The sequence below is a fragment of the Cryphonectria parasitica genome, assembly GCF_011745365.1.
Source record: "Cryphonectria parasitica EP155 unplaced genomic scaffold M406scaffold_4, whole genome shotgun sequence".
Taxonomy (NCBI): Eukaryota; Fungi; Ascomycota; class Sordariomycetes; order Diaporthales; family Cryphonectriaceae; genus Cryphonectria; species Cryphonectria parasitica.
The window spans coordinates 2,465,077-2,586,972 of record NW_024468912.1 but is presented as its reverse complement, the minus strand read 5'-3'; the positions used below and the strand labels follow the sequence as shown (position 1 = coordinate 2,586,972).

At 40.1% G+C, this 121,896-nt stretch overlaps 15 protein-coding genes across 15 annotated transcripts; 8 read left to right on the top strand and 7 right to left on the bottom strand.

Annotated features, from left to right (window-relative positions):
• Positions 1 to 779: 779 nt before the first annotated feature.
• M406DRAFT_290230 (uncharacterized protein) lies at positions 780 to 2,400 on the bottom strand. The gene has a single exon (XM_040918893.1). It carries the CDS (start codon positions 2,154 to 2,156, stop codon positions 957 to 959), a length of 1,200 nt encoding a protein of 399 aa, XP_040776892.1. The 5' UTR covers positions 2,157 to 2,400; the 3' UTR covers positions 780 to 956.
• A 644-nt stretch (positions 2,401 to 3,044) lies between these two features.
• On the top strand, positions 3,045 to 5,059 carry M406DRAFT_346092 (natural resistance-associated macrophage protein; the record flags this gene model as incomplete). The annotated part of the gene is made up of 6 exons (XM_040922144.1): positions 3,045 to 3,116; positions 3,222 to 3,425; positions 3,498 to 3,936; positions 4,017 to 4,358; positions 4,594 to 4,716; positions 4,773 to 5,059. 6 exons carry the CDS (start codon positions 3,045 to 3,047, stop codon positions 5,057 to 5,059), a joined length of 1,467 nt encoding a protein of 488 aa, XP_040776891.1.
• Positions 5,060 to 6,892: 1,833 nt separating this feature from the next.
• M406DRAFT_276668 (uncharacterized protein) lies at positions 6,893 to 10,031 on the top strand. Its single transcript, XM_040918293.1, has 2 exons — positions 6,893 to 9,200; positions 9,391 to 10,031. Exons 1-2 carry the CDS (start codon positions 7,412 to 7,414, stop codon positions 9,714 to 9,716), a joined length of 2,115 nt encoding a protein of 704 aa, XP_040776890.1. The 5' UTR covers positions 6,893 to 7,411; the 3' UTR covers positions 9,717 to 10,031.
• A 486-nt stretch (positions 10,032 to 10,517) lies between these two features.
• M406DRAFT_88734 (uncharacterized protein) lies at positions 10,518 to 12,504 on the bottom strand (the record flags this gene model as incomplete). Its single annotated transcript, XM_040926129.1, has 4 exons — positions 12,121 to 12,504; positions 11,877 to 12,031; positions 10,635 to 11,806; positions 10,518 to 10,569 (listed from the first exon to the last, which is right to left on the bottom strand). Exons 1-4 carry the CDS (start codon positions 12,179 to 12,181, stop codon positions 10,518 to 10,520), a joined length of 1,440 nt encoding a protein of 479 aa, XP_040776889.1. The 5' UTR covers positions 12,182 to 12,504.
• An 893-nt stretch (positions 12,505 to 13,397) lies between these two features.
• M406DRAFT_11295 (uncharacterized protein) lies at positions 13,398 to 17,106 on the top strand (the record flags this gene model as incomplete). Its single annotated transcript, XM_040915367.1, has 9 exons — positions 13,398 to 13,565; positions 13,739 to 14,090; positions 14,189 to 14,457; positions 14,552 to 15,319; positions 15,376 to 15,700; positions 15,756 to 16,072; positions 16,151 to 16,439; positions 16,515 to 16,723; positions 16,882 to 17,106. Coding segments are annotated over 9 exons (2,922 nt in total), but the record flags the coding sequence as incomplete, so codon positions are not given.
• M406DRAFT_351229 (DNA repair helicase RAD3) lies at positions 17,032 to 20,029 on the bottom strand (the record flags this gene model as incomplete). The annotated part of the gene is made up of 8 exons (XM_040922606.1): positions 17,032 to 18,564; positions 18,626 to 18,723; positions 18,780 to 19,110; positions 19,181 to 19,297; positions 19,354 to 19,739; positions 19,814 to 19,843; positions 19,916 to 19,980; positions 20,013 to 20,029. 8 exons carry the CDS (start codon positions 20,027 to 20,029, stop codon positions 17,200 to 17,202), a joined length of 2,409 nt encoding a protein of 802 aa, XP_040776887.1. The 3' UTR covers positions 17,032 to 17,199.
• Positions 20,030 to 24,753: 4,724 nt separating this feature from the next.
• On the top strand, positions 24,754 to 25,447 carry M406DRAFT_356135 (uncharacterized protein). The gene is made up of 2 exons (XM_040923366.1): positions 24,754 to 25,074; positions 25,167 to 25,447. The coding sequence occupies exons 1-2, from the start codon at positions 24,899 to 24,901 to the stop codon at positions 25,372 to 25,374; spliced, it is 384 nt and encodes a 127-aa protein (XP_040776886.1). The 5' UTR covers positions 24,754 to 24,898; the 3' UTR covers positions 25,375 to 25,447.
• Positions 25,448 to 26,396: 949 nt separating this feature from the next.
• Positions 26,397 to 27,947, bottom strand: M406DRAFT_290213 (Pre-mRNA-splicing factor 3; the record flags this gene model as incomplete). Its single annotated transcript, XM_040918892.1, has 1 exon — positions 26,397 to 27,947. One exon carries the CDS (start codon positions 27,945 to 27,947, stop codon positions 26,568 to 26,570), a length of 1,380 nt encoding a protein of 459 aa, XP_040776885.1. The 3' UTR covers positions 26,397 to 26,567.
• An 832-nt stretch (positions 27,948 to 28,779) lies between these two features.
• RPA190 (DNA-directed RNA polymerase activity protein) lies at positions 28,780 to 34,201 on the top strand (the record flags this gene model as incomplete). Its single annotated transcript, XM_040926128.1, has 3 exons — positions 28,780 to 28,961; positions 29,046 to 31,366; positions 31,439 to 34,201. The coding sequence occupies 3 exons, from the start codon at positions 28,780 to 28,782 to the stop codon at positions 34,036 to 34,038; spliced, it is 5,103 nt and encodes a 1,700-aa protein (XP_040776884.1).
• A 529-nt stretch (positions 34,202 to 34,730) lies between these two features.
• Positions 34,731 to 35,631, bottom strand: hH3 (chromatin assembly and disassembly). Its single transcript, XM_040924542.1, has 3 exons — positions 35,307 to 35,631; positions 35,073 to 35,225; positions 34,731 to 34,989 (listed from the first exon to the last, which is right to left on the bottom strand). The coding sequence occupies exons 1-3, from the start codon at positions 35,517 to 35,519 to the stop codon at positions 34,945 to 34,947; spliced, it is 411 nt and encodes a 136-aa protein (XP_040776883.1). The 5' UTR covers positions 35,520 to 35,631; the 3' UTR covers positions 34,731 to 34,944.
• Positions 35,632 to 36,870: 1,239 nt separating this feature from the next.
• M406DRAFT_356124 (histone-fold-containing protein) lies at positions 36,871 to 37,681 on the top strand. Its single transcript, XM_040923365.1, has 3 exons — positions 36,871 to 36,992; positions 37,056 to 37,193; positions 37,294 to 37,681. Exons 1-3 carry the CDS (start codon positions 36,983 to 36,985, stop codon positions 37,455 to 37,457), a joined length of 312 nt encoding a protein of 103 aa, XP_040776882.1. The 5' UTR covers positions 36,871 to 36,982; the 3' UTR covers positions 37,458 to 37,681.
• A 5,856-nt stretch (positions 37,682 to 43,537) lies between these two features.
• On the top strand, positions 43,538 to 43,690 carry M406DRAFT_256818 (uncharacterized protein; the record flags this gene model as incomplete). Its single annotated transcript, XM_040917127.1, has 1 exon — positions 43,538 to 43,690. A coding segment is annotated over one exon (153 nt), but the record flags the coding sequence as incomplete, so codon positions are not given.
• A 2,232-nt stretch (positions 43,691 to 45,922) lies between these two features.
• Positions 45,923 to 88,860, bottom strand: M406DRAFT_322154 (uncharacterized protein). Its single transcript, XM_040919607.1, has 2 exons — positions 88,670 to 88,860; positions 45,923 to 46,442 (listed from the first exon to the last, which is right to left on the bottom strand). The coding sequence occupies exons 1-2, from the start codon at positions 88,732 to 88,734 to the stop codon at positions 46,274 to 46,276; spliced, it is 234 nt and encodes a 77-aa protein (XP_040776880.1). The 5' UTR covers positions 88,735 to 88,860; the 3' UTR covers positions 45,923 to 46,273.
• A 2,919-nt stretch (positions 88,861 to 91,779) lies between these two features.
• Positions 91,780 to 91,965, bottom strand: M406DRAFT_256142 (uncharacterized protein; the record flags this gene model as incomplete). Its single annotated transcript, XM_040917082.1, has 1 exon — positions 91,780 to 91,965. A coding segment is annotated over one exon (186 nt), but the record flags the coding sequence as incomplete, so codon positions are not given.
• A 13,900-nt stretch (positions 91,966 to 105,865) lies between these two features.
• M406DRAFT_257008 (uncharacterized protein) lies at positions 105,866 to 106,027 on the top strand (the record flags this gene model as incomplete). Its single annotated transcript, XM_040917144.1, has 1 exon — positions 105,866 to 106,027. A coding segment is annotated over one exon (162 nt), but the record flags the coding sequence as incomplete, so codon positions are not given.
• Between the last annotated feature and the right edge of the window lie 15,869 nt (positions 106,028 to 121,896).

Genomic DNA, 121,896 nt, shown 5'->3' with positions numbered 1-121,896 from the left:
GTCCAGAGGTGCCTCCAGAGGAAGTCTGGACTGGCTCTCCTGGCCATGTTTCTCCTTGTGCCTGCGAACAAGACTGTTTACGATTCGCAAAAGCTTCTGGTGATTGATCGCAGCGAGAGCTGGCTCGAGTGCTCTGTTGGCCAGAGCAGCTTGATGGGAGCTCCGGTGATCTGTGGAGGCTAGACCGAGCCATGCCCTCTCCAGAGCGTTATTGTCGGCATGAGAGAAGGGGCGAAGGGCGGCCTTGGAGGAGTGGGGCTTGTCGGAGGACGTTGGGATGGTCGCCGTCGAGAGGGGGTCGTCTAGAGGGATCAGACTGTGGTAGAAGAACTGGGCGCGAATCGGAGGGATGCCGTCGAGGAGAGCATCATCGGGGTCAGGCTCGACTACAGGCGCAAGACGGCACGCCGCGCTGTAGGTATGGGAGGGCTCCATAGCTATCGATCCAGGAGTAAGTCAGGACGGAGTCGATGTGTAGGCAGACTCTCTGTATGCTGCAGCCCTCGCTTGGTCACCCTTGCCAGGCTTTAGAGGAGGCGTTGAAACTGAGTCTTTGTGCAACAGAGACTCACAGCAAAGGCAAACCACAGACTCCGTCCGTCTCAGTCCGTGCCTATGGGGAGTATCATAGTTGCTGGTGTGGTCACAGCGTCCGACACTGGGGGAAATCGGACATCACAGGTGGTGTAAGTCGCAAGGACACGAGGACATCGTGACTATGGCAAGGCTTATGATGCACAGGGCGACGTGCTGCTGGTGGAGGGGCTGCTTGTCTCTTTGCGTGCTAGAGCAATATTTACTGGTAGTTAGATATGACGTGGTGCTCTGGGGTTCCACCCGCAGCCACAGGGATGGCCCCAAACTGCCAGGCAGCATTGATGAACCCTAGGGTACAACTACCACAGAGGGGCGCTGGCATCTCTATACACACCCACACACGACATGTGCTTCGTAATTCAGTCATCATCCTGCCGACGACCGTTCACGAGCTCGACGCCCAGAAACCCCAGGTAGCCAGCAAATAGTAGTAGACCCGTCCATCGCCTGCCGCCAACCAGCACGACCACCAGCAATAAGCCCGCCGAGGCCCACATCACCATGGCTTCCGTCAGGCTTATTTGCCCTCCTCCTCCTGCGTCACCACCAGCCCAGATGAATAGGACGCCCCCTCCACACAGCGTCAAGAAGATGTTCGATCCAACGGTGTTGGCCACCAGTATCCCAGGCTGATGTCTTAATCCCGATTTCAAGGCGACGATCTTGTCAGGGATGGTGGTGGCCAGCGACACAATCGTCGCGCCTGTCACCGAACTGGATAGCCCAAGGCGGTCTCCCATGGTTCTGGCTGACCTCGCGATGACATAGCCCGAAATTAGCATCAATACCAGTCCGAGTAGGACCTCCAGCACATACTTCCGCAATGGTCTGGGTCTGGGCCGGCCCTTGCTCAACCTAAACCTCTTCATGCGCCTCACGTCTGCCGTTGTGGACCGCGGCCCTCTTAGCAATGACCCGGAAGAGGAAGAACCTGAAGCAGGTTCGATTGCCTCGCAGTCGTCGCCCACCTTGTTCCCTGCGTCCCGAACTATCTTCGAATCGTTTTCCAACTCTGAATCTGATTCAGAACCTGAGTCCGACTCGGAGCCCGAATAATCTGAGACGTCTTCAGGAGCCACGAGTGCTCCTCTGTAAATAAGCCAAGTCACCGACGCGAGATAGATGGCGAACGCCACCATCAAGACAATGCCGCCAAGCCATCTTAGCCCTGACGGCAGCGTGTAGGACATGAGTAGAAATGCCGATGTCAAACCGAGCGAGATGGCAGTGTAGATCTTGGAGCTCTGGTCGAACCTCATGTCCTCTCCAGCAAAGAACAGGCCCAGCGAAAACGAGCCCAGGATGTTGGCAATGTTACTGCCTACCAGGTTCCCCATCGCGAGAGGACTCTGGTGTTGTCCTATAGCGATCAGGATCACGACCAGCTCTTCCCACTCGGTGCCGCAGGTGAGAAGGCCGACCACGGTCGGCGACACACCCAGCCTCTTGGCAACGACGGCACTGCTGTCAACAAACTTGTCGGCTCCCCGGTCTAGTATGAAGAGACCGCATACGAAAGCTGCGAGGCTGAAAATCAGGCCGTCCTCGGTTTCCGCCATTGTTTCTCAGCTCCTTTGTCTGGGAGTTCCCAGTGCTTTCGGAGGGTGCCGAAACGGCGCGGATGATTCAGAACCCTCTTAGTAACCCCCGATTGATGCGTCGCGAGCAGGATCAAGAAGCACTGAGCCTCGCAGACTTCAGGCGAAGATGAGGGTGCGCTGAAGACGCTGTTGATGCAGTCGAGGAAAGTTGTATGCAGTCATGTCCTTCGCAATGAATGCGGCTGTACGGTCAATTCAGATCGCTCGACGACGTACGGCCGGGCAAAGTCGGCGATGTTGTCGAAGTTGTGAGTCTGTATCTTGATAATTGTACCCGATCTTACAGCTCACGGGTGCGGTCATGGGTTATCGTCGTTTTCTGGTGGTTCATGCAGTGCCCATGCAAGTCGATAGGACTATTGTCATGCTGCATGGGAATACGAAGGGCCCAGCCAGTGAGTGGCAGGTGACAGCTGGTTCAGCCCACGCTTCTGCCTCACCTTGCAGCTGGAAATCTATCTAACTTTATCTTGTCTTCCTGTCTTACCCTCCCCCCCCCCCCAGCGTTACAGCTATCTAGCGGTTCGCTCGGTCAAACTCTTGTCAATACAAGCTGCTGCGCTCGGTTGTCTTGATTCGGAATGTGATTCACGGCCTGCATCGCCGGCCCTGGGGGTGATAGGTTAGCGCCCTGCAGAAGCTTATGCAAGGTGTGATACTGTAGGTGCGAAATGGCAGCACTCCCCTGGTATTCTTCTTCTCTCATAAGCAGATGACAGACGGCCTTCAGAAGGCGGCAGGCGTCTGTCCCTCTCTGTCCTTCACTGTAGTCACCTCGAAATAATAGGTGCTGACTGTGGTTTGTTGGGAAGGGACCAAGCATCGGTTTTGATGTCTTCTTGAATTATGCCAGACATCGTTCCGAGTCAGGATGCTTATGAACGGGGCGAGATAGACAAGCAGTTGGGCACTGCCGTTGTGATTTCAAGGTCGCCTGTTCCGGACACCAGCCTCAAGAACCGTTGGAAACAGCTGACCATCCGGATGAGCTCCCGTCTTCCTACGTCAAGCAGTTCTCTTCAGCAGTCTCAGTCCTCCCACCAGGATGGCTCCTCTATATTGGCGCGTATTCGCAGGTTCTGCGCGTTCCTCGGTCCAGGTGCCATCATATCTGTCGCATATATAGATCCGGACAACTATCAGACAGCCATCTCATCTGGCGGTTCGTTTCAGTATAAATTACTGTTTATGGTTCTCGTCTCGAACCTGATAGCCATTTACCTCCAGGTACGCCCAGGCTCTCTAATCGCCCCAGGGGGGGAAGGAAAAGGGTTGCTGAACTGACGAGTGGTACCGCAGGCTCTCTGTGTCAAGCTAGGGACAGTCACAGGCTTGGATCTCGCACAGCTAAATCATCGTCATCTTCCTCGGTGGCTCGATCTATCCATATACGCAATCGCAGAGGCCTGTATCATCTGCACCGACCTGGGGCAGGTCATAGGAACCGCAATTTCTCTGAACATCTTGATCCCGAAGCTACCTCTCTCGGCTGCCTGTTGCATATCGGTGGTCGAGACACTGCTCATCCTCCTCTTCTACAAGCCCAACGGGGAACTGAGGCGGATCCGACTCTTTGAGGTCTTCATTGGAATGTTGGTCGCCGCAGTGTTTTTCACCATCTGCCTCCTCCTTGCCAGGATCTCGGCCCCTGCGGGTCCTGTATTTAAAGGGTTTCTGCCGTCACGCGACATCTTCGTTGGCGAAGGGCTGTACGAGTCTTGTGCACTCCTTGGTGGTAGTACGTCTGGGCCCTGTGCTTCAGCAACCCTCTTGGGGAGCCCCTACCGTATATCGTCACTAACAACATGTCCGTCCCAGCGTTGATGCCCCATACCATCTACCTCGGGACGGCACTCTCGCGGTCCAGGCTGTACAATTTCGACGAGAAGCACAACCTCATCAGCCCGAGCGTAAGCTCGGAAAGCCTGTACCGACCGTCACTCCAAGCGATCCGGTCGTGTTTGTCGTACTCAGTCGCGGAACTCTGCATCACCTTAGGGACTGTGGCAGTGTTTACAAACTCCGCCCTGGTCATTATCTCGGGGGCAGCATTTTACGGTCCAGGAAGTGACGACCTTTCCGATGATATTTATTCGTTGCATGACCTCTTCTCGTCCGTGATCGCACCGGCGGCTGGTACGCTTTTCGCCGTGTCTCTTCGTAAGTACCTCGCTGAGAAGGCGTGCTGCGAGCTTAGCCCCCCCCCCCTCTTCTTTCTCTTTTTCTTTTTTTTGCTTCGTCTCCCATAGAATCGTGGCTTCTGACGCCTCTTGCGACAATCCAAATATCCCCCCCCCCCAACTCTCTTTCTCTCTCACATACATACAGACAATTCACACAGCTCCACAGCCATAACAGCTGCCAAAGACAGTGAAGCTGATGAGATAATCGGCAGTGTTTTCAGGTGTGAGTGCGGGAATCGTGGCGACGATGGCAGGGCAGGTGGTGATGGAGGGTGCACTTCAAATCCGCGTGTCACCTTTTGTCAGAAGGTTGACGACACGGTGCGTGGCGATTAGTGAGTCAAATTTCGCATGCATAAACGGACTTACCTGCTAAGCGTTGGCCGTGTAGTCCCAGCCCTGGTGGTGGCTGTCTCCGTGGGCCAGGACGGCTTGTCACAGGCACTGGTTGCCTGCAATTACATACTGGCGATTGGGCTGATCTTTGTGACGTTTCCTCTGGTATACTATACCAGCACAGCCAGGTACATGAGCGTGCCGAGCGACGAGGGCACTGGCCTGGTGAGCATGAGCAACAATTTGGCAACAACTACTGTGGCATATCTGATCTGGGCAGCCGTTGTCTTTATGGACCTAGCTACTGTTGTTCTGGTCGGTATGGGGATTGAAGACGACTGAGAGCTGGAGGCCCGGGGGGGGTTGATTGCTATACCAGAAGTCAAATTGAAATGGCAAATAGAGAGCATTATGTGCTCAGAAGTCTGTTGTATAAAATGCAGTGGGGACTGTCATCATGTTGTTTCTGTCTGTGGTGCTCCTGAGGGCGACACAGGGAGTGCCCCAGGTGGGGTATAGCGGCCCGGGCGCACGGCGGGGCCATCTCAGTGCTTGGACAGGGTCTGGGGTCGCCCTGACAGGTGGCCCGCTCCACTGTCTCCCAGCTGTTGAGTTGGGGGGGGGGTTGGACCCGTGCTAGCCGTGCAGTGCCTACAGTTCAACCCGTGATGGCAGGTGGAACCACAAGCCCCTCCTTCTGACGGGGGCTGCACCATGGTAAATTGAACGCTAACACAGCGGGCACTACCTGACTTGGCCTCGAATCTAGTGTCTACTTTAGTACGTACTGCATGCACGAACCACCACGGTGCAGTGGGACGAGGGGAGCTCATGTGGGCCGGATGGATCTGGGTCCTGGGCATGCGATGACGACGTCGAGCATATCTCACAAGCCATGTCTTTTCTTTGGGGTTTCTCTTTTCGTCGTTGGTGTTCTTCCTAAAGACAATGCACAGCGTCGGAAATTGGCGAGTGAGGATATTTCCAATTCTAGGAAGTATTGAATCAATGCCTCTATGGTAGCAGGTGTGCACACAAAAGAGAACGGAGCAAAACCGGCAGGGTAAGGCGCGAAAAAAGGTCCCGTTGCCTCGCTGCTACCGTAGCGTACGTACCCAAGGGGTTGGTTGCCCCTCCTTGGCAGCAGTTAGGCTAGAATATGTTGGCTTGGGGGTGGGGAGGCGAGAGTTTGTAGGGGCTTGGGAGGCTTGGAGGGCTACTGCGATCTTTGCACCCGAGTTCTATGTGCATCGGCGCACTCTTATCTGCATCGGGCGTGGCACGTCAGTCCAATCACACACCAGAGGATTGGGGAAAAAGAATGTCTCAGCAACCCTCCTAGACATGATGAGGTCTGGAACTCACCTGGGGTCGCACCTTTATGAGCAAACCTTTCTCGTCCTCATCCTCATTGCCTACGCGATCCTGATTAGTACTTGCTCTGGATGTTCGTCAAGGTTACTCGTCGTGTTTGACGACCTCTTTTTCTATCACAAAATGTATTCGAGGGAAAGGCATGTAGAGCACGGCTGGTGGAGGGGGGGAGGGTCCCGGCATGTGGCGCTCCTGTATGTTCCATGTATGTGACAGGAATGGATCACGGTTGCAGTGGATCTACCAGTCTACAGTAGTACGTGCATGTGCTAGGTGCTAGGTGCCACTATGGATGGTATGTGCTAATGTTACGAGCTTGCCTTTTGCTGCATGCGACCAACCTCCTTCGTACGACTTCCCCCCTCTCGTCCTTCCGACCCCCCATTAATGCGCAACCGCCACTACTACGGGGGCTTCTGCTGATGGTGGTAGTATTTTAGCCAGCACCAGCACCAGCACCAGCACCAGCACCAGAACCATACCACTAAACATACATAGTTAAGTAGTAGTGGTGTGCAGCATTATAGTGCTATAGCAGTAGTGGTAGACTGATAACGGGATAGCTCTCCAATCGCCTCTCCCTCCTTCCCGCCCTCCCTGGGCCATTTGCAGATCCTCGCTCACCCGCACTAGACCACCATCCAATGCGCTGGGGAACCTTGCCTCTGAACCCTCCCTCCTCCCTGTCGTCTCCTTGTCTCTTACTCTTGCACAACCCCCCCCCCCTCCTCGTGCTGCAGTGGCACCACGCAAGGGAATCTTCATACCTCCATCCCTCCCTCTCCTCTCCTCCTTCGTTCCCGCCTCTGGCTCTGACTGGTCTTTGTTCTGTCCTAGCCGTCCTCTGGTACACTCGACTTCGTTGTTGCTCAGTTTCTCCGCATCTCTCAGGCTGTGCTGTAATCTCTACAGCTCCTGTCGCTTGACAACCCGGCGTCTGTCTCGACTCCTACTCCTCACTTGGCTTATCTCGAGATACTTTCAGGTTACCATTTGCCCTGATAGCTACGCGATCCCTCCACGAGCTCCCGCTGTGTCTTGGTTACCTCCTGCAGACCAGCCAATTCACCACTTTCTCGGACCAGATGATCCATCTCGGCCCGTCGCTCCCTGTCACCTGCTCGTCCTGTACGGCTGAGGCAGCCTCGTCTGTGGTCGGACAACTCTAGTGGTAGAGAGTAGCACGGACATCTATACAGAGAGAGGTGTAGAGAGAGGTGTATAGAGAGAGAGAGAGAGAAAGAGAGAGCCAGGGAGAAAAGGGTGCATTGGAGTTCTCGCCTTAAATCCCCTCACGCCGCCTCGACCTCGCTCAATCATATGGCTACTATCGCCCTCCCTAGACCTCTCCCTCCCCACCGACCCTCATCCTCCATCGCCAGTCTCTCCTCCGCCCTGGGCATCGACACTCTCGAGGACCAGCCTGAGCCGTGCCCACCCGCAGTCCCTAACAAACATATACCAATCTGTCCTCCCGGGCCTGTCCCGCAACAGGATCCTGCCACTCCTCCTCCATCCCCGGGGAGACGAGAACAGGGTCTGCAGCAGTCTCTCCTCTATCCCCCAACAAACTTCAACCGTGTCAGCTCAGTATCCGCCGCCGTCTACGAGATATCTGCTGCGCAGATCGCCGAGGCTCTGGACCACCTCTCCCGCCAACCCCTCCCGGCGCCCGCTCAGGTCTTCCCATGGCTGCACGGCCTGCACCCTCTCAATCACCTGCAGCAGTCGTTCTTTGCTGCCCGGAACCGGAGCGCGAGGAAGACACCCTGCTGCCTGCGCGGCATTGCTCTGGTCAAGACAGACGGCGACTTGAGCGTCTCCCGGCTGAAGGGGGCCATCTCTCCCCATGAATTTATGCACTGCTCCTCCGTCCCCGAGTTCCAAGATGTCGACCCGAGGGATGGCTTCTCGGTCAGGAATTTTCAGATCCAGGCCGCGAAATCCGCCATGACTTCGGACGTTGTTGTCTATGGGGACGACGTGCACGCGTCGCGCAAGATGGCGAGGGATATCGCCGCGGCCCAGCAGAGGTGGCGAGACAGGCATGATGTCCAGGGCCACCCTATACCGACATACAATACTTTCCTGTGTACAAGTTCCTTTCGTGAATTTGAAGAGAAATATCCCCATCTCGTGGCTGTCGACTCTGACGGGCTCTTGACAGGCCATGTCCTCGACTTTGTCCATCAGGAGCGCAGGGAGATGTTTATCATGACGAAGCCGTCTGAGATTGCCCACAATGTCTGGATGGGTCCCACACTCGATCGCGGCTCGGACGAGGATGGGTTGGATGCCTTTGACCTGTCGATTGAGTGCAGTGACCTGGGTCGTCTCTGCCCTGCCACCTTACGAGACATTGCCGAAGGCAGGGTGGACGGGACGCAAGCCTGCCTTGACTTCCCCTCGTCTGGAAGTATCCTTCCTTCCTCGTGGTCACATGCGGAGGCCGACGGCATTGTCGAGACGTGCAGGTGGATATACCACCTCGCACACGGCACCTGTCCGTCACCCTCCGACAGCGAGAACGATGAGGATGGTGACGCCGTAATGGTAAACCAGGCACACCAATCGTCACCTAGATGCCGACCCCACAAGATTCTCATCCACTGCGGTGATGGGTACACCGAGTCCACCATGTTAGGGATTGCTTATTACAGCTTCAGCTCTGGCCGCTCTATTCCGGACGCCTGGCTGAATCTACATACTACCCTCGGGCGCAACTTTTTTGCATATCCAGCCGACGTCTCTCTTTTGACTTCCATTGCTCCTCGTCTACTATCGAACTCGCCCGCTCTCGTGGCCAAAACCCCCTCGGAGATAGACGCACTGGCTGCCGACGAACCCGACTGGCTACCGGGTCTTGATGGGTCGTTCCCGAGCCGGATTCTACCCTATTTGTACTTGGGCAATCTCACTCACGCCAACAACCCCGAGCTCTTGAGTGCTCTGGGGATAGGGCAGCTCCTTAGCGTGGGAGAGTCGGCCATGTGGCGCGATGGAGAGCTGGAGCGTTGGGGGCCTGAGAACGTGTGTGCCATTCAAGATGTCCAAGATAATGGTATAGATCCTTTGACGGACCAATTCGAGCGGTGTCTCGAGTTTATAGGTAAGCCACTCCACTCAAGACCACAAATCTCTTCTACTGGAAGGATCTCTGGGCGCATGCTATGGCATAGCGGGCTGGTCCTTTGTTCGGCTTCACCACCGGTTTCTCTTAGCCCGCAGGCACACAATACAGTCTACGCTCGGCTCTAGTACCGCTGAGGCACGATTGGCTAACGTGTTACTTTGAACAGATCGGGGTCGGAAAAACGGCACTGCGACACTTGTGCATTGCCGCGTGGGTGTTTCTCGCAGTGCAACCATATGTATTGCCGAGGTCATGCGAGCCCTGGACCTCTCCTTTCCCCGTGCCTATTGTTTTGTTCGCGCGCGAAGGCTGAACGTCATCATCCAACCACATCTGCGCTTTGCATACGAGCTGCTGAAGTGGGAGGAGACCCTGAGGTGCAGAAAATCTGCTGAGGCGGGTGCGGCTGGATTACCCGTGGTCAAACGAGAGCTGGAGTGGGCTGAGATCGCGAGGGAAATCGCCCTGATGAATCGGCCCTATGCAAGATGATACCCAGTTGCCGTGGCATGGCCGGCCCTTGCTCAGGAGAGAAAACAGCCCCATGTGGTGGGCTAGGTTACAGAAACGACTTCTTTACGATTTACGAAACGGCCACATGCTTTGGGAATCATGATTGATGGACGGATGGATGGATGGCAGACCATATTTGCTGGGGACCCTTCTGAGGGGAGTCGGATGGTCTCAAAATACGGAGCATCCCTTCATGATGGAGCTATGTATTCTGATTACAACATTTTTTGGGCCGATATGGCGACGCACACAATCAATTAGGATTTGTCATGCCCGCTATGCGGGCTTTTCGTTACCTTGGTGGACTTTCTTCAGAGTGCCACCTCATGCATGGCTTAAGCTGCTTGCGCTTTGTCTCCAGGCAAATCGCCGTCCGCATGTGCAGGATCCTTATTAGAAGTTCCATACCATTCATCCACCGTAGGTCAACAAGAGACCGTAGTGACGAGACAAATAGCACAGCCAAAGGGGGTAGGGTATCATTGACGGGTTCGAGAGCACTCTTCGGAGAGCACTCTATATGCTACATAGACAGACTTGGACATCATCTTCCAAGTTGATAATATGATTGATGGAAAGAGTTTCAGGAACTCAAAAAGCCCTCTAGGCCCTGGGGAAAACAGAATTGGCTGGAAATGACATGGCCTGAACCCCTGAGCGCCGGTCCTGAAAAGTCAAATCTCTGGAAATGAGCATCCGATGCAAATTCGGGGTTGCGGATACCCCTCGCGTTTTCCATATTCAAATCGCAGCAAGCCAGAAAGGCCAAAGACCCGCCATCTAGGGATTGAAAGAGGCGTCAAGTTTGTCATCACCCTCAAGAACACTGATGCTCGTCAACGGGGTCAGCCATAATGCTCAAGCGTAATCGAAAAGCAGATGAGCAGGACAACTTACGAGAACTGACGGACAAGGTAGCCTTCACCGCCGTGCTCCATATCGATATTGAAAACGTAGAAACCCCCGTCACTTGTCACAACCATAACCTGGGGGCTGCTACTGCTCATGGCGACAACACTTCGCATGGGCCCATTGGGGTAGATGAGAGTAGAGGGACCCGGTGGAGGGGCGCCCTTGTTAGTTGGAGACGCCGATGACACCTTTGGTATTTTGATGAAGGCGAAGTCACGCAGGGGTTCCCACATCTCTGTCACTGTCTGCGGGAGATACGACCCAACAACGCCAGCCACACTTCTTCCCATCAGCTGCGAGGACCTCCGCAACATGCTGCTGAAAGAACCGCTCTGTCTCCGATTTGCAGAAGAAGTAGGCCCACCGGACCCGTTATTCGCCGAAATTCCTGCTATCTCGGCGGCGTCGCTACGCGGGGAACCCGTCACGCTGCCGGGCGAATCATCGTTGCCGCTGTCATAGCTCTGTGATCGTGACCGTGACCGGGACCAACGATTCGCACGCGGTGACGAGGAGTGATCCATCGCCCCCGGCCCTGCCCCAGCAGCCACAGCGTTTCGGTCCACTGCCGCCGTTCCGGAAAGCCGGAATATATGGACGGTGTCTGAAGTCGAGGAGACGCACAAAAGCGTGGAGCTGAGATTGAAAGACATGCTGTAGATGGTTGACGGGTAGGTGCCGCGGCGGAACTGATACAGCTTCTGGCCTCGCGGCACAGAGAAGACGCGGACGATGGTACCCGTCTCGGAAGCGGTCGCCAGAAGCGTGCCTTCGCTGTTCAGGGCGATGCAGGAAAGCGGAGAGCGATGTGCCTCGATGACGTTAACGGCCTTGAGAGTCACGGCGTCGAAAATGAGAACATCTCCAGACGTTGGTGGGACGTAGGTCGAGAGGGGAGGGGCGTGCTGCGGTCGTCTCTCGCCCGTATCCTCCCTGGGCTTAGGTAGTGGGTAGGCAATATAGCAGTTCTCGGAAGATGGTGACAGCGCGCATATCGCAGACGGGTTCGGAGAAGTAGTGATGACATAGAGCAGGGTCATGTTGGCAATATCGTAGAGGTAGATTTCCTCCTCAAGAACAACAGCTAGGCGGCGGCGGTTCAGACGGACGGCAAGGACGGCGGAACGGAAAGTGAGTTCGCATATTACGGACGCCCTCTGCTCAGGACAGTCAGCCAGCCAGCAAGCAAGCACGGTATACTGAAAAGGAGGTAAAGGGCTGACGGACCTTTGTATTCTGTATTATGAGATGGCGTGGGGATAGGACGAGGGCGACGAGGGAGGTGGAGAATAGCATCTCGATGATCGAAACGTTGCCATCGTCGCTGCTGAAGATCTTAGAAAAGGGATCGGTATGGTAGATGCGAAAACCTCTCGAGGTGCCTGTCGAGGAGAGAGGCAGGAGTTAGCAGGAGAACAGGCACATCCAGGAGAGCAGGTGGCTAGGTGCCACATCAGGGTAGTAGACATGCCGACTGCGAGACAGCTGTGATCTTGGTTGAAGGTGATGAAGTTGAGGTTGGCCGCAGCCATTTCGCCGGAGAACGCTGCGGGCTAGCAGCCAATCGATAAAAGCACACTTGATGGTATACACAGATCAGATGGACTAGTAGAATTGGCAAATCTCGAGGCGCCGAGGCATGCCTCCACGCCAGCAAAGAAGGTCGTCAGGAGGCGGCTCAACGCAGGGCGAAACCAGAACGATGGGGACGGTGAGTTTTCGAGTCCAGCGACTTGTCGACGATGACTGGGCAGGTTGAAGGTATGAGTGCTAGACACGTGCAACCAGGACAGTCAGCAGCCAAGGGTCATACGAGAGGTAAAAAGAAGAGGACGTCAATGCTGGGCCAGTTGAGGGGCTCAAAAGCGGCGTGACGGACGATAAATCGAGAAGCTTCCGTTCCCGTGCCCCCTCTGTCGTCCGGCTAGCTCCCTTGTGGGCCAAGGTTCAAGCTACTAAAGGTACCATGTGCTATGTACTACAACAGGTCACTACCACTGTACGATACTAGCATGCCCTGTCAAGATCCCCTGTACCCTTGGCCCCCTGTCTACTAACCCCTTTAAGCACATACATAGCATATCGAGTTCAGAGCACAGCACAACAACATACTGTGGTAGTTTTCTCAAGTTTAGGAGAGAGAGAGAGAGAGGGTATTTCGAAGGGGGGGAAATACGAGGCCTCAAGTTGGATACAAAGGAACAGAATGCATCACAGTAGCGTTTTGTGTCTCATTCAAACAAAAGAGATGCTAAAGAGACCAACTCGGAGGCCCAAAGGGCTCTGTAAGAGATCCCGCTACACCAAATTGGCCAGGGTCATCCTGTCCTCAGGCCGTCCGTAGAGCACATTCAACTCTTCTTCTCATGTCCCAAGACTGCTCTGAAGAGTAAAACCTTCACCGTGAAATGACAGTGGTCAAGAATGTATTTGTTGACTTGAATAGATTGGTTCTACTTATCATGCATATGCCCAGATACCATCTCACCTCGACCCTTCTTCTGCTGGTCATTGCTGTATAAAATTCTTTTGCTGGATTGGCGCTGCAAAATCTTCTCCTCACACTTCCCACTGGAGGAGGCATCCCCACGGCTTCAGAGCCGTTTTCTTTTTCCTTTCGTGTTGGCCTTACTCAGCTCATGCTATTTCTCCCCCCTCCTTGCTCTCAAGGACTAGGCCATGGGCTCACAAAAACGGCAAGATCATGGCACCAGTCAAGCCCCTACCCTGGGCGCCGCAAAGGGTGATGATTTGCTGGTCATGGCCACCAACAACAGCAGCATCGTCTCGAAGAGGAGTGTCGAGCGCCTCTACTACCCCAACGAACCACATTTCTTCCGCTTCTTCGTCAACAAATTCCAGCGGAGAGCACCTCTGATCAACAGGGGCTATCACCTCAGGCTTCATGTCATCGACGTCACTCTGCGCAACTTTTTGAAACAGCCCTCTCCCAAGACCAAAGTTATCGTGAATCTTGGCTGTGGCAGGTACGCAGTCCTCGTCCTCTCCTTCCACCCGCTCACGCCAGTGCTGTCTTCTGCTGGACAACAGCTGATTTGTTCTCCTCTAGCGATGTCATCCCCTGGCAGTGTTGGACTCGTTATCCGGAAGATTGCACCAGCTCCGGAGCAGTCTTTGTCGATATCGACTTCCCACACCTCATCCAGAGGAAACGTCAGGTTGTGCTCAACACGCCTGAGTTGATGTCTCATCTATCACACGTCGATGCCGCAGACGCTGATCCACATGTGTTCTTGCGCAGCGATCGGTACTATCAGGTGGGCTGTGATCTCCGCCAGACAGCCACACTCGAGGCCACCTTAGGCTCTCTGCTTAATGTACGAGACTGCCTCTTCATGTTTGTTGCCGAGGTCTCGATAACTTACATGGAAACGGATGCTGCTGACTCGGTCATACAATGGGCCGGCAGTCTTGGCCAAGGTATTTTGCTCTCGCCCTTTGCCCCTGTAGAACTGACATCAAAAGGCTCAACAGTCGAGAGCATTCTATGCCCACATCAATGCTGACCACCTATCCAGCCGAATTTTGTCTGCTCGAGCAAATCCTGCCAGACGGCCCTGATCACCCTTTCGCCAGCACTATGACGGGCCATTTCGACAAGCTGTCAACGCCAATCAAGTCGGTGACCACCTATCCCACGATCCCCCAACAGTGCGCCCGCTTCAGGAACAAGGGTTGGTCCTCGATAAACGCCCAGTCCTTATGGTCTGCCTGGAGCGATGAGACCTTCTTGACACCAGATCACCGCCGAGAGCTGGATCATATTGAGCCATTCGACGAATGGGAAGTACGTCTTTCAACTGGAGTTTCTGGTGGGACCCCTTTGTCAACCTCCTCAAACAGTAATACTGTCTGTATATGCTGACGAAAAGCCATTCCAGGAGTTTGTTCTATTCGGGAGTCACTATGTTCTTCTCCATGCTAAGAATTACGGCGGTGGACTCTCGACAACCCCTCCCAACAATCCTAGGTCGTCCATTTCATCGATGGCGGTCGAGACGCATTACAGTAAACTTCCTGGTCAACATGGTCTTCGCCGATTTGGAAAGGCCATGCTCACAGTCGATGCTCTTGGACACGAGTCGATTTTTAACTGTTTAGGACTGGGGAGCTCCACCCGCCTCCCGTCGTACGACATTTACACTCGCCAAGGCCGCCTCCGTGGCCAACATGTGCAGGCTCACGGGGGGCCATCGAGTCGCATGTGCTTTACCTTGACCGATATAGGGCAACACGGAGTTCTGCTCACCGGTGGTCGATCGTCGCCTGCGAAAGCGATGAGCGATTGCTGGCTTTTCAAGCAAGACTCCCAGAGATGGGAACGCACACACAATCTTGCTGTCCCTCTCTACAGGCATTCCGCTTGTAGGCTAGCCAGCTCTTCCTTGGCCCTCGTCTTTGGTGGAAGATCAGGGGCGACAGGGCTTTCGGATCTGATCACTGTATATCACCCCGAAAGGGGCTGGCTCAGTTGCCTGGTTGGAGGCTCGACTCGCCCAGACCTAAGATTTGGCGCGACGCTCGCCTGCTGCGGTCGGAAATCAGGGATCCGTCCAGTATTTTATGGCTTCGTGGCTGGCGGCCTCTCAAGCAGTGGCACGATTGTCAGACAGACACTGGCGTGGAACCTCACATTTGACAATGACCAGGTGGGTGTACCCTGTCCACGCATCTTCGTCACAATGGTACTGACGGGCATTCTCAGGCTCCGATCATTACCTTCACTCCTGCCGCAATACGTGGCGCTGACACGTTCGACCTCCTGTCCAGGTTTGGAGCTTCGTACGTACAGGATGCTGATAGAATGATACTCATCGGCGGTGTCGGTAGTGATGGCATAATCAGTCGCGTGGGTGACATAACTGTCTTCACTACTTCTGAGACGGAGATACGGGCAGCCACGGGGCTGAATATCACAGCCTCGGGGAACCCCCGTCCTCTGCTCATCGGATCAAGTGCAGTACTCACAGGAGAACGAGAAATCGTTATATTGGGCGGAGCAGCCACTTGTTTTTCCATGGGAACTTTCTGTATGCGCCCCCTCTTCCCGACTACTTGTCAAGCCATCCTAACGTTTCTTCCCAGGGACAAAGAGCATATATACACTCAGCCTGCCTGGAGCGAGATCGGATGGCCTAAGTCTAGAGGACTTAAAGTGGCAGTTCGTACAGAGTGGCGAGATTGTCCAATCGCCGCCAGGAGACGTGCAGAAGCCTCAGGTCAGCCCTGATCAGATCGCAGAGGTGCAACGCATCCGGCGCGTCTCTGTGGAATCAGAAGAGGCCTTCGAGAAACTCATCGCGGACGGTCTTCCTGTTATCCTAGAGAGACTCAATCTCGGGCCGTGTCTTGCTACATGGAGTTTGCGTTACCTGACGCATTGCATAGGGGAACGTCGCAAGGTAGGCAGGCATAAGCTCAACTGGGACAAATGAGAATGAGCACATAGCTGATGAGGATGTTTCAAAATACCTACCTAGGTGGTCGTCCACGAGTCCCAGTCAAAGAACATGGACTTCAACGCCAAGAACTTTCGGTATACGACCATGGACTTTGGCGAGTTTGCAAAGGAGGTGGAGAGCGGTAGACAGCTCTACTTGCGTGCTCTATCCGCGGACGCCCCAGCTGATCAGGCAGCAAGTCTCGAGCGGGATTTCCCAATGCTGACTTCTGACTTCATCTTGCCCGATCCGCTGCGCGCATGCAAAGACAATTTGCACAGCTCAATACTCCGGATTTCCGGGCCGGTCAATATGTGGCTTCACTACGGTACGTCTTTGGAGACCAGCCTACCACCACCTCTTTGCTTCTCTTCGTCAGTTGCTCATGACGCCTGAATACCAGATGTGCAAGCCAATGTGTACTGTCAAATCAGTGGGTCGAAGCGGATGGTCTTGTTTCCGCCTTCGGACATCACTCACCTGTCCTTCGCACCTGGAGCTTCGAGTTCCAGCATCGACGTTTTTTCCTCTCTCGAGTCATCCGCTTTGGCATCTACCCATCCAATGGAAGCGGATCTGAACCCGGGTGACATCTTATACATTCCGCCCCTTGTAAGTAATTCCCTTTGAGAAAAATCCCCCTCTGTATTTCATTCCGGGCTATCCCAGTCATCTTTAATTGTATCTTGATTGCCCCCCCCCCCCCAAGAGTCGCATCTGTACCAGCATGCTTCCTCTACAAGATCCTCAACACTAAAAATATATCACAGTGGTTGCACACCGCTGAGCCGACTGCCAGCCCCTCTATCGCCGTCAACGTGTTCTTTCGCAGTCTTGATCCCGGCAACTATGCAGTAGGGCGCGATGTCTATGGTAATAGGGACCTTGGCGCGTATGACAGAGGACGACAAGATCTTAACCGGATAGTGAATGCCTTTGGCAAAGTTCCTGATTCTTGCAAGCAATTCTACTTGCTCAGACTAGCAGAGGAGTTGGCCGAGAAGGCAAGGATTCTAGATCCTTGAGCATAACGAGCCAAAAGGGTGATCGGTAGCAGTACCAGCGTCAATCACCACATGAGACCTAATTTACAAGCCATCAATCTCCATCAAACCGTCATCCAGATCATCATCCCCGAAGTAATCAAACCCCTCTCCTGCTGCCTGCTGGTTGAAGGTACCAGCTCCGTTGACTTGTGCATCCCTTAGTTCTTGTATCTGCTGCTCGTCGAGCTGCTCCTGGTGCTTCTTGAGGTCAGATTCGCTCCAGGTACTTATTCCCTCCTGGTCCTTGGCCCTGAAAGGCTGTGCCATGCTTCTTAAAAAACGCCTGGCACTGCTGACTGCCATATCTGTGCTGAGGTTGCTGTCAGAGTCCAACAGAGCCTGGTTGATCCATTTTGGGAGCTGCCCTCGCTTCTTCTGGAATCGCCTGTCTGCCAGCACCATGATGCCGTAATCGTCTTTGCCCCTCAACACTCGTCCGAGACACTGCGCCGCGTGACGCATGGCGTCGAAGGACAGGAAGTCGTTCTCTCGGATGCGGTAGGTCTCCCTCAGGAATTCCAGGCGAGCCTTGAGAATACGGGATTCCGTGTACTGGAAGGGGACGCCCATGCACAGCACTGTTCGGCCGTACTGGTGATCGAAGTCGATGCCCTCTGATACCTTCCCTCGAGCGACACACAACAAGACGGCACCGCGACCGTTGCAGCATGCAGTGCGGTATGTTTCTAGTGCGAGTGAGGTCTCCTGGGCGTCCGGAGTCTCGACGAGTATGAGTTTGTACTTCCAGACCTCGTTCAAGATGCCCATACCCTGCCACATACTGATAATGGATTCCATGTACAGGTAGGACGGGAAGAAGACAACGAGGCCATCCGGTGTGGTCTTGGCAAACTCCGTTAAGAGATTGCCATAGTTGCGCACCACACTCGGCTCGTTGCGCACCTGGAAGCTGGTAGAAATGGCAGCCTGGTCGCTGCCCCTTGTCACTATCATTGGCAAAAAAGACCGCCGAGCCAGCGTCATGCTGTATGACTCTTGGACCACCGTGGTGAAGCCCAGCATCTTTGGGTACATCTCGAGGGGCGATATGGTACCGGAGGTGATGATAACAGAGCTGAATCGATCAAATACGGGTTTGATGGCAATGGCTGCGTCTAGGCAGGTGAAGTGGAGGACAGGGTTAGGTACCTCGGCCGTGTCGGACTCATACGGCTCCAAAATAAGAAGAAACCCCTTCTCGTAGGTGGCAACAAGTGTAGCAAAGGTAGCTACCTCCTGTAAGGGCTGATAGTCCTCGATGTTGGTGAGCTCGAGTGTTCTGACGAGGGACGTGAGGCGTTCGGCACAGAATCTGAGCGGTTTCTTTTCGATGAAGGTAAACTCCTTCAGGTGGGCGAGGAACGAGGGCGGCGTCTCGGAGATGACCTGTCGGACCTTCATACGCGTCTGGAAAGCCGCAGTTGTCAGTGAGAGCGGCCTTGGAGGATATCTTGGGCAAAGCTCGAACCTTTAGATACTCAATGAACCTCTTTAAAAAGGCCACGAAATGCTCCGCCCTACGTATGTTGCCGGGTACTGCCTCCTTCAACAAGTCCTCAGGCAATACTGTGCACAACGTCAGCAGACCCGCAAGAGAACGTGAACGAGTTCTCAGTACTCACCAGGGTTTGCCATGAGAGCATCCTCTTGGCGAGCCTCATCTGCCTCTCTGAGACCGTCCACCAGCTTCTGGTACTCGTTCTCAAGCGCCCGCTGATCAGTCTCTCTCATGTGGTTGATCTTTGTCTCGAGATTTTGAGCGCCACGCGTAGCCTTCCTTAGCGAATCCTCAGTGATGTCAGTGCTTAGCGACTCGATGCAGACGTTGTCGATGTTATGAGCCTCGTCAAAGACGACAATGCAGTCTTTGGACAAGTCCTTGGAGACGCGCTCCGCGATTTTGGGGTCGAGCAGATAGTGATATGAGTAGATGATCACGTTGCAGAATTGCATCTACAGTTCCGTCAGCATCTCTGGAAGGTGTGAAGATAACAGCGAACGAGTGGGGAGTGAGAGCTCTCACCATGCGACGCGCTGTGAAGTAAGGACATTGTTGGTGCTGCTCGCCATAGCGCAAGAGACCATCAAAGGTCCAGACGCCGTTTGGTATGAGGTTGTGAGCCTCGAGAAGGTCAAGATTCTATGCACATCAGCAAAAACGGCAGTATAGAGACAGCAAGAAGGACAAGGACATACGTCATGGTAGACGCAGAGTTCGACATCCTCGCCACGCTCCTTCTTCTCCTTCACAAAACCAGCCGTCAGGCTCCGGCAACGGGCGTCGACAACGTTTCCGCTCTTCTCCCGCTTGACGGAGGGGTGGAGACAGAGGTTCTTTCGGCTGGTCAAGCCCAGGCCCCTGAACTCCTCCTCGTAGCCGAGCTGGTCGGTGCGGTATTTCATGAGGGCCTTCAGCTCGGCCAAGGCCTTCTCGATCTCGGACATGGTACGGGAGCAGTAGACAAGTTTCCGCTTCTCCGGGTAGTACTGCTGGTAAGCGACGATCAACGACAGCAGCGAGATGGTCTTCCCAGTACCCGAGGGCATCTCCAACACACAGTGGCCACCCGCATCGAGGGTCCCTGAAGAGGTAGTATGTACAGTCAGCACTGGAGCCGATAAAGCAGGGACAGGATAGGATGGGAGTCTAGCGTACGTTTGAGGTCGCACATGTAGGCATATTGCTCTGTTGTTATCGGTAAGCTCGATGCCAGCCTGCGACTACTGATTTCAACCAAGAGAAGAGGCAGGCGCATACCTGGATAGATTTTCGGATATGGGAAAAGCACGGGCAGGTCGCTGTCGGCAGAGTCAGTGGTGTATCTCGCAATGGAGAGCAGTAGGGAACACCTCACTCTATGTTGAACCTCATGATGGCAGCCTTGAGGGCGAGAGGACGCCCGGAGGGTCCTCACGCGATTTGGTTCGGGCGATTTCTGCAACTAGCAAAAAGAGGCACAAAATGAAGATGGAAGTGAATAGAGGGTTCAGGAAGGCCAGCGCCCGTCCAAGCTCGAAGTTATGCAACGAAGTCGGATGGATAGAGAGCGATGGTGGGGCAGTTTGCTGCCGGGTCACGTCTCCAAATAGAAGCAGCTGAGTGCAAGCTCCAGGTTCCCAGTCCCCGGGTTTCGACGGCAAAGGCCGCCGCGAGGGGTGGTGCCTAGCAGACCCAGGCTACACGTAGCTTTACCTTCCCCCGTACCGCAGGCACTGAAGGCCTGGGCTTGTCGACAGATATTCAGTGCCAGGCCCTGCTCTCTAATTCGTTGTCTGCTTGCAAACAGAGAGCCGGGACGCCTGGTTTCTCGATACTATCGACTCTACAGTGTTGGATTTGTGATGCTTGATGGCTTTCGGGGGGAGGGGGCGTAAGGGTCGAGTGAATTATGATGATGCTAGGCGCGGTGTCACGTGCTGAAGTGGTCGAAGAGCCAATACAGGCCAGTGCAGATAATACAGTGCCGTACAGTACAACTTACTGTCGGGACTAACGGTAGTACTATTTGTTCTACTTCCACTTTACCGCCCCATATTGTATTTCTCGAGGGCCAAGCAATTCCAAGATTAGAACATACCCCTCTTCTCTTGTGGTCCCTCCTCCGTACCATGGATGACACGACTGTACTACGGTAGAATACTACCAGAGTACTGAAGTATGAATGTATTGATTCACTGCAAGCGCCATGCTGTTCGTCGGTTAGCCGCTTCCCCATCCTATTGCTACCCTCCCACGTGCCTCGAATCCTATGCTATGCAGTCACGCCCGCCACCTCCTCACATTCCATTTGATCATCTCTTACCCACCTTCCTCGGTAGATACGGACAGGCAGATGGGTCAGCTTCTGTGCATAGAGGGAAAGGAGAAGAGGAAAAAGGGATGGTGATCTCCCAGACCTGGACATGCCACGCTGGATCCAGGCTTGTCCAGGCCAGAGAAGTCAAGTGGATTGGGGTGCCTGTCTCTCTACATACGACCCATTCCCACTGCTCACCATGCCCCAGTTGTACAGAGCAGGTAGTACTATGGTAGCACTGGTTGGCAGGGTTGGCGCTTCCTTAGTGGTGGCCTGTCACAGTCCAAATCTGCCAGGTGTGTGCGCTCTGTAGAGGTTTGGCGGTGTGCCTAACAATTTCAGGGCTCTTCTCTGAGCCTACTGCACGGGGATAGGTGGGCCAAGTCACGCTATTCCAAGGGGCGGATCTCTCTCCCGGGTCAGTTGGCAATTGTACACAACCTGGTCCTGACAATATTGAGTGAGCGGGCAGCGTGCAGAATGCCATCAGCGACACTCGTGCTCTTCTCGATGCCGGTAGTCCACAAGGTCTGTCACGGACCCACACTCCCGGGTCCCGGGACGCCGGGTCTTTGATCCGACCTCAGTGCGGTGATGATTGTGAGGTTTGGGTGCCTAGCTTTGCTATTATTCTCTTTTTCCATAGTACCTACTATACATAGAAAAGACGTAGCCGCGCAGCACAGCGACTTGTATTAAACATATAATATCATACCAGCCCTGCTTACATCTGATAAAGACACACAGCTCCCCATTGGTACATCCTAACTTGTACAACATAGGACTGACTACCTTTACGAGGTATACGAAGAGATCAGCGCTGAGAAAGCGATAGAAGAGAAGGGGTGGGGGGGGGGCCGAAAAGCGTGCGAGATCCGCATGGACAGGGACAAGAGAGGAGCAGTGGATACTGCAATATTCATGGTATAGTGCAGAAGCTGAGTGCTTGGTCCTGGTGCACCCACGATGGGCCGAAGTTGCATGTCACGAGCAACACTACAGTAGCCAACCTGTTACACAATAGTCTACCAGTATCTTGGCCAGACAAAACATCGGAAAATCAGACCATCACGCTGTGTTCATCGATGTGCTACCACACATGTGCAGAATGTATGGCTCTGTAGGATGGTGGCCTTTTGTATTCGGTGTACAGTTGGAGTAGTAGTTGGCTGAGACCCTGTCGACTTGCCAGCAGCCACCTGGCCCAGACCCAGTGAGCAAGGACATACTATATAGTAAATAGTGTACATGATATGCAGCAAATGTATAAGTATACTATGTAGTATTATCAGTCCTGTACTATAATACACGTATTGTCACGTTGGGCAAGGCACATTGACAGCACCAGCTTCAGTTCCTCCGCCCTCGGCATCCTTCCGGCCCCCTCTCCCTCACCTCTTCTTCTTTCTAGCCTTCTCAATTCTTTTGAAAAAAAAATTTGTCCACCACCGTTGCTCCTTCCCTTTATACTATGTAGTGTTTTGAATCCTTCGTGATGGACTAGGGCGAGGGTCCATTGGTTGGCACAAGCAGACAAGTTCGGGGGTCCTTTTGGGCCCTAAACCAGAGACGGCTAGTCCAACTCACCAGCAGGGGATCGCATCCTTCGATGAGCACTGCCGCCCGGAATCTGCTGTGACAACCTGCTACGTAGGATTGTAGACTTCTTACAACATACAATCATTCTCTCATCGCGCCCACCAACCAACCCACCACTAACCCACCAGGTTTCTCTAGATACCATGCCATGCCAGCTGTCTCTTCTGTTTTGACTCTCTCTCTCTCTCTCTCTGTCCTCCTATTTGAGGACCCCACCTTCTCTCTGCCCCCCCCCCCCTTTCTTGCCTGCGTCCCCTACCTTTCTTTCTTGGGACCTGTCTGGCTGAGCTGATCCAACGCACTGGAACCATGGCATGCTCTGGTGCGCTTTTGTGTGTGTGTGTGTGTGTGTGTGTGTTCGACAGCAGCCACACCCAGCCCTATGATGCTGTGTAGCCCACCACTCTAACTCTTTCTCAACGTCTTACAGGGACAAAAACGGCTGTCAGGACGAATAAGCATCCAACCACGTCGGAGCTTGTAGATGATGTACTTACTATGCATGGTACGTATGTACATAGTAGTAAATAGTATGACATGCAACCATAAGCCCCAACTGGCTCGGTTGGGTGGAGTCTTTTTTGGCTGTTATTCCCCCCCCCCCTTCCCTTCTTTTTGATCTTCCCCTTCTTCAGCCCATCCACACCACCACCTCCCCCCCAAGTGTCCACTACGAGACCCGACCCATGTTCGAGTCCATCTGATCCACCTCAGATATGTACGTTGGTTCGACCCAACGGCCCATGTTGGGCATGGTACGGTACAAACTATTGTGCCTTCCATAGCTTTAAGCTCACATCTTGAAAGGGAAGAGAGAGAACAACCCTTGCTACTTGCTCACCCTCTACCCTCTGCCTCCACCTCTTCCCCCTCTGTTCCTTCGTCTTGCCAGGACCAGAAAGCTATCAGCCTTGCTGTCGGCCTCCGGCGTTGCTTCCATAGACACACACCCCACTCTGCGGTATCCCAGGCTTGTTGCTCGACTTCAGCCTCGTCTTGCAAACCTAGGCCTGGGCCTGGACGCATGCCTGGGTAGCTCAGTCTCCCTGGGGTGGGTATATCTGCCTGGTGGATGTTGCATCGACTCATCCTTCCCCCCACCTGCCGTTGGTCTTCTGGCTATATCTCTTATTTGGGCGCCACCTTTTCGTCGCTGTACTTGCCAGAGAGTCCGTCTTCAAGGCACCTTTTCCCATGACCTAGTCTCTGTCCCTCCCTCTCTCTCTTTATTCTTCCGGCGCTGACAGAGGCACGCCACACGTCACATCACCAGGCCTCAGCATCATCTTGACACGGCTCACCATACAGCAGGCACCGGCCTTCTCTGAGCCAGCCGCAGTCCACAGAGGAACCTGAGCTGCTCGGAACTTCCGAGGTGTGGTCATTATCATCATCATCATCACCACCACCGCCGCCGCCGCCAGCAGGGAAGAGAGGCTAGATCTAGTCCGCTTCATCCGCCTCCTCGAGAAAACCCCCCTCCGGCTTGAGCCATGGACCTGACGCCGCCTCTGACGCGATCACCCGCTTCCACGCCCAAGACGTACTGCCCATCAGAGGCATCCTCTGATTACCCATCTCCTGACCTGATCGGGCAGCACTACGGTATCTCCTCCGCTTACGAGGCTTGCTCTATGGCGCCGACCCTCACTCCAGATGTCTCAAGTCCGCGGCTTGATGCAGTGACACACTCAGAATGGAGTCCTGCTTCGGTCCTCCATCCTGCCTTGACCACGGCGTCTATGACCACCATCCTGAGCGCAGAATATGACAACTTCGCCTCCTATGATGGGCCCATATCTGCTGCTGCATATCCCAACGACGTCTACTCGGGTCGAAGCCAAAACTCCCCCCCACCAACGTTGCAGGGCGCGCGGTCGCCTGTCCCCTCACTCGCGAGGCCTCCCAACCAGTATCCTCCCATTTCGGGGTCTCCAAGTCCGAAATTGCGGCCAGAAGACATGCCCGCCCACTACAGCCACGGCGTGGACGCTTCGCAGTATCCGTCGCCCAGCCTCGCCCACACCTCCTACCCTCCGGCTGACATGGGTCCAGCCTCGTCCCTGGCGCAGTCAGAGCCGGCTGGTGGGTATACGCCGGAGGGCGCCTTGGCACCATGGCCCAGGGCAGACCAGTACCCAGGCGACCCCGAGCAGCTCTATGCCGGTGGTCTCCACTCGCCAGCCATGATGCCACCAAGACACGGGGCGCGGGTCGCCTCGCGTATAAGCGAACAGCAGAGGCGAACCACGAGGAAGCTGACCACCAAGGAAGAGGCCAACTTTCAGTGCGACGTCAAGGGGTGTGGCAAGTTCTTCAGCCGTAGCTACAACTTCAAGGCGCACATGGAGACACACCGCGAGACGCGCGAGTATCCCTTCCCCTGTCAAGTTGGAGACTGCAACAAAAGGTTCGTGCGCAAGACGGATCTGCAGAGGCACCACCAGAGTGTGCACATGAAGGAGCGTAAACACGGCTGTGAGTACTGTGGACGAATGTTCGCCCGCAGAGATACTCTCAAGAGGTAAGCAGAGACCAGTCTCTAGTACAGGCACCCATTTCACACAAAGAGACACAGTATGCTAATGCCAGCTCTGTTATTTGAAATGTTTCTAGGCATAAGACGGATGGCTGTCACAAAAGATTCGATATAGGGACAATGGACCTGCGTGCAGAAGCCCAGGATGAGAGGGGTCTTTTCCCACTACCAAACCTTCCACCCCTGGCAATACCACCTCTGGGCTCTCAGCACACCTCAGTCCCGTCATTACGCGGACAGGAATCGAGCGAAATGGGTTCGGCCTCTCCTTGGAACAGATAGGTGCGCAAGCGGCCATGCACACTCGAGGCACCTACCAACTACAAATATGGGTTGTCTTTGATGGACACTCATCTTGATCTGAACGGGAACACCCTCAACACCAAAAAAATTTCACAACCAAGTTCACACTTAGCGCTGAATGGTGAAGCGGAGCCAGCCTGCACACGAGTCCTCGGCCGTTCTCCCACCACGCATGTTTTAGAAGACTCATGTCGAGGACGCACGAAGTGACAGTGCCAATCCGATCACAGGACAGCCACACGGGCCCGAGGTGATACATACTTGCGTGGTTCACGTGTACTGAGTGGCAAGATAATGTTGGTAATTCAACGGCTGCATAATCGGACAGCGTTGTCTGTTGGCCCACAACACTTGATGATCATCTTGTCGGATTTTGGGGCCGAGCTGGTTACACATGCTTCCTTTAGTCGGGCTCGTCTTTTATGGCATCGCCTGCAGCAGCACTACGAACAAGGGAGGGGTCAGGGGCGGGTTGTGACGATATCAGGATTCAAATGTGAGCCTTCATCTTGCTGTGATGGGACCCTTCGTTTGAAACTTCGGGTCCAACATAAGGATCTGACAGCTTGCCGTCCTGCCCAAGCCCTTTCTGCAAGCGCTCGAGAGACCCGGCCAACGGAAATCTAGGCCAAAAGTTGGAGCCTCCTCGCCATCGGGATCCTCGACTTCCATACCTGCTGCCTGAAGGCGGCTCACTCTCTTGAGTAAATACAGCCAGAACAGTCCGTTACGTTGTTGCTATGACCATAGCAAAAGGAGGCGGGAGACTAGCAGGAGATAAGACCGGCCTGGTAAGAGGGAGGCACTGCTAGCAGCAGCTCGACCCCGAGTTCTGAGTGGATCAACACGACGCATTGCATTTCGTCGATACATACGTGAAAGGTACGAGGCGAAGTCCTGAACCTTACGCCTGTAGGCGATCAACAGAAGTATGAAGACTGGTTGTGCTGTGCGCTTCACTAAGCGAAGTAAGGAAGGAGACAAATTACGAGAACATCAGACAAGTGAAAACTACTTGTCGAATTGTGAGGCTTTGATTGTGGTTCTATGCCATGTGATCGTGAATGGGCTGCCGTTCAAAAGTCTGCTCGATAGCTCAGACACTAATAGATGCCTCCGAGTATGCCGTGCCAGGCCAGGGGACAACATGCGTCGTCATGCACCCTGTCAACCTAGAGCATGCTCCGTGCCGTAGACCAGAAGTTGTCCATCTTTGACCTTGCCAGAGCATCACGAGCTTCGGCGTCCGTCTCAGCAACTTTTGAAGTCCAACGCTTGAAAGCCCTAGTCTTGACCTCGCCCTCAAAGACGAGTTTGCAATAGTTCGAAGTCATATCTTTGAGGCCGCCCTTGTCATCCTCTGCCATGAGCCACTCTCTCTGCTGACCTTGCTTGGCATCTCGAGATGGCACGTTCTCTGTCCAGTCAATCCGGTTCATCATGAGCTTCTTGTACTTTGTAGTGCTCCACTGTCCCCCCTCCGCAACTATCAGGTTGAACCTAGGGTGCATAACGCAGATCCCAGTGAGGGCCAGCTGCTCTGCATTCTTCTGGATCTTGAATCGGTGCTGTCCGTTAGCGAGGCTTCCAATCTTGAACACGAGGAGGTGGAGACTTTTGGCGGCGTCTTTCTCCTGGTTGGCAGCCAGCTTTTCGTGCTTCTGCTCCTTGGTCAACTTCCTCTCCTCATTCGTCTGCAGGTGCTTCTGGTGCCTCTCCGCGATCTGCTGGTTGACCATGGCCTCGACAGCCGTCGGATCCTTAACGGCCTCCTCACCCAGAACACGCATCAGGTTGCCCTTTTTAACCTTGGGAGGGGGTGCTGGGATGAGGCCAAGCCTGATCTTGGCCTGCTGCTCCTTGAGATCAGCCATCCGATTCTGCCTTCGAATCTTTGCCTGCTCCTTGGATGTAAGATACATAGGCTTCGGCGCGGGGGCATTGCGTTCCTGTGGGGGCTCCAGCGCCACGGGGTGCTGTATGAGGTTCGTGACGATGGTGTCCTCGCCCTGGATCTTGAGGGAGCTGGGATCATCTAGAGTGTCGTAAGACGTGACCAAAGCTTCATCCCACCACTCAATCTCTGGAGGCGCCTCAACCACGAAGTTCTTCTCGCCCAAGTCCTCATCGATACCGGCCTTCCTCGTCTGCTCGGCAATCCTTTTCTTCATCGCCTCGAGGGCGGCTTGTCTTCGGAGGGCATTGGCTTGCTGTATGTATTTGCCCTTCTGGTTGAAGGCGAGCTGGCGTGGCATCCTCTGTTTGCCGGCGGAAACGCCCGGTGTGGCGGTCTCAAGATACGGATTCGCCCCGGTCGCTCCGCCCTGGCCATTAAGAAAGGCAGAGGTCCTGCTGCCGGCAGAAATACGTGTCTGTTCGCTGTGTAGCTTTCCTGCCGAGCCCATAGCAAGTCTCGAATCGGCTGGCTTGGCGGCGGCGGTAGGCTTCCACTGTCCGAGATCCTCAAGAGCCGGATGAAGCCCAACATTCAGGCCGCCCTTCGCCTTGCTTGTTCCGATGGCGGCTGCGACACGTGCCTTGAGGGCGGCCATCCTGTCGGCGGCAGATTCGGGCTTTTGGACGCGCGACGCAGCATCATGGCGGGGGCCAAGGCCGTTGCTCGGCTGATTCCGATCCATGTCTGTTTGAGTAATCGTTTTTGTGTCGAAAGAGATCGGCGTTTGGCAGGGTAACAGGCTTTGGGTCAAGCAGCAGGGCGAGAGGCGGGCGACGAGGTCAGAGCTGGTTTGAGCGGCCACGACCGCTAAGTCGCCAGTGAAGTTGCTAAGAGGAGGTGCCAACAGGGCGGCATGGGAGATGACGTATGATCAGCACGGCCGTGTACAACAATATAACTTGTAAGATGTTTTGTGAGAAGGGGAGGGAGTAGTTGGTTATCGTATTTGACAGGCGCGTGGACGAGTGGATGGCTGGTGTAGGAGAATCAGAATAGCTGGTTGTATGGATAAGGTATATGACCATAGTACACAGCAGTTGCAGCACAGCGCGTAGGCGGTAAGTACTTTAGTTTTGGGGGCAATTCTTTTGCAGTATCACATGGCAGGGATCATCTGCTATGGGGCACCAACCCACCCACCCCCTGTCTGTAGTAGCTTCCCGGTCAGAAAATATTCTGCCGCCTCTCTCCGCCAAATTTTTCTGTCTCTTCGTATGTAGCAGTACTCCAATGAAAGTTACTCCCCTCCTCACGGTCATGGGCCAAGGAAATCTTGACTGAATTCGCCGTCCACCTCCCATCACATAACATCGTGACTAGAAGACTTCTCGCCACAAGTCGACTGCGAGGCGCAAGGGCGATAGTGTGTGGACAATCGACTGCAAGTCAACCTCCAGAGGCTACCACGGCGCAAGGGTTATGCCATCATGAATATCTCCCAACCTGTCTCGTCCTCGGTCGACCGGGTCGAGTTCACATTTCTCACCAAGGATGAGATTCACGCGATCTCGGTCAAAAAGATCGAGAATGACAGCACCTTCGATACCCTCTTGAACCCTGTCCGTGGGGGACTGTACGATCCAGCCCTTGGTTCTTGGGGAGACTCCATGTAGGTAGAAGAACTCAATCCCCCATCAAACGTCCTTTCACTGCCGTTCTCACGACACATGCTGACCTGTCTGCTGCTCCGCAGCTGTACGACTTGTAACCTAGGCCAACAGTCTTGTCCCGGTCATCCCGGCCACATCGACCTTCCCGTCCCAGTGTATCATCCTACCTTCATGGACCAGGTCCTCCGCCTGGTGCGAGCACAATGTGTATACTGTGATGGCTTCCGTCTGCCTAGGAGGGACATTCACCGCTACACCTGCATCCTCCGTCTTCTTCAATACGGCCTGCTCCATGAGGCAAGGATGGTCGAGGCCATAGGAGAGAACCTCTACGGCCTCGACCTGCCAGGCGTGCCCCAGGACTATGTCGCTGCCGGCTCCGACTCAGAGGACCAAGACGGAACAGCCGATGGTATTATGAGGGCGCGCGATGCCTACGTTCGTCGCATCCTACAGAGCCACCCATCCGGCTTGGCACGCCGGAAGCATGAGGGTGCCGCTGAACTTCGCACCGCCACGGTGGCTGAATTTTTCAAGGACATCGTCAAGACGCGGGTGTGTGCATCCTGTCAGGGCGTCACCCCTACCTATCGCAAGGATCGATCCGTCAAGATTTTTGAGAAGGCCCTATCGCCAAAGGAGCAGGCCAAGATGGCTCAGGGTGGCTTCAAGCGCAGGCAGGCAATACCCGTCCAGTCCAAAAAGAAGGCGGACAAGAACAGTGACTACGACTTGGACGAGGGTATCGCCGATCTCTCATCTTCGGATGGCGAGGGAGGCGCTTCTGACGAGGGCAGCGGCGATGCCCTCGACGAGGATGGCCTTGTTGTTCCCCACACTAAGGTCACAAAACTGACGCGAGGCGACGATTCGCCTGCCCAGCGCTACCTCTCCCCGGCAGAGGTGCGGTGGAGGCTGGCAAGACTGTTCGATAAGGAACAAGAGGTCCTGTCACTGGTGTACTGCAAGCAACCTCGGTCAAAGGTCACCACCGCCTTATCTTCCGATATGTTTTTCCTGGAGAGCATTCTTATCCCGCCCAACCGCTTCCGCCCGGAGGCTAGGACTGGTGACTCGCAGATTGCCGAGGCCCAGCAGAACAACCTCTACAAGATGATCATCAGGGCGTCAGCCAAGCTGGCATCGATCTACAGGCAAATTCAGGACCAATTGAGAGGCACCAATGTCGATCCATCATTGAGGGGGCCCAGGAGCATGACACAGCTCCATGAGGCCTGGACGGAACTCCAGGAGGCCGTCAATTCCCTAATAGACCGCAATCTCAATCCGGTTCAAGGAGCTGCCGCCAAGAGGAATGAGGAGGGCATCAAACAGAAGCTCGAGAAGAAAGAGGGTCTGTTCCGGAAGAACATGATGGGGAAGAGAGTCAATTATGCCGCACGCAGTGTCATTTCTCCGGATCCCAACATTGAGACCAACGAGATCGGCGTTCCTCCGGTTTTCGCTCGCAAGTTGACCTTCCCTGAGCCCGTGACGAGTCATAATTTCAAGGACATGCAACAGGCTGTTATAAATGGCGTGGAAAAGTGGCCTGGTGCTTCAGCCATTGAGAACGAGAACGGCCAGACGATCAACCTGCGCAACAAGTCGATGGAGGACCGTGTCGCCCTCGCAAATCAGCTCCTGGCCCCGACGAATACAACCTCCAGCGGTCTGAGAAATAAGAAGGTCCACCGCCATCTCGCTAATGGCGACGTGGTTCTGATGAACCGACAACCAACCCTGCACAAGCCGTCCATAATGGGCCACAGGGTGAGGGTTTTGCCAGGAGAAAAGACAATTCGCATGCACTACGCCAACTGCAACACCTACAATGCTGACTTTGACGGTGATGAGATGAATATGCACTTCCCTCAAAACGAAGTGGCCCGTGCTGAGGCACTGCAGCTAGCTGATACCGATCATCAGTATATATCCGGAACAGCGGGAAAGCCACTTCGAGGTTTGATTCAAGATCATTTGTCTGTGTCGGTAGCGCTCTGCAATCTGGACACATTCTTCGACAGACAGTCGTACCAACAGCTCATCTACGGCGCCCTACGTCCTGAAAGTGGCCATATTCTCGGTGAGAGAATCGAGCTGATTGCCCCAGCAATTCTCAAACCCGTGGCCAGATGGACGGGGAAACAGGTCATCACGACTATCCTCAAGAACATCAAGCCACCGAATTACGGTAATCTGTGGATGAGTGGAAAGACACAGATCCCAGCCGCACGCTGGGGCCAGGGCTCAGATGAGGCTGCTGTCTTATTCCATGATGGAGTTTTTATCTCAGGCATCCTCGATAAATCTCAGCTTGGGCCCAGCTCTGGTGGCTTCATCCATTCCGTACATGAAGTTTATGGGCCAGCCGTGGCTGGCAGGCTCCTCAGCAGCATGGGCCGTCTGCTGACGCGCTACCTCAACATGAGGGCGTTCACATGCGGGATGGATGACCTGCGGTTGACGCAAGAAGGCGAGGAGAACAGGAAGAAGAAGCTGGCCGCCGCGTCCGACATTGGCCTTCGCATCGCCGCCAAGTACGTGTCGCTAGAGAAGCAGCAGCCTGGGGCGTCTGACCCCGAATTACTTGCCCGGCTTGAGGAAGTTTTGAGGGATGACAGCAAGCAGGAGGGGCTCGACGTACTCATGAACCAAGGCAATAGTCTGATCTCCTCGGCGGTTACGGAGGCATGCCTACCCAATGGGCTCGAAAAACAATTTCCGAAGAACCAGATGCAGTCTATGACCACTTCTGGTGCCAAAGGCAGTCAGGTTAACGCCAATCTCATCTCGTGCAACCTCGGCCAACAGGTTCTGGAAGGTCGCCGTGTGCCCGTAATGGTCAGCGGTAAATCACTGCCAAGTTTCCGTCCATTTGACTCCAACGTCCGAGCAGGTGGCTACATCGTCAATCGATTTTTGACAGGTATCCGGCCGCAGGAGTACTATTTCCATCACATGGCCGGACGTGAAGGCCTGATTGACACGGCTGTCAAGACATCCCGATCTGGATACCTCCAGAGATGTCTCATCAAGGGTATGGAGGGCCTCTCAGTCGGGTATGACAGCTCTGTCCGCGATTCCGACGGCACGTTGGTCCAATTTCTCTACGGTGAGGATGGCCTTGACATCGCAAAACAGAAATATCTCACGAACTTTGGTTTCGTTCTTCGCAATTTCGAGTCTCAGATGGAGCAGACACACTACGCCGAGGCGAATGCCCTCGGACTGTTTGACCATAAAGATGACTTCTTCAAGAGGAACAAGCTTGCCGTCAAGAAGTCAAAGGCCAATATCGCCAACACGGATGAACCAGTCAACTGCGTGGTCAACCCCGCGAGGCATGCGTTTGCCACCTCAGAAAAGTTCTACGACGCCATGTCCGACTATATCAAGATGAATAAGGACGGTCTTGTCAGGGACAAGAAGGAGAAGGGTGATAAATACCAAGGACCAGGAGTCACTGCGCTCCCTCGGAAACAAGCGGAGAAAATATTCGCAGCCAAATATCTAAGGTCTCTTGTCGAGCCCGGCGAGGCGGTTGGTATCGTTGCCGGACAGTCGGTGGGCGAGCCGTCCACCCAGATGACATTGAACACCTTTCATCTGGCTGGACACTCGGCAAAGAACGTGACACTTGGTATTCCTCGATTGCGCGAAATTCTGATGACGGCCAGTGCGGACATTTCGACTCCCTCCATGACGCTAGTGCTGAACGAAGAGCTTTCGGAGGCAGATGGCGAGAGGTTTGCGAAGGCTATCAGTGTCCTTCCCCTCTCGCATGTCACGGACAACGCAACCGTCAGCGAACGAGTCGGGAAGGGCATCGGCTATCCTCTGGCCAAGATCTTTCTCATTCGCTTACGCTTCTTCCCCGCGTCCGAGTATGAAGAGACGTACAACATCAAGATATCTGATGTGCTCGACACAGTCGAGAAGAAGTTCTTAAGCCAGCTCCAAGCCATGATCAAAAAGGAGATCAAGAAAAAGAGCAACAATGCCACTGCGGCGACGCCAGAAGTTGGAGTCAAGGCTGGAACCATCGAAATGGCCGATCCAAATCGTGAAGGGGGCGGTCGTAGTGGCGGGGATGACGAGGATGATGACGACGACGACGGGGACGATGACGCGACAAATGCAAAGCAACGGGCCAACCGCAACGAAGCCGCGTCGTATGGCCCCAATGACGATGACGATGATGCCATCCAACGTCGTCTAGAGCAGGAGGCCACTCAGGGCGATATAGAAGAGGATGAGGGATTCGAAGGGAGCCCACCTCCCAGTGGCCATGACAGCGAGGATGAAAGCAAGACATCACAGGATGCTGGCGGTGCAGAGAGCCTTGGGCGTGAGCAACGCGTGAAAAGCAAGCACCCGCAGGTCACCAAGTTCCGTTGCAGCGAGCTCAGCGGGAGCTGGTGCGAGTTCGAGCTAGAGTTTGACGTCAACATCCCGAAGATCTTGATGCTAAACCTGGTTGAGGATGCCGTTCGCAAGACACTCATCCAGCAAATTCAGGGCATCGGGCAGTGCACCTTTGTGGCGAAGGAGAAGATGACAGACGCGCGGACCGGGGAGGACGTCGAGGTCTCGGTAGTCCACACGGCGGGGGCTAATCTCCAGGCTATGCAGCGGTTTGGCGAGTACATCAACCCGAACAAGATCTCGACCAACGATATCGCGGCTGTTCTGGCAGTATACGGCGTGGAAGCTGCCCGAAACAGTATCATTCAGGAGTTGAGCAACGTCTTCGGATCGCACGGCATCAGCGTTGACAACCGACACCTGAACCTGATCGGCGACCATATGACAAGGAGCGGAGGGTTCTCGCCGTTCAACCGGATGGGGCTGCGTGGCAACGTGAGCCCCTTTACGAAGATGAGTTTCGAGACCACGCTGGCTTTCCTCAAGGACGCACTGCTGGACGGTGACTGGGACGATCTCAGCACGCCGAGCAGCCGTCTGGTCATGGGAAGGCTGGGCAAGGTTGGGACGGGGGCATTTGACATTTTCACGCAGGCACCGATGAGTCACTACGATCCCATGCGGGCAGACGACGAGATGGAGCAGTAGGCTGACGAGGGAGAATCCCTGCTTTTGCAGTCGTTCCTCTTTTCAAGTGGCGTTTGGCGAGAGGATATTTGGTCAGCCATCATAGGTCAAATTCATTAGTATCTTCATTGGGATAGAAAAGTCTTTCTGGTGCTGAATTTCAGCCGCACCACTTTGATCTCCTCATTTCTTCTGCCCTTGAACTCGCGTGCAGCGTAGAAAGTGCCAAACTATCAAAGCAGCCAGCTCGCGCCGAGAACCAACCGTAAACCCCCCCCCCCCTTTTTCCCCAACATCCATTGGATTGCCGCGGACACAACTGCCAGCCACGCGTTTGTCGGCCATAAAGCACAACGTGGACCATGATGGTAGCGTGTAGCGTGTAGCTATAATAAGTACTTAGAGATTGCGGGTGGTTGTGGGTGAAGAACGAAGATGTTGACGATGAGGACAAAGAGATCTTGTAGCCTAGAGAAATGAGCCCCAGCAACTTTGGAGCGGGCAGAGAATACTCAGGAGGGACGAGCGTGCCATGACTTCAGAAGGCCGGTGGTCATGTTTACGCTGGCCTGTAACATTCCGCAACGCGTCAACAAATCCCGTCAGTAACGCCACTCAACACGCGTCACAGGAACTACTACAAAGCTGGATGCGCAGGAAGTGCACAGCATTTAGAGACAGCACGTCATGCGGAAGAGCCAAGTAGCGGAGGGGTTGTGATCATAAAGTTCCCTTGTTCAGTTCGGGGCAGCATCCCATTAGCTGCAGAATCTAATGTACAACCCAACCAGAAAGCAACGCATCGTGAACGCCAATGTAGACCCTTCCCGTGTGGATATGACCATCGTCAACCGAGCATTGCTGAAAAAATCATCGTAAACCGTCCCAAACCCGCGCAATCAGAAAAGGCACCACCCATTAGGCAGCTTAGTTGCGCTCACCACGGAGGCGGCGGGCAAGCTGGATGTCCTTCTGTAAGGTTGTTAGTAATGTTATGACTGAGTCGCAGAGCGCGCCGCGTCAAGGGGTGCTATTGTGGAGCGGTAGACACTTACAGACTGGATGGTGACACGCTTGGCGTGGATGGCGCACAGGTTGGTGTCCTCGAAGAGGGAGACAAGGTAGGACTCAACGGACTCCTGCAGCGCACCGATGGCGGACGACTGGAAACGGAGATCGGACTTGAAGTCCTGGGCAATCTCGCGGACCTGTTGGGGTGGAAGGCGTCAGTAAGATGCAGAGTCGCGACACAAATCGTCCCAGGAAGGAACGAGAAGGGGAAGACTCACCAGACGCTGGAAGGGGAGCTTGCGGATGAGCAGCTCGGTGGACTTCTGGTAGCGACGGATCTCACGCAGAGCGACGGTACCAGGCTTGTAGCGGTGAGGCTTCTTGACACCTCCGGTGGAGGGGGCGGACTTGCGGGCAGCCTTGGACGCGAGCTGCTTACGGGGAGCCTTGCCACCAGTGGACTTACGGGCGGTCTGCTTGGTGCGAGCCATTGTGATGATGCAGAAAAGTGATGATGACGATGAGAAAAGTTGGTGTTGTTGTGGGGGGTGATGGATTTGATGGGGAAAACAATCGGCTTGATGGCCAACTGGTGGGTGTGATGGGTGGAGTTGAGTGATGTAGAAGGGAAAAAGCGCGGGTGGCAGAAAGAGGTGGGGGAAAGGGTCTTAAGTACCAGTGGCGGGCTGCAGGTTTGGCTGGTGGCTGATCTGCAGTGGTGCTGATTTAGAGATTAGCGTTGGGTTGGGGTGTGGGTGGCTGTCGCCTTTTCAGGATGGCCTGTGCTTTTCCCGATTAGAGTGGCTTTTACGCTAGGGTGTGTGTGTTGTTGTGATTTTTAGGCGGGGGTTCGGGTAGGAGAATAATGCAAGTCACAGGGCAGTGCAGCGTTCACAAAAGCCGGTAGGCCCTGTGAAAAAGGTGCAATCGAGTTTGATGGGAAATCTGGGCTTGAGCGGCCAGGAGACAGGGATGGCTAGGCCCAGCGGGTTTTTGATTGGGTGTATGCGCTCTTGGCACAACTGCGCTTTCCTGGTTTGAGCAGACGAGAACTGGGAACGTCAAAAGCTCAGTGATTTGAGGCAGTCAGTCAATCAGTCTTTACAGCACGCTAGCAGGCATTGCAACCCAGGTCAAGGTCAAAGGACGAGATTTGCAGGGGCAAAAAGTCAGACGCAGTTACGCAGTCGGCAAGGCAAGGCAAGGCAAACCCGCACAGGGGTGCGCAACAAAGTGGTTGCTCCCTTCACCAGGTTCCCACCCCCTCCCTTCCTTTTACCCACAACCATGCAGTGCGGTTGCATTACGCCACGATGATTATGATCTGTGTATGTATACCTGAAGCTACAGATACCATGTGTCAATAGACAACTCGTACAGTCAGGTCCAGGTGCTATTTCCAGGAAGAGAAGTACACGTGCATGTCTCACGACCACGTACATCAATCATATGAAAAGTATCAACATAGGGGGGTAGGGCGGAAGGCAATGCGACGAGATGACGGACTTTGTTCCACGTACTATGAACCCTCAGTTGGCCAACAACAAATCCTGACCCCGTGTCAAAACCATGTACCCGGACAAATGTGTGAGAAAAAACTGGTGTCTTTAGTGCCCATGGTCAAATTAAACCAGGGTAGGTGGGCTAGGGCTGCGGGAAAAAGCGAAAAGGTTGCGTACTGATTCTGGGCCCCTGGCTCTTGGCTTGCTTGGGTGCCCCCCAGTCCACCAGTCTGTGGAGTGATCTGGCGCACCCGCCCCTGCAGCAGGCCTCCCTACTTAATGCCTTTCTCCTTCCCCGCGTCAACAACAACTTTCAGCCGCGCTTGTTCCCGTTCTGCTACATCACATCTGCAATTCAAAACAGCCTCTGCCATCTACCATCGCGGTAATCCTCCTGCTTCACATCAACTCTAAAACACACACATCATCTCTTCTCTCGCCCATCAATCAACATGACTGGACGTAAGTCTTACCAGCCTCTTCTCTATTGAGACCTCAATCGATGACTGACATTGTCCCATATAGGTGGCAAGGGCGGCAAGGGTCTCGGCAAGGGTGGTGCCAAGCGTCACCGCAAGATTCTTCGTGACAACATCCAGGGTATTACAAAGCCCGCCATCCGCCGTCTCGCTCGTCGTGGTGGTGTCAAGCGTATCTCTGCCAGTAAGTTGCGCCCTCGTCTTCTCTGCGCGTCGCCCTCTCCCCTCTCGACGCGTCCTCCACACAGCAGACCGTCGCACACATTGCTGACATGACCGGCCAGTGATCTACGAGGAGACTCGCTCTGTCCTCAAGTCCTTCCTCGAGGGTGTCATCCGTGATGCCGTCACCTACACTGAGCACGCCAAGCGCAAGACTGTCACCTCGCTCGACGTCGTCTACGCCTTGAAGCGACAAGGCCGTACCCTCTACGGTTTCGGTGGTTAGACACCCTACGACTCATGTCACGTCACGATTGTTTTCTGTTCTCGCGCGGCGGAGTGGCGGGGAAAGGCTCGGCACCAGGAATGCTTTGGGTTGTGCCTGCGATGTGATGAATTCTGGGATTCGGTTTCTGCTTTGGGTTCTCTGTACCATACGGGCAAACGGTGTTCACGTGGATAACATAATTGATACCTCCCACGCTTGAGGAGGCGGTTCTCTGATGACATACTTGCTGCCATGACCTCGTGCGCCAACCTCTGTAGAATGACCGTGAGGCTTTGTTCTTTTGGAGTTGTTGTTTTTTCTAGCATCAATACCCAACGCCCAGTCTTATCGTCTCCCACGCCTTCCAAGATCATATGGGTTTGGCTAAACTCGCATGCTTCTTTTCCATCTCGGTGGCAAAATGGTGCTTGTCTGCGCAGATGAGGCAAAGCGAGGAATATTTTTTGAGCGGCGTACCACGCAACCAAGCTGAGCTCCAGAGAATGCAAGCCTCTTCCTGTTGCAAGCTTTCGTGGCACACAGGTTCAACATGTTAAGTATTCTCCTCCATTCCTAGTCCAGAGCTAGAACATGTAGAAAGGCGGAATAACCAAGAACGGAAGGGTCTTTATTTATTAATTAATTCAAAAAAAAAACCCACCAGTAAGATGGCGTCCTAGCTCTGCAGCTCGTGTTTTCTGACGTTTGTTGTCAAGCATTAATAGTAGTTCATATCATTTTGTGCGTATTAACATTAACTTGGTTTACGACATAGAGGAACAAGTCCAAGATGTTTAAAGCTTCGGACAACAACAGAACAACTGGTGATCCTCTGGAATAGGGTGGGAGTCGCACGAATATGCACTTCTTACGAAAGGTTAGATCTTGTTGCGAGGTATCTGCTTGCATCCTCATCTCATTACTTCTTCGGAAGGAAGCACTTGTTACTAGATGACCAGGATTACGATCAGCTCACAACCCGGGCAAAGTCTTTCGAACTTGCCTTTCAGTCCAAACAATGCTGAACGGACTTAAAGGACAAATGTCGCGGTGATCAATCAGGCCGCGACAATACCACTGGCGGTGCGTGGTCTGAGCAGAGATGCCTATACGACTTGGGCGTCCCCGAACGGGACAGCCTGGGTTAATTAGAGATAGTCTCCCAAGCTTTATCCCTGGCTGTCGAGTCTACACCTATGGGTATCCCTCCAATATGAGTTTAACTTCATCGTTCTCCGCCATCAAGCTCTCACGAGGGCTTCAAAATTCTTCAAGGGACATTCGTGACGGCACAGGAACAGTATTGTGAGGGGGATCTTGACTCTGCCTCTTTGTTAGCTTCCCTGACTTTTACAATAAGGGCGTGGCTCCATTGATTCTATCCGCCAGGGCCTCAGTGGTATCATTTGCAAGCAGGTAATGATGTCTTGTTGAATTGGCTTCTCCAGGCACGCTCCGAACCCCGAACAGGGCTTGGTTCTTGTCCATCTGGACAATAAGGAATATGGCTCTGCGGTGAGATCCAGCACTGGCATAACATTCGTGGGAATCTCTCACGAAGGGGGCGAAGTTGCGAACCAGGGGGACGGCAAGAACAAGCGTGATCTGTTCGAACAAGGTCTCGGCCGGAATACAGCCTGGGATCATCAGAACTGATCTCCAAGATCATTTACACTGCGGCTTCAATGTACTGCATGAGCCAGCATTCTCGTCTTGAAATAGACTTGGAGATATGATGTCTGTCTCCTTATGAAACCGAGCTAACACGACCCCCTCTCTGTCTTAGTAGCTGCAAATCGATGTGAGAACCTTGATTATATCTGACCTGTATTCAGATCGTGGGTCAATATATGCAATAGTGGGCATTATCCACGAAGATAGTATATGCCTGTGCGCGAATCACCAAGATATCTGCAATGTGCTGAGCAGGACTAAGGTTTACAAGGCTGTAGCCGACTATATATAAAAAGACTTCCACAGCCTGCCAAGTGACTTTTCAACGGATATCGACTCATCCCTAGTCTGTTTCATGGTTTTGAATTACTGAAAATACTCTTCTCTAGCTAACAGGTCACCCAGGCTGGAGCAAGACGATGCTTTACTCTTCAGCGGCCGCACCTTGGGGAAAACATACTGGAATATCTTCATATACATTTGCAACGATCAAGTCACGTCAGAAGACGCCAAAGCCATTCTCATAGGCCTCATCTCCCAGTTTGTCCACCACCATCGCGCCATGATCTGACATATACGAAGAGTATTCGAGATCTAAGGCTCGAACTCTTTTCACTCTTGCTCTGCAGTCTGGAGTGTCTCCAAGATCATTGCTGAGGACGTGGAGTCGGATACCATTCACATTATTGTCAATGCCCTGGACAAGTGCAACAGCTCTCTTTACTATACCTTACTGCGGTCGATTCGGGGATTGTTCAACACCTCCAGTCCTGCTACAGGGAGCAGCAGACACATAAAGTTCCTATTGACAGCGTTGGGTCGCCTGACGCTGGGCGCTGACGAATTCCACGAGCATCAACTTCCTTCCCATCAACCAGAGCTAGTCTGGCTGGCTACGAAGATCTCCCGATCTTCATCCAGAAAGAAGCAGAAGAAATCACACTCACAATTTGCTGCTGTGAAGAAGCAAAGAGCTTTCTGCTATAAGCCAGAGCTGACCAGACTTTCTTGTAGATCCACATGGTCCTCGAGTCTTTGAAACAGAACTGCTTCACATTTATGAACAAACTCGAGGCATTATGTTATGACTCGTGGTCCAGGCATAAGCTATATGTACGGTTGGAAGGAAAATTTGAGCAGATTTCGAATATTGGCTGATCTTTTAATCTATATAGTACAGTGGCATCTTCCACTACCGCTCATAATACATTATCACCAAGCTGCCTTCTGATATTGAAGCAATGTACTGGAAAATTCGATATCTGATATGCCTTCATGATACTGAAACCAATGATCGCAGCTACTAAGACTACTATTAGCAAGTTCATGCTCTCTAATTCTACTCCTAGATAAGAGCAGTCTTGCATTCACCAGCAAATAATCCTATGAAGCTTCAGAGGTGTCTTTTAAAGTAATAGAAGCATAGTTAATTAGCATGCAAGTGTTATAACCCATCCAACATGCAGGTTACGGAACAAGCTCCGCCAACAAGGAAGCCAGGTACTGCAGCCCAACACCGGACAGCTAACCAGGATTACATAAGCAAGAGTTAGAGTTATAAAGAAGGAAGGATCGTTGGGATAGCCACCGATCCAAACGAGCCTCATACCAAGAATCGTTAGAATAGCTACTGATCCAAACGAGCCTTATACCATGAATCATTAGGATAGCTACTATGTGATGATGCACTGCAGTATCCGAAGATCCTAAAGTACACAAAGGATTTATGCTAACAAGAGCAGTATCAAAGTAGTAACCAACTAAATACGGAAATATAAACAAATAATCCATATAAATGCTTTCATCCGCCTTTGGAGCTATTCAAGTATATAATAAATGAATACTTAGATTGATGACTGAAAAGCTATATTGTTATAACTCATCCAACATGCAGGTCACAGGACAGGCCCCGCCAACAAAGGACCAGGTGTCACAACTCAGCATTGAACAACAGACAGGATTACATAATCTAGGGTTAAGGTTATAAAGGAGATAGAATAGCTGGGATAGCTAAGCTATTCAAGCGAGCCTCATACTATGAATAGCTGGGATAGCTAGGCTATCCAAGCGAGCTATATTGAAGAGCTAAATATATAAGAATATATTCATTACTATTAAATAAATCATCAGAATATAGCTCTTTAATTATTAATCTAAGTATTTATTTGCTATATATTTAAATAGCTCTAAAAGCGAATAATCAGTACTTGTATGAATCACTTATTATATTTTCATATTTAATAAATATTACTTTAATATCGCTCTTATTAGTATAAACTCTTTATATATTTCAAGATTTTCGGATATTGCAGTATATTTATTATATTTTAATAACTCTTATTCAGGAATAGTTTAGTATTATCTATTTGAATAATACGAAAATATGATAGCTTCTGCAATTCTCTCTTTGTTCTTATATAATATGCTTATCTATCAAAATGAGCTGGTTCAGCAGTTTCTTCAGCTTTAGAAATATATTAAACAGCTCAAGCAACAGCAGCTGCAGCAGCAGAGAATTATTGCTGCTCAGTAAAAACAGATTCAGTATAATACTTAGTTCTACTATTGAATCAGAACTAAGGCGCTGTTGCCCTCGAAAGAAAGGAACGAACAGCTGCCGAAGCAATGGGCAAGAGCTCGTGCAACCCAAGCGTGCCTGTACAGATGAGGACAGCAAACTAAGGCCATACGAGCACAAGAACAGGGTGAAAAATCTGTCTTAGACCTGTTCAGAGAGTTCAAAATTGAAAAGAAGAGAAAAGAATGCTTGATTGTTTTTTTATAGCTAAAGAATTTGAAAAGTGAGTAATATCCTTTATATGTATAAGAACTCTTGACTCACTGTACTCCATGTCTCACGAACTACCACCCTGGCCATCACAACACTATATCTTTATCAGCAATAAGAGTGTTATAATCCATTCAACATACAGGTTGCAGAACGGGCTTGCTAAACAAGGAGCCAGATGTTACAACTCAATGTTGAATAACTAATAGTGATTATATAATTCAGAATAAGAACTACAATAGGGATGAATCATTGGATCATTAGATGATCCAATAAGCCTGGATTACTTAGATTGCTAGTAATCCGAGATAAGCTATACTGAAGAGCTGAATATATAAGGATATATTCATTACTATTAAATAGATTATCAGAATATAGCTTTTCAATTATTAATCTAAGTATTTAACTATTATATACTTGAATAGCTTTAAAAGCAAATAAATAGTACTTGTACAAATTATAATACTTATTCTGTATTCTAGTAATTATTACTTTAATACTGCTCTTATTAGTATAAATCTCTTATATATACTAGGATCTTTAGATACTGCATGTTATGACTCATTCAACATGCAGGTTACGAAACAGGTCACGAGCAACAAGGACCAGGTATTAAGAATCCAACATTCTGACAAAGCATTGATTACATAACCCAGGGATAGGGTTATAAGCACAATCAATCAGAAAGAATAGCTCTGAATATATGCTATTCAGAGCTAACAGGATAACTTAAATATGCTGCTATCCAACATATCCATACTAAAGAGCTGAATATATAACTACACATTCCTTACCCTTAAATAGATTTGATATATAGCTCTTCAGTTGTTAATCTAAATATCAGATTACTTTCTTACTCTGATAGCTTTAAAGATAGTGAATACTTGCATTACTTCTTAGAACTTGTATAGTTTCGTATTTAAGAACTTGATATTTTGATACTGCTCTTGTTAGCATAAATGTAATGAGCACTGCAGCAATCCGAAGATCCCAAAGTATACAAAGGGGGTTTATGCTAACAAGAGCAGTATCAAAGTGCCAAGTTCCTGAATACGGAACCGTACAAGTCTCAGTAAGCGATGCAAGTATTCACTGCCTTTGGGGCTATTAGAGTAGAGAGTAATCTGATACTTAGATTGATAACTGAAGAGCTATATATAATGATCTGTCTAATGGTAATGAATGTGTGATTATATATCCAGCTCTTCAGTATAGCTCGCTGATGCTTACTGAGGCTTACTGTTGCTCAGTAGTGCTTACTAAAGCTTACTGCTGCTCAGTAGTGCTCACTGAGGCTTAGTAAGCATAAGTAAGCTCTTCTGATTGATTAGCTTGTAACTCTAATCCTGGGTTATATAATTCTTGTAGGTTATCTGATGTTAAGTTATGATATCTAGTTCTTGTTTGCTTATGATCTGTTTTCGTGATCTGCATATTAGATGAATTATAATATCATCTCCCTCCTATTAGTTATTATTTTCAATGATCTTCTGTAAGTATTCAGTAAGTTCTCTGCATGCATAATTATATTTTCCTAATCAAGATATTAAACAGAACCTTAAATTCTTGTATTAGTAAATCTTCTTTTTCTATTCTTTCTAAGAAGAGCTTTGCTCATTAGGAATATTTCAGTTATATTAAATCTAACAAATATGAAATGATGCTGTATTCTTTGTATTTGGAAGAAGGAGTATTGTATAAGATAATAAATAAGATAAAGAATTATTTGCAATGTATCAAGCAGAATTATTCCTGCAATGCGAATTGCATACTTGTTTCTTCTTATTAGTATTTCCTTCTAAATATTTTTCTTTGTTAATTAAAACTTTTCTCCTTAGTATTCCGAATTACTAATAAATTAATCTATATTAATAAATATAAGCTTGAGAAGAAGAAGCAGTTTGTCAGGTGGAAAGGTTGCAAAGGCAATGTGGCGAGGTCTTTCTCTCTTTCAGGGGTATACAACCAGAATAACATTGAGGCCTAAGGAGCTAAGTTCTGCTCAGCAGTGCTGACGTGGCTAGAAAGCCGCTTTATAGCCGCATATTGCTTAGTCATCCGTAATTCAGCTGGCTCTGATCCTTGCTGGCACAATCGGCCCTGACAGATTGTCCCCCCTTATCAGGCCTTGTCCTCAAGGCCTTTGAGGCTTCCAAGCTTTCGTTGCTTCCAGGCTTCCGTTGCTCCCAGGCTTCCGTTGCTCCCAGGCTTCCGTTGCTTCCAGGCTTTCGCTGCTTCCAGGCTTTCGCTGCTTCCTAGCTGCTCCTACGCCTTCTCAATGCTTCAGGCTCTTAAGATCTCTCAGTGCTTCAGGCTTCTCAAAGCTTCTCAAGATCCCTCAGTGCTTCAGGTTTCTCAAAGCCTCTCAAGATCTCCCAGTGCCTCAGGCTTCTCAAGGCCTCTCAAGGTCCCTCAGTGCCTCAGGCCTCTCAAGGCTTCTCAAGGTCTCTCAGTGCCTCAGGTTTCTCAAGGCCTCTCAAGATCTCTCAGTGCTTCAGGCCTCTCAAGGCTTCTCAAGATCTCTCAGTGCTTCAGGCTTCTAAGCCACTCAAGGTCTCTCAGTGCCTCAGGCCTCTCAAGGCTTCTCAAGATCTCTCAGTGCCTCAGGTTTCTCAAAGCCTCTCAAGATCTCTCAGTGCCTCAGGCCTCTCAAAGCTTCTCAAGATCTCTCAGTGCCTCAGGCTTCTAAGCCACTCAAGGTCTCTCAGTGCCTCAGGCTTCTCAAAGCCTCTCAGAGTCTCAGGCTTCTCAAAGCTTCTCAAGATCTCTCAGTGCCTCAGGCCTCTCAAGGCTTCTCAACCATCTCCCTCCTTCTCTTCTGGCTTCGTCCCCGAAGCCTGTGAAAAAAAAATCTCTTTTTAATCACATTCCAGACGTAAGTCTTCCGAGTGCAATACCCGCGCTATATACGCTGCTCAGTCGCTGCTCCCTCAGCGCTTTATCCAGGCACTCTTCAGAACTTAAAGCTGTTTGATGTAGGTTGCAAGCCTTCCACCAGGGACTTGGTTTGCAGCCAAGGAGCCCAGCATCCAGGACAGCGTCTCTGCAGCTATAACGGATAATTATAGCTTTCCGTCTTGAGAGTTGCTCTCTAGCAACTCTGAAGCCGTTGCCACGCTTCGCTCCACCGCTAGGTGCAGAAGGGTAATTGGTTTGCAACCTAATACCCAAGCAACTTCAGTTGCCAAGCGGACACTCCGCTTCAGCTCTGCGCTCTCGCTCAAATAGCGAAGAGCACACTCTCGAAAACAGAAGATACTCAGATCTACTGCTTGCTCACTCTGCTCTCTCGCTCGAATAGCGAAGAACACACTCTCGAAAACAGAAGATACTCAGATCTACTGCTTGCTCACTCTGCTCTCTCGCTCGAATAGCGAAGAACACACTCTCGAAAACAGAAGATACTCAGATCTACTGCTTGCTCACTCTGCTTTCTCGCTCGAATAGCGAAGAGCACACTTTGTTCTAGCTTAGCAACTCGAATGCTCTGAATCTCTTCTGAACGCTTCTCGTACGCTGCTTGCATACTGCTTGCTCGCTGTTTGCTCTAGCTTAGCGACTCGAATGCTCTGAATCTCTTCTGAACGCTTCTCGCACGCTGCTTGCACACTGCTTGCTCGCTGTTTGCTCTAGCTTAGCGACTCGAATGCTCTGAATCTCTTCTGAACGCTTCTCGTACGCTGCTTGCATACTGCTTGCTCGCTGTTTGCCCTAGCTTAGCAACTCGAATGCTCTGAATCTCTTCTGAACGCTTCTCGTACGCTGCTTGCATACTGCTTGCTCGCTGTTTGCCCTAGCTTAGCGACTCGAATGCTCTGAATCTCTTCTGAACGCTTCTTGCACGCTGCTTGCATACTGCTTGCTCGCTGTTTGCTCTAGCTTAGCAACTCGAATGCTCTGAATCTCTTCTGAACGCTTCTCGTACGCTGCTTGCATACTGCTTGCTCGCTGTTTGCCCTAGCTTAGCGACTCGAATGCTCTGAATCTCTTCTGAACGCTTCTCGTACGCTGCTTGCATACTGCTTGCTCGCTGTTTGCTCTAGCTTAGCAACTCGAATGCTCTGAATCTCTTCTGAACGCTTCTCGCACGCTGCTTGCATACTGCTTGCTCGCTGTTTGCTCTAGCTTAGCGACTCGAATGCTCTGAATCTCTTCTGAACGCTTCTTGCACGCTGCTTGCATACTGCTTGCTTGCTGTTTGCTCTAGCTTAGCGACTCGAATGCTCTGAATCTCTTCTGAACGCTTCTCGCACGCTGCTTGCATACTGCTTGCTCGCTGTTTGCTCTAGCTTAGCGACTCGAATGCTCTGAATCTCTTCTGAACGCTTCTCGCACGCTGCTTGCATACTGCTTGCTCGCTGTTTGCTCTAGCTTAGCGACTCGAATGCTCTGAATCTCTTCTGAACGCTTCTCGCACGCTGCTTGCATACTGCTTGCTCGCTGTTTGCTCTAGCTTAGCGACTCGAATGCTCTGAATCTCTTCTGAACGCTTCTTGCACGCTGCTTGCATACTGCTTGCTCGGCACTGCTTGCTCGCTGTATTCAAGGCTCGAAAGCTCGAAAATCGAAGGCTCGAAGGTCAAAGGCTCGAAGGTTAAAGGCTCGAAGGTCAAAGGCTCGAAGGTTAAAAGCTCGAAGGTCAAAGGCTCGAAGGTTCGAAAAGAATAGTGGTCTGATCGTTTGCTCTGCTCCTGCTCAGTGTTAGCGCTGCTCCTAGAGAAGAAAAAAAAAAGATAGAAAGCCTCGCCGGATTGCCTCCTTTAAAAGGGCCAGGCCTCAAACTGTCAGGTGGAAAGGTTGCAAAGGCAATGTGGCGAGGTCTTTCTCTCTTTCAGGGGCATACAACCAGAATAACATTGAGGCCTAAGGAGCTAAGTTCTGCTCAGCAGTGCTGACGTGGCTAGAAAGCCGCTTTATAGCCGCATATTGCTTAGTCATCCGTAATTCAGCTGGCTCTGATCCTTGCTGGCACAATCGGCCCTGACACAGTTGTTAGAACTTCAAGCTTGTATGAATGAGTTACTAGCTTATTTATCATAGCTGAAAAAGCAGCAATGCTTTCTTCAGAAGAAGGGGATAAAGCTGGTGAATAAGGGCCTGGAGGAGGAGAAGTGCGAGCGTGTAGCTACTGAGATGCAGGCTATAGTTTCCGCAGAGCCTGTTATTGCTCCTGAGAGTTCTTCCTCTAGAGATTTTGATTGGAATTCTGTAGATGTAGGGAATGCAGTAGTGGATTAGTTGGATTTCCTGGAGAGCAAGATCTCTGAAGCCTCTGGATCTTGGTTCAGGGCGGAGCGATTGTTTTAAGTATTAGCTTTCTTTTTCCAATATTCAGCTATCTTTTTCTAAGCATTTTCAATATTCTTCTGTAATTCTTATAAGTTTTCGCTTGCTAAATAGCTTTTTCATTTGATAAGATATTCTTTTATATTATTCATACTTCTATGCTTAAGAATCTTTTCTACTTCATACTCTAGTTTGTTGCTTTCTACTTCTGCTATATTATTCGCTAGTATTTTCTATGCTGCTAATTCCAATAGTGAGATATGGAAAACTGAGTATATTCTTATCTTATAAAGTAATACTAACTTATAGTTAATTAGAGAAATCTATTATAAGATTTTGAATAATTCTAACTTCTTATAGTTAAGCTTATTGCTGAGTTTAATTGTTTTGATGTTTTTTTGAAGTAGATAAACTTTATCTTTCTTCTGTAGGATTGGTTTCTCAATTCTCTTAGAGTTTGCATATTGTACTATTCATTTCTGAACGAATTGTAGTTCTGATTGAAATTCCTTCTAAACTTTCTTAATCTTCTTAATTTTCTTATTTGCAGCTTCTATATCTGCTTCTTGCAGTGCTTTGTAATAAGCTATTAGATTATATCTGTAGAATATGAAGAATAATGATTTCTTTATTATGCTTGTATTTGTATTATTATAAGCAAACTGTGCAAGAAGCAATAAGTTGATCTAATTATCCTATTTCTGATTAATATAATATTGAAAATATTATTTAATAATCTGATTCATTCTTTCTGTTTGTTTATTTATCTGCAAATGAAATGCTATAGATATTCTATAGTATGTTCTAAGTTGTTTTATAAGTAAAGTTTAAAACTTTGAGTTGAACTTTCTATCTTTATTGAAGATTACTTCTTCTGATATGCTGTAGTTAGCAATAATTGTTCTGAAGAATGCATATGCGAGTTTCTCTGCTGTACTGCTTTTTTTATAGAAAAGAAAATAAGTATACTTGCTTAGTTTGCAAACTATTACTAGAATGCTATTGTATTATACTTTAGTTAAGAGTTTTTGTAAGAAAGATAGCTTGGTAATAAAGTTTAAACTGATAAATTGCTAAATAGTTATAAGTACTAATAAGAAGTATAATAGTTTATAAAGCTTATATCTTTCTGCTTTATTCTTTTTGCAGCTATTGTATTATTATAAGATATTTTCAATTCTTTTTCTAAAGCTTAATAAACTCCAGTATCTTCTAATATATTCATAGATTGCTCTAATTTTCTAATATTTATATGCTGATATATTGTATATATTCTTGATATAGTTATCTTATTTATTTGGAGTTATTAATTCTGAATTCTTTTCTGAGAGTTTAATTCTGAAGACAGCATTCAGTTCTCTGTATGCATTGATAAGATTTCCTGATTCATTTTGAATAAAGATATTCTATATATCTAAAGAATCTGTATCTTAATAGTCTAATCTTCTGCTAAAAGCATCTGCTCGTTTGTTCTCTGAGCTTTTATAATATATAATCTTGAAATTAAACTATAAAAGGAATTCTGTTTATCTAACTTATTGCTTATTCAAAATCTTGATTATTATGAATATAGTTAGATTCTTGTAATCCGAGTGAACTATAATCGGATATTATATGCTAATAAAGTAGTATTGCTACTTCTTGAAAGCTTTTACTATTGCTATAAGTTTCTGATTAGGAATTCTATAGTTAATTTCTGAGCTATTTAACTTCTTTGAGAAGTTGCTTATAATTCTTAGATATTCTTAGTTATCTTGCTGGCTAAGTTGTTCTCTGAGTGCATATTTTGATGTATTAGTTTCTATTTCAAAGGGTTTATAGAAATCTGCTTTATACAGAACTAGTTCTGAGATAATATGCTTAATAATCTTATTGAAGACTTTCTATACTTTGGAGATTTATTTGAAAAGCTATTCTTTTTTGGTAAGATTTGTAAAAGAGTATGCGATTCAGCTGTAGTTCTTAATGAACTGCTTGTAGAAGTTGATATATTTAAGAAAAGATCTAATATTTCTAATATTCTTAGGAATTAGCTAATTTCTAACAGCTTCTATCTTATCTTTCTATAGCTTAATATATTCTAGCTTGATTGTAAATCTGAAATAGTTAATCTTTTATATATGAAAGTAACTCTTTGCAGGCTCTATAAGAAGTTTTGCATCTTAGAATATTTACAATACTATCTTTATATATTTCTTGTATTCTTCAAGTATTTGAGAGTAGATAAGAATATTATTGAAATAAGCAATAATAAACTGATTCAAATACTTGTATAGAATATAATTGATTATTTCCTAGAATGAAGCTAGAGTATTCATTAAATCAAAGAGTATAATTAAATATTTGTAGTATTCATAGTATATTCTGAAAGCAGTTTTCTATTCTTTTTCTTTTTTTATTCTAATTAGATTATAAGCTTCTTTCAGATTTAGAACTATAAACTATTATACTTCTTGCAGCTTATCTTATAATTTCTTAATAAGTAGTAATGGATATTAGTTCTTGATTGTAATATTGTTGAGTTGCTTATAATTAATATATAGCTTAAGCTTGCTATTTTTCTTAGATATAAACAGAATGAAGTATTCTGCTAGTAATTGCAATGATTATATATAATCTTTCTTAAAGTTCTCATCAAGATATTCTCTAAGTGCTTCTAGCTATGCTTTATCTAGTTTGTAGATAGGGAAGAATTTGAGCTATTTCCCTTCTTGTAGCAGAATCTCGTAGTTGTATGAGCTATATTCCGGTAATCCCGTATTCAATTCTTTCTAGAATAGTTTCTTGAATTTGTAATATTCTTGTAGTATATTCGCAAGTATTAGTTCTAGTTCTTGTGCTGTTTCTGCTATCTGAAGGAATAGTAGATACTGCTGAGTATGCTTCTTTTTGTTTGTTATTTTTGAGAGCTTTGAGTATCTGCTTCGAGCTGAACTGAGCGCTCGAGGGCTTAGTTTCGAGGTTTTTCCTGTATAAGTCTACAATTCACATTCTGAAGCTTTTCCTTGTTGCTCCGAAGCAAACTAACTTACTGAGAATCTTGCTTCTATTGTTTTGCTAATCTATTGATACTTTAGCACTATTTAGGTTTGCTTATTACTAGATTCTTCTTCTTGAACTGCTAGCTTTGCTAGTTTGAAAGTATGTATAAAGTTGTTTGAAGCTTCTTTTTCTGAGTATTCTTCAATAACTAGCTTCGATCCTGCGCTACTGATTGCAACTATCTTTCTGAATATAGCTTGTTTTCATAAGAGCTAGCTAGTAGTTCAATTGATTCGAGAATTATGCTTCTTAAGCTATGAAAGCTTCATAATCAGCTTATGCTATGCTGTATTCATAATATCAAAGAAAGCTCTGATTATATATTCTTGAATTAAGATAAATAGATGATTAATCTCTTTATTGATTACTCCTTGATTGTATACAACAGATTATTCTTTTATAGTGCTGAGAGTATATAAGCATTTCTTTTATCTCTATTGTAGTTATGCTTGATTAATAATATATGGAGATATGAAGTTTCCCTGAGTGCTACTATTTAATAATGCGCTGTATTTGTATTCTTGAATGTATATATTGAACTTAATGTAAGTATAATCTGTTTTAGAAGCTTTATATAGGAACTGTTTCAATCTAATCATCTGCAGTCTCTTTATAAGCAATTCTATTCTTTTAAGTTTATTAAGAACTACTTATTCTTCTAAGCCTGCTTTGCTACTTCTTAAGCAAGCTTTTTAGCTTGCTTTTGCTTATATTATTATCATTTCTAATCTTTCTTCTATTAATACTAGTTGCAAACTTTGTTATTAATATAAATTATACAGAGTATTATCTTATATTGCTATCATTCTATCTTTTTATCTATATATTATATGAAGCAATTATCTAATAGTTCGATATATGCATTGTAGTACTATTTATTGAGAATCTCCCTAAAGCGGAGTTTCTATTCTTTAACAGTCTAAAGGATTTGTTCTGATTTTCTGATGGAAAACTATTTATATTGCATCTTGTCTGAGAAATACATTCTGCAGCTATAATAGATACAGAAGATTCAAGCTAGTTTGTAATATAAGTTGTAAAGTGAATCAATTCGAGAATCTTCATCTTATTATGCTTCGATGTTTTGCAAGGGAATGCTAGTAAAGAGCTTCTTTAACTCTATTCTATAAACGAGATATTCAATTTATATTATTTTCTTATTCCATTCAATGCTGAAGAGAAATCTTTCTATAAGCTTCTTGGATTTATTGTTTATGAGAGATTTTGATAAACTATTGAATTGCTCGTTCTAGCTTAATCTTTCTATTGCTTAAGAAGCATTTTCGATGTTATTTAAATATTTATATTAATAACTAAAAGAGTATTATCTCTTATTCATATCCCTAGTTAGAATATTTGATATAAATAATAAAGAATATTGAAGAATATCATTGCTAAGCTCTTCTTTCAACGCCTGAATGCTCTGTTTCACAATATCAGAGCAGTTCGAATTGCTATTTATAAGAATGCTAAGCATACATCCTCATTCTGCTGTTGCTATTTATCTACAGCGCTTAGATTTCTAAGAGAACTATTCTGAATCTTTCTTATTCAAGAAGTATATTAAGCAGTTGTTATTATAATAGAATATTCAGCTGAGATTTCTGTAATTAATAGAATTCAATACTTGCTCCAAGAGAGTATCTTTGCTCAGTTGATTGAGTTTCTATTATTAAGCAATATTCATCTAGCATTCTTTTTGAACTAATTGCTATTTATTCTTCTGGAGTTAATAGTAGTTATATGCAATGTATTCTTGTTTGTTGCAGTTATAGCAAGTAATGCTATTTCTCTTGCTATATTATCTATTAGCAGTATTAAGTTTTATGGGATCAGTATGCGTAGTGCTGCTCTAAGCTGTATTGCTATATCAATCTTTATTCTTACTTTGGAGTTTCTTGCCTGTATTAGCTGAAAATCTCCAAGTCTAGTTTCTTCTCTTCTTGAACTTCTTTATCTATCGTTTATATAAACAGTTGTTAATACAGATAGCTTGATTGGAGAATATTGCAAAGTTCTTTAGCTAATTCTGCTTGAAGATTTCATCTTTAATATTGTTCTTGAATTCCTTATAATAATACTTTATAAGATTCTTATCTTCTTATAAGAATTATACTAAGAGTTGCTTAAATCTAATTATATAAATAGAAGCTAATTTAGTTTGCTTGAGATTTATAAGCTGCTAAGCTATAATGCATTCTTTATTAGAATTATTAAAGATTTTCTTAAGAGCTTTCTCAAAGCTTTCAAAAGAATCAAATATATTCTTAATACTCTGAATATGCATATTGGAATTGTTCTGATACTTCAAGTAGTTATATAGAGAAAGCTTATACTAGATAAGAGTATTCTTTTCGAAATAAGTTCCTGCAAGAATAACTTTCTCAGATTCCTTGATAAACTAAGTTTTATAATACAGAAAATATGCTTTACAGTAAGTAAGAAATCCATGCAGCATCTTTTGATTGCTATTATATATAGCAAGCTTATTCATCTTATATGCTTTTCCAGTACTATTAGTAATTGCAGAGATAAACTGCGCCTGCTAAGCTTATTGAGCTAGCTAGGCTTGTTAGTTAGCAATGATAGCACTCTGAGCCTGCTATTATTCATATAAGTTCTGAATATGCTGGATAAGCTAGTATATCTAATTAATCAGTTCTTTCTGAATAGAAGCATACAAGGATGAAGGGATTTCTGGAAGAGCTATTGTATTCCGTATTGCTTAAGAGGATAATATTGAATCGTTCTTGAATAAGAATTATCAAAATGTAATGAGTATTATAATAATCCAAAGATTCTAAAGTATACAAAGAGGATTTATGCTAACAAGAGCAGTATTAAAATGCTAAGTTTCTGAATACAGAACTATACAAATCTCAGTAAGCGATGCAAGTATTCACTGCTTTTGGAGCTATCAGAATAGAGAGTAATTTGATACTTAGATTAATAACTGAAGAGCTATATATAATGATCTGTCTAATAGTAATAAATGTATAATTATATATTCAGCTCTTCAGTGTGGCTTGCTAATGCTTACTGAGGCTCACTGTTGCTCAGTGGTGCTTACTGTCAGGGTAAAAAGGGCATATAAGTGAGGTGAAGAGGTGTGAGCTGCTCCCAAGCCGCTCTGTTAACGCTTCCATTCAAAGGGACTACTGAACCTATCTCCCCTCTTCTCTTTTTCGCTGCTGAATCTGTTGTTCTCCTTTCTCTTATGTATACAATTAGCTTGAACTAGATGGGATAATAATAGCCTGATGGCTATGCAGCATCGTATGAGAGTGCTGCTTCAGAACGAAGCTCTTGCAGCAGCTCTGAACCGCTACCAGAGATTGCAAGAGCTACCTATTTTCTTTATATGCATACAAGCTCTAATAGAATCCTCCCTCTTTCAGGTTTCTATCTTCAGGAACTATATGCCCGAGCTGCTCTTGTATGAATCTACAGATCTTTTTATACTTATCAATAGTTCTCTTATTAGTTAGTTCTTGTTATTGGAATGCCTCGCCCTAGAGGGCTAAGTTTCTCTCTGCTGGTAAGTTATGTGATGTTGTGAAGGTTGCTCCAGCGCTGGCGCAGCGCAGATGCAGTGTGGTTACAAAGACTGTGCAGCTTGGCGCAGTTATCTATGCTACTGCGATCTCAGAATAGTTTTTAGAGCTAGATAATAGAGTTGCCTGGAGTGCATGTGCTAGTAAGGCACTGTTATCCCTTATTTCGCTCTCACGCCTGAACCCCTCTCTCTTTCTATTTTCCCTTCTCTCAGCTATCATAGCAGCAGCAGCAGTAATAATAATAACAACAGCAGTAATAGCATAGTATATATATCCCTATTCTCTGAAGCATTGTATAGAAGCTGATTTATTGCAGATATCTTCTTTTACTGCTATCAATGCATCTGGGGAGGCTGTGCTAGCCTCTGAGGTTTCTGAGGATCAGACTGCTTCTAAGGCTTCGGAGGCTAGCAATGCCTCCTCCAGCGCTGTTGATGCGGTGCCCCCTCCCTGCTACTCTCTGCTCTCTGGCGCTTCCGCTGCTCCCTTATTCCCTCCTTCTCGTAGCTGCTGCGGCAGTCAGCGTGGTAGCTGCAAGGCTCCTGCCAGCAAGAAGCACAAGAGAGCCTCTCCCTCGCCCTCGCTCTCGCTCTCTCTCTCGCTCCCGCCCGAATCCCTTGCGACTCCCTCCCCGGAGGTTCCTCCTCCCGTCACTCCCACAGCCTCTGTGAGTACCCAGATATACTGTATATATAGCATTGTACTGACATTATCAGGCTGTCAAGAGGAAGAAGGTTTCTGCAGAGCTGGGTGCAGTGTGCTCCTTAGCAAGCTGGTGCTAGGAATGCATGCGCTGCTGCATCCAGAAGCTAGATATCCGATGCTAGGATCAGGCGGGTAAGCAAGCTCTCTTATCGCTATCCTACTGTTCCTTATGCTAACTCATTATAGATTCTGATGCCTGTTGTTTTTGATGCGCTAGCAACAATCATTCTTGCTACTCCATAAGTAATATTACCCCTGCTCCCTCTTATCTTCTGCGCTGCTTACAAGCTGCTATAGCTTTTATACAAAGCGAGCTTAGCTCTGAATAATGCATGCGCCTTTGATTGAGAGCTGATTGATGAGAACTTGCAAAATGTTCTCCAGCTGGTGCGCTCTGTAAGCACTGCTTCTGCACTAGTAGTTAGTGCGTTTCCTGCCCCTGTTTTGAGCAGAGAGTTAATGTTACTGCTCCAGCGCAGTATTAGCACTCTGGAAATACTAGCTGAGGCAGCTTGCAAGCTCTCTAAAGCAGCTTCTGAAGAGGAAGAGTAATTTCTTTAAAAACTCTAGATGGGTAAGCATGCTTTTATAGCATAGGAAATAACTAGCATTAATTGCTATAATGCAGAGGCGTTGCTAACTCCTTAGATGAGTAGGCTATATAAGGGTTTTTAGTTTTCCAATCAAAGATTAAGCAGCTTCTGTACTGCATTATTACTGCTTCAATTATGCTTTATATTCTTTGATTAATGGTTTATTATTAATAAATGTTTGTAATTTCCATGAATTCTCATTGCTGCTATATTCCTTTTAATATATAAGGAATTGGTAGTTCCTAAGTAGCTTTCAGTATGCTAGAATAGCTTTTACTTTCTAATGCGCTTCTTTCTTGAGATTGATATTAGAATATGCTTTGAGCTCTTCTTCATCTTGTTTATTAAAGTTCTTTAGAGCTATGATTGGAAAGATATTGTAGATTTTGTATTTCGCTAGCAATTCAAGCTTATATGCTAGTTTATGCACTTCTACAATCTCCAGTATTCAAAAAGAGCTAAGATATTTGTTTGCTAGTTTATTGTTAATGCCTTTTTAGCATAAATGCCTAGCTGAGATGAGAATGAGATTGCTAAGAGAGAATCTTTTATTAGTATAGCATTTATTATACTATCTAATATATGCTTGTCTTGTATAGTTGAAGCTTTTTTGAGCTTTCTTATAAGCTTTAGCAAGATTTTCAAGCTGCTCTGAAATCTTGGAAATATAGCTTGAATGCTGCATATTGATATTTGTTAGTTTTGTTAGTTGGAATTTATAAAGCAATATAGCAAATGATGATTCTATTCTACTATAGTCTGCACTGTTATATACTGCTTGTGCAAGAAGTAGATGCTGCATTTAATCTGCTTGAGAAAGGCTGTAATAAGTATAGAGATATTATTCGAGATTCTAATTCTGCTGCTTGATTTATTTATCTATTTAGGAGTAAAATGCAATACTCAGATACTGCTTAGTTTCTAGATGAAAGCAGAAATTAGTTTAGAAGTAGCTTGTAAAGAAGCTCTCTCTATTTAATATAATGCTCTCAGGAATGCTATAGAATTGATATATATGCTATAGCATAATATCTGCTAGGCTGCTGCTTATAAGCTGTATTATTATTGGAATATATAGAATATATTTTGAGTATTTATTAATAATTATCAGAATAGTATTGTAAGCTTTATTATAGAAACTAATAAATCTAAGTAGACTAGTAATAAAGTTTATTAATATCTCAGCTTATAAGCAAGTTGCTGGTAATAAGGAACTAAGCAGGCTATATAAGTATTATTTCTTCATTTTTATTTGCTAGCATACTGCATATATATTAATATGCTTTTTCATATTCTTAGCTAATGTATTCCAATAGTAGTAATAAGAAATCATCTTAGTAAACTTAGCTATACTAAGATAGCTAGCTATTAGATTATTATAATATGCTTTCAAAAGCTTCTTGCAAATTAATGAATGATTTAGTACAAATATATATTCTCTGAAGTATAGCAAGCTCTTAATAACTTGCTATAGCTCTATACTAGCTATAGAGCTGCATATTCGCTTCTTGCACTAAGCTTCCATCTGAACAAAAACATTTTCTTATTGCAATTGTAGCAGATGCATTCTCATTAGCTCTGCAAGCTGCTTCAGCGCTATTGCTATGCTTCACTTTATTGCTAAATACAAAAGAATAATTGGTTTGCAATCCGATATCCAAGTAATATTAGTTGCTAAGCGGACATTCTGCTTCAACTCTGCACTTTTGCTTGAATAGCGAAGAGCGCACTCTCGAAAACAGAAGATATTCAGATCTGCTATCTGCTCAAACTCTGCGCTCTCGCTTGAATAGCGAAAAATGCATACTCGAAAACAGGAGATATTTAGGTCTGCTGCTTGCTCTACTCTCACTTTTCGAATATAACCAATATAAGATCCTCTTTGATCCTTCAGATTCTCTATTGTAACGAAATTGCTGAGACTTTATAGCTTCTGCTCAGCTCTTTCTTTTCTCTAATAATCTAGCTGTCTGAATAATCTATTAGCTGAGTTGAACTTGCTGAGATAGTATTGAATGATGAGATTATATATACTGAGATTATTTAGCTAGTATAACTAGCAAGCAGATAGCTTCTATTTAGTTTCTTAGTATTGCAAGTTAAGATGATTCATAAGAATAAGTATAAGCTTAGGCAGATATAACAAATAATGCTGCTAGTTTGATATAGCGTTTATAATAGCTAACAGCTCAATATTCTCTATGCTATACTGTGTTTCTATTGAAGAGAGCTTCTTTGAATAAAAGGCAATTGAATGCTAGCAGCTTTGAAACAGCTAAGCTAGTATAGCTTCTATAGCAAAAGCAGAAGCATTCATTTCAATCTTTATTAATAATGCAGCATTGTAGTAGCATAGCAATGAAGCTGTTGTAAAGAGCATGATTAGAATCTTGAAAGCTACTTGAGTATAATTCGAAAGTGCAATTATGCTTATACTGCTGCCTTGCAAAAGATTGATTAATAGTATAGCAATCTTGAAATAGTTCTATATAAATTGATGATAGAATTTAGTAAATCCAAGAAATATCTGAATATTGTAAACAGTATGCAGAAATAGCTACTATGTAATAGCTGCAATGTACTTCTTATTCATACTAATTCCTTCTGAGAATACTATAAAGCTTAGGAATTTCATCTATTATATATTAAACTTGCACTTTCTCAGATTGAAATATAGCTTTTATTGCTATAGCTGCTCCAAGATCTCTTGAATATAGCTTGTATGCTGCTTAGCATTATTACTATAGATTAGAATATTATTCAGATAAACAATACAGATTATATTTATCAAGCCTGCTAGTGCTTTGTTAATATATGCCTGAAATGTAGCTGGAGCATTGATAAGGCTAAAGAGCAGAATACAGTACTTGAAATAGCTGTATTTCATATAGAAAGCAGTCTTCTACTTATCTTTTTTACAAATTCAGAGCTGATAATATACATTCTTAAGATTGAGCTTGGTATAGATTTGTACATAGCTCAGTTAATTAAGAATCTCAGTAATCAAAAGCAATAGAATGCAGTTCTTGCATATAATCCGATTCAGCGCTTTATAATTCATATAGAGATGCAACTTATTTCCTTTCTTTAGTATGAATAGTATAGATATGCTAGCAGAGCTGATTAAGGATTGAATCCATTCTCTGGCTAGCATCTTCTCCAAGTATTTTCTGAGCATTTCTAGTTCAGCTGCAAAGAGAGCATACAAGAGCTTTTAGAGCAGTCTTGCTCTCTTTTCGAGCTCAATATGATGATTGATATCAGTATGGGATGCAAGCAACTTTGATGCTTTCTTTATGCATAGATTGATGAAGTTGCAGTACTTAGAGAGCAGATGCAGCTCTAGCGCTGCGTTTTCTGGCTTAGCCTTGAAGAGTAGGTTTGGTAAGCTTGGATAGTAATATGCTGCAAAGGCAACTCTTGCTCTCTTAAGCTCTTTCGCTATAGTGCAGAGCTGAATCTGAGAGTGCTGAAGGGGAAATCTTCATTGCTTCATATCTTATTGTATTATCGAGTTGATAATCTCAAGCTATGGGAATTCCAGAATCAGGCTGAGCTAGCTAATATCTGCTACTACGAAGTAATAATGCTGCTTTTTAGATGTTTCTAAGCTATCTGTAATCTTTATATTGATAGAGCAGCTGCTGTATATAATAATAGCTTTCTAATTAATTGAGATGAGCTTGGAGCATGCTTCAAAAGGTTAGTTCTGTGCTAGAGCTTTGGCTAAGCAGCGGTTGATCAGATTCTCTTCTGCTTCTGAGTTAACCAATCCATATGTATGCTTCCTTTTATTTCCGAGCAATAGCCTTGCGTGAATAGTGAGCTAGCAAAGCTTCCGCTTAGCATCTCCTTAGCTCTGTTGCGTGGCTGTTGCTATCTTATTAGCCTGCTTGCAGCTGTTTGCTGTATGCTCTTTCTTTCTGCAAATCCAATATTCTGCTTCTGAGCAACTGGAACTATAGTAGTCTGGCTTATTGCAGATGTAACAGATGTTTCGTTGAGGCTCTGAGCATAGGTTAGCAAAATGGCTTGTTTTCTGATAGTTGTAATAGCAAGCAAAGTTGTTATCAACTGTCTGAAAGTGCATTAATGAAGCTTGAATGCTTGTAAGAAGAAGTGCCTGAGAACTATGTAAAGCTGTGCAATCTCTTGCTATATAGCCTGGCTTGCTATAGCTGTAATAGCCATGATATGAGAGGATAGCAGTTCCTAAGCTGCTGCTTAGGAGTGTTTTGATAGCAGATTGAGAGTTGATAATTGTTTCTTAAGCAGATTCGATATGTTATACTAAGCTAATCAGAGCATTTCAGCTGCTTGAGAGCGTTATCTGCGCATTAATAGCAATATGAATCTCTGATTTGAAGTATATGAGAATAGCTATTATGCAATATTGCTCAGTATTAGAATGGAAAGATTCAAGCTCCGCCTTCTAATATCAGCATACAAAGCTTATTACTGATTTACTCTTGCCTTAAGCAATGCTTGCAAGCATTGCTGCAGCAGTAATAGTGCGAGTGATGGGATTAGCTAACTAGTTCTTCAGAAAGAATTCGAGTTCTTCAAAGGTAATAGAGATAGGCTTATGCTATCTCTTCTTTTAGTAAGCAATATAATTGATTTAGTTTTGCTTGAGATCATCTTTCAAGCAATATACTGTATATTTCATCTTATTCGCTTCATTGATTAAGCAGCAGATATTGAAATAGTACTGCAGATTATATAAGAATATTTTCAATTCTATATACAATTCTCTCTTGTATATAAGAGCTGGCAAGCTGCAATATAGCTGTATAGGCGCTGTTGAGAGTGCTTCTGAAGAGGTTGGTATAGAAGGGGTGCTGAGAGAGCTGAAGCTAGCTAGCTGAGGCTCTGAGCTGGTATTGCTGCTCTGAAGTAGTGTTAAGCAAGCGTGCTTGCTTCTTAGCTGCTGCTATATCTCTTCTTCTTCCAACTAATAATTAAGCTTGCATTTCTAGCATTGCAATCCAGCTATATCTGCTAATGCCTCAAGCAAGAAATTCTTATAAGCTGAGCTTGGATTTAAGCTTGGAAGGAGGGTTTAAGAAAGGAATTAGCTTAGGGTCTGTAAGAAGTTAGAGTTGCTAGCTTATTGTAGTTGTTGCTCTGGAGCAGCGCTGCTGCTTTGTATAATCGGAGCTATTCTTATTCCCAACAGCTTACTTTCCGGGAAAGAGTAGAAAGTTCAGACTTGTTAGAATAAAAAGAGCATACAAGTAAGGTGAAGGGATATAAGCTGCTTTCAAGCTGCTCTATTGATGCTTCCATTCAAAGGAACTACTGAACCTATCTCCTCTCTCCTCTTTTTCGCTGCTGGATCTGTTGTTCCTCTTTCCCTTATATACACAATTGGCCTGGACTAGATGGGATGATAATGGCCTGATAGCTATGCAGCATTGTACGAGAGCGCTGCTTCGGAGCGAAGCTCTTGCAGCAGCTCTGGACTGCCACCAGGGGTTGCAAGGGCCACCTATTTCCTTTGTGCGCATATAAGCCCTGACACTTACTAAAGCTTACTGCTGCCCAGTGGTGCTCACTGAGGCTCGGTGAGCACAGATGAGCTCTTCTGATTGATTAGCCTGTAACCCTAACCCTGGGTTACATAATCCTTGTGGGTTGTCTGATGTTGAGTTATGATATCTGGTTCTTGTTTGCCTGTGATCTGTTTTCGTAATCTGCATGTTGAATGAGTTATAACAATAAATTCCTTTGTATACTTTGGAATCTTCGGATTACTGCAGTACTTATTATATTTTGATAACTCTTGTTCAAGAATAGTTCGATATTATCTCTTAAGCAATACGGAATACAATAGCTTCTCCAAAAATCTCTTTATTCTCGTATGCTCTTACTCAAAAAGAACTGATTAACCAGGTATACCAGCTTATTTAGCGTATTCAGAATCTGTGCAAACAATAGCAAGCTTAAAGCGCTACTATTGCTAACTAATAAGCTTAGCTAGCTTAACAAGCTCAGCAAGCGCATTTTATCTCTATAATTACCAATAGTGCTAAGAAAATATACAAGATAGATAAGCTTGCTATATATAATAGCAATCAAAAGATATTATATGAATTCTTTACTTACTATAGAATATACTTTTTGTACTATATAACTCAGTTTACTATAGAATCTAAGAAGATTATTCTTGCAGAAACTTATCTTGAAAAGAATACTCTTATTGTTGTGGTGGCCAGGGTGATAGTCCGTGGAACGTGAAGTATAGTGGATCAAGGATCCTCATACATATAAAGGATACCACTCACTTTTCAAATTCTTTAGCTATAAGCAACAATGAAGCATCCTTTCTCTTCCTTTCAATTTTGAACCCTTTGAACAGATCTAAGACAGGTTTTTCACCCTATTCTTGCACCCGTATAGCCTTAGTTTGCTGTTCTCATCTGCACAGGCATGCTTGGATTGTACGAGCTCTTGCTCATTGCTTCAGCAGCTGTTTATCCCTTTTTCTTTCGAGAGCGATAGCGCCCTAGTTCTGGTTCAATGATGCAATGAGTATGAATTTAGCTATTCAAGCTAGTAGCTCAGAGCTGTTTGCATTATAGTTTGTAAGGATCAGTAAGAGCAGCAAGTTTACTCTATGGATGAGCATACTCTTTTTCCCTGCTAAGCTCTTTTATTTCCTTTATCTATTATGCTTATACAATAGGCTATATATTATATCTGAACTCTGGATTATGCCTGAGATCTCTCATAAAGAGAAGATAAGTGGATAGAGAAGGAATAGTATGAGTTCTGATTGTAAGCTGGTGAACGATGCGTTGAGCTTACAGGCTAATATTATGAAGAAATGAATTTCTTTTTCTAATATTTTTTATATTAATTAATAATTCTATATAAAAGCTGATATAGCTTAGATTTATATAAACTGCAGCAGAAAGTTTAATTATATTGGATATAGGTTTATAATTAAATTATAGAGTGAAATGCTTTTGATAAATAATACTCTGCAAAGAAAAATAGTATGGTTAATAAGATCTATATTTCTTGCAATAATTCGATTAGCATACTCTATCTGAATATATCTGATTATATTAATTCTTTGAATTAAAAGCTTGCTAATTGCATTATTTCAAAAGCAAAGAATATAGAAAGATAAAGATAAGAAACTATTAGTATATATAAAGAATAGAGATTAAGAATTATAATAATATTATCTAATATCAAACTTTAATCAACACTTTATATCTAATCAGAAATACTTCTATTAGTTAGCAGAACTATTAATAAAGAAAATTCCAGTATAGTATAGAATAGCTAATTCAATCTCTTATTATTCATTACAAGACAGATTTTATATATGCTCTATTTACAAACTAAATCTCTCTTAAGCATCTAAACTCCCTCGATCTTTACAATATTATCTTCTGCAGAATATGGAAAGCATTCCAGCTGTAGCGCTCTCAATTCAAGGATCTTGAACTAGGAAAGCAAAGAAATATTGGAGGAAGCAATAATCAAGAGGGAAGATAGCTTCTATGTTTGAGAGCTCTTCCAATTAGATATCTAGTTCAGCTGATTACCTAGCTAATAACTACTATAGTTAGAACTTCAGATTCTCTTCCTATAGTGAGCTTGCTAGTAATGGATTAATGTTGTTTGCTTGTATGAAAGTCTTTTTATAGCTGAAGCAATTTGACTAGTAGCATTAGATCAAAGGGATTGATGATATTCAAGTACTTAATTTCATGAAAAGCTTTTGTACAGATATAATCATTACTGAAGAAGTAAAGAGATTTACTATAAGTGCTAAAACTTGGAATAAATAGAAGAAGCAATTATTAGTTGCTTATTGCTCTTGGAACTATTTCCAAACATATATCTCTGAGCAGAAGCATCTGAATATTATTAATAATTGTTTTATTATTAATGCTGCTAGCTTCTGATTATTTATTATAAACTATAATAATGCTCTTACTCATCTTAAGATCAGAGATAGTTAATCTATAGCAAAAGCATAGATGAAGCTCTCTTTAATCTGAATTAAGCGCTTTCGAGCTAATTATAATGTTACTGCTAAAAGCATTAGCAATAAGAAGTAGCTTTATCTTATGAAAAAGCTATTAGAGGTTTATTGTGAAGCATTTTAGGAGAAGACTCAAGACTAACTTGCTTCTAATGCTACCAATCTTCAACTTTATTAACAAGCTTAATTTCAAGATCCTTCTATACTTCTATCTTAGCTAATTCTTAATCAAATACAGCTCGTTTCTATTCTATATCTGATGTATAATACTCCTAATTAACTGATGAATTCATCAAGATAAGCAATAGAGCTATTGTACTATCAACTGTTTTAATAATTAACTTATAATTAGCAAGCTTAGTCTGAACTGATTAAGCAGATCTTGAAAGCTGAATTTGCTCAGAAAAGCAACTAAGAATATAATCAGTTAGCTTCAATAATGAAGCAACTCTGCATTAATCAAATTGCAATAGCAAAATCCTTAAAGCTGCAAACTAATACTTTTAAACAGATATAGAATATCTTATATAATCAAACCAAAGCTCTACAGAAGATCTTATAACTAATTAGATATTCCCAAACTGTTTCTGCAAGAAATCCTTCTCAGAGGAATGCAAATTTCTTGTAGATGAGTATTATCTATACAAGTTCGGAGAATAAGAAGGAGCAGTATTCTGAAGCATAGCAAGCGGAGATTAATGAAATCCTGAAGAAGAATGGAATTCTATACAGATACTATAGCTGTAGATTGAAGTTCTATAAAGCTTATAAGTATATAGAACTCTGTACTATTATAAACTGTAGCATTTGCTATACTTCAGCATTAGCAAAGCTAGAGTAGTATCTTAGCAATTGCTTAAAGTTTCTGAATTCTAGATTAAAATCAGTATTATATAGCTAGATTATATTTGCTCGAGATAATTTCAAAAGCAGTATAATTCGTTTAATTCTCAATCTCTGTAAGAATTAGCAGCTAAAGAATATTGAGAATTCTTAAATCTTTTAATATATTAGCTTGGTTTAAGAGAATGAGAAATAGTATGAAAATTCTGAAATAGCTAAGAATAAAATATTGTGAGAAGAGACTGATTCTGTTCTCAGATATAATAATTAGTATAGGATTAATAATATTGAAATCCTTAGCAATGCTAGTAAGATTCAAGTAAGAAAGTTATATCTTATTTCAGCTTAAGCTGAACTGTATCTATCAAAGCTTTCCAGCATTAATGCTATAGATATTGAGCTTATTTAAGCTCAGATAAATGCAAGTAAAGCAAAGAAGCACTATATTAGGAAAGCTGAGTATGATAATAGTAAGATTGAAGAAGATACAAGTATGAGAACTATTGAAATCTCTATACATTTTGGAAATATTAAACTAGAGAAATCTAACAAGCAATTCAATAATCTGAACAAAGAGCTAATAATTTAAGCTATTAGTAATAAGCTTCTGAATCAGTTTCTAGATTATCTGTTAAAGATCTCAGGCTGAAAGATAACAATTATATTACTAGAATGAAGAGCTTATTTGATTTATAATCTTTAAGAAGTTAGCTCTGAAGCTTGAAAAGTTATTAATCTCAATAATCAAACTAGCTTGGATCTATACAAGATAGATACTGCTAAATTAGCTAATTCATTGTAGCATAAATCCGGAATCTCGATGCTTTCCCAGCCTGAAGAGCTTATTAATAGTTAGATTATCAATACTCGGAATATTACTAAGTATTTTTCGAAACTAGCTCAACTATCTGCAGTTCAAGCTTTATCTCTTATTGCTAAATCTAGCTATATTAAGCTTACTATTAATATGATTCAAGCCTTTAATAAATCCTCATTTCCTTCTATAATAGCTTTCATAACTGCTCTCAGCAGCATCCAAGATAGAAGCATCGCTCCAATAGCATATATTTCTTTGCAGCTGAGAAATAAAGAGAATAAATCTATACAAGTAATGCTGAATACAGATGCTGAAATAAGCTTAATAGCTTTCTCTCTGTATTCAAGCATGCGCTTATCTTATATGCTAATATCGAATATTATTTTATGCATATATAATAGATCAAATATAGCGCTTATTAGAGTTCTTGAAACTGATATTTTCTATAGCAGCTTCTCTAAACAGATAATATTCTATATTATTAATAACAGATTGATATTATCAAATCATTCTATGCTGTTAGAAATGCTGTTTGTAATGCAAACTAAGCTTTCCTTTAATTATTCCATTCCTGAATTTCTCTGTACAAGCTTCATCTTTGAAGGAGTATAACTGATTATTATAATTAGCAATCAGAAACTTCTTGAAAAGAAGAGTTTATACAGAACTATACTAAAAAACTGAGTACTAGCAGCTATTCTAAGAAATGCAGAGCTGTTAGCAGAGAAGTCGTTCTAGAGTGAGTATTATTAAAGAAGAAAGATATAGCTGTGATATTCATATTTAAACAAGATATTGCAGCTATTATAAACGAGTTAATAGTGAAACTAATGAGAAGGAAGTTGAAGAAGGATTGCTCTATAATAAATAAGAAAGGAGCAATTCAAGAGTTTTGTTTGTATAGAATGCATAGCAGCTAGCATGTTATAACCCATCCAACATGCAGGTCACAGAACAGGTCACGAGTAACAGGGACCAGGTGTCAAGAACTCAACGTCCTGACAAAGCATTGATTACATAACCCAGGGTTAGGGTTATGAACACAGCCAATCAGGAAGGATAGCTTCGGATAGGTGCTATCCAGAGCTAGCAGAATAACTTGGATATGTTGCTATCCAACATATCCATACTGAAGAGCTGGATATATAAGAACACAGTCATTACTATTAGACGGATTCAGTACATAGCTCTCCAGTTGTTAATCTAAGTATTCAGTCTTCTATACTGAGTAGCCCCAAAGGCAGTAAATACTTGCATTGCTTATTAGAACTTGTACGGTTCCGTATTCAAGGACTTGATACTTTGATATTGCTCTTGCTAGCATAAATCCTTCATGTACTTAGGAATCTTCGGATTGCTGCAGTGCTTATTACATTTTGATAACTCTTGTTCAAGAACAGTTCAGTATTACCCCCTTGAGCAATACGGAATATGATAGCTTCTCTAGGAATCTCTTCGTTCCTGCACGCTTCCACTCAGGAAGAACTAGTTAACCAGGTATATCAGCTCATTCAGTATATCCAGAATCTGCACGAATAACAGCAGATCCAGAGCGCTACTATCGCTAACCAACAGGCTTAGCTAGCCCAACAGGCTCAGCTAGCTCAATAAGCTCAGCAGGCGCAGTTCACTTCTGCAGTTACCAGTGGTGCTAGGAAGATATATAAGATGAATAAGCCTGCTATATATGATAGCAACCAAAAAACGCTATATAGATTTCTTATTTACTGCAGAACGTATTTCTTGCATTACAAGACTCAGTTTACCAAGGAATCTGAGAAGATTATTCTTGCAGAGACTTATCTCGAAAAGAATGCTCTTATTTAGTACAAGCTTTTTCTATGCAACTACTTGGAGCATCAGAACAATTCCAGCATACGTATTCAGAGTACTAAGAATATGTTTAATTCTTTTGAAAGCTTTAAGAAAGCTTTCAAGAAAACCTTTGATAATTCTAATGAAGAATGCATTATAGCTTAGCAGCTTATAAATCTTAAGCAGACCAAGTTAGCTTCTGCTTATATGATTAGGTTCAAACAGCTCTCAGCAAAACTCCTATAGGAAAACAAGAATCTCATGAAATACTATTATAAAGAACTTAAGAATGATGTTAAGAATGAAATCTCCAAATAGAATTAGCTAGAGAACTTTGCAATATTCTCTAATCAAGCAATCTGCATTAATAACCGTTTATACGAACAATGAATAGAGAAATCTAAGAAAGAAGAAAGCTAGACTTGAAGATTTCCAGCTAATATAGATAAGAAACTCCAAAACAAAAATAGCGATTGATATAGCAGTACAGCTCAGAGCAGCACTATGCATGCTAATTCTATAAAACTCGATGCAGCTAATAAGCAGTATAGCAAGAGGAATAGCATTACTTGCTATAATTGCAACAAATAAGAATACATTGCATATAACTGCTATCAATTCCGGAAGAACAAATAGCAATCAGTTCAGAAAGAATGCTAGATGAATATTGCTTAATAATAGAAATCCAATCAACTGAGCAAAAATACTTTCTTGGAGCAAATATCAAACTCTATTGATTACAGAAGTCTCAGCTGAATATTCTGCTATAATAACAATTGCTTAATACATCTCTTAAGTAAGAAAGGTTCAGAATAGTTCTCTCAGAAATCTAGGCGCTACAGATAAATAGCAATAGCAGAACGAGAGTGCACGCTTAGCACTCCTATGAGTAGCAATTCAGACTGTTCTGATATTGTAGAACAAAGCATTCAGGCGTTGAAAGAAGAGCTTAGCAATAATACTCTTCAACATTCTTTATTGCTTATGCCAAGCATTATAATCAGGGATATGAATAAGGGATAGTATCCTCTTAGCTATTAGTATGAATATCTGAGCAATACAGAAAATGCTTCTCAAGCAACAGAAGAGTTAAGCTAGAACAAATAACCTAGCAGCTTGCAGAAGCTCTCTGCAAACAGCATGCTTAATAAAGAAAGATTTCTCTTTAGCATTGAATGAAATAAGAAAACAATATGAGTTGAATATTTCGTTTATAGGATAGAGCTAGAGAAGCTCTTCACCTATATTCTCTTGCAGAATATTAAGATACGAGAAGATAAAGATTCTCGAATCAGCTCACTTCACAATCTATACTACAAACTAGCTTAGATCTCCTGCATCTATTATAGCTGCAAAATGCATTTTTCGAATAAGATGCAATACAAATGATTCCCTGTTAGAAAACTAGAACAAATCCTTCAAGCTATTGAAGAACAGAAATTCCGCTTCAAAGAGATTCTCAACAAGCAATACTACAATACATATATTGAGCTACTGGATAATTGCTTTATGCAATGTATAGATAAAAAGATAGAGTAATGATAATGCAAAACAATACTCTGCATAATTCATATTAATAATAAAGTTTGCAACTAGTATTAATAGAAGAAAGATTAGAAATAATAATAATACAAGCAAAAACAAGCTAAGAAGCTTGCTTAAGAAGCAGCAAAGCAAGCTCAGAAGAATAAACAGTTCTTAACGAATCTAAAAGAACAGAATCGTTTATAAAGAAACTGCAGATAATCAGATCAGAACAGTTCTTATATAAAGCTTTCAGAACAGATTACGCTTATATCAAGTTCAATATATACATTTAAGAATATAAATACAGCGCACTATTGAACAGTAGCACTTAGAGAAACTTTATATTCTCATATATCATTAATCAAGCATAACTACAATGAAAATGAAAGAGATATTCATACATTCTCAGCATTATAGAAGAACAATCTGTTGCATATAACTAAGAAATAATTGATAAGAAAACTAATTATTTATCTGTTTTAATCTAAGAATATATAATCAGAGCTTCCTTTGATATTACGGATACAGCATAGCATAAGCTGATTATGAAGCTCCTATAGCTTAAGAAGCATAATTCTCGAATCAATTAAACTATTAGCCAGATCTTATAAGAACAAGCTATATTCAGAGAGATAATTACAATCAATGATGCAGAATCGAAGCTAGTAGTTGAAGAATACTCAGAAAAAGAAGCTTCACACAACTTCACATATACTTCCAAACCAGCAGAGCTAGCAGTTCAAGAAGAAGAACCTAGTAACAAGCAAACCCAAACAATACTAGAGCATTAACAAGTTAATAAAATAACAGAAGCAAGATCCTCAGCAAGTTAGTTCGCTTCAGAACAATAAGAAAAAGCTTCAGAATGTGGATTGTGAAACCATACAGAAAAAACCTCGAAACCAAGCCCTTAAGCGCTCAGTTCAGCCCGGAGCGAATGCTCAAAGCTCTCGAAAACGCCATCAGAAAAGAAGCACGCTTAACAGTATCTACTATTCCTCCAAGTAGCAGAAATAGCACAAGAATCAGAACCAACACTCGCAAACATATCACAAGAATACTATAAGTTCAAGAAACTATTCCAAGAAGAATTGGATACAGAATTGCTAGAATACAGCTTATATAACTACAAAATCCTGCTACAAGAAGAGAAACAGCCCAAATTCTTCCCTATCTACAAACTAGATAAAGTATAGCTAGAAGCACTTCGGAAATATCTTAATAAGAATCTTAAGAAAGAATATATACAATTATTGCAATTATTAGCAAGATATCTCATTCTGTTTATATCTAAGAAAAATAGCAAGCTTAAGCTATATATTAATTATAAGCAATTCAATGATATTACAATTAAGAACTGATATCTATTGTTATTCATTAAGGAATTACGAAATAAGCTGCAAGAAGTATAATAGTTTATAATTCTGGATCTGAAAGAAGCTTATAATCTAATCAGAATAAAGAAAGAAGAAGAATGGAAAACTGCTTTTAGAATATGCTATAAATATTACGAATATTTAGTTATGCTCTTTAGCTTAACAAATACTTCAGCTTCGTTTCAGAAAATAATCAATCATATTCTATATAAGCATCTGAATCAGTTTATCATTGCTTACTTTAACAATATCCTTATTTACTCTCAAACATTGGAAGAATACAAGAAATACGTGGAAACAGTATTGCAAACGCTTCAGAATGCGAAGCTTCTTATAGAACTCGCAAAGAGCTACTTTTATATACAAAAAGTCAACTATCTCGGATTCACAATCAAGCCAGAATGTATTAAGCTATAGAAAGACAAGATAGAAGCTATCAGAAATTGATTAGTTCCTAGGAATATCAGAGATATTAAATCTTTTCTTAGATATATCAACTTCTATAAGCAGTTTATTAAGAACTATAGCTAGATTGCATACTTCCTTATAAATCTCACTAAAAAGAAGCAGCTCTTCAAGTGAATCCCTAAAGCATAAGAAGCTTTTGATAAAATCATCAAGCATATCATCTCAGAACCAATTCTATATAAAGCAGATTCCTATAAATCTTTTGAAATTGAAACTGATGCATTGGGATATGCATTCAGAGAATAACTTAGTTAGCAAGATAATCAAGAACGTCTAAGGATTGTAAGCAACTTCTCGAAAAAATTGAATAGCTCAGAAATCAATTATGAAATCTCTGATTAGAAACTTATAGCAATAGTAAAAGCTTTCAAGGAATAGCAATACTATCTCATTAGCGCACAATATCCAATTATAGTTTATTCGGATTACAAGAATCTAACTACATTCATAATAATTAAGATCTTGAATAAGCAATAAATTAGATAAGCAGAATTCCTCTTACAGTTTAATTTCAAGATTATATACTGCAAAAGCTCAGAAAATGGATAAGCAGATGCTTTTAGCAGAAGATCAGATTATTAAGATGCAGATTTCTCGAATATATAGAACATCTTTACTCAAAACGAGTTGGAAAATCTCGTTAATGCATATAGAGAACTGAATGCTGCTTTCAGGATTGAACTCTTAGAAAGGGATTCAGAATCAATGATTCCGAATGAATAAGATAACTATATTAAGAATGTATACAGTATACTAGCATACGGATATCAGAGAGTTAGAGCAATCTACGAATGCATTAAAAGATACTAGAGTTTATTAAGCCTTAGAAAAAGAATTGAAAACATTCTACAACAATGCAATAGCTGCAAAAAGAATAAAGCAGAAAGATATAAGCTTTATAAATTACTGTACTTCTTACTAGTATCTATAACTATTTAGCAATCTATTAATCTAGACTTCATTACTAAGCTATTTCTTTTATAAGAACTCTTAACTAAGATGCAATATAATAGTATTCTAATAGTAGTTTGCAAACTGAGCAAGTATGCTTATTTTCTTTCCTATAAGAAAAGCAGTACAGCAAAGAAACTCGCATATGCATTTCTTAGAATAATTATTGCTAATTACAGCATATCAGAAGAAGTAATCTCTGATAGAAATAGAAAGTTCAATTCAAAGTTTTGAATATTGCTTATAAAACAGCTCAGAACACATTATAGAATGTTTATAGCATTTCATCTGCAGACAGATGAATAGATAGAAAGAATGAATCAGATTATTAAATAGTATCTTTAATACTATATCAATCAGAAACAGAATAACTGAGTTAATCTGTTGCTTCTTATATAATTCGCTTATAATAGCGCAGATATAAGCATAATGAAGAAATCACTATTCTTCATACTCTATGAATATAATCCAACAGCTTATTATAAGATACTGCTAGAAGCAGATGCAGAAGCTGCAGATAAAAGAATTAAGAAAATCAAGAAAGTTCAGAAGAAACTCTAATCAGAATTACAATTTATTCAAAAACAAATAATGCAATATGCAAACTCTAAAAGAATTAAGAAACCAATCCTACAGAAGGAAGATAAAGTCTACCTACTTCGGAAAAATATTAAAATAATCAAACTCAGCAATAAACTCAACTATAAGAAGTTAGAACCATTCAAAATCTTACAATAAATCTCCCTAGTTAATTACAAGCTAGCATTATCTTATAGAATGAGAATATATCCAGTCTTCCATATTTCACTGCTAAAATTAGCAGTATAAGGAATACTAACGAATAATACAGCAGAAGTAGAGAACAATGAATCAGAATACAAGATAGAAAAGATTCTTAAGCATAGAAGCATAAACAGCATAAGGGAATACCTCATCAAATAGAAAGATTACTCAGCAAGCGAAAACTTATGAAAACCATGGAAGAACATCGAAAACGCTCAGGAAAAGATAGCTGAATATTAGAAAAGAAAAGCCAGCACCTAAGACGATCGCTCCGCCCCAAACCAAAACCCAGAAGCCTCGGGAACCTCACTCTCCAGAAAATCCAACTAATCCACCACTACATTCCTCACATCCACGGAATTCCAGTCAAAATCCTCAAAGGAAGGATCTCCAGCAACCATAGCAGATTCCTCTGCAACCACAGAACGAACCCCAGCAGCAATACGAGCCTGCTTCTCCTCAGCCTCCTCACGTTCTAACTCCTTCATACTGGAAAGGCTCTGATGAATAGCTTTCATCATCCTCTCAAACCACAGACGCTTCTGCTTCCGCAAACATCCTATCTCCGCAGCAGCATTGCGCAGCTGCTCCTCAGCACTCTCAAATTAGTCCTCTAGACGTTGGTATTGAACGCCTATCCAACGAATTTCTGCTACGCTTAGCTCTTGAACATCGCACCGAGAACAACCCAGGCAAACACATTCAGCATAGCAAGAGAAATCCTCAACGGAGACTTAACAAGACTGAATACTACAACCCTTGCAGAAGGAACAAGAAGGCATAGTAATAGCGTTTTGAAGAACTAAGAAAAGAAGAGAATCCTTTTATTTAGTCTTCTCAGCATGAGAACGAGATTTGTTGATTCTATTCAACATCTCAATTAGAAAGGCAAGATTATATATACGGAGAACTTGCCAGGATACTTATAAAAGATCGTTGAGAATAACAATTAATAGGAAAGAGATAATGTTATAACTTATCCAATATGCAGATCACAGAACAGATTACAAGTAACAGAGATCAGATATCAAGAACTTAACATCCTAACAAAGCATTAATTATATAACTCAGGATTAGGATTATGAACACAGCCAATCAGGAAGAATAGCTTCGAATAGATGCTATTCAGAGCTAGCAGAATAACTTGAATATATTGCTATCCAACATATCCATACTGAAGAGCTGGATATATAAGGATACAGTTATTACCATTAGACGGATTTAGTACATAGCTCTCCAGTTGTCAATCTAAATATTTAGTCTTCTATACTGAGTAGCCCCAAAGGCAGTGAACACTTGCATCGCTTATTAGGACTTGTACAGTTCCGTATTCAAGGACTTGATACTTTGATACCGCTCTTGCTAGCATAAACCCTTCGTGTACTTAGGAATCTTCGGATTGCTGCAGTGCTCATTACATAGCGCTATTTACGCTAGCTATGTTGTATAGGGAAGGAAAGAAAAGATATCTTAGATCTGATCAATACTCTTTACAAGCTCAAAGATAAGAAGATCAAGCTAATTAATAATTCCTAGTTTAATAGTTTAGTACTGAAAGAAATAATCAGATAGAAGCCTGCTAAGATTGAAGAGATAAAATAAGCTTAGCAATCCACAAAGCTTACTAAGTATAATAAGTAGATTGAATCCAAGTTCAGCAATCTGAATTCTGATTAGCATCTAAAATCTAACTAGTAAGCTGCTATGCAAGAGAAAAACTGTAAAGGGTTTTCTGAAGCTGAGAAGAAAATATTTAAATATATATTGAGAAACAGAATCAAAGCTCTTATATAAAACTTTATTGAGATTGGAAAGATTATTAAAAAAGTAGCTTCCTTATAAGAAATCAGAACTATATTTTACAAAATCTTTCAAGCGAAGTATATTCCAATTCTCAATACTTTTAAGCTAAAATTAATAAAGCTTTTGAAATAATATATTAAGCAGAAAATTATTAAGAAAAGCTATACATTATACAGAAACAACTGATTTCTAATTATTAAAAAGAATAATAGCTTATACTTAATTAATAATACTTAAAAGTATAACAAGTATAGCTTCAAGAATGCCTTTATGCTGCCTGCCTCAGATGAATTCTCGAAGAAGTTCGCTATATGCAAAGTTCTTTTACTGCTCAACTTCTTTTCCGGATACAACTAAGTGCAACTGCATTCTAATAGCAGAGATATAATAATCTTCTCAATGCTCTTAAGCTTATTCAGAATATATACTCTATTCCAGAGTGCTATTAATTCTATTGCTTAGTTTATAAGAATAATAATCAGATTTCTATATAATCTTATTCCTTATATATACTAGCTTTTTCTCAATAATATTTCTGTTTATAATTCTACAATAATCTATAGAAATGAAGAGATTCTAAGCCTTTCCGGAATGCATAAATATATTGCTAAATATATTGAAAATCTTAACAAGATTCTTATAAATGCAGAGCTAGCTAAAGCTATAATTTCAGCATTCAAGTTAGAATAGTATTAAGTAAAAATTAATATAATTAGTTATATTATTAGTTCCAGCGAATAATAATCTCAGAATAGAAAGATGGAAAAGCTTCTAGCTTGAATAGAATACAAGAATATCAGAAATATCCGCTCTTTCATTGAACTAATTATCTATTATGCAGCTTGGATTTGAAACTTTGCAATCATTGCCTAATTACTCTATAATCTTCTCAAGAAAGATATTGCATGAAAATAAGAGAAGGAATAGAAAGAAGCTATTGCTACATTTATCCGAATACTCACATCTTATCCAGTTATTATTTTAATTAATTATAGCACTAATGCTAAGAAGATTATTCTTATAGTAAATACAAGCTTATTAAGCTGGAGCGCTATACTAATGCAGATAATAGAGAATAAATAAAAGCTAGCATATTTTATTAGCGGAATCTAGATAATTGCAGCATAGAAGTATAATGCTATTAAGAGAAAGTATTGCACTATTTTCTATGCTTTATAATCTCTTCAGCAATATCTCTATAATTACTATTTCATTCTGGAAACTAATACTTACATTCTAATAAATCAACTCAATAGAGAAATGAATAATATATCCAGTATTCTTCTAAATAGATAAGTAGTAATAATTAAGATATTTAACTTTATTATCAAATATATTTCCAGATTAAAGAATTTTATAGCTAATGCTCTTTCTTAATCTCTATACTTAATATTACTTAAGAAAAATAAAGATAGCAATATTAAGAACTAGTATAATGCTTAGCTTAATAGCATAAACTCAGATAAAGCTAATCTAGTATTACTACTAAATCCAACTCTTTAGTAAATAGAATAATCGAAATAATATATAGAGTTCTTATACTATAGAATTATTCTATTAAAACTCTCTAAGAGGAATTGCAAGAACTTCATAATAGAAGTATTAAAGCATCAAATACTTAATCAGGCTCTATAGCGCTATACTAATGCAAAACTCCTATGCTAATGAATAATAAATAATTCTAATCTTCATTGCTAAATTATTAGAGAATATTATGCTAAGTTTGAATATCGAGATCGAAATTCTATAATAGCTTATATTAAGCAATTCTACTACTAGAAAGATCTCTGAATAGATATAGCTAATACTATCTCGGATTGCAAGAAGTATACAAAGTTCAATTCAAAAATATAGAAAAAAAAAGTAATCCTAATCCTTTCAAATCAATCCTTTACAAGAATCAGCATTAATATTCAATACATAGCTGAGAATAGCAGTTACAGATATCTTATAGAAGCTTGCTGTAATCTAACTAGCTATATACTTGCAAGATCTTTCAAGAAAGCTACAGCTGCAGAAATGAGAAAGTTTATTTTGAAAGAGATCATTCTTATATTCAGATACCTTCTCAAAATTACTATTAACAGAAAACCAGAAAACAAAGCTAAGATAGCTAAAATCATCAGAGCTCTTAAGATTCTGCTTATCCAGATTTCTAGTTATAATTCTTATATTTAAGAATAAGTAAAAGCTAGTTATTTTTCCTTAGCAAGTATTCTTGCTAAGCTAGCTAATACTCAATTCTAAAGATAAAAGCAGTACTTAAGACTTGTACTCTTTGCTGAAAAAACTATAATCTGCTAGTTATATAAATACAGCTCCTTCTATTTGATTTTTAGTTGAAAGCTGCTTATTCCAATTAAAACTGAAATTCTGATGTAGAGAGTTCTTATATAAACTGAAAACCAATTCTCTCAGAAAGCATTTGAAATACAGTTGAGAATAATTATAGCTAAGGAAGATGATATGCAGAAAGCAATTGAAGCTATCCAAGTATATCATTAAAAGATTACAGCTAAAAATCAAATACAGAATCTAATACGAAAATCTCAACTGAATATCGGAGATCTTATACTTATCTATAATCACATTCGGAAAATAAGCTATTTATGCAATGCTAAGATCTTTTATAAGTAAAAAAATCTATATCTGATTGCTCAAATTCTAAATAAACATGCTTATAAGCTTAAAATCATAAACAGAGTTCTGCTAAAAAGCATATATTCAGCTACTAATCTCAAAAAGTTTATACGAAATATGAATAGCATTTGAGAATCCAAGATGCTTATACTTTAGAAAGAAGATATCAAGCTTTAATCTAGCTAATCATTAGCAGAAAAGCTGGATTCAATAAGAGCTTTCTAGCAAGGAGAATCAAATAACAATATTCTCGAAGTTCAGAAAGCAGATTTAAGCAATAATGCTATATTCTGAATTCCAGACATTATTGAGCACAACTCTATGCTTAGCTAAACCAGTTCTGATTCAGAAACTATTAATCTAGCAACTAAAGCGAATAATAATACTAAGAATAGAAATAAAGTTGGTAATAGTGAATATTTCATATAAGCAGCAGAGAAGGAAAAGCGAGAATAGAAGAAAGTAAATAAAAGTGAAATGTTTATACCAATCCCAACTAAATCAGCATTCCTAGCTTATAGAGGAAGTTGATTTCTTTCTATTCATATTTCCTTTTTGTTTGCAAAATACGTTTTCTTTTCATTTTTTCTATTCCATCTCATATGTTTTGCTGAGAAAGAAGGAATAAAGTATTATTTGCTATTACTTGCTACAGAATACTGTAAATTCACTTAAAAATTTCAAAGCATCCAGCATAGAGCATATTAACTAGCTCTAAAGCTATTTTCATTATTCAAAAATTACAGTATATTAGAATGCAATACATAAAAAATGCAGAGCGCTAAAGAAATACTGCAATCTATAGAAATCCCTTACTTTTATATATTATTCTCATTACCAGAATATCCGTAAATATCATTCAATAGCTCTCTTCTTATCCTATTTAGATTTATATTATTCATATTATTTGCTAAAGAATCATTATCAAAAATAGAGAAAGAATCTTGAAACTAAACAAACTTAGCTTATTTCTCAATACGAGATTCTATTACAGCTTTGCTCTTGCTTTTATTCTTGCTGCAAGATACAGATTGTAAAGCTGCCTGCTCAAACCCAGATACTTCCTTCTTAGAAGCAGAAGAAGTAGTACTCTTCTTACCAATCTATGCAGATAAAATTAATAATAATCTTCTTAAGCATTGCAACTATAATCAGTTATAAGACTTATAATATTCTATGAATATCATTTTCTTAGCATAAGAGAAACTTATTTAATCTGATTATATATAATATCTTTATTCTATATAAGCTTATATTAAGCTTTGATAATATGCTTAATATTAGTATTGGAATTAACTTGAGAATCTATCTCGATTATATATCGAGAGCTGAATTAGTAAAACGAGTGCTGATACTGCAAGAAGAATAATAATTAGTATATGCTCAAATCTGATTAAGAATATTAGAATGAGAATCTTATTTATATACTGCATTCTTTAATACAAGAAAAGTTTTTGATATAATCATACTTAGACTCTGTATAATAAATACAGTTGCTGCACTTCCTATTGAAGAAGCTTTCTATTGAGATGCATTCTAGGAAAAGCTAGTTAATATTAATCTGCTGCTTCTAAACAGATATGCAAGCAATAGCATACTAATAAGAGCAGCAATTGCAAGAGATTAAATTATGCTAATTATAGAACTGAATAAGAAGAGAATTTATTTGCTTAGATTAGAAGAAGATGCAAGTAAGATACTTGCTGAAAAGCTTTCAACTAGCTTTATATACTATAATAGAATTTAGTTTAATAGAATTCTTATTATTCAGCTTTGCAAAATAAGCAGCAAAGCTAAAGCTTAGCAGTAAGTTATTCCAAAATATAATATTACTTTAAATATTCCAAGAAGCATATATTAAGCTAAGATCTTCTTTAATAGTATTAAAGTCTGTAATATTAAGAAAATTGATATGAATATTCTTAAGCTAGTAATAGTTGCTGCTCTGAGAAGGAGGAACTGAAGAAGAAAATCAGATTCAAATCTTATTAATCTCTTAAGAAGCAATATTTACATGCGAAGAGAAAACAGCATCAGTAACAATTCGAGATATCTTGAGCATATTGCAGAGCTGAGCAAGGGAAGATTAACAGAAGAAGAAGTTATTATGCAAAGAACGAATTGAAAAGCAAGATGAACTAAGAAAGAGATTATTAAACAGATTGCTAAAGATTAATAAGATAGCAATGAGTAACAAATATATCCAACTGAGTTATTACATCTTCTATTCAGTTTATTGCTAAATAGCTTCTATCTAGTTAAGAGTAAAGCTGTTTGCTTTATAACAAATGGAAAGCAGTAAATCACTTGAATAGTTGCTAGATAAGATAAATTAGCTATTTCATTCATACTCGCAGCCAGCTATTCTTCTTCCTCCTTCAATCTCTTTACAACTATCTTTCTCAAGCATATATACACTCTTTTTTCTTCCTCATTAATACTGCTCCAAACTTATATACCGATATCAGAGCAAATTATTAACTGCTTTGCTTATATAATATCATCTTCCTTAATAGATTCTCTGGCTAAAGCTACATTCTTTTCTATCTTTCTTCCTCAGTTAATACTCTCTTAATCTCTTGATTTTATACTTTTGCAAACCTCTCTCGCAATTGCTTATCTTTCAATAAAGCTATTCTTCCCTTTTTACTTTCCTTTCAACTTAGCAGCAATAGCCGAATTCAAATACTCTTTATTCTCATCTGTTCAGTATAGCTAAGGAAACTGAATAACCAAGATCTACTGCTTTCGAACTATCTTTCCCAGAGCGCTATACCTAACTGAAGTGATTAAGAGTTGTTCGCTCTACTTTAGTTTAAGGAACGAAGAAAATTATCTAGCAACAGAACTCATTGAGAAGTATTTCTCAGGATTACTCCCTTACAAGTCATACTTGCTTACAATCTTCAGTACTAATTCTTTCAAATACCTTCTCAATATCTATAATCTGATTGGATTCTTAGATACAGAAGTTTCTTAAGATATTAGTTTGCAGCATGCTATAGCTGTTTTTCATTATTATGCTTAATATAATCAACAAGATATATTCTTAATAGGATGCCTTTATATTCCATTAATAGCTTATCTATTTAGCTCTTCTAATATTCTTAATAAGGAGGATCTGCTCAAATATAAAGCTAAATAGAAATGCTTATGAGTTTTCCTTTCAGTTAATACAGCAACTTCAGCTTATACTCTGTTTTAGCTTAATATAAAGACTGAAAAAGGATTTTATATTGCTATATACAAATCCAGCAATATCCTACTAGCTTATATAAGCAAGCACTATCTGAATAATTAGCTCAGAAGTGCTAAAGCTAATCAGGATTGGGATTTTGAGAATATTCCAACTATATTGCTAAATAATAATTCGAATGCAGCTCTGCTTTATGCAATCAAACTGTTTCACCTTCAAATTCTAAAATCTACTGATTTCTATTAATCATTTAGTAGCTATCCAGACTGAAAGCAAGCTCTTTATCTTAACTATAGAGAGATTGTACAAAATATGAAAGAATGGAATACGGAGATAGCTATGATAAGCTTGCACTGCTAAGCTTTCTTCTATAAGCTGAGATATAGCAATTATATACAATATTCTAATTAGCTATTAAGAAGGAATGCTTTACTTCAAGAATACAAAGCTGTATAAGTAGAAGCTAATAAGATACTGAATATAATCTATAAGCTGAATATTATCTTCTTTGTAGGAAGAGTTGCAGATTTGCTTGAACTTGTTATGGCCCGTGGTTCAGGCATAAACTATATGTACGGTTGGAAGGAATATTCGAACGGCGAGTTCGAATATCTGCTGATCTTTTGATCTATGTAGTACAGTGGCACCTTCCACCACCGATCATTACATCATATTCGAACTCGCTGGGTGCATATCTCAAGGTTGTGGGTTCGAGCCCCCACTTGAGCGGGTTTTTCCCGTTTGTGCTCACAGGTCGCGACTGCTAAGCTGATTGGCCTTGTCACCCAATAGTTAGTGTAGATCTGGGGGTCGGCCGTACACCTCCGTTTGGTTCGGGACGAACCAATGTGAGGAGGGAGATAGTGTTATGGCCCGTGGTCCAGGCATAAACTATATGTACGGTTGGAAGGAATATTCGAACGGCGAGTTCGAATATCTGCTGATCTTTTGATCTATGTAGTACAGTGGCACCTTCCACCACCGATCATTACAGAACTGTTTATTGAAAGCGATTTCAACAGAATGAGAAGAAATATATCAGCCTTTGCTCTGGAGGATTTCAGAGCGAGTAGAGCATTCAGCCTAGTTCTATCAAGATAATAGTTTCAAGAAAGCATAGCTTTAGCTAGCTTAATCTTGCATTCATCAAGAGAATGTAGTATTAGCTTAGAGTTAAGTTGATTTCCATTTGAAACTCCTACCAATTCTTACTTCTCTTTATCTTAAGAAATGCTTATTAGTTTAGAACTGATAATCAATCTGTTAATGCAGCAAACAGCTAAGCTTAGATATGCTACTAAAGTTTTATTGCATTAGAGATTGAGAAGCAGCAATATTATGTCTCTCAGTTTTCCTAATAAACCTCAGAAGCTTTATATGCTTCTATGAAATAAGCTTCATAGCCTTAATCCTATTAAGCTCTTAGTAAGTTCTTCGAACTAAATAGAATTTAATTATGCTATTAAGATGAATATATATAAAGCGAACTGCAAAAGAATCCATCGAATAAGAATGCAGAATCAGAAGAGAACTGCTGCTACTGCTACTGCTTAAGCAGAATTTGAAAGCAAACAGAAACAGAAAAGAAATCAGCATTAGAATCTATCCAGATCATACTCATATTACAAATGAATTAAAGATAGATATTAATACTCCTATATTAATTTGAATAATAGCTTAAGTAATAAGAAGAGATATAAGAATTGAATTAGAAGAATAGTTTAGTTTGCAGTATTTTCTTTAGCAATTTGTAATGAATTCTTTATTTCTTTACTTTATCTTCCTTTGATCAGATCTAGCATATCATTGAACTTATTGCAACTTTGGAAGAAAGTTGCTGAGAAAGAACTGTTGTAGTAGCCAGAGTAATAATCCGTGGAATATGGAGTATAGTGGATCAAGAATCCTCATACATATAAAGAATACCATCTACTTTTCAAATTCTTTAGCTATAAGCAAGAATGAAGCATTCTTTCTCTTCTTTTCAATTTTAAACCCTTTGGATAGATCTAAGACAGGTTTTTCATTCTGTTCTTGTACTTGTATAGCCTTAGTTTGCTGTTCTCATCTGTATAGGCACGCTTGGGTTGCACGAGCTCTTGCCCATTGCTTCAGCAGCTGTTTGTTCCTTTTTCTTTCGAAGGCGATGGCGCCCTAGTTCTGGTTCACTATGCATGCTAATTTCATAAAACTCGATACTACTAATAAGCAGTATAGCAAAAGAAATAGCATTACTTGCTATAACTGCAACAAATAAGAATATATTGCATATAATTACTATTAACTCTGAAAGAATAAATAGCAATTAGTTCAGAAAGAATGCTAGATAAATATTGCTTAATAATAGAAATCCAATCAACTAAGCAAAAACAACTTCTTGAAGCAAGTATTGAATTCTATTGATTATAGAAGTTTCAGCTAAACATTCTGCTATAACAACAACTGCTTAATATATCTCTTGAGTAAGAAAGAATCAGAATAATTTCCTCAGAAGCTTCAGCGCTGCAGATAAATAGCAATAGTAGAGCAAGAGTATATATTCAGCATTCTTATGAGTAGCAATTCGAACTGCTCTAATATTGTGGAATAGAGTATTCAGGCATTGAAAGAAGAGCTTAGTAATAATATCTTTCAATGCTCTTTATTGCTTATACTAAGTATTATAATCAGAGATATGAATAAGGAATAGTATTCTTTTAGCTATTATGTTATAACTCATCCAACATGCAGGTCACAGAACAGGTCACGAGTAACAGGGACCAGGTGTCAAGGACTCAACGTTCTAACAAAGCATTGATTATATAACTCAGGGTTAGGATTATAAGCACAGCTAATCAGGAAGAATAGCTTCGGATATATGCTATCCAGAGCTAGCAGAATAACTTGAATATATTGCTATCCAACATATCCATACTGAAGAGCTGAATATATAAGAACACATTCATTACCATTAGATGAATTCAGTATATAGCTCTTCAGTTATCAATCTAAGTATCAGATTACTCTCTACTCTAATAGCTCCAAAAGCAGTGAATACTTGCATCGCTTACTAAGACTTGTACAGTTCCGTATTCAAGAACTTAGCACTTTAATACTGCTCTTGTTAGCATAAACTCTCTTTATATATTTTGGAATCTTCGGATTGCTGCAGTGCTTATTACATTTTGATAACTCTTGTTCAAGAACGGTTCAGTGTATCCTCTTAAGCAATACGGAATATGATAGCTTCTTCAGGAACTCCTTTATTCTTGCATGCTTCTACTCAGGAAGAATTAGTTAATCAGGTATACCAGCTTACTTAGCGTATTCAGGATCTACATAAGCAACAGCAAGCTCAGAGCGCTACCATCGCCAACCAACAAGCTTAGCTAGCTCAACAGGCTCAGCAGGCGCAGTTTATCTCTGCAATCATTAGTAGTACTGGAAAAGCATATAAGATGGATAAGCTTGCTATATATAATAGCAATTAAAAGATGCTGCATAGATTCCTTATTTACTATAGAGCGTATTTTCTGTATTACGAAACTTAGTTTATTAAGGAATCTGAGAAAGTTATTCTTGCAGGAACTCGTTTCGAAAAGGATGCTCTTATCTGATACAAGCTTTCTCTATGCAACTACTTGAAGCATTAGAATAATCCCGATGCGCATATCCAGAGTATTAAGAATATATTTGATTCTTTTGAAAGCTTCGAGAAAGCTTTCAAGAAAATCTTTAATAATTCCAACGAAGAATGCATTATAGCTTAGCAGCTTATAAATCTCAGATAAACTAAGTTAGCTTTTGCTTATATAATTAGATTCAAGCAGCTTTTAGTAAGATTTCTATAAGAAAACAAGAATCTTATGAAATACTATTATAAGAGATTTAAGGATAATATTAAGAATAAAATCTTTAAATAGAATTAGCTAGAGAACTTTATAATATTTTCTAATCAAGCTATCTGTATTAATAACTATCTATATGAATAATGAGTAAAGAAATCCAAGAAAGAAGAAAGCTAAACTTGGAAATTTTCAGCTAATATAAGCAAGAAACTTTAAAATAAGAATAGCAATTAATATAGCAGTATAGCTTAGAGTAATACTATGCATGCTAGTTCTATAAAACTTAATGCTGCTAATAAGCAGTATAGCAAGAGGAATAGCATTACTTGCTATAATTGCAATAAATAGAGATATATTGCATGTAACTGCTATCAATTCTGAAAGAACAAATAGCAATCAGTTTAGAAAGGATACTAGGTGAATATTGCTTAACAACAGAAATTCAATCAACTGAGCAAAAACATCTTCTTAGAGCAAGTATTGGATTCTATTGATTATAGAAATCTCAGCTGAACATTCTGCTATAATGATAACTGCTTAATATATCTTTTGAGTAAGAAAGATTTAGAATAGTTCTCTCAGAAATCTAAGCGCTACAGGCAAATAGCGATAGCAGAGCGAGAGTATATGCTTAGCATGATTACAAGCAGCAACAATTCGAACTGCTCCAATATTACTAAACGAAGCATTCAGATGCTGGAGGAAGGGCTTAATAATAATGCTCTTCGCTATTCTCTATTATTTGCACTAAGTATTATAATCAGAGAAATGAATAAAGGATAGTACTCTCTTGATTATTAGTATAAATACTTAAATGATATTGAAAATACTTCTCAAGCAATGGAAAGATTAAGCTAGAATAAATAATCTAATAATTCACTGAAGTCTTCTATAAATAATAAATCCAAGAAGCTTATAAAAAGATTTCTCTTTAGCATTAGATAAAATAAGGAAATAATATAGATTGAATATCTTATTTATAGAATAGGATTAGAGAAGCTTTTCATCTGCATCCTCTTGCAAAACATCGAAGCATAATAAGATAAAGATCCTCGGATTAGTTTACTTTACAGCTTACATTACGAACTAGCTTGAATCTCCTGCATCTATTATAGCTGCAGAATGCATTTCTTAGACAAGATGCAATACGAATAGTTCCTCATCAGAGAATCAGAATAAATCCTTCAAGCTATTGAAAAACCAAAACTCTGCTTCAGAGAAATTCTCAACAGATAGTACTATAATATATATATCGAACTATCAAACAACTGCTCTATGCAATGCATAAACAAGAAAATAAAATAATAGCAATACAAAACAATACTCTATATAATTTATATCAATAATAAGATTTGCAACTAGCATTAACAGAAGAAAGATCAGAAATAATAATAATATAAGCAAAAGCAAGCTAAGAAGCTTGCTTAAAAAGCAGCAAAGCGAGCTTAGAAAGATAAGCAGTTCTCAACAAACTCAAAAGAACAGAATCGCTTATAAAAAAACTGCAGATAATCAGATTAGAATGATTTCTATATAAAGCTTTTAAGACAGATTATGCTTATATCAAGTTCAATATATACATTTAAGAATATAAGTGCAGCATACTATTAAACAGTAGCGCTTAGAGAAACTTTATATTTCCATATATTATCAATTAAGCATAACTACAATAAAAATGAAAGAAATACTTATACACTCTTAGTATCATAGAAGAATAACCTGTTGCATATAACTAAGAAGTAATTAATAAGAAAATTAATTATCTATCTATTTTGATTCAAGAATGTATAACTAGAGCTTCCTTTGATATTATGAATATAGCATAGCATAAGCTGATTATAAAACTTCTATAGCTCAAAGAATACAATTCTCGAATTGATTGAACTACTAGCTAGATCTTATAAGAACAAGCTATATCCAGAGAAATAATTACAATTAACAGCGCAGAATTGAAGTTAGTAATTAAAGAATACTCAGGAAAAGAAGCTTCATACAACTTCCTATATACTTCCAAACTAGCAGAGCTAGCAGTTTAAGAAAAAGAATCTAGTAATAAGCGAATTCAAACAGTACTAGAGTGCTAACAGATTAGCAAAATAACAGAAGCAAGACTCTTAGCAGATCAGTTTGCTTCGAAGCAATAAGAAAAAGCTTCAGAATGTGAATTATAAACTTATACAGGAAAAATCTCGAAATCAGGCTCTCAAGCGCTTGATTTAGCTCAAAGCGAACGCTTAAAGCTCTCGAAAACGCTATCAGAAAAGAAGCACGCTCAACAGTATTTACTATTCTTCCAGATAGCAGAAACAGCACAAGAACTAGAACCAATACTTGCAAATATATTATAAGAATATTATAAGTTTAAGAAACTATTCCAGAAAGAATTGAATACAGGATTGCTAGAATACAGCTCATACAATCACAAGATCCTGCTATAAGAAGAGAAACAGCTCAAATTCTTTCTTATTTATGAATTAAACAAGATGCAGCTAGAAGCATTTAAAGAGTATCTCGATGAGAATCTTAAGAAAGAATATATATAATCATTGCAATTACTAGCAGAATACTCCATCCTATTTATACTTAAGAAAAATAGCAAGCTTAAGCTATATATTAATTATAAGCAATTTAATGATATTACAATTAAGAACTAATATCCATTGCTACTCATCAAGAAACTATAAAATAAGTTGCAAGGAGTATAGTAATTTATAGCTCTGGATCTGAAAGAAGCTTATAATCTGATTAGAGTAAAGAAAGGAGAAGAATGGAAAACTGCTTTCAGAATACGCTATGAATACTACGAATACTTGATTATGCTCTTTAGTTTAATGAATACTCCAGCTTTATTTCAGAAAATAATTAATTACATTCTATGCAAGTATCTGAATCAGTTCATTATTGCTTATTTCAATAATATTCTTATTTACTCTCGAATATTGAAAGAATATAAGAAATATGTGGAAATAGTATTGCAAATACTTCAGAATGCAAAGCTTTTTGTAAAATCTGCAAAGAGCTACTTTCACGTACAAAAAGTCAACTATCTCGGATTCACAATCAAGCTGGGATATATCAAACTACAGAAGAATAAAGTGAAAGCTATCAGAAACTAGCTAGTTCTCAGAAATATTAGGAATATTAGATTTTTTCTTGGATATATTAACTTCTATAAGTAGTTCATTGTCAGGTGGAAAGGTTGCAAAGGCAATGTGGCGAGGTCTTTTCTCTCTTTCAGGGGTATACAACCAGAATAACATTGAGGCCTAAGGAGCTAAGTTCTGCTCAGCAGTGCTGACGTGGCTAGAAAGCCGCTTTATAGCCGCATATTGCTTAGTCATCCGTAATCCAGCTGGCTTAGCTAGCCCTGAGCCTTGCTGGCACAATCGGCCCTGACAGATTGTCCCCCCTTATCAGGCCTTGTCCTCAAGGCCTTTGAGGCTTCCGAGCTTTCGTTGCTTCCAGGCTTCCGTTGCTCCCAGGCTTCTGTTGCTTCCAGGCTTTCGCTGCTTCCTAGCTGCTCCTACGCCTTCTCAATGCTTCAGGCTCTTAAGATCTCTCAGTGCTTCAGGCTTCTCAAAGCTTCTCAAGATCCCTCAGTGCCTCAGGTTTCTCAAAGCCTCTCAAGATCTCTCAGTGCCTCAGGCTTCTCAAGGCCTCTCAAGATCTCTCAGTGCCTCAGGCTTCTAGGCCTCTCAAGGCCTCTCAAGGTCTCTCAGTGCCTCAGGCCTCTCAAGGCCTCTCAAGGTCTCTCAGTGCCTCAGGCCTCTCAAGGCTTCTCAAGATCTCTCAGTGCCTCAGGTTTCTCAAGGCCTCTCAAGGTCTCTCAGTGCCTCAGGCCTCTCAAGGCTTCTCAAGGTCTCTCAGTGCCTCAGGCCTCTCAAGGCTTCTCAAGATCTCTCAGTGCCTCAGGTTTCTCAAGGCTTCTCAAGATCTCTCAGTGCTTCAGGCCTCTCAAGGCCTCTCAAGGTCTCTCAGTGCCTCAGGCTTCTCAAGGCCTCTCAAGGTCTCTCAGTGCCTCAGGCCTCTCAAGGCCTCTCAAGATCTCTCAGTGCCTCAGGTTTCTCAAGGCTTCTCAAGATCTCTCAGTGCCTCAGGCCTCTCAAGGCCTCTCAAGATCTCTCAGTGCCTCAGGCCTCTCAACCATCTCCCTCCTTCTCTTCTGGCTTCGTCCCCGAAGCCTGTGAAAAAAAAATCTCTTTTTAATCACATTCCAGACGTAAGTCTTCCGAGTGCAATACCCGCGCCATATACGCTGCTCAGTCGCTGCTCCCTCAGCGCTTTATCCAGGCACTCTTCAGAACTTAAAGCTGTTTGATGTAGGTTGCAAGCCTTCCACCAGGGACTTGGTTTGCAGCCAAGGAGCCCAGCATCCAGAACAGCGTCCCTGCAGCTATAACGGATAATTATAGCTTTCCATCTTGAGAGTTGCTCTCTAGCAACTCTGAAGCTGTTGCCATGCTTCGCTCCACCGCTAGGTGCAGAAGGGTAATTGGTTTGCAATCTAATACCTAAGCAACTTCAGTTGCCAAGCGGACACTCCGCTTCAGCTCTGCGCTCTCGCTCAAATAGCGAAGAGCACACTCTCGAAAACAGAAGATACTCAGATCTACTGCTTGCTCACTCTGCTCTCTCGCTCGAATAGCGAAGAACACACTCTCGAAAACAGAAGATACTCAGATCTACTGCTTGCTCACTCTGCTTTCTCGCTCGAATAGCGAAGAACATACTCTCGAAAACAGAAGATACTCAGATCTACTGCTTGCTTACTCTGCTCTCTCGCTCGAATAGCGAAGAATACACTCTCGAAAACAGAAGATACTCAGATCTACTGCTTGCTCACTCTGCTCTCTCGCTCGAATAGCGAAGAACACACTTTGTTCTAGCTTAGCAACTCGAATGCTCTGAATCTCTTCTGAACGCTTCTCGTACGCTGCTTGCACACTGCTTGCTCGCTATTTGCTCTAGCTTAGCGACTCGAATGCTCTGAATCTCTTCTGAATGCTTCTCGCATGCTGCTTGCATACTGCTTGCTCGCTGTTTGCTTTAGCTTAGCGACTCGAATGCTCTGAATCTCTTCTGAACGCTTCTCGCATGCTGCTTGCATACTGCTTGCTCGCTGTTTGCTCTAGCTTAGCAACTCGAATGCTCTGAATCTCTTCTGAACGCTTCTTGCACGCTGCTTGCATACTGCTTGCTCGCTGTTTGCTCTAGCTTAGCGACTCGAATGCTCTGAATCTCTTCTGAACGCTTCTTGCACGCTGCTTGCATACTGCTTGCTCGCTGTTTGCTCTAGCTTAGCAACTCGAATACTCTGAATCTCTTCTGAACGCTTCTTGCACGCTGCTTGCATACTGCTTGCTCGCTGTTTGCTCTAGCTTAGCGACTCGAATGCTCTGAATCTCTTCTGAACGCTTCTTGCATGCTGCTTGCATACTGCTTGCTCGCTGTTTGCTCTAGCTTAGCAACTCGAATGCTCTAAATCTCTTCTGAACGCTTCTTGCACGCTGCTTGCATACTGCTTGCTCGCTGTTTGCTCTAGCTTAGCGACTCGAATGCTCTGAATCTCTTCTGAACGCTTCTCGCACGCTGCTTGCATACTGCTTGCTCGCTGTTTGCTCTAGCTTAGCGACTCGAATGCTCTGAATCTCTTCTGAACGCTTCTCGCACGCTGCTTGCATACTGCTTGCTCGCTGTTTGCTCTAGCTTAGCAACTTGAATGCTCTGAATCTCTTCTGAACGCTTCTCGCACGCTGCTTGCATACTGCTTGCTCGCTGTTTGCTCTAGCTTAGCGACTCGAATGCTCTGAATCTCTTCTGAACGCTTCTCGCACGCTGCTTGCATACTGCTTGCTCGACACTGCTTGCTCGCTGTATTCAAGGCTCGAAAGCTCGAAAATCGAAGGCTCGAAGGTCAAAGGCTCGAAGGTTAAAAGCTCGAAGGTCAAAGGCTCGAAGGTCAAAGGCTCGAAGGTTCGAAAAGAATAGTGGTCTGATCGTTTGCTCTGCTCCTGCTCAGTGTTAGCGCTGCTCCTAGGGAAGAAAAAAAAGATAGAAAGCCTCGCCGGATTGCCTCCTTTAAAAGGGCCAGGCCTCAAACTGTCAGGTGGAAAGGTTGCAAAGGCAATGTGGCGAGGTCTTTTCTCTCTTTCAGGGGTATACAACCAGAATAACATTGAGGCCTAAGGAGCTAAGTTCTGCTCAGCAGTGCTGACGTGGCTAGAAAGCCGCTTTATAGCCGCATATTGCTTAGTCATCCGTAATCCAGCTGGCTTAGCTAGCCCTGAGCCTTGCTGGCACAATCGGCCCTGACATTCATTAAGAACTACAGCTGAATCGTACATCCTCTTACAAATCTTATTAAGAAAGAATAGCTTTTCGAATGAATCCCTAAGATATAAGAAGCTTTCAATAAAATCATTGAGTATATTACTTCAGAACCAATTCTGTATAAAGCAAATCTCTATAAATTCTTTGAAGTTAAGATTAATACATCAGAATATGCACTTAGAGAATAACTTAGCTAGCAAGATAACTAAGAATATCTAAGGATTATAAGCAACTTCTCAAAGAAGTTGAATAGCTTGGAAATCAATTACAGAATCCCTAATCAGAAACTTATAACAATAATAAAAACTTTCGAGAAGTAGCAATACTATCTTATTAGCGCATAATACTCGATTATAATTCACTTGAATTATAAGAATCTGACTATATTCATAATAATTAAGATTTTGAACAAGCAATAAGTTAGATAAGCAGAATTCCTTTCATAGTTCGATTTCAAGATTATATACTGCAAAAGCTTGGAGAACAAACAAGCAAATGCTCTCAGCAGAAAATTAGATTATTAAGATACAGATTCTTCGGATATATAGAACATCTTTGCTTAAAATAAATTGGGAAATCTTATTAATATATATAGAGAACTGAATATTGCTTTCAGAATAAAATTCTTGGAAAGAGATTCAGAATCAATAATTCCAAATGAATAAAACAACTATATCAAGAATGTATATAGTATATCAGTATATAAGCATTAGAGAGTTAAAGCAATTTACAAATACATTAAAAGATACTGAAATCTATTAGATTTTAGAAAAAGAATTGAAAGCATTCTATAATAATGCAATAGCTGCAAGAGAAATAAAGCAGAAAGATATAAGCTTTACAAACTACTGCATTTCTTACTAGTATTTATAACTATTTAGCAATCTATTAGTTTAAACTTCATTATTAAGCTATTTTTTTTATAAGAACTCTTAATTAAGATGCAATATGATAGCATTCTAGTAGTAGTTTGCAAACTAAGCAAGTATACTTACTTTCTCTCTTATAAGAAAAGTAGTATAGCAGAGAAACTTGTATATACATTTCTCAGAACAATTATTGCTAACTATAATATATTAGAAGAAATGATTTCTAATAGAAATAGAAAGTTCAACTCAAAGTTTTAAACTTTGCTTATAAAATAACTTGAAATATACTATAGAATATTTATAGCATTTTATCTGCAGATAGATAAACAGATAGAAAGAATAAATCAGATTATTAAATAATATCTTCAATACTATATTAATCAGAAACAGAATAACTGAATTAATCTATTGCTCTTTATACAGTTCGCTTATAATAGCGCAGATATAAGCATAATAAAGAAATTATTATTCTTCATACTCTATAAATATAACTCAATAGCTTACTATGAAGCATTGCTGAAAGTAGATATAGAAGCTGCAGATAAAAGGATTAAGAAGATCAAGAAAGTTCAGAAGAAACTCTAATCAGAATTATAATTCGTTTAAGAATGAATAATGCAATATACAAATTCCAAAAGAATTAAGGAACTAATTCTACAAGAAGGAAATAAGATCTATCTACTTCGAAAAAATATTAAAACAATTAGATCTAGCAACAAATTCGATTACAAGAAGCTAGAGCTATTCAAAATCTTGCAACAGATTTTCCCAGTTAATTACGAATTAGCATTATCTCATGAGATAAGAATATATCCGGTTTTTCATATCTTACTACTAGAACTAGCAGTATAGGAAATACTAACAAACAATATAACAGAAGTAGAAAATAATAAATCAGAATATAAGATAGAGAAGATTCTCAAGCATAGAAGTATAGATAATACAAGAGAATATCTTATTAAATGGAAAGATTACTCAGCAAGCGAAAATTCATGGAAACTATGGAAGAACATTGAAAATACTCAAGAAAAGGTAGCTGAATATTGGAAAAAGAAAGCTAGTATCTAAGATAATTGCTTCGCTCCGAACTAAGATTCAAGAGCTTCAGAAATCTCGCTCTTCAGGAAACCCAATCAATCCATTATTACATTCCTCATATCTACAGAATTCCAATCAAAACTCTCAAAAGAAGAATCTCCAGCAACTACAGCAGATTTCTCTGCAATTATAGAACGAACTCTAGCAGCAATACAAGCTTGCTTCTCCTTAGCTTCCTTATATTTCAACTCCTTTATACTGAAAAGGCTTTAACGAATAGCTTTCATCATCCTCTCAAACTACAGACGCTTCTGCTTCCGCAGATATTCTATCTCTGCAGCAGCATCATGCAGCTGCTTCTTAGCACTCTCGAGTTGGTTCTTTAAGCATTAGTATTAAATGCTTATCTAATGAATTTCCGCTATACTCAATTCTTGAATATTGTACTGAGAACAACTCAGACGGATACATTTAGCGCATTGAGAAGAATCCTCGACGGAGACTTGACAAGACTGAATACTATGATCCTTGCAGAAGGAATAAGAAGGCATAATAATAGTATTTTGAAAAACCAAGGAAAGAAGAGAATCCTTTTATCTAGTCTTCTTAATATGAGAACAAGATTTGTTGATTCTGTTCAACATTTCAATTAGAAAGGCAAGATCATGTATACAAAGGATTTGCTAGAATACTTACAAAAGATCGTTGAGAATAACGACTAATAGAAGGGGAATGATATTATAATCCATCCAATATGCAGATTACAGAACAAGTTACGAGTAATAAGGACCAGATATTAAGAATTCAATATCCTAACAAAGCATTGATTATATAACCCAGGGTTAGGGTTATGAGCATGATTAATCAGGAAGGATAGCTTCGGATATATGCTATTCAGAGCTAGCAGGATAACTTAGATATATTGCTATTCAACATATTCATACTAAAGAGCTGAATATATAAGAATACGTTCATTACCATTAGATGGATTCAGTATATAGCTCTTCAGTTGTTAATCTAAGTATTAGATTACTCTCTACTCTAATAGCTCCAAAGGCAGTAAATACTTGCATCGCTTACTGAGACTTGTACAGTTCCGTATTCAAGAACTTAGCACTTTGATACCGCTCTTGTTAGCATAAACTCCCTTTGTATACTTCAGAATCTTCGGATTGCTGCAGTGCTCATTACATATTAATACAAATATTTAAGCAGTATAGAGAATGCTTCTTAAGCAATAGAAGAATCAAGCTAGAGTAAATAATTTAGCAGCTTGTAGAAGCTTTCTATAAATAATATGCTTAATAAGCTTAAAGAAAGATTTCTTTTTAGCATTGGATGAAATAAAGAAACAATATGAGTTAAATATCTTATTTATGGAATAAAGCTGAAAAAGCTTTTTATCTGCATTCTTTTGCAGAATATTGAAGCATAAGAAAATAAGGATTCTCGGATTAGCTCACTTTACAATCTATACTACGAACTAGCTTGAATCTCCTATACTTATTATAGCTGCAGAATGCATTTCTCGAACAAGATGCAATACGAATAATTCCCTGTTAGAGAATTAGAACAAATCCTTCAAGCTATTAAAGAATAGGAATTCTGCTTTAGAGAGATTCTTAATAAGCAATATTATAATGCATATATCAAGCTATTGAATAATTGCTCTATGCAATGTATAGATAAAAAGATAGAGTAATAGCAGTATAAAATAATATTCTATACGATTTATATTAATAACAAGATTTGTAACTAGCATTAATAGAAGAAAGATTAGGAATAATAATAATATAAGCAAAAGCAAGCTAAGAAGCTTGCTTAAGAAGCAGCAAAGCAGGCTCAGAAGGATAAATAGTTCTCAACAAATTCAAAAGGATAGGATTGCTTGTAAAGAGACTGCAAATAATCAGATTAGAACGATTTCTATGTAAAGCTTTTAGAATAGATTATGCTTATATTAAGTTCAATATATACATTTAAGAATACAAATATAATGCACTATTGAATAGTAGCGCTCAAGGAAACTTTATATTTCCATACATTGTTAATTAGATATAATTACAATAAAGATGAAAAAGATGCTTATATACTCTTAGCATTATAAAAGAATAATCTATTGCATATAATCAAGAAATAATCAATAAGAAGATTAATTATCTATTTATCTTGATTTAAGAATATATAATCAGAGCTTCCTTTAATATTATAAATACAGTATAATATAAGCTAATTATAAGACTTTTATAGCTTAAAGAGCATAATCCTCGAATCGATTGAACTACTAGCTAGATCTTATAGAAACAAGCTGTATCCAGAGAAATAGTTGCAATTAATAATGCAGGATTGAAGCTAGTTATTGAAGAATACTCAGGAAAAGAAGCTTCAGATAACTTCATACATACTTTTAAATCAGCAGAGCTAGCAGTTTAAGGAGAAGGATCTAGTAATAAGCGAATCCAAATAGTGCTAGAGTGCTAACAGGTTAGCAAGATAATGGAAGCGAGATCCTCAGCAAGTTGGTTTGCTCCGGAGCAATAATGTAATGAGCACTGCAGCAATCCGAAGATTCCTAAGTATACGAGAAGTTTATGCTAACAAGAGCAGTATCAGAATATCAAGTTCTTGAATACGGAACTGTACAAGTCCTAATAAGCAATGCAAGTGTTCATTGCCTTTGAAGCTATTAAAGTAAGAAAGAATAATCTGATACTTAGATTAACAACTGAAGAGCTATATACTGAATCCATCTAATGATAATAAACGTGTTCTTATATATATTCAGCTCTTCAGTACAGCTCGTTGGGATCGCTAGCAAGTCTAGCGATTCAAGATATGAAGCTCGTTGGGATCGCTAGCAAGCTTAACAATCCTTCCTCCTTTACAACCCTAATCCTAAATTATATAATCAATGCTTTATCAGAATATTGGATTCTTGATATCTAGTTCTTATTACTTATAACTTATTTTCATAATCTGCATATTGAATGAATTATAACATCATCTTCCTCCTATCAATCATTATTCCCAATAATCTTCTGTAAGTATTCTAGCAAATTTCCATATTCATGATCTTGCTTTCCTAATCAAGATGCTGAACAGAATCAACAAAGTTGCAAAACTGAAATCCTCGAATTCTCATTCCGACAAAAAGAAGCAGAAAGATCTTCTTCTTCAGTTCATTCTTTTAAATAGTTTCAATATATATCTCTATTCTTATTGCAATAATCGAAGCCTGTAATCATATATCATTTCTTCTCATGATTCATCTTGTTGCTTGAAATGCATTTCCTAGAATTGTACTAAGTATGATGTTCTAGAGCTGATGAATACTGCTGAACTTCTTCTTATCTCTACTCAGCATCGAAAGCTGGAGGATGAGATAGAAGAGTTGGAGTTTGTCAGGTGGAAAGGTTGCAAAGGCAATGTGGCGAGGTCTTTTCTTTCTTTCAGGGGTATACAATCAGAATAACATTGAGGCTTAAGGAGCTAAGTTCTGCTCAGCAGTGCTGATGTGGCTAGAAAGCCGCTTTATAGCTGCATATTGCTTAGTCATCCGTAATTCAGCTGGCTTAGCTAGCTCTGAGCCTTGCTGGCACAATCAGCCCTGACAGATTGTTCCTCCTTATCAGGCCTTGTCCTTAAGGCCTTTGAGGCTTCCGAGCTTTCGTTGCTTTCAAGCTTCCGTTGCTCCCAGGCTTCTGTTGCTTCCAGGCTTTCGCTGCTTCCTAGCTGCTCCTACGCCTTCTTAATGCTTCAGGCTCTTAAGATCTCTCAGTGCTTCAGGCTTCTCAAAGCTTTTCAAGATCCCTCAGTGCCTCAGATTTCTCAAAGCCTCTCAAGATCTCTCAGTGCCTCAGGCTTCTCAAGGCCTCTCAAGATCTCTCAGTGCCTCAGGCTTCTAGGCTTCTCAAGGCCTCTCAAGGTCTCTCAGTGCCTCAGGCCTCTCAAGGCTTCTCAAGGTCTCTCAGTGCCTCAGGCCTCTCAAGGCTTCTCAAGATCTCTCAGTGCCTCAGGTTTCTCAAGGCCTCCCAAGGTCTCTCAGTGCCTCAGGCCTCTCAAGGCTTCTCAAGGTCTCTCAGTGCCTCAGGCCTCTCAAGGCTTCTCAAGATCTCTCAGTGCCTCAGGTTTCTCAAGGCTTCTCAAGATCTCTCAGTGCTTCAGGCCTCTCAAAGCCTCTCAAGGTCTCTCAGTGCCTCAGGCCTCTCAAGGCCTCTCAAGGTCTCTCAGTGCCTCAGGCTTCTCAAGGCTTCTCAAGATCTCTCAGTGCCTCAGGTTTCTCAAGGCTTCTCAAGATCTCTCAGTGCCTCAGGCCTCTCAAGGCCTCTCAAGATCTCTCAGTGCCTCAGGCCTCTCAACCATCTCCCTCCTTCTCTTCTGGTGTAATGAGCACTGCAGTAATCCGAAGATTCCTAAATACACGAAGAGGTTTATGCTAACAAGAGCGGTATTAAAGTATCAAGTCCTTGAATACGGAACCGTACAAGTCTTAATAAGCGATGCGAGTGTTTACTGCCTTTGGGGCTACTCAGTATATGAAACTGAATACTTAGATTAATAACTGAAGAACTATCTAAAGGAAATCTATCTAACAGTAGGAAATGTAAATCTTCATATACTTGGTTCTTCAGTTCGGATAGATAGGATCGATATTGACTCCATTGATTCCTTCATTAATGGGATAGATATCGACTGTATCTATCCGCTAATAACCCTAACTCTGGATTATATAATCAATGCTTTGTTAGAATGTTGAATCCTTGATATCTGATCCCTGTTACTTATGATCTATTCTGTGATCTGCATATTGGATGGGTTATAACATCATCTTCCTTCTATCAGTTGTTATTCCCAATGATCTTTCGTAAGTACTCTAGCAAATCTTCCATCCGTAATCTTGCCTTTCTAATCGAGATGTTGAATAGAGTCAGTTCTCGTTGTATTGCTAAGCTTTATTCTCATTCTTTGCAGAAATCATTCCTTCTTTCTGCTATAGCTACTTTCAGTTCTCTTTCGCTTATGCTTTGCTTATATTACGAAGATTACAATCTTTTAGCTGAGTGCAAGGTTGCTGAATCCGAATCTTCCCGTTGTTAGATCTGCGTGCGTCTGAGCTTGTTGAATTGCGATGTTTGTAGCTTGATGCCTGCACAATTGAATCATGTGATTGCTCAATACTGTTGCCTGGAGGCGGAGGTGGAGGCGATTGAAGAGGAGGCTGCTAAGCTGAATGCCAAACTTCTTAGGCTGCGCAAGCAGAAAAGGATATGGTATGAGAAGATGATGCGCGCTGTTCGTTGGGATATTGACAATGTGGAGGAGTTGGAAAGAGTGGAGGCGGAGGAGCGGGCTTGCGTCGCTGCTGAGGTTCGTTCTGTGATTGCAGAGGAATCTGCTGTGGTTGCTGGAGATTCTTTTTTTGAGAGTTTTGACTGGAATTCTGTAGATGTGGGGAATGCAGTGGTGGATTGGTTGGATTTCCTGGAGAGCGAGGTTTCTGAGGCCCCTGGACCTCGCTCCGGGGCGGAGCGATCGTCTTAGGTACTGGTTTTTTTTTTTTTCTTTTCCAATACTCAGCTACTCTTTCTTGAGCGTTCTTGACGTTTTTCTGTGGTTCCCATGAATTTTCGCTCGCTGAGTAGCCTTTTCATTTGATGAGGTATTCCCTCGTGCTATTCGTGCTTCTATGCTTGAGAATCTTTTTCACTTCATACTCTGGTTCGTTATTTTCTACTTCTGCTGTATTATCCGCTAGTATTTCCTGTACTGCTAGTTCCAGCAGTAAGATATAGAAGACTGGGTATATCCTCATCCTATGAAATAATGCTAACTCATAATTAACTGGAGAAATCTGCTGCAAGATTTTGAATAGTTCTAATTTTTTATAATTAAGTTTATTGCTGAATCTAATTATTTTAATATTTTTCCGGAATAGGTAGATCTTATCTCCTTTCTATAGGATTGATTTCTCAATCCTTTTGGAATTTGCATATTACATTATTCATTCTTGAATGAATTGTAATTCTGATTAGAATTCCTTCTGAACTTTCTTAATCTTCTTAATCCTTTTATTCACAGCTTCTGCATCTGCTTCTAGCAGTACTTCGTAATAAGCTATTGGATTGTATTTATAGAATATAAAGAATGATAACTTCTTCGTTATGCTTATATCTGCACTATTATAAGCGAATTGTATAAGAGGTAATAGATTAATCCAGTTATTCTGTTTCTGATTAATATAGTATTATAGATATTATTCAATAATCTGATTCATTCTTTCTATCTGTTTATCTATTTGTAAGTGAAATGCTATGGATATTCTGTGATATATTCTGAGCTATTTTATAAGCGAAGTTCAAAACTTTGAATTGAACTTTCTGTTTCTATTAGAAATTACTTCTTCTAGCATGCTGTAGTTAGCAATAATCGTTCTAAGGAATGCATATGCAAGTTTCTCTGCTATACTGCTTTTCTTATAAGGAAGAAAATAAGCATACTTGCTTAGTTTGCAAACTATTATTAGAATGCTATTGTATTGCACTTTAGTTAAGAGTTCTCGTAAGAGAAGTAGCTTAGTAATAAAGTCTAGATTAATAGATTGCTAAATAGTTGTAGATACTAATAAGGAATGCAGTAGTCTGTAAGGCTTGTATCTTTCTGCTTTGTTTTTCTTGCAGCTATTATATTATTATAGGATGTTCTCAATCCTTTTCCTAAGGCCTAATGAGTTCCAGTATCTTTTAAAGCATTCGTAGATTGCTCTAACTCTTTGATGCTCATATGCTGATATACTGTATATATCTCTGATATAGTTATTTTATTTGTTTAGAATTATTGATTCTGGATTCTTCTCTGAGAATTCAATCCTGAAGGCAGCATTCAGTTCTCTGTATATATTGATAAGATTTCCTGATTTATCTTGAGTAAAGATGTTCTGTATATTCGAGGAATCTGCATCTTGATAATCTAATCTTCTGCTGAAAGCATCTGCTTATTCGTTCTTCAAGCTTTTGCAATGCATAATCTTGAAGTTGAACTATAAGAGGAATTCTGCTTATCTAACTTATCATTTATTCAAAACCTTGATTATTATAAATGTAGTCAGATTCTTATAATCCGAGTGAATTATAATCAGATATTGCATGCTAATGAAATAGTGTTGTTATTTCTCAAAGGCTTTTACTATTGCTATAAGCTTCTAATCAGAGATTCTATAGTTGATTTCTGAGCTATTCAATTTCTTCGAGAAGTTGCTTATAATTCTTAAACATCCTTGGTTATCTTGCTAGCTAAGTTGTTCTCCGAGTGCATATCCCAATGCATCAGTTTCAACTTCGAAGGGTTTGTAAGAGTTTGCTTTATACAGAACTGGCTCTGAGGTGATATGCTTGATGATCTTATCAAAAGCTTCTTATGCCTTGAAGATTCATTTGAAGGATTGCTTCTTTTTGGTGAGATTTGTAAGGGAATGTGCAATCCAGCTGTAGTTTCTAATAAACTGCCTGTAGAAGTTGATATATTCGAGGAAAGATCTAACATCTCTGATGTTCCTGAGAACTGGCTAATTTCTAATAGCTTCTATCTTGTTTTTCTATAGCTTAATGCATCCTAGCTTGATTGTGAATCCAAGGTAGTCGATCTTTTGTATATAAAAGTAACTCTTTACAAGTTTTATAAGAAGTTTTGCATCTTGAAGCATTTGCAATACTGTTTTCACATATTTCTTATATTCTTCTAATATTCAAAAGTAAATAAGGATATTATTAAGATAAGCAATAATGAACTGATTCAAGTATTTATGCAGAATATAATTAATTATTTCTTGGAATGAAGCTAAGATATTCATTAGATCAAAGAGTATAATCAAATACTTATAGTATTTATAGCATATTCTGAAAGCAGTTTTCCATTCTTTTCCTTCCTTTACTCTAATCAGATTATAAGCTTCTTTCAGATTCAGAACTGTAAATCACTATACTTCTTGCAATCTATTTTGTAGTTCCTTAATAAGTAATAATAGATATTAGTTCTTAATTATAATATTGTTGAATTGCTTGTAATCAATGCATAGTCTGAGTTTGCTATTCTTTTTGAGTATAAATAGAATAGGGTATTCTGCTGATAATTGCAATAATTATATATATTCTTTCTTAAGGTTCTTATTAAGATACTCCCTAAGTGCTTCTAGCTATGTCTAGTTCAGTTTGTAAATAGGGAAGAATTTGAGCTGTTTTCCTTCTTGCAGCAGAATCTTGTGATTGTATAGGCTGTATTCTGGCAATTCTGTATCCAATTCTTTCTGGAATAGTTTTTTGAACTTGTAATATTCTTGTGATATGTTTGCGAGTATTAGTTCTGATTCTTGTGCTATTTCTGCTATCTGGAGAAATAGTAGATACTGTTAAGCATGCTTCTTTTCGTTCGTTGTTTTTGAGAGCTTTGAGCATTTACTCCGAGCTGAAGCGAGCGCTCGAGGGCTTGGTTTCGAGGTTTTTCCTGTATGAGTTCATAATTCACATTCTGAAGCTTTTCCTTGTTGCTCCGGAGCGGACCAACTTGCTGAGGATCTCGCTTCCGTTGTTTTGCTAACCTATTAGCGCTCTAGCACTATTTGGATTCGCTTGTTACTAGGTTCTTCTTCTTGAACTGCTAGCTCTGCTGACTTGAAGATATATGTGAAGTTGTATAAAGCTTCTTTTTCTGAGTATTCTTTAATCACTAGCTTCAATTCTGCATTATTGATTGTAACTATTTCTCTAGATATAGCTTGTTCTTATAAAAGCTAGCTAGTAGTTCAATTGATTCGAGAATTATGCTCTTTGAGCTATGAAAGCTTTATAATCAGCTCATACTGTGCTGTATTCATGATATTAAAAGAAGCTCTGATTATGCATTCTTGGATTAAAATAGATAGATAATCAATCTTCTTATTGATTATTCCTTGATTATATACAATAGATTGTTTTTTTACAATACTAAGAGTATATAAGCATTTCTTCTATTTCTATTATAATTGTATCTGATTAACGATGTATAGAGATATAAAGTTTCTCTAAGCGCTATTATCTAATAGTATGCTGTATTTGTATTCTTGAATATATATATTGAACTTGATATAAGTATAATTTATTCTGAAAGCTTTATATAGAAACTGTTCTAATTTGATTATCTGCAGTTCTTTTATAAGCAATTCTGTTCTTTTGAGTTCGTTAAGAATTGCTTGTTCTTTTAAGCCTGCTTCGCTGCTTCTTGAGCAAGCTTTTTAGCTTGCTTTTATCTATATCATCATTATTTCTGATCTTTCTTCTGTTAATACTAATTGCAAATCTTATTATTGATATGAATCATACAGAGTATTGTTTTGCATTGCTATTATTTTATCTTCTTGTTTATATATTGTATAGAGCAGTTATTTAGTAGTTCAATATATGCATTATAGTGCTATCTGTTGAAAATCTTTCTGAAGCAGAATTTCTGTTCTTCAATAGCTTAAAGAATTTATTCTGTTTCTCTAATGGAAAATCATTCGTATTGCATCTTGTTCGAGAAATGCATTCTGCAGCTATAATAAGTGCAGAAGATCCATGCTAATTCGTAGTATAGGTTGTGAAGTAAGCTAATCCAAGAATTCTTATCTTCTTATGTTTCAATATTCTGCAAGAGGATGCAGATAAAGAGCTTTTCTAGCTCTATTCTATAGACAAGATATTCGATCTATGTTGTTTCCTTACTTTACTCAATGCTGAAGGGAAATTTTCCTTTAAGCTTGTTAGGTATGTTGTTTGCGAGAAGCTTCTGTAAGCTGCTAGATTGTTTGCTCTAGCTTAATTCTTCTGTTGTTTAAGAAGCATTTTCTGCATTGCTTAGATATTTGTATCAGTAGCTAAGAAGATACTATCTCTTATCTATATTCCTAGTTATAGTGCTTGGCATAGATGGCGAAGAATGATGAAGAGTGTTGTTGCTAAGCTCTTCTTCCAACGCTTGAATGCTCTGTTTCATGATATCAGAGCAGTTCGAGTTGCTACTCGCAGGGGTGCTGAGCGTATACTTCCGTTCTGCTGTTGCTATTTGTCTGCAGCGCCTAGGTTTCTAAGGGAACCATTCTGAATCTTTCTTACTCGAAAGGTGTATTAAGCAGTTATCGTTATAGCAGAATGTTTAGCTGAGATTTCCGTGATCAATAGAGTTCGATACTTGCTCCGAGAGAGTATTTTTGCTCAGTTGATTGGATTTCTGTTATTGAGCAATATTTATCTAGCATTCTTTCTGGACTGATTGCTATTTGTTCTTCCGGGATTGATAGCAGTTGCATATAATGTATTCTTGTTTATTGCAGTTATAATAAGTAATATTATTCCTCTTGCTATACTGCTTATTAGTAGCATTGAGTTCTATGGGATTAGCGTATATAGTGCTGCTCTAAGCTATGCTATTATATCAATCGCTATTCTTGTTTTAGAATTTCTTATTTATATTAGCTGGAAATCTTCAAGTTTAGCTTCCTTTCTTCTTGAACTTCTCTATCCGTTGTTCGTACAAATAGTTATTAATATGAATAGCTTGATTGGAGAATATTGCAAAGTTCTCCAGCTAATTCTGCTTGGAGATTTCATTTTTAATATCATCTTTAAGTTTCTTATAATAGTATTTCATAAGATTCTTATTTTCTTATAAAAGTTTTGCTAAGAGCTGCTTGAATCTAATTATATAAGCAGAAGCTAACTTAGTTTGTCTGAAGTTTATAAGCTGCTAAGCTATAATGTATTCTTCATTAGAGTTACTAAAGATTTTCTTGAAAGCTTTCTCGAAGCTCTTAAAGGAATTGAATATATTCTTAATACTCTGAATATATGCGCTGGAATTATTCTGATACTTCAAATAGTTGCATAAAGAAAGCTTATACTAGATAAGAATATCTTTTTCGAGATAAGTTTCTGCAAAGATAACTTTCTCGGATTCTATAGTGAACTGGATTGCATAGTACAAGAAATATGCTCTGCAGTAAGTAAGGAACCTATATAGCATTTTCTGATTGCTGTTATATATAGCGAGCTTATTTATCTTATATGCTTTTCTAGCACTACTGATAATTGCAGAGATGAACTGTATCTGCTGAGCTTGTTAAGCTAGCTAAGCTTGCTAGTTAGCGATGGTAGTGCTCTGAGCCTGCTGTTGTTTGCACAGATTCTGAATATGCTAGATAAGCTGGTATATCTGATTAATCAGTTCTTTCTGAGTGAAGGCATGCAAGAATAAAGGGGTTTCTGGAGAAGCTATCGTATTCCGTATTGCTTAAGGGGTAATACTGAATTATTCTTGAACAAGAGTTGTTAAAATGTAATGAGTACTGCAGTAATCCGAAGATTTCTAAGTATACAAAGGAGTTTATGCTAATAAGAGTAGTATTAAAGTGTTAAGTTCTTGAATACGGAATTGTATAAGTCTTAATAAGCGATGCGAGTGTTCACTGTCTTTGGGGCTATTTAGTGTATGAAACTGAATACTTAGATTAACAACTGAAGAACTATCTGAAGGAAATCTATCTAACAGTAGGAAATGTAAATCTTTATATACTTGGTTCTTCAGTTCGGATAGATAGGATTGATGTTGACTTCATCGATTCCTTTATCGATGGGATAGATGTTGACTGTATCTATCCGCTAATAACCCTAACCCTGGGTTATGTAATCGATGCTTTGTCAGGATGTTGAATCCTTGATATCTGGTCTCTGTTACTTATGACCTGTTCTGTGATCTGCATGTTGGATGGGTCATAACATCTGGCTTTGTCCCCGAAGCTTGTAAAAAAAAAATCTCTTTTTAATTACATTTCAGACATAAGTCTTCCGAGTACAATACCCGCGCTATATACGCTGCTCAATCGCTGCTTCTTCAGTACTTTATCCAAGCATTCTTCAGAACTTAAAGCTGTTTGATATAGATTGCAAGCCTTTCACCAGGAACTTGATTTGCAGCTAAGGAGCTTAGTATTCAGAATAGCATTCCTGCAGCTATAACAGATAATTATAGCTTTCCATCTTAAGAGTTGCTTTCTAGCAATTCTGAAGCTATTGCTATGCTTTGCTCTATTACTAGATGCAGAAGAATAATTGGTTTGCAATTTAATATCCAAGCAACTTTAGTTGCTAAGCAGATACTCTGCTTTAGCTCTGCGCTTTCGCTTAAATAGCAAAAAGCATACTCTCGAAAACAGAAGATATTCAGATCTACTGCTTGCTTATTCTGCTCTCTTGCTTGAATAGCAAAGAATATATTCTCGAAAATAGAAGATACTCAGATCTACTGCTTACTTACTCTGCTTTCTTGCTCGAATAGCGAAGAATATACTCTTGAAAACAGAAGATACTTAGATCTATTGCTTGCTTACTCTGCTTTCTTGCTTAAATAGCGAAGAATATATTCTTGAAAACAGAAGATACTCAGATCTATTGCTTGCTTATTCTGCTTTCTCGCTCGAATAGCAAAGAGTATACTTTGTTCTAGCTTAGCAACTCAAATACTCTGAATCTCTTCTGAATACTTCTTGCATGCTGCTTGCATATTGCTTGCTTGCTATTTGCTTTAGCTTAGCAATTCGAATGCTTTGAATCTCTTCTGAATACTTCTTACATGCTGCTTGCATACTGCTTACTTGCTGTTTGTTCTAGCTTAGCAACTTGAATGCTCTAAATCTCTTCTGAATGCTTCTTGCATGCTGCTTGCATACTGCTTGCTCGATACTACTTGCTTGCTATATGCTCTAGCTTAGCAACTCGAATGCTCTGAATCTCTTCTGAATGCTTCTTGCATGCTGCTTGTATACTGCTTGCTTGCTGTTTGCTCTAGCTTAGCAACTCGAATGCTCTGAATCTCTTCTGAATGCTTCTTGCATGCTGCTTGCATACTGCTTGCTCAATACTGCTTGCTTGCTGTATGCTCTAGCTTAGCAACTCGAATGCTCTGAATCTCTTCTGAATGCTTCTCGCATGCTGCTTGCATACTGCTTGCTCAACACTGCTTGCTCGCTGTATTCAAGGCTCGAAAGCTCGAAAATCGAAGGCTTGAAGGTTAAAGGCTTGAAGATTAAAGGCTCGAAGGTTCGAAAAGGATAGTAGTCTGATTGTTTGCTCTGCTCCTGCTCAGTGTTAGCGCTGCTCCTAGGGAAAAAAAAAGATAGAAAGCCTTGCCGGATTGCTTCCTTTAAAAGGGCTAGGCTTCAAACTGTTAGGTGGAAAGGTTGCAAAGGCAATGTGGCGAGGTCTTTTCTTTCTTTCAGGAGTATACAACCAGAATAACATTGAGGCCTAAGGAGCTAAGTTCTGCTCAGCAGTGCTGACGTGGCTAGAAAGCCGCTTTATAGCTGCATATTGCTTAGTCATCCGTAATCCAGCTGGCTTAGCTAGCTCTGAGCCTTGCTGGCACAATCAGCTCTGACAGAGTTAAAGTTGCTTCAACTGCATTAACAAAAGAAGATGTAATGTAAGAGGATGTCTCGAGCTATTTGTTGAAATCTCAAGAATCTCGAAGAGCTTGAGAAAGAGAAAGCTAAGAAAGCTGAGGCTAAGAGAGTGCATATTGCTGCTGAAGTGCAGGCTGTGATAGCTGAGGAATCTGCTATTGTAGCTGGAGATTCTTCTTTTGAGAGTTTTAACTGAAATTCTATAAATCTAAGAAATTCTGTAGTTAACTAATTGGATTTCCTGGAGAATAAGATCTCTGAGAGCCCTGGATCTCGGTTCGAAGCGAAGCAATCGTCTTAGATACTATGTTATAACCCATCCAACATGCAAGTCACGAAAACAAGTTACGAGTAACAAGGACCAGGTGTCAAGAATCCAACGTTCTTACAAAGCATTGATTACATAACCCAGGATTAGAGTTGTAAAGGAGGGAGGATCATTAGGCTTGCTAGCGATCCCAACGAGCTTCACACCTTGGATCGCTGAGCTCGCCAGCAATCCCAACGAGCTGTACTGAAGAGCTGGATATATAAGGATACGTTCATTTCCATTAGATAGATTCAGTACATAGCTCTTCAATTATCAATCTAAGTATTCAGTTTCATATACTGAGTAGCCCCAAAGGCAGTGAACATTTGCATTGCTTATTAGAATTTGTATAGTTCTGTATTCAAGAACTTGATACTTTGATACTGCTCTTGTTAGCATAAACTCTTCGTATATTTAAGAATCTTCGGATTGCTATAGTGCTCATTATATTTTAACAACTCTTGTTTAAAAACAGTTCAGTATTACCCCTTGAGCAATATGGAACATGATAGCTCCTCCAGAAACCCCTTCGTCCTTGCGTATTCCCACTCAGGAAGAACTAATTAATTAGATATACTAGCTTATTCAGCATATTCAGAATCTGCATAAACAATAGCAGACTCAGAGCATTACTATCGCTAATCAGCAAGCTCAGCTAGCTTAATAAGCTTAGCAGGCATAGTTTATCTCTATAGTTATTAGTAGTGCTGGAAAAGCATATAAGATAAACAAGCCTGCTATATACAACAGCAATCAGAAGACGCTATATGAGTTTCTTATTTATTGCAGAGTATATTTCTTGTACTATGCAATCCAGTTTATTATAGAGTTCGAGAAAGTTATTCTTGCAGAAACTTATTTTGAAAAGAATGCTCTTATTTAATATAAGCTTTCTTTATGCAATTACTTAGAGCATTAGAATAATCCTAATGCATATATTCAGAGTATTAAGAATATATTTGATTCCTTTAAGAGCTTTGAAAAAGCTTTTAAAGAAATCTTTAATAATTCTAATGAAGAATATATTATAGCTTAGCAGCTTATAGATCTCAGACAGATCAAGTCAGCTTCTGCTTATACAATCAGATTTAAGCAACTCTTAGTGCAACTTCTGTAAGAAGATAAGAATCTTATAGAGCACTATTACAAGAAATTCAAGAATAATATTAAAGATGAAATCTTTAAGCAGAATTAGCTGAAGAACTTTGCAATATTCTCTAATCAAGCTATTTATATTAATAATTGTTTGTATGAATAATAGATAGAGAAGTTTAAGAAGGGAGGAAGCTAGATTTGGAAGTTTCCAGCTAATATAAGCAAGAAATTTCAAAATAAGAATAGCAATTAATATAGCAGTATAGCTTAGAGCAGCACTATGTATACTAGTTCTATAGAACTTAATGCTACTAATAAGCAGTATAGTAAAAAGAATAATATTACTTGCTACAATTGCAATAAATAAGAATATATTGCATATAACTGCTATTAATTTCGAAAGAATAAATAGCAACTAATTCAGAAAGAATGCTAGATAAATATTGCTTGATAATAGGAATCCAATCAACTGAGCAAAAATACTCTTTCGGAGCAAGTATCGAATTCTATTAATTATAGAAGTTTCAGCTGAATATTCTGCTATAATAATAACTGCTTAATATATCTCTTGAGTAAGAAAGGTTTAGAATAGTTCCTTCAGAAATCTAAGCGCTATAGGCAGATAGCGATAGTAGAGCGAGAATATATGCTTAGCATGAATATAAGCAGTAACAATTCGAATTGCTCCGATATCACTGAATGAAGCATTCAGGCGCTGGAGGAAGAGCTTAATAATAATGCTCTTCGCTATTTCCCATCATCTGCACCAGATACTATAACCAGAGACATAGATAAGGAATGATACCCTCTTAGCTACTGGTGTAAATACTTAAGCAACATAGAGAATGTCTCTCAAGCAACAGAAAGATCAAGCTAGAGCAAATAACCTAGCAGCTTACAGAAGCTCTCTGCAAACAACAGACTCAACAAGCTTAAAGGAAGGTTTCCTTTTAGCATTGGATAGAATAAGGAAATAATATGAGTTGAATATCTTGTTTACGGAATAGAGCTGAAAGAGCTCTTTATCTGCATCCCCTTGCAGAATATTGAGATACAAGAAGATAAGAATTCTTGAATCAGCTCACTTTACAATCTACATTATGAACTAGCTTGGATCTCCTGCATTTATTATAGCTGCAGAATGCATTTCTTGAATAAGATGCAATACAAATGATTTTCCATTAGAGAATTAGAACAAATTCTTCAGACTATTAAAGAATAGAAACTCTGCTTTAGGAAGATTCTTAATAGATAGTACTATAATGCATATATCGAACTATTAGATAACTGCTCTAGACAATGTATGAATAAGAAGATAAAATGATAGCAGTATGAAATAATATTCTATATAATTTACATTAATAATAAGATTTGCAACTAGCATTAATAGAAGAAAGATTAGAAATAATAATAATACAAGCAAAAGCAAGCTAAGAAGCTTGCTTAAGAAGCAGCAAAGCAGGCTTAGAAGAATAAGCAGTTCTTAATGAACTTAAAAGGATAGGATTACTTGTAAAGAGACTACAGATGATCAGATTAGAATGATCTCTATGTAAAGCTTTCAGAATAGATTATACTTATATCAAGTTCGATATATACATTCAAGAATATAAATACAACGCACTATTGAATAGTAGTGCTCAGGGAAACTTCATATTCCTATACATTATCAATCAGGTACAACTACAATGGAGATAGAAGAAATGCTCATATACTCTCAGCACTATAGAAGAATAATCTGTTATATATAATCAAGAAGTAATTAATAAGAAAACTAATCATCTATCTATTTTGATCCAAGAATGCATAACTAGAGCTTCCTTTGATATTATAGATATAGTACAGCATGAGCTGATTATGAAGCTTCTATAGCTCAAAGAGCATAATTCTCGAATTGATTGAATTACTAGCTAGCTCTTATAAGAACAAGCTATATCTAGAGAGATAGTTACAATCAATAGCGCAGGATTGAAGCTAGTGATTGAAGAATATTCAGAAAAAGAAGCTTCATACAACTTCATATATATCTTCAAGTCAGCAGAGCTAGCAGTTCAAGAAGAAGGATCTAGTAATAAGCAAACCCAAACAGTGCTAGAGCGCTAATAGGTTAGCAAAATAATGGAAGCAAGATCCTCAGCAAGTCAGTTCGCTCTGAAGCAATAAGGAAAAGCTTCAGAATATGAATTATGAATCCATACGGGAAAAACCTCGAAACCAGGCTCTCAAGCGCTCGCTCCAGCTCGGAGCGGACGCTCAAGGTCTTCAAAAATAACAAATGAAAAGAAGTATGCTCAATAATATCTACTATTTCTCCAGATAGCAGAAACAGCACAAGAATCAGAACTAATACTTGCAAATATATCATAAGAATATTATAAGTTTAAGAAACTATTCCAGGAAGAATTGAATACAGAATTGCTAGAATACAGCTTATACAATTACGAGATTTCGCTGCAAGAAGGAAAATAGCTTAAATTCTTTCTTATCTACAGACTGAATTAGATATAACTAGAAGCACTTAGGAAGTATTTCGATAAGAATCTTAAGAAAGAATATATATAATTATTGCAATTATCAGCAGAATATCTTATTCTATTTGTATTCAAAAAGAATAGCAAATTCAGACTATATATTAATTATAAGTAATTTAATGATATTATAATTAAGAATTAATATCTATTGCTACTTATTAAGAAACTATGAAATAGATTGCAAGGAGTATAGTGATTCACAGTTCTGAATCTAAAAGAAGCTTATAATCTGATCAGAATAAAGAAAGAAGAAGAATAGAAAACTGCTTTCAGAATATGCTATAAATATTATAAGTATTTAGTTATGCTCTTTAATCTAACAAATGCTCTAGCTTCATTTCAAGAAATGATTAATCATATTCTGCATAAATACCTAGATCAGTTCGTTATTGCCTATCTTAATAACATTCTTATTTACTCTCGAATATTAGAAGAATACAAGAAATATATGGAAACAGTATTGCAAATACTCCAAGATGCAAAACTCTTTATGAAACTTGTAAAGAGTTACTTTTACATACAAAAGGTTAATTATCTCGGATTTATAATTAAGCTAGGATGCATCAAGCTATAGAAAGATAAGGTAGAAGCTGTTAGGAATTAGCCAGTTCTCAGGAATATCAGAGATATTAAGTCTTTCCTTGGATATATCAACTTCTACAAGCAGTTCATTAGAAACTACAGCCAGATCGCACATCTTCTTACAAATCTTATTAAAAAGAAGCAATTCTTCAAATGAATCTCTAAAGCACAAGAAGCTTTTGATAAGATTATCAAGCATATTATCTCAGAGCCAGTTCTATATAAAGTAAATCTCTATAAACTCTTCAAAATTGAGACTGATACATCGGAATATGCACTTGGAAAACAACTTAGCTAGCAAAATAACCAAGAATGTCTAAGGATTATAAGCAATTTCTCAAAGAAGTTGAATAGCTCAGAAATCAACTACAGGATTTCTAATTAGAAGCTTATAGCAATAGTAAAAGCCTTTGAGGAATAGCAATACTACTTCATTAGCATACAATATCCAATCATAGTTCACTCGGATTACAAGAATCTAACTACATTTATAACAACTAAGGTTTTGAATAAACAATAAGTTAGATAAGCAGAATTCCTTTTACAGTTCAATTTCAAGATTGTATACTGCAAAGACTTGGAAAACGAACGAGCAGATACTCTCAGCAGAAGATCAGATCATCGAGATGCAGATTCCTCGGATATACAGAACATCTTCGCCCAAGATGAGTCAGAAAACCTCATCAATGCATACAGAGAACTGAATACTGCTTTCAGAATTGAACCCTTAGAGAAGAATTCAGAATCGATAACTTCAGATGAACAAAACAACTATATTAGGAATGTATATAGTACATTAGCATATAAGCATTAGGAAATCAAAGTAACTTATAAATGCCTTAAAAAATACTGGAATCTATTAAGCCTTAGGAAAAGAATTGAGAATATTTTATAACAATGCAATAGCTGCAAGAAGAATAAAGCAGAAAGATACAAGCTTTACAAACTACTGCATTCCTTATTAGTACTTATAACTATTTAGCAATCCATTAATCTAAACTTTATTATTAAGCTATCTCTCTTACAAGAACTCTTAACTAAAGTATAATACAATAGCATTCTAATAGTGATTTGCAAACTGAGCAAGTATGCTTATTTTCTTCTTTATAAGAAAAGCAGTATAGCAGAGGAATTTGTATATGCATTCCTCAGAATGATTATTGCTAACTACAGCATACTAGAAGAAGTGATCTCTAATAGAAACAGAAAGTTCAATTCAAAGTTTTGAACTTTACTTATAAAATAGCTCAGAATATATTACAGAATATTTACAGCATTTTACTTACAAACAGATGAATAAATAAAAAGAATGAATCAGATTATTGAATAATATCTATAATACTATATCAATCAGAAACAGAATAACTAAATTGATCTGTTATCTCTTGCACAGTTTGCTTATAATAGCGCAGATATAAGCATAATAAAGAAATCATTATTCTTTATACTCTATGGATACAACCTAATAGCTTACTACAAAGTATTACTAGAAGTAGATGTAAAAGCTGCAGATAAAAGAATTAAGAAGATTAAGAAAGTTCAGAAGGAATTCCGATTAGAATTATAATTCGTTCAAGAATGAATAATGCAGTATGCAAACTCCAAAAGAATTGAGAGACTAATTCTATAAAAAAGAGATAAGGTTTATCTATTTCGAAAAAATATCAAAATAACAAAATCTAGCGATAAACTTGATTATAAGAAGTTAGAACTATTCAAAATCTTGCAATAGATTTTCCTAGTTAATTATGAATTAGCATTACTTTATAAGATGAGAATATATCTAATCTTCTATATTTTACTGCTGGAATTAGCAGCACAGGAAATACCAATAGATAATATAATAAAAGTGGAAAACAATGAATCAGAGTATGAGATAGAAAAGATTCTCAAGCATAGAAGCATAGATAATACAAGAGAATACCTTATCAAGTGGAAAGGTTATCTAGCAAGCGAAAACTCATGGGAACTACGGAAGAATATTGAAAATGCTCAGGAAAAGATAGCTGAATATTGGAAAAGGAAAGCTAGCATCTAAGATAATCGCTCCGTTCCAAACCGAGATTCAGAAGCTTCAGGAATCTTACTCTCCAGAAAGCTCAACTAATCTACTACAAATCCCCTCAAATCCACAGAATTCCAATTGAAATCTTTAAAGGAAGAATCCTTAGCTGCAACAGCAGATTCCTCTGCTATTACAGCCTGCACTTCAGCAGCAATATGCACCCTTTCAGCTTCAGCTTTCTTAGCTTCCTCTTTCTCAAGCTCTTCAAGATTCTTAAGATCTCAATAAATAGCTTGAGATATTCTCTTATACCACATCTTCTTTTGTTGATACAATCAAAGCAATTTTAACTCTAACTCTTCTATTTCATTCTTCAGCTTTCAATGCTGAATAGAGATAAGAAGAAGTTCAGCAGCATTCATTAGTTCCAGAACGTTGCACTTAGCGCAATTCTGGGAAACGCACTTCAAGCAACAGAATGAATCGTAAGGAGAAACGATATACGATTGCAGATCTCAACTGTTACAATAAGAATAGGAATACATATTGAAACTGTTTAAAAGAATGAACTGAAGAAGGAGATTTTTCTGCTTCTTTTTGTTAGAACGAGAATTCGAGGATTTTGGTTTCGCAACTTTATTAATTCTGTTCAGCATCTTGATTAGGAAAGCAAGATTATGAATACGAAGATTTGCTAGAATACTTATAGAAGATTATTGAGAATAATAACTAATAAAAGGAAGATAATGTTATAATCCATCCAATATGCAGATTATGAAAATAAGTTATAAGTAATAAGGATTAGATATTAAGAACTCAATGTTCTTATAAAGCATTGATTATATAATTCAGAGTTAGAGTTGTAAAGAAGGAAGGATTATTAAGCTCGCTAGCAATCTCAACGAGCTTTACACCTTGGATTGCTAAGCTTACCAGCAATCCCAATGAGCTGTACTGAAGAGCTGGATATATAAGGATATATTCATTTCCATTAGATGGATTCAGTATATAGCTCTTTAGTTGTTAATCTAAGTATTCAGTTTCATATACTAAGTAGCTTTAAAGGCAGTGAATACTTGCATCGCTTATTAGGACTTGTACAGTTCTGTATTCAAAGATTTGATACTTTGATACCGCTCTTGTTAGCATAAACCCTTCGTATACTTAAGAATCTTCGGATTGCTGCAGTGCTCATTACATACTAGTTTTTCTTTTCCAATATTCAGCTATCTTTTCCTGAGCATTTTTAATGTTTTTCTACAGTTTCTAAGAATTTTCGCTTGCTAAATAATCTTTTCATTTGATAAAATATTCTCTTATATTATCTATACTTCTATACTTAAGAATCTTCTCTATCTTATACTCTGATTCATTGTTTTTCACTTCTGCTATATTATTTATTAATATTTTCTATGCTACTAATTCTAATAATAAGATATAAAAAACCGAATATATTCTTATTTTATAAGATAATACTAATTTATAATTAATTAGGAAGATTTATTATAAGATTTTGAATAGTTCCAACTTTTTATAATCGAGTTTATTGCTAAATTTGATTATTTTGATATTTTTTCAAAGTAGATAGATCTTATTTCCTTTCTGTAGAATTAATTTTTCAATTCTTTTGGAGTTTGTATAATGTGCTATTCATTTCTGAATGAATTGCAATTCTGATTAAAATTCTTTCTAAACTTTCTTAATCTTCTTAATCCTTCTATTTGCAGCTTCTGCATCTATTTCTAGCAGTATCTTGTAATAAGCTGTTGGATTATATTTATAGAGTATGAAGAATAGTAACTTCTTTATTATACTTGTATTTATACTATTATAAGCAAATTATATGAAAAGTAATAGATTGATTTAATTATTCTATTTCTAATTAATATAGTATTGAAAGTATTATTCAACAATCTGATTCATTCTTTCTGTTTGTTTATCTGTTTGCAGATAGAATGCTATAGATATTCTGTAGTATATTCCGAGCTATTTTATAAGTAAAGTTCAAAACTTTGAGTTGAATTTTTTGTTTCTATTGGAGATTACTTCTTCTAGTATGCTGTAGTTAGCAATGATTATTCTAAGGAATGTATATGCAAGTTCTTCTGCTGTACTGCTTTTCTTATAAGGAAGAAAATAAGCATACTTGCTTAGTTTGCAAATTATTATTAAAATGCTATTATATTATATCTTAATTAAGAGTTCTTGTAAGAAAGATAGCTTAATAATAAAGTTTAAACTAATGAATTGCTAAATAGTTATAAGTATTAGTAAGAAATGCAGTAATTTGTAAAGCTTATATCTTTTTGCTTTATTCTTCTTATAGCTATTATATTATTGCAGAATATTCTTAATTCTTTTTCTAAAGCTTAGTAAATTTCAGTATTTTTTAATGCATTTATAGATTATTCTAACTCTCTGATATTTATATGCTGATATACTGTATATATTTCTGATATAATTATTTTATTCATCTGGAGTTATTAATCCTGGATTCTTTTCTAAGAATCCTATTCTGAGAGCAGCATTCAGTTCTCTATATATATTAATAAGATTTTCTGATTTATTTTGAGCAAAGATATTCTATATGTTTGAAGAATCTGCATTTCGATAGTCTGCTCTTCTGCTGAGAGCATCTGCTTATTCATTTTCTGAGCTCTTGCAATACAAAATTCTGAAATCGAATTGTAAGAAAAACTCTACTTATCTAACTTATTGCTTATTTAAGATCTTAATTATTATAAATATAATCAGATTCTTATAATTCAAATAAACTATAATTGAATATTATATGCTGATAAGATAGTATTGCTATTTCTTAAAAGCTTTTACTATTATTATAAGCTTCTGATCAGAGATTCTGTAGTTGATTTCTAAGCTATTCAACTTCTTTGAGAAGTTGCTTACAATTCTTAGATATTCTTGATTGTTTTGCTGATCAAGTTGTTCTCTGAGTGCATATTCTGATGTATTGATTTCAATTTTAAAGGATTTGTAGGAATCTGCTTTATATAGAACTAGCTCTAAAGTAATATACTTAATAATCTTATCAAAGGCTTCTTATGCTTTGGAAGTTCATTTGAAGGATTAATCTCTTTTGATAAAATTCATAAGAGAATATGCAATTCAGCTATAGTTCTTAATAAACTATTTATAGAAGTTGATATATCTGAAGAAAAACTTAATATTTCTAACATTTCTGAGAATTAGCTAGTTTCTAATAGCTTTCATCTTATCTTTCTGTAGCTTGATATATTCCAACTCGATTGTAAATCCGAAGTAATTAACTTTTTGTATATAAAAATAGCTCTTTGCAAATTCTACAAGAAGCTTCGCATTCTAAAGCATTTGCAATACTATTTCCATATATTTCTTATATTCTTCCAATATTCGAGAATAAATAAGAATATTATTGAGATAAGCAATAACAAACTAATCTAGATACTCATATAGAATATAATTGATTATTTCCTGGAATAAAGCTGAAGCATTTATTAAATTAAAGAATATAACTAAATATTTATAATATTTGTAGCATATTCTGAAAGCAGTTTTTCATTCTTCTTCTTCTTTTACTCTAATTAGATTATAAGCTTCTTTTAGATCTAGAATTATAAACTATTATGCTCCTTGCAGCCTATCTTATAATTCCTTGATAAATAGCAATGGATATCAGTTCTTAATCATAATATTATTGAATTGCTTATAATTAATACATAGCTTAAGCTTGCTATTTTTTTTAGATATAAATAAGATAGGATATTCTGCTAGTAATTGCAATAATTATATATATTCTTTCTTAAGATTCTTATTGAAATACTCCTTGAATGCCTCTAATCATGCTCTATCTAATCCATAGATAGAAAAGAACTTGGACTATTTCCCTTCTTATAGCAGAATCTTGTAGTTATATAAGCTGTATTTCAGTAATCCTGTATCCAATTCTTTCTGAAATAGTTTCTTAAACTTATAATATTCTTGTAATATATTCGCGAGTATTAGTTCTGATTCTTGTACTGTTTCTGCTATTTGAAGAAACAGTAGATATTATTAAGCATACTTCTTTTCATTTGCTGTTTTTAGCAACATTTTTGAAAGCTTTAAGCATTCGCTCCGAGCTGAACTAAGCGCTCGAGAGCCTAGTTTCGAGGTTTTTTCTGTATAGATTCTCAATCTACTTTCTAAAGCTTTTCCTTGTTGCTCCAGAGCGAACTAACCTGCTAAGAGTCTCGCTTCCATTATTTTGCTAATCTATTAGCGCTCTAGCACTATTTAGGTTTGCTTATTACTAGATTTTTCTTTTTAAACTGCTAGCTCTGCTAACTTAAAGGTATATATGAAATCGTTTGAAGCTTCTTTTTCCGAATATTCTTTAATAACTAGCTTCGATTCTGCATCATTGATTGCAACTATCTCCCTAGATATAGCTTGTTCCTATAAGATTTAGCTAGTAGTTTAATCGATTCAAGAATTATGCTCTTTGAGCTATAGAAGTTCTATAATCAGCTTATGCTATACTGTATTCATAATGTTAAAGAAAGCTCTAGTTATATATTCTTGAATCAAGATAGATAGATAATTAGTTTTCTTATCAATTACTTCTTAGTTATATACAACAGATTGTTCTTTCATGATGCTAAGAATGTATGAGCATTTCTTTCATCTCTATTGTAGTTATGCTTAATTAATGATATATAGGGATATGAAGTTTCTCTAAGCGCTACTATTCAATAGTGCGCTATACTTGCATCCTTGAATGTATATATTAAACTTGATGTAAGCATAATCTGCCTTAAAAGCTCTATATAGGAACTATTTCAATCTAATCATCTGCAATCTCTTTATAGATAATTCTGTTCTTTTGGATTTATTAAGAACTGCTTATTCTTCTAAGCTTGCTTTACTGCTTCTTAAGCAAGCTTCTTAGCTTGTTTTTGCTCATATTGTTATTATTTCTAATCTTTCTTCTATTAATACTAGTTACAAACTTTATTATTAATATAAATTATACAGAATATTGTCTTACACTACTATCATTCTATCTTTTTATTTATACATTGCATAAAGCAATTATTCAGTAGCTTGATATATGCATTATAGTATTGCTTGTTAAGAATCTCTCTAAAGTGGAATTTCTATTCTTTAACAGCTTAAAGAATTTATTCTAATTCTCTAACAGGGAACTATTCATATTATACCTTTTCCGAGAAATGCATTCTGCAGCTGTAATAGATACAGAAGATCCAAGCTAGTTTGTAATATAGATTATAAAGTAAGCTAACTCGAGAATTCTTATCTTCTTATATCTTGATATTTTGCAAGAAAATGCAAGTAAAGAGCTTCTCTAGCTCTATTTCATAAACAAGATATTTAACTTATATTGTTTTCTTATTTCATCTAATGCTAAAAAGAAATCTTTCTTTAAGCTTATTAAGTATATTGTTTGCAGAAAGCTTCTGCAAGCTGCTAAGTTGTTTGCTTTAACTTAATTCTTCTATTGCTTAAGAAGCATTCTCTATATTGCTTAAATATTCATATTAATAGCTAAGAGAATACTATTCCTTATTCATATCTCTAATTATAATGCTTAATATAAGCAATAAAGAATATTGAAAAGTATTATTGCTAAGCTCTTCTTCCAATGCTTGAATACTCTATTCTACAATATTAAAGCAATTCGAGTTGCTACTTATAGAAATGCTAAGCATACATTCTTATTCTGCTATTACTATTTATCTGCAATGCTTAGATTTCTGAAAGAACTATTCTGAATCTTTCTTACTCGAGAGATATATTAAGCAGTTATTATTATAGCAGAATATCTAGCTAAGATTTTCATAATTGATAGAATCTGATACTTACTCCAAAGAAATATTTTTGCTTAATTAATTAAGTTTCTATTGCTAAGCAATATTCATCTAGCATTCTTTCTAAACTAATTGCTATTTATTTTTCCGAAATTAATAGCAGTTATATGCTATATATTCTTATTTATTATAATTATAGCAAGTAATATTGTTCTTTTTGCTATATTATTTATTAGCTATATTAAGTTCTATGAAACTAGCGTATATAGTACTGCTTTAAGCTATACTGCTATATTAACTGCTATTCTTATTTTGAAGTTTCTTGCTTATATTAGCTAGAAATCTTTAAGTTTAGCTTTCTTTCTTCTTAAATTTCTCTATCTATTGTTTATATAGATAGTTATTAATGCAGATAGCTTAATTAGAGAATATTGCAAAGTTCTTCAGCTAATTCTGCTTGAAGATTTCATTTTTAATATTATTCTTAAATCCCTTGTAATAATGCTTTATAAGATTCTTATCTTCCTATAGAAATTATACTAAGAATTGCTTAAATCTAATTATATAAGCAGAAGCTAATTTAGTTTGCTTAAGATTTATAAGCTGCTAAGCTATAATACATTCTTTATTGAAATTATTAAAGATTTTCTTAAAAGCTTTTTTAAAGCTTTCAAAAGAATTAAACATATTCTTAGTAATCTGAATATGCATATCAGAATTATTCTAATGCTCTAAGTAATTGCATAGAGAAAGCTTATACTAGATAAAAGCATTCTTTTCGAAATGAGTTCCTGCAAGAATAACTTTCTCAAATTCCTTAGTAAACTAAGTTTTGTAATGCAGAAAATACACTCTGCAGTAGATAAGGAATCTATACAGTATCTTTTGATTGCTATTATATATAGCAAGCTTATTCATCTTGTATGCTTTTCCAGTGCTACTGATAATTGCAGAAGTAAACTGCATCTGCTAAGCTTATTAAGCTAGCTAAGCTTGTTAGTTAGCGATAATAGCGCTCTGAGCCTGCTATTATTTGTGCAGATTCTGAATATACTGAATAAGCTAATACATCTAGTTAACCAGTTCTTTCTAAGTAGGAGTGCGCAAGGATAAAGGGATTCCTAGAGAAGCTATCGTATTCTATATTGCTCAAAGGGATAATACTAAACCGTTCTTGAACAAGAGTTGTTAAAATGTAATAAGCACTGCAGCAATCCGAAGATTCCTAAGTATACGAGAAGTTTATACTAACAAGAGCAATATCAGAATATCAAGTTCTTGAATACGGAATCATACAAATCCTAATAAGCGATATAAGTATTCATTGCTTTTGGAGCTATCAGAGTAAGAAAGAGTAATCTGATACTTAGATTAACAACTAAAGAGCTATATACTGAATCCATCTAATGGTAATGAACGTGTTCTTATATATATATCCAGCTCTTCAGTACGGCTCGTTGAGATTGCTGGCGAGTCTAGCGATCCAAGGTGTGAAGCTCGTTGGGATCGCTAGCGAGCTTAACGATCCTCCCTTCTTTACAACCCTAACCCTGGGTTATGTAATCAATGCTTTGTCAGAACGTTGGATTCTTAATACCTAGTTCTTGTTACTCGTGACTTGTTTTCGTGATCTGTATGTTGAATGGGTTATAACAAATAAGGAAAAGCTTCAGAATATGAATTATGAACTTATACGGAAAAAACCTCGAAACTAGGCTCTTGAGCGCTCAGTCCAGCTCGGAGCGAATGCTTAAGGCTCTTAAAAACGTTGCTAAAAATAACGAATGAAAAGAAGCATGCTTAATAGTATCTACTATTTCTTTAAATAGCAGAAACAGTACAGAGATCAGAATCAATACTTGCGAACATATTATAAGAATATTATAAATTCAAGAAACTGTTCCAGAAAGAATTGAATATAGAATTGCTAGAATATAGCTTATATAATTACGAAATCTTACTATAAGAAGGAAAATAATTCAAATTCTTCCCTATTTACAGACTAAACAAAGCATAGCTAGAAATACTTAGGAAATATCTTAATGAGAATCTTAAGAAAGAATATATATAATTATTGCAATTATTAGCAGAATATTCTATTCTATTTATATCTAAGAAAAACAGCAAGCTTAAGCTATATATTAATTACAAGCAATTCAATAATATTATAATTAAGAACTAATACTCGTTGCTACTTATTAAGGAATTATAAGATAGATTGCAAGGAGTATAGTGATTTACAGTTCTGAATCTGAAAGAAGCTTATAATTTAATTAGAATAAAGAAAGAAAAAGAATGAAAAACTACTTTCAGAATATGCTATGAATACTACGAATATTTGGTTATGCTCTTTAATCTAATGAATACTCTAGCTTCATTTCAGGAAATGATCAATTATATTCTATATAAGCATCTGAATCAGTTCATTATTGCTTATTTTGATAATATTCTTATCTACTCTTGAATACTTGAAGAATATAAGAAATATATAGAAATAGTATTGCAAACGCTTTAAGATGCAAAACTCCTTATAGAATCTGCAAAGAATTACTTTTATATACAAAAAGTTAATTATCTTGGATTTATAATCAAGCTAGAATATATTAAGCTATAGAAAAACAAGATAGAAGCTGTTAGGAATTAGCCAGTTCCTAAGAATATTAGAGATATTAGATTTTTTCTTGAATATATTAACTTCTATAAGCAGTTTATTAAGAACTACAGCTAGATTGCATATTCTCTTACAAATCTTATTAAAAGAAAGCAGCTCTTTAAGTAGATTCTTAAAGCATAAGAAGCTTTCGATAAGATTATCAAGTATATTATCTTAGAGCTAATTCTATATAAAGCAAATCCTTATAAACTCTTTGAAGTTAAAACTAATGCATTAGAATATATATTCGAAGAATAACTTAGCTAGCGAAATGATTAAGAGTATTTAAGGATTATAAGCAACTTCTTAAAGAAGTTGAATAGCTCGGAAATCAATTACAGAATTCCTAATTAGAAACTCATAGCAATAATAAAAGCTTTCGAGAAGTAGTAATATTATTTCATTAGTATATAATATTCGATTATAGTTTATTTGAATTATAAGAATCTGATTATATTTATAATAATTAAGATTTTGAATAAGCAATAAGTTAGATAAGCAGAATTCTTCTTATAATTCGATTTCAAGATTATATACTGCAAAGGCTTAGAGAATGAATAAGCAGATGCTCTTAGCAGAAGATTAGATTATTGAGATGCAAACTCTTCGAATATATAGAATATCTTTACTTAAGATAAATTAGAAAATTTCGTTTATGCATATAAAGAACTGAATACTGCTCTTAGAATAAGATTCTTAGAAAAGAATCTAGAATTAATAATTCCAGATAAATAAGATAATTATATTAAGAATATATATAGTATATCAGTATATAGATATCAGAGAATTAGAGCAATCTATAAATATATTAGAAGATATTAAAATCTATTAAGCTTTAGAAAAAGAATTGAAAACATTTTATAATAATATAATAGCTGCAAAAAGAATAAAGCAGAAAGATATAAGCTTTATAAACTATTGTATTCCTTATTAGTATTTATAACTATTTAGCAATTTATTAGTTTAAACTTTATTATCAAGCTACTCTTCTTATAAGAATTCTTAATTAAGATATAATATAATAGCATTCTAGTAGTGATTTATAAACTGAGTAAGTATGCTTATTTTCTTCTTTATAAGAAAAGCAATATAGTAGAGGAACTTGTATATATATTCCTTAGAATAATTATTGCTAATTATAGCATGCTAGAGAAAGTAATCTCTGATAGAAATAGAAAGTTTAACTCGAAGTTTTGAACTTTGCTTATAAAATAGCTTGAAATATACTACAGAATGTTTATAATATTTTACTTATAAACAGATGAATAAATGAAAAGAATAAATCAAGTTATTAAATAATATCTATAATACTATATTAATCAGAAATAGAATAACTGAATTAATCTATTGCTTCTTGCACAGTTTGCTTATAATAGCGCAGATATAAGTATAATAAAGAAATTGCTATTCTTTATACTCTATAAATATAATCTAATAGCTTATTATAAGATACTACTAAAAGCAGATGCAGAAGCTGCAGATAAAAGAGTTAAGAAAATTAAGAAAGTTTAGAAAAAATTCCGATTAGAATTATAATTCATTCAGAAACAAATAGCATATTATATAAACTCTAAAAGAATTGAAAAACCAATTCTATAGAAAGGAAATAAGGCTTATCTACTTCGAAAAAATATTAAAATAATTAGATTCAGCAATAAACTTAATTATAAAAAGTTGGAATTATTTAAAATCTTATAATAAATCTTCTCAATTAATTATAAGTTAGCATTATTTTATAAAATAAGAATATACTTAGTTTTCCATATCTTATTACTGAAACTAGCAATATAAAAAATATTAATAAATAATATAGCAGAAGTAGAAAATAATAAACTAGAATATAAAGTAGAAAAAATCCTTAGATATAAAAGTATAGATAATACAAGGAAATATCTTATTAAGTAGAAAGATTATTCAGCAAGTGAAAATTCATAGGAACTACAGAAGAATATTGAAAATGCTTAGGAAAAGGTAGCTGAATATTGGAAAAGGAAAGCTAGCATTTAAGATAATTGCTTCGCTCCGAACTGAGATCCAGAAGCTTCAGAGATCTCGCTCTCCAGAAAACCCGACTAATCT

Bases quoted from the DNA above. Each gene is read 5' to 3' on its own strand.
- M406DRAFT_290230 (XM_040918893.1), bottom strand. From the start codon at position 2,156: ATGGCGGAAACCGAGGACGGCCTGATTTTCAGCCTCGCAGCTTTCGTA.
- M406DRAFT_276668 (XM_040918293.1), top strand. From the start codon at position 7,412: ATGGCTACTATCGCCCTCCCTAGACCTCTCCCTCCCCACCGACCCTCA. The intron at 9,201-9,390 runs GTAAGCCACTCC...TACTTTGAACAG, and splicing joins GCGGTGTCTCGAGTTTATAG to ATCGGGGTCGGAAAAACGGC.
- M406DRAFT_356135 (XM_040923366.1), top strand. From the start codon at position 24,899: ATGGAGACACACCGCGAGACGCGCGAGTATCCCTTCCCCTGTCAAGTT. The intron at 25,075-25,166 runs GAGGTAAGCAGA...TTGAAATGTTTC, and splicing joins GCCCGCAGAGATACTCTCAA to TAGGCATAAGACGGATGGCT.
- hH3 (XM_040924542.1), bottom strand. From the start codon at position 35,519: ATGGCTCGCACCAAGCAGACCGCCCGTAAGTCCACTGGTGGCAAGGCT. The intron at 35,226-35,306 runs GTGAGTCTTCCC...CCACCCCAACAG, and splicing joins AGCTCCCCTTCCAGCGTCTG to GTCCGCGAGATTGCCCAGGA. The intron at 34,990-35,072 runs GTAAGTGTCTAC...ACAACCTTACAG, and splicing joins AGCGTGTCACCATCCAGTCT to AAGGACATCCAGCTTGCCCG.
- M406DRAFT_356124 (XM_040923365.1), top strand. The intron at 37,194-37,293 runs GTAAGTTGCGCC...ATGACCGGCCAG, and splicing joins TGTCAAGCGTATCTCTGCCA to TGATCTACGAGGAGACTCGC.
- M406DRAFT_322154 (XM_040919607.1), bottom strand. From the start codon at position 88,734: ATGCAAGCAGCGTGCGAGAAGCGTTCAGAAGAGATTCAGAGCATTCGA. The intron at 46,443-88,669 runs AACAGCGAGCAA...TCGAGCCTTGAA, and splicing joins CGAGTCGCTAAGCTAGAGCA to TACAGCGAGCAAGCAGTGCC.